At 42.7% G+C, this 118,417-nt stretch overlaps 2 protein-coding genes and 1 pseudogene across 11 annotated transcripts; 1 reads left to right on the forward strand and 2 right to left on the reverse strand.

Moving 5' to 3' along the window:
• Positions 1 to 1,408: 1,408 nt before the first annotated feature.
• LOC309625020 (protein SET pseudogene) lies at positions 1,409 to 20,444 on the reverse strand (annotated as a pseudogene). The gene is made up of 2 exons (XR_014249964.1): positions 20,002 to 20,444; positions 1,409 to 10,447 (listed from the first exon to the last, which is right to left on the reverse strand). The product of XR_014249964.1 is annotated as a protein SET pseudogene (transcript).
• Positions 18,027 to 36,945, reverse strand: FCF1 (FCF1 rRNA-processing protein). The gene is made up of 8 exons (XM_082383982.1): positions 36,811 to 36,945; positions 36,442 to 36,509; positions 35,169 to 35,240; positions 34,414 to 34,562; positions 22,391 to 22,463; positions 20,451 to 20,538; positions 19,127 to 19,221; positions 18,027 to 18,258 (listed from the first exon to the last, which is right to left on the reverse strand). Exons 1-8 carry the CDS (start codon positions 36,811 to 36,813, stop codon positions 18,210 to 18,212), a joined length of 597 nt encoding a protein of 198 aa, XP_082240108.1. The 5' UTR covers positions 36,814 to 36,945; the 3' UTR covers positions 18,027 to 18,209.
• AREL1 (apoptosis resistant E3 ubiquitin protein ligase 1) lies at positions 36,941 to 84,442 on the forward strand. 9 transcript variants are annotated; one of them, XR_014242288.1, is made up of 21 exons: positions 37,014 to 37,151; positions 54,085 to 54,405; positions 58,306 to 58,366; positions 59,229 to 59,455; positions 60,395 to 60,632; positions 64,136 to 64,305; positions 64,552 to 64,732; positions 64,932 to 65,179; positions 67,024 to 67,101; positions 67,869 to 68,010; positions 68,142 to 68,263; positions 69,345 to 69,420; positions 69,950 to 70,059; positions 71,367 to 71,546; positions 71,720 to 71,845; positions 73,557 to 73,686; positions 73,774 to 73,832; positions 75,741 to 75,830; positions 76,249 to 76,424; positions 76,534 to 78,131; positions 83,886 to 84,442. XR_014242288.1 is itself a non-coding variant. In XM_082383880.1 (20 exons), exons 3-20 carry the CDS (start codon positions 58,351 to 58,353, stop codon positions 76,634 to 76,636), a joined length of 2,472 nt encoding a protein of 823 aa, XP_082240006.1. In that variant the 5' UTR covers positions 36,941 to 37,074; positions 54,085 to 54,405; positions 58,306 to 58,350; the 3' UTR covers positions 76,637 to 84,442. The 9 variants fall into 9 exon arrangements, 8 of the variants coding, with proteins under 8 accessions (XP_082240006.1, XP_082240005.1, XP_082240004.1 ...); XM_082383880.1 differs by having other exon boundaries at positions 36,941 to 37,074; positions 76,534 to 84,442; XM_082383879.1 differs by having other exon boundaries at positions 36,950 to 37,151; positions 54,090 to 54,405; positions 76,534 to 84,442.
• The last annotated feature ends 33,975 nt before the right edge of the window (positions 84,443 to 118,417 follow it).

Consider the following 118,417-nt stretch of genomic DNA (forward strand, 5'->3'; position numbering starts at 1 on the left):
GCAACATTATTTGTAATGGCTGAAAACTGGAAAACAACACAAATGTCTACCTACACTAGAATAGATAATCAAATTGTGGTATATTTGTACAATGGAATACAAAACACCAAAGAGAATGAATGATCTATAACTACATGAAACCACTCAGATGAATCTCACAATGTTGAGCAAAAGAGGCTAGACAGAAAAGAATATATGCTATATGTTTTCACATATGTAAGTTCAAAAATAGACAAAATTTATATATAGTGTTAGAATTCAGGACAGTGGAGGGATAGTGACTGAAAGGGAGGTGCTAATGCTGTTTCTCGATCTGGGTGCTTGTTACGTAGGTATGGTCAGTTTATGAAAAGTTCATCAAGCTGAACCACTTTTGATTTGTGCACTTTTCTGTTTGTATAATTCAATAATAATGTACCTCCAAGAAAATTGTGAAAGATGGAAGTTCAAAAGAATATTTACTGTAAAATTGACTTTACATATGGTTCAAAAATAGACAAAATTAAATCATGGGCTTCCCCGGTGGCGCAGTGGTTGAGAATCTGCCTGCCAATGCAGGGGACACGGGTTCGAGCCCTGGTCTGGGAAGATCCCACATGCCACGGAGCAACTAGGCCCGTGAGCCACAATTACTGAGCCTGCGCATCTGGAGCCTGTGCTCCACAACAAGAGAGGCCGCGATAGTGAGAGGCCCGCGCACCGCAATGAAGAGTGGCCCCCACTTGCCGCCGCAACTAGAGAAAGCCCTCGCACAGAAACGAAGACCCAACACAGCCATAAATAAACAAACAAACAAATTAAATCATAATCGTAAAAGTGAAGGTAGGGACTTCCCTGGCGGTCCAGTGGTTAGGGTTCTGCACTCCCATTGCAGGGGGCACAGATTCAATCCCTGGTTGGGGAACTAAGATCCTGCATGCCACACGGTGAGGCCTAAAAAAAAAAAAAAGAAAAGAAAAAAGGAAGGTAGTGGTTGCCTTTGGGGAGAAGGAAAAGGGTAGTGACCAAGAGGGGTCACAAGTAGGGTTTTAAGTGCTAACAATGTTCTGTTTCTTGAACCAAGTGGTAATTACATAAATATTTGCTTTGTTAAAACTTACTGAGCTGTAAATTTATCCTTTGCGCTTTCCTGTTTCTGTTTTGTACCTCACAATTTTTTTTAAAGTTTTTAAGAGTGGGAAGGAGAAGAAAAGTGATGGTAGCGGAAGACAAAGAAAGATGAGATTAGGTTGAGGAAGGCAGGAAGCTTTCTCTTTGCCTTTTCCTTTCCTACCTGGCATGGTAGGTTCTAGCTGTCAGGCCCCAGGCCCTCTATCCAGAAACCCTCCCTCAGCAAGGCACCTAATAGGGAAACAGCAATGCTGTTTAAAACAGGCCCTTCCATGTTCCCCTCATTGTTTCAAGATAGATTTCATCATTGTTCTAGATCCTATAGGAAATCCTGTCTGCTACATTCTTTTTTAAAATATAAATTTATTTATTTATTTATTTTATTTTGGGCTACGTTGGGTCTTTGTTGCCGTGCGCGGGCCTTCTTTAGTTGCGGCAAGCAGGGCCTTCTCATTGCAGCGGCTTCTCTTGTTGTGGAGCACCGGCTCTAGGCGCGCGGGCTTCAGTAGTTGTGGCATGCGGGCTCAGTAGCTGTGGCTCACGGGCTTAGTTGCTCCGCAGTACGTGGGGTCTTCCCAGACCAGGGCTCGAACCTGTGTCCCCTGCATTGGCAGGCGGATTCTTAACCACTGCATCATCGGGGAAGCCTCTATCTGCTACATTCTTACACTTAAGGAACTAACATATAGTTGGCCGTTCAAATTTTGTAGCCTGCACAATTAATTTTCAAAAGTCACAGCCATCTTCATTATACAGAACCCGTCTCCAGAAAATTATTTAAAAGAAGACTCATTGTTTGTGTAATACTCTCCTCATGACATTTTAGTAACATTGATTTCACGTTATATGACCAACCCCAAGCCCATTTTTTAGAGACTAATTTTACTAATCTAGAATGCAAAAAGTAAAGAACAATGAACACATAAAGTGCTCTTATTCAAAATGAAATAAGGGATGAATTATAGCACAAATCACACAGATTCGGTTTTGTGTGGGAAACTCGGGGGGGGGGTGGTTGTCAGCTGTTAATTGTCAATGCTGTCAAAATCAACTCAGCATGAGCCTTCTCTGGGTTAGGTTTATAATCCAGCTGCCCGGGACTTTCCTGGTGGCCCAGTGGATAAGACTCTGCGCTCCCAATGCAGGGGGGGTGGGGGGGCAGGGTTCGACCCATGGTCAGGGAACTAGATCCCACATGCCACAACTTAAAGGTCTTGCATACTGCAACTAAGACCCGGTGCAGCCAAATAAATATATAAATATTAAAAAAAAAATCCAGCTGCCCTTCTTTCCTTATGTTTCATTCTTACTGTTACTAGGGAGATTTGGGTGAGGGCTGGGACAAGGGGGTGACATTTGATTGGCTAGTGGTTTGAAACCATATTCTGATTGAATGGTGGCTTGCGTATTATTTTGTGGAATAAAATCCCTGCTACCTCTTGCAGCTTGTACCATTCTAAACAACAGGATCTAGAGGCAGATTATCTGCTATTGGACCTCTTAAGATTTGGGATGGATAGTGTCTAGGCTCAGGGTAACCTGGTCATATATAACCTTGGCAGTGTGCGTGAGTACTTCTTTCCCTTCTTATCACCATGGAGTCACGCCTTCATTTTATCCTAAAAAAAAAACTCCATAGGTGTTAATAAGTAATCTCAATTGCATGTGGTCAGTCCTTCATTCTCAATGGATCTGCACAGTTTAGGAGAGCCTGTAACTTGAGAGTAGTTAACCTCTTACAGTTCTTTGGATGTTATCCATAGCAGCAGCTAAAACTTTAAAAGAAATATATTTGGAAAGATATTATAGAAGTCACAAAACAGACAAGAAGGCCATATAACTAGGTCTAGGAGCAGGAAAAAGCCAATCCAGGAGCCATTCTACTATCAAAGCTCTGGATGCTGTATGAAATAAGGTTAAACTCTTTTTTTTTTTTTCCTTTAGCCACTCAATGCCTTCTCAGATAGAAGGGATGGTGCGAGTGTTGCAGGAAGGGGGACCTGTTCCAGGGCTAAGAGTGGACTCTTGTCTAACACTCAGAAATGAATTGTCTGAGGAGGCACACGTGCTGACAAAACAAGACTTTATCGGGAAGGGGCACTAAGGTGGAGAGCAGGAGGGTAAGGGAACCCAGGAGGACTCTCTGCCACGTGGTTTGCAGTCTCGGGTTTTATGGGAATGGGGTTAGTTTCCGGGTTGTCTCTGGCCAATCATTCTGACTCAGGGTCCTTCCTGGTGGCTCGCGCATCGCCAGGCCAAAATGAATTCCAGCGAGGATTCTGGGAGGTTGGAAGGACATATGGATTGGCATCTCCTCTCTCCTTTTGACCTTTCCCGAATTCTTCCAGTTGGTGGTTGCTTGTTAGTTCTGCGTTCCTTACCAGGACCTCCTGTTTAAGATAACTCATGCAAGTGGTTACTATGTTGCCTGGCCAGGGCTGGCGGTTTCAGTCAGTGTTTCCCCTAACAAGGGGAAGGATTCTCCAATTCTCCCTTCAGCATCTACAGTGAAAAGGCTGGGCACTCTGATCTAAATCCTAATACAACTGCATATAATTTGAGTGTAATATGCCAAGAAAAAAGTCTGGGTACTGTTAGAAAGGAGGAGTGGATGTGAGCAAACAAAAGCAACAAATATCCACTCCCCGGGGGAAGGGCCTCCATTTTCAGGCAAATGTATTCAAAGACCTGGGCATAAAAAGGAGATTAGCATTATCAGTCAAATGCAAAAAGAATACCACCACAAAGATTTTGAGAGAGAATAAACAGAGGCTTTCTGAGCAAGGAAAAATTGGGAATGATTTTAAAATCAAAGAATAAATGTGTTAATTAGGAAGTAGTCCAAGCTGCTATAGCAATGAGACACTGAAGTACAGTGGATTAAGCAAAACAAAAGTTCATTTTCACTCATAGAACAATTCAGAGGTAAGCAGTCCAAAGCTGTCATCTTTAACCTAAAGCTTCCATCTCTGGGTTCAAGGTGGCTGCTCTGGCTCCTGCCATCAAATCTGCATCTAGTCAGTGGGGAGGTAGAATGGGTTAGGGGAGCATACCTTTAAAAAAATTTTTTTTTAAATTAATTAATTAATTAATTTTTGGCCATGTCAGGTCTTAGCTGCGACGTGCAGGCTCTTCGTTATGGTGCGCAGTCTCTCTAGTTGTTGTGTGTGTGCTCAGCAGTTGCGGCATGCGGACTTAGTTGCCCTGCAGCATGTGCGATCTTAGTTCCCTGACCAGGGGTCGAACGCCCCCTGCAGTGGAAGCGCGGAGTCTTAACCACTGGACGGCCAGGGAAGTCCCAAGGAGCATGCCTTTTAAGGTCATAACCCAGAAGAGATACTTATCATTTTCAGTTACACCCTACAAGTTGTTGGCTACAACTTAATGGTAGGCCATGCCTAACTGCAAGGAAGGCTGGGAAATAAAATTTCTACTTGGGCAACCCAAATAAAACTCATAAGACCTATTATTAAAGGAAGAAGGGAAGAGTGAATGCTGGGACAACTGGCAATATCTGTTACACTGACAATGACAAGTTCTAATAAGGTTGTGGAGCAACAGAAACTCCCACACTGTTTATGGGAGTACGAATGTATACAGTACTTAAAGAATAATTTGGGAATATATTATCTTCAATAAGTTGAAGACATACAATGCCTTATGACACAATTTCACTTCTAAGTATATTATCTTGGACTACAGATACTTTTTTACATATGTACAAGGAGGCATGTAAAAGAATAAAGCTCTGTTTGTAATATTAAAAACTGCAAAAATATGAATAAACAAATTGTTTAATATTCACACAGTGAAATATCATACAGCAATTAAGGTGAGTGAACTAAAGCTAAAACTAACATGGATGAATCTCACAAACATAACTCAGAAAAAAAGAGAAAGTTGCAAAAAACTATATACTGGATATATACCCCAAAGAATTGAAAGCAGAAACTTGAACAGGTATTTGTACACCCATATTCATAGCAGTATTATTCACAATGACCAAAAGGTGGAAGGAACCCAAGTGCCCCATCCACAGATGAATGGATAAACAAAATGTGGCTTATACATACAATGGAATATTATTCAACCTTAAAAGGAAGGAAATTCTGATACATGTTACAACATGAATGAATCTTGAACATTATGCCAAGTGAAATAAGCCAGTCACAAAAGGACAAATACTATATGATTCCACTTATATGAGGTAACTAGAGTAGTCAAATTCATGAAGACAAAAAATAGAATCAGGATTGATAGGGGTTGGGGGAAGGGAGGAATTGGAAGTTTTTGTTTAATGGGTACAGAGTTTCAGTTTTAGAAAACAAAAAAATTTGGAGTTGGACGGTGGTGATGGTTGCACAACAGTGTGAATGTACTTAATGCCACTGAACTGTACACTTGAAAATGGTTAACATGGTGAATTTTATGTTATGTATATTCTACCACAAAAATTACTATATACAGCATGTTTTCATTTATAGGCAACTCAAAAGCATACACATTACAAACATATTGTTAAGGTATACAAGTAATCGGTAAAACTATAAAGTAAACCAAAAGGATGACAAATACAAAATCCAGGAGAGTGGTTACCTAAGAGGTGGGGTGGAGGTGAGAGAAGGAGGGAACGTAATCAGAGAGGATTATATAGAAAGTGTCAAAGTTATGGGTAATATTCTTTTTCTTAAATTAGGTTATATGTACAAGGGTGTTCATTTTAGTAATATTCTTTATCCCTTAAATATACTCTATGTATGTAATATTTTATAGTATCTATATATGTTATACAGTATTTCATACATTCAAAGGTATACATTTAAATACACATATCATATATACTCAATATAAATGTATGCTTTTGAATGTATAAGTATTACATATTTTTATGTGGGAAAATTAAAGGAGAATTAAGAAATATTAAAGTGGGTTACTTGAGGAAAACTTAGAAAAACTAATGTTCAGAAACTCTCTCTAGGCTGAAACATAGTTCCAACTTGTATAGTTCCACCTCAAACAACAGGTTTGTTTGAGAATGAGGTGTAGTGAATACTATTGTCTGCCTTCAGGACATCCATTTCCTTCCTTCTTCCTCCTTGATAAAATCCCAGTTTTGTTCAGGAGTCCACATCTTCCCTTACACATCCCATGTCACTAAGAAAAAGCTGACTATCTTCAGCTCCAACAGTAGGTCGCTGCAGTTAAAGTCAATCATGCCAATATCATCTCCTTGCCTTTTATTGGTTCAGAGATTCTGGCTTAACCTAATCAGCCTGTGGCATTTCTTTTTTATTTTGTTTTGTTTTGGCTTGGTTTTTTGGCCCTGCTGTGCAGCTTGTGGGATTTTAGTTCCCTGACCAGGGATTGAACCCCGGGCCCTCAGCAATGAGAGTGCAGAGTTCTAACCACTGGACCGCCAGGGAATTCCCTGCATGTGGCATTTCTTAGGCCATTCAAAGATTGGCATCTGTCCAAAGTTGGCACAATCATGCTGACGAGCAGGATTTTTATTACATGGTTTGGGGAAGAGACCCTATTTCTCTCTAAGAGATATGAACAAGGAACATGTTGCTCCAACTGCTATTTACAGCCAACTGTGGGCTTTGATGACAAAGCCAACAGAGGGGGAAGGTCAGAACTGAGAGATATGGAGCTTCAGCCCTGATAGTGCTGTTTATAGAGCTCACTACCTTTGAAACTCCTGTTATTTGAGATGTATTTCCTTACTGTTTAAGGTAGACTGAGTTAGGATTCCCGCTACTTGCACTGGAACCACCCTAACTGAAACCTGGAGGTACATTTTAAGGATACATAGAGAAACAGGAACCTCAGACACACAGTTGGGCCCCATGGAAGTTTAAGAACCCTACTTGTCACTACAAGAAGGGCTGAATATGTAGGTCTCACAGAGAGTGGAATGTGGCTCAGGAACTGGGTGGCCCTTAGGACCCAGTGTAGACCTAGCTGTCACTCTCTCAGCATTAGTAAGTTTTTGATCAGTTCTTATCCCAGGACTCTGCCATCTTGGTACTCTTGTTTCAGGTGCATCCCTGCTTTTCTTTATGTATGATTTCTAATCTTGCTATAGCTGTTCAACTCTTCATGTCTTGAGATCTATATTCCCCAAAGAGAGGATCCATTTCCTTAAGACAGTCCATCTCATGAACCCCCTGCCAATCTATAGATTAGATGTTTGTGGGTAAGATGCCCTACCCTTGACTCAATTAACAGTAGTCAAGGGACTTCACTGGTGGCACAGTGGTTAAGAATCTGCCTGCCAATGCAGAGTGCACAGGTTCAATCCCTGGTCATGGAAACTGCAAGTTGCAGGATGCAGCCAAAAAAAAAAAGCAAATAAACACCCTATATACCCTTCATTTAGGCATATCATTTGTTGATGTTTTGCTACATTCTCTCTCTCCCTCCCTCTTCCATCTATCTGTCTATCTATCTGTTTTTCCCCAATCCATTAAACAGTTACTTGAAGCTATTGTGACCCTTCACACCTAAACATTCAGCAGGTATTTCCTAGGAACAAAGCTATCCTTACATGCAACTACTATATACTATTCACTCTAAGGAAACTTAACATAAATACAATTACAATCAGCCCATTATTTAAATTTCCTCAATTGTCCCAATAATATCCTTTACAGTTTCTTTTTTTTTGGTGTGTGTGTACACATTTAGTTTTATTGTAACAAAGCAACTTGTACAATTTTAACGTTTAAAACTGAACATCATCTTTCCTTTCCAGTGAAACAAAAAGAAAAATTTAAAAATAAACAGGGACAAAATTACAATAGAGAATGTTAATTGCAAATAAGATCCTACAGGTTCTGCTGATTCTCCCATCGAGTGGTAGGGCTCAAGTCATCATTAGGAGAGAATTTTATTTTAAAAGTGTCATCTTAAATTGCAAGGATGTCCGTTAAACATCACAATTAAACATGCCAAAGGAGAAGCCATGTTGTCAAAATGCCCACTTAACCCACCCAAACATCTCAAACCCACCCTTTGCTGACCTTCTATAACCCCATTTTTTAAAGTTTTTTTTTTCTTTTTTTAAATAAGAGAAAGTAGACAGATACATGTTGGTAAACGCTAACTGTCCATATTCACATAGAGACACAGTGTAATCTCTGAGCCCAATATACAGAGAAAGGAGGAAAAAAGCTAGAATTCTATGCACTAGTACACAGGGGCCTAGCACCCTCCAGCTTCCAGCAGAGCTAAGGGAGCAGGTTTTTCTTTTTTCCCACAGAGAATGGTGGTGTTGATTCCATAAAGTTTTTGTTGAGACAGGAAAGGATAAAAATGAATTTGGAACAGAAAGGGGTAGAGATTCTTTTCCCACTGAATTCTGCTCAAGGTATTTTCCCCCCAAATAAGTTGTGATCCATAGTATAAAGGAGAAAAGAGACCTCAAAAACAGGGCACCTGAACACAAGAGGAGAAGAGAAAAAGACTGCAACTTGCTCCCAGAGACTGGAGAAAATTAAAAAAGGAAGGTTGGAATCCATCAGTGTTCCATTAGTCATCTTCTCCTTCATCTTCCTCTCCTCCCTCCCCCTCATCATCATTTTCATCTTCTTCACCTTCATCCGCATCCCCTTCTTCATCAATATCTTCCAATCCTTCTTCCTCTTCATCATCATCATCTTCTTCTCCTTCCCCTTCCTCATCATCCACGTCCGGAACCAAGTAGTACTGTAATGGATTTGGCCAAATATCATCTTTGATGACCTCTCCTAACTCATCTGCACCTGCATCAGAATGATCAGTAAACCAGGTGAAGAAGCCTGCTGGTTCCTCATGCTGTCTCTTCCTGCTGGCTTTATGCTGCGTTTGACTTGAACGTTTTGTCAAATCCTTTCTGGATTTCCATTTGATTTGAGTGGACTTTGAAGATGGATCACCACTCTCATTCAGATGAAATTCTTTGGAGAGAACTTTATTTTCGAAGTAAGGGTTTTCATCATAATAAAAATCTATTCTGTAACCTGAGTTAATATCTTCAAATTCTGTCACTTCCACTCTTGTCAAATAATGCAGCGCCTCTTCATCCTCCTCCCCAAGCGGTGCAGACACTTGTGGATGGTTAACAAATGTTACCCCAAAATTTGGGATTTTGGCCATCGATTCCGACCTCTTCTGAAAAAATGGTTGGTGGAGTTTGTTATATTTCTGTTCTACTTTCAAAATCTCCTCACTGGCTTGTTCGTTAAGTCTGTCTGTTTCATTTTGTACTTCATCAATATGTTCAATTGCTTCTTGCTGTTCTTTTTCTTTGTTCGTCAAGTTCGGAGAAGCAGACGTTTCCTCTGGCTTGGAGGCAGGAGTCAGTCTCGGTTTCTTCGGTTTCTTTGCTTGGGGTGGAGGGGAAGACTGGTGTTTGGGGGCCATGCTGGGAGAAAAGCCAAGAATCCACCCAAGGGAAGATGCTCGTACCAGGAGCTCTGAGAACTCTACAGTTTCTTATTTTTTTAATTCAGGGTACAATCAAGGATCACACATTGCATTTAGTTTTCATGCCTAGTCTCCTTTAATATAAAAACAGTTCTCTAGCCTTTTTTTTTCTTTTATGACATTGACATTTTTTAAGACTCCAAACCAACTGTTTTGCAGAATGTCCCTAAACTTTGGATTTCAGTTTCCTCATAATTAGATTTAGTTTTTTTTTTAAATTTGGGGGGACAAAAATACTACATAATTAATGTATCCTTATATACCCCACAACATGATGTACATTATGTCAGTTTGTCTCATCAGTAGTGACATCAAGTGTGATCATTTGGGTAAGGCAGTGTTTGCCAAATTTCTCTATTGTAAAGGTATGTACAGTAATCTATGGGATAATACTTTGAGGTTCTGAAAATATCTTGTTCCCTACAGCTTTTTACCAATGGTTCTGACATCCACTGATGATTCTTGCCCAAATCAGTTATTACAATGGTGATTGTAAATGATTTTATATTTCTATTCTTCCTTCTACATTTATTAGTTGTAATATTCCTATACAAAAAAGCTCCCTCGGGGCTTCCCTGGTGGCGCAGTGGTTGAGAGTCTGCCTGCCAATGCAGGGGACACGGGTTCGAGCCCTGGTCTGGGAAGATCCCACATGCCGCGGAGTGGCTGGGCCCGTGAGCCACAATTACTGAGCCTGCGCGTCTGGAGCCTGTTCTCCGCAACAAAGAGAGACCGCGAGAGTGAGAGGCCCGCGCACCGCGATGAAGAGCGGCCCCCACTTGCCGCAGCTAGAGAAAGCCCTCACACAGAAACGAAGACCCAACACAGCCATAAATAAATAAATAAATAAAATTAAAAAAAAAAAAAGCTCCCTCATCTCTCCCATTTTCTTTGTTTATTCTTAATATCTTATGGACACATGGATTCTTTATTAAAAATGAACATGTTGTACACCTTACATTTCTACAATGTTATACATCAAATATATATCGATAAAAATTAAAAATAATCATGTGATAATCCACTACTGTCATTACTAATTTTGATCCTTAAATTGTCTCAAATTTGACCAACATGAGACTTTTCAAGCTGGTTCCTGTTTCTTTTGGCAAGTCCCCGTCAATTTTTGAGGACTTCCTTGCATTTTTCTATAATTAAAAAATTTCCTTATTATGAAGAGGGCCCAAGATGGTGACATAGAAAGCTCATGAACTTCCTTCCTCCCATGGACACACAGAATGTACAGCCACGTACAGAGCAATTCCTCTGGGAGAAATCCAGAAACTAGCTTAGCGACATCTACACATCAAGTAGATGAGAAAATACTCACCTCAAAATGGGTAGGAAAGGCTGAGACACACTCTCACCATGAACCTCACCCTCAGTACAGGGCCATACAATTTGGGGGGAACCCCCAATTCCCACCTTCTCCCTGAGGAGTGAAAGGTTTGGACCCACATCTTGTGCCCCAACTTTTAAGGTTCTCACATCAGGGATGGGTCCCTAAAACACCTAGCTCTGAAAGCCAACAGGGCTTGTGTCCATGAGTCCCACAGGACTACAGCAAATAGAGAAGCAATTCTTAATGGGTCTGTGACTTCCTTTGATCATCAAACTTTCATTTCTCACTGTGCATCGCTTGGATCTTGTAATATGTTTTTTTAATTGTAGTAAAAGACACATCACATTACATTTGCCATCTTTATCATTTTTAAGTGGATATTTGGGTTTCTTCCACCTCTTGGTTATTGTGAATAATGCTGCAATGAACATGAGTGTGCACATATCTCTTTCAGATTCTGCTTTGAATTCTGTTGTATATATAACCAGAAGTTACGATTGCCAGATCATATTGTAATTCTATAATTTTTTTGAGGAACCACCTCAAAAACTACTATTTTCCATAGCAGCTGTACCATTTTACATTCCTACCTATAGTGCACAAGTGTTCCAATTAATAGGATGTTGGTCCCATCCTCACCAACCCTTGTTCATTTTCTGTTCTTTTGATAGTGGCTACCTTAACAGCAGAGATGTAATACCTCATTGTGGTTTTGATTTGCCTTTCTCATGATTAGTGATGTTGAGCATCTTTTTCATGTGCTTGTTGGCTACTTGTATATCTTCTTCAGAGAATTGTCTGTTCAAGTCTTTTGCCCGTTTTTAAAATCAGGCTGTTTTTTGTTGTTGAGTTGAAGTTCCTTATAAATTCTGGATATTAATCCCTAATCAGATATATGATTTCCAAATATTTTCTCCAATTCCTTAGATTGCCTTCCACTCTCTTTTTTTTTTTAAACATCTTTATTGAAGTATAATTGCCTTACAATGGTGTGTTAGCTTCTGCTTTATAACAAAGTGAATCAGTTATACACATACAATATGTTCCCATATCTTCCACTCTCTTGATTGTTTCTTTTGATACACAAAGGGTTTTAAGTTTGATGTAGTCCCATTTGTCTAGTTTTGCTTTTGTTGTCAATGCTTTTGGTGTCACACCCAATAAATCATTGTGAAATCCAATGTCCTAAAGTTTTCTCCCTTGTTTTCTTCTAGTTTTATAGTTTAGGTCATGTGTGTAGGTCTTTAATCCACTTTGAGTTAATTTTTGTATATGGCGTAAGAGTCTAACTTCATTCTTTTGCATGTGGATATCCAGTTTTCTGAGAACCATTTGTTGAAAAGACTGTCCTTTTCCCATGTGTGGTCTTGTACCCTTGTAGAGAATCATTTGGCAATACGGTCAGCCCAACATACCCGAAGGTATTGCACTGGTAGATTCAAGCAGCTGGGGATAGAAAATATTTAGGGGAAAAAGTTCCAGAAAATTCCAAAAAGCAAAATTTTAATTTGCTGTGCACTGGTAACTATTTACATTGCATTAGGTATTATAAGTAATCTAGAGATGGTTTAGAGTATATGGGAGGATGTGTATAGGTTATACGCAAATACATCACCATTTTATATAAGGGACTTGAGCATCCACAGATTTGGGCGTCTGTGAGGGTCCTGGAACCAATCCCCTGCTAATATGGAGGAACGGCTGTATGTGTATGGGTTTATTTCTGGGCTCTCTATCGTTGCATTTGGTCTATATATCTGTCTTTATATCAGTACAACACTGTCTTGATTACTACTTTGCTTTGTAGTATGTTTTGAAATCAGGAAGCATGAGGCCTCCAACTTTGTTCTTCCTTTCCAAGATTGTTTTGGCTATTCGGGATCCCTTGAGATTCCACACCAGTTTGGCATTTTTTCCTTTCCATTTCTACAAATGTTATTGGTATTTTGATAAGAGACTGTATTGAATCCATAGATCGCTTTGGGTAGTATGGACATTTTATTGCTATTGAGTCTTCCAATCCACAGCACACAATGTCTTCCCATTCTCTTGTATCTTCTCTGATTACTTTTAGCAACATTTTGTAATTTTCAGTGTACAAGTCTTTCACCTCCTTAGTTAGGTTTATTCCTAGGTATTTTATTCTTTTTAATGCTATAGCAAATTGGATTGTTTCCTTAGTTTCTTTTTTGATTGGTCATTGTTAGCATACTGAAATGCAACTGACTTTTCCATGTTGATTTTGTATCCTGAAACTCTGTTGAAATCATTAATTAGTTGTAACAGATTTTACAAATGGATTCTTTAGGATTTTCTACATAAGATCATGTCATGTGTGAACAGAGATAATTTTACTTCTTCTTTTCCAATTTGGATACCTTTTATTTCTTTTTCTTGTCCAACTGTTCTAACACAGACTTTTCAACATGTGCTTTATCAGTTGGTATAGGCTAAGTTATGCTATTGTAAAAAACAAACAAAAAACCAACCCAAATCTCAGTGGCTAAAACAACAAATGCCTATTTTTCATTTACCCTAGTGTTGGGATGTTCTGTGGGATCCAGGCAAAGCAAGGTTCCATCTCTATGTTTTCATGATTTGAAAGGCAGGCCAAAGGGAGCATAGTTCATCACATAATGACTTTTAAAACCTCTGCCTAGAAATGATATACGTCATCTTCACTCACATTGCCACACCTAACTTCAAAGGTGGTGGAGAAGAGCCATCCTACCCTCAGTCCATAAACAAGAGAGCCAGAAATATTTGGTAAACAGCACAAAAAACTGCTACACTCTACCCTTCTAGTTACCAAATGTTGATCTCAATTTCTCTACCACAGGCCAAGTATACACTACACAACTCCCCCACACAGACACTCTCAAAGTCCTGTACAATCATGACATCATGCTCAAAGTCCACGATATCTAGGTGGAGCACAGCCATCAGCAAGGGGTATATGTAGTAGTATCAGTGTCAGGAGGTGTGGCTTTTTTTTGATCTAGAGACCTATGCACCAAGAGGGCAAATTATCTGCCCTTATAACACTAAATATACAATTGGTGGAATAGGAACAGGACAACTAGAGCGAACACTCCTGTTGAGAAAAGGAAACAAAACAAAACACATAGAAGTGACTAGTCTCTAGCAATTCTGTCTACAAGATGAACTGTGCAAGGGCACCTTACTTTGGGGGTAAGGAATTCAGAAAAGCTAAAAATAAAAGGACAGGCAAAAGTAGATAAGGCAAATGCATTACAAAAAAGAAAAAGAAAAAGAAAGCAAGGATCCTGTTCTTAATATAAGAAAAAGTAGAATTCAGGCTAAAGAGCATTAAATGAGACAAAAAGAATACACTATAATGCTAAAGGCTACAGTTCACAAAAAAAATATCAGTTATGAGTATCCATGCACAAAACAACACAGTAGCAACTTCCGTCCAAGTGGAAACTCTAAGAAATGCAAGGAGAAATAGACAAAGTATACTAAGATTAGAAAACTCTATTTCTCTCAGTGTGAGACAGATCAGAGTCAAAAATAAATGTAAGGATACAGGTGACCTAAACAATCAGGTAGATCTTATGCATAAATATCAAACCTTTTACCCTGATAATACCAGATAATACAGAATGTACCTCCTTTTCAAGTGTACATGGAACTTTCATGAAATTGACCATGTTAGGCTACAAAGAAAACCTCAATATTTTCCATATTGCATATTCAAACAGCATATTATTTTTGCATGCCTTTTCCCATCTTTTAATTTACTGAGGTATAATTTACAAATAATAAAATGCACCCATTTTGTGCACATTTCAATGCTTTTTGACAAATCAATATATCCAAGTAGCCATCACAGCAATCAAAATAGAGAAAATTTCCATCATCCCCCCAAACTCCCTTGTACCTCTACAAGAGCCAATCTTCTCCCTCCACATCAGGCAGTCAATTTACTTTCCATCACTGTAGATTGGGTTTGTGCTTCCTAGAGTTTCATATGTACGGAATCATACAGTATACAGTCTTTTGCTCAGCTTAACAGTTTTAAGATTCATCTATGTTATTGTAGATTCATCTATGTTATTGTATTCATCATGTTATTGTATCAGTAGTTCATTCTTTTTATTGCCAAATAGTATTCCATTGTATGAACGCACAGTTTGTTTATCCATTTATTTGTTGATGGATACTTGGGTTGTTTCCAGTTCTTATCTATTATGAATAAAGATAATATCAACATTGGTGTACAAGTCTCTGTGTAGATGTAAGTTTTCATTTCTCTTGGTTAGATTTCCTAGGAGTGGAGTTATTGGGTTGTGTGGAAAGTGTATTTTCCCATTATTTCCAACAGATTTGTGTCATCCTGATTTAGGCACATCTTGTAAATACCATATAGCCACAAGATTTTAAAAATAGCCAATCTGAGCATTTGTCTTTTAATAAGGGAACTTAACCTAGTCACATTCATTCATCATGACTACTGTGTTTGGACTTTTCCCTACCAACTTAGTTTTTTATTTTCCATTATTTCTTCTTCCCTCCCCTCTTCTGCATTTCTTTTTCCTCTTTCTTTTAAAATTTACATGTAGTGAAGTATACAGATCTCCAGTAGTGTATTCTGCTTTTTTATTTTTTAATTTTAATTTTTTAGTGAATTGAGCTTCCTTTTTCCATTTTATTTATGTTGGTTTAGGAGACGTACATCTTACATTAGTTAGGATTAGGTTTGGCCATACAATTAAAGTAAAACCCAGGTAGCCTTTTCTAATGTATTGGCACATCTGGTCACTCAATTGCAAAGCCAACATTATCTAACAGTTCTCCCAGAGAAGAAGAACAACTCTCCAGTAAGAGCTCTGATTAAGACTATTTGGCTTGACCCTGATCACCCATGTTTGAAATAATCACAATGGCAAAGGGAATACGGATGTTCTAATTGGTCCAGTTTGACTACTCTAGGTACCTCATATAAGTGGAATTACAGTATTTGTCTTTTCGTGACTGGCTTATTTCACTTAGCGCAATGACGTCAAGGTTCATCCATATTGTAGTATGTGTCAGAATAATATAAATGCATACTATTCCATTGCATGTATATACCACATTTTGGTTATGCATTCATCTGTTTGGACACTTGCGTTGCTTCCACCTCTTGGCTATTGTGAATAGTGATGCTAATGAACATGGGTGTACAAATATCTCTTCCAGATCCTGCTTTCAATTCTTTTGTATATATTCCCAGAAGTGGAATTGCTGGATCACATAGTAGTTCTATTTAAAAATTTTTGAGGAACCATCATACTATTTTCCATAGCAGCTGTACCATTTTACATTTTCACCAACAGTACACAGCAGTTCCAACTTCTCCACATCCTCATCAACACTTGTTGTTTATTTACCCTTAACAGCAGCCATCCTAATAGGTATAAGGTGGTATCTTATTGTGATTTCAATTTGCATTTCCCTAATGATTAGTGATGTTGAACATCTTTTCATGGGCTTTTTGGCCATCTATATGTCTTCTTCAGAGAACTGTCTGTTCAAGTCCTTTGCCTATTTTTAAATCTACCTCATTGTTTTTAAATGCTCATGACATTCCATAGTATAGACATAACATAGTTAAAAGCTTTCTGATGGATATTTACATTCTTTTCAATTTTTCTCTATTATAAATAGTGGTGCAGTAAACATCCTTCTATACACTTCCTTGTACACATGTGTGAATTTTTTTTACACATTTATCATGCATTTACATCACACTGATCATGTGATGCAAATGCACTGATCATTTTAAAGGAAATCACCTATATGATACCTGTAAATAACCGAAAAATAGAATTGGGCTCACATGATATCTGCAATTTTTATTTTAATGGATCCTGCCCAACTGCTGTCTGAAATGGTTATACCTATCTGCATTCTTGTCAGCACTACATGACTATCCATTTCCTCATACCCTTGCTATATATATTGGAAAATCTTCTGGTCAGTCACTTGTCTTAATTTTGGGGGAAGTTGTTTTACAGAGAAATCTAATTTTAATGTATCCACACTTAGCAATCTTTTCTTTTATGGCTTTTACATTCTTCATCTTCCTTTAAGAATTCTACTCAGAGCCTATACACATTTTTCTTGTTTTTTCCCTAATACTTTCATAGCTTAAAAAATATTTAGACTTTGATCCAGTTGAAACATTTTCTCATGAAGGATATGAGGTAGAAATCTAATTATTTTTTTTCAAATGGATAGCCAACTTGTCATTATAATACAATAATCACTAACATTTATTGAACAACACTTACTTGTAACAGGTACTGTTCAATTCAACCCCATCTTATTGGGGTTGTTTTGAGGATTAAACAAAACATTTTAAAAGGGAAGCAAAGAAGGCATCAAATGGCTACGTGGTTTGCCCAATTCATACAGATATTAACTGGTGAAATCAGGATTCTAACCCTAATGGAATGACTCCACAATATTTGGCTTTTAATGTAATTTCCTTTTCATATAGATTTGAAATACCAGCTTTATATAACATACCAAATTGCCATAAATATATAGGTCTATTTATGGACTTTCTAGTCTGTTTCAATGATCTATTTGTCCATTCTTAGCTATGTTGTGATCATGTAAAACGTCTAATCTGATCATGTTATCCACCCTAATTAAAGTTTTAATAACTCCCCACTGACCTTAGGATTAAGTCCAAACCCTTTAGCATGTCATATAAAGCCCCCTCCCTCCCACCTCCTACCTCTGGAGTCTCAGATGTGGGTACAGACACCTTCCCTTTCTAGTTCTTTTTAAAGAATAACTCAAACATAACTGCTTCTGGTCTTTCTCCCCTCCCCATCCCAACCAAGTAGAAAGAAATCATTCTTTCCATCTGTATGTCTACTCTCTCATACTTTTATCTTAGCATCATTATTTTACCATATTTATTCATCTACATGTTTCTCTTTTCCATCATAAATGAGTATCTTGAGGATAAGACCATATCTTATTAAATACCTAGTATCACCTTAATAAATATTTGTTGAGTAAATCAATATAAAATGACCATCAAATTATGTGAGCAATTATCTGATTTATAAAAAGATGCAACAAATTTTAAAATGACACAAAATATAATTTTCAAAACAACATTAAAAAGTGAGTGTATTTCACCATACTCAGCTCATTACAGAGCAAATGGGTGAGTGGAATAATAATTCATGCTATAGCATGTTTAATGAACTGGCAAAAGAGAAAGTTGGTTGAAGGAAGGCAGAGGAAATTTGTCTTTTAAGAATTAGAACCGAGGGGCTCCATAATCATCTGGCATCCGCTCAATGTTGTACCTGATCAGAACAAAAAATTAACACTGGTAAGAAATGTGGCTCCAGAATCCACCTTAAAAACCCATCCTTTACTGATTACATCACTCTCACCTCCTGTTGTGAATCCTTTTTGTCAGTGGGAACTAAATTTTAAAGGCCTATCATAATGAATGATTTACAGCAAAATGCTGACTATATTATATTTATTCTTCAAAGTGAGAAAGTTAAGTTGGGGAGCCAGGCACTGAGTCCAGGTAAGTCCAAGGCCCTCACCCATATTCTTCCCATTCTGTTGTGTTTGTCCCAGGATAAAAGCTGGCCAATAATATCTGAGGACTGACATAGGAATATCCAAGAAGGATAAAAAAGCAGCTTTTGTTTGTTTGTTTGTTTTAGCTTAAAACAGTGGTCATTTATTATTTAGTACAATTGTGAGGGCTGATTAGGCGGTTTTGTTGTTGGCCTCCCTGGACTCACTCACAGACCTGCCAACAGATGGGGGCCCAGCTGGCACTGGGTGTCCACCGCTTTTGTTTTTTTAATAAATTTTTAGTTTCCCAGATGAGGTGCTAATCACATGCACTAGGTTTCAAAAAAATATTTCTAGCCAAAAAGATTAGCTTGATTTAAATTACTGCTTTGTATTTAAGGCCACACATCTCCCTATTTCTTCTAGTGATCTTATTGTAACAGTGTGAATGTCTGCCTCATTCCTAAATCCTAGCTCTATCTTTTGCCTTTGCTCTTGTTACTTTGCCTCATTTCTTCAAGTAGAACTATGTAAACATTTGATACATCAATCTCTTTCAAATCCTTCTATAACTTGACCTCATTTTTAATTGATAGCAATTACATACTTTTAATCACTTCCCTAAGAGAAAGTTCTCACCTATGGTTAGAAATGTACATGATGGGAACTCCAGGGATCTTCCGGATTCTTCGCTTAAGGTCCCGGTCAACTGTGGCCACAATGTAACACTTGTGCTGGAAGAGACCCACTGGGTGTTCACATAGAGCTCATTCAGTGATACTGGATACAACCACTGGCTAGTCTGAAGAACTATTCATTTTCACAGTAAATAGGAAAGGAAAGGCTAAACCAATTTGTTGAGTAGCTACTATGATCTAGGAGCTCAAATTTATAAGCTGCCTGGGCTGAATGTAGCTCTAAGAATCTTGAGGGGGAGAAGATAGAAAAACTATTTAAAAGCTGCAAATTGTTTTTTGTCTTATAAGTGGAAAGGATTTTCATATCTGGGACAGACAATTCCTTGGTTTTGGGAAAACGCCCTTAGAGACTCTACACAAAGGCAGAGTAAGTGCCTTAGATCCGAGGGCACAACTTTTGCCGTCTGTGGCATCTCTGGGGCTGACCTACTCTGAGGCCTCCTAGCAGTGGAGGTAGGCTGCCTCCTTGGCCCTAAAGCCAGAATAGGAGGATCTCCAGGACAAGTCTGAGTCAAACAGCTCTGAAAGCACTAACATTTAGCTACCAGTTTGGAACTAATTTGTATTGTACTTTACTTCCATCCTACCCAAATCTCTCACTGAGTTTTATAAAGAGTTGCAGATTGGTGTCAGCCATGCTGTGGGAAGTTAAGGGAAATGCCAGCCCCACCCATGGGATGAAGTGGCTAAAGGGATGGCAGTGTGGTCAGTAGATGAAGATGATTTTCCTCAGCAGAGAGAGGCTCTTTAAGGGCAATCAGTAGCAGAAGTTCTTGTAGTGTTTGACAAGGAAGCCAGAACACAAGAATCAAAAACCTACTTATTCTAGGGTATGTGTGAAACAGCATCCTGGGAGACTTAGATGTAACAAAATTCCTACACAGGGAGTAAATGGAACCTTACTTTAGATTCACAGGGAGGTGGAATCTCATATATTATTATGTCTATACTCACTCACTTAAACCATCTTATAGAGAAGATCTGTGGAATAAAGAATCAGTAAATGCTCCAAATTACACACCCAATAAATGCAAGTGCTAAGATTTGAAATCCTCCCTAAGCCAGTGATCTTTCCATTATGGTTATAGTATATACTTCCAATCCATTTTCTCAAGTAAATTAGGACACCTACACTTCCCATGAAGGAATTCTATATAATATTTTTTATCATTTATATTCCTAGATACTTTACATGAACATTCAGGAAATAACAGTTTATCTTTTTTTTTTAATAGCACAAAGTACATATTAAAAAATGATGATACCTGAGTTACTCTTTGCACTAAGCAGTCATCTGCATAGGTTCCTTTGTGTGTGCATGGTAATCGTTCAAATCTTGGATCCTTGGCAATCCTATATGGTTATAAAAGTGGATTAATGAAAACAGTCAAGCAATTGAATAACTTTATGACTCTCAATCAGTGAAATAAGAGTAATGTGATCTGTCTGGAGATTTTAAGACACCCCTCTCCTCCTGGAGCTTATCTTCTAATTGAAAGACAATTTAGAGAGAAGGGAATTAAAGCTTACTGACCGACAGCTGCTGTGCCTTACATCATGTACATGTCACAAAACTGAATTATTATATTTCCATTTTACAGATAAAGAAGCAGATTCAGAGAGCTTGATTAATTTGTTCAAAGCTACACAGCTGGGAAAAGTCAGGATTCAAAACCAAATCAATTTTAACCTAACCATTTTACTTTTAGAAAGTTGTCTTACACACATGTACAAGAATATAGGCACAAGGATGTCACTACTACACAGTTTATAAGAGTGGAAAACTGGAGATAATCTGATTATCCATCAGCAAGGTAAAAAATACATTTTGGTACCCCTATCCTATTTTAAAAAATGAGGTAGAGTTGTATGTACCAATGTGGAAGGACATATAATAAACTGTTAAATAAACAAAGCAGACCATATATATATGTGTGTGTATATACACACACACACACACATACACACACACATATGTAACATAAAAAGAAATCATATTCATTAATGTCTTCACTGGTCTCAACAGAAAGGTCTTTAGTACTGGGAATGTGATAAGCTTATGATTTTCCAAAACTCTGGTTTTTCACTTGAAAGCTCAATTTTTATCATTGGTAACTAACAGAATAAGTTGTTTTCCTTGAAGTGACAGGTTCATTGCATTAATCTTTGAGAAAATACCTGCTAAATACCAAAGTCTGAAAAATCAGTGTTTGCCAGTTGTTCTTCACATAAAAATGATATTTCATGAAAAAGAAGCTGGTTCAGCTCACAACTCAAGCACACAAATGCTTTTCATAGAGACAACGTTCATCCTTTGGTATGTTTTTCTTCTTCTTCCAGTTTTATTGAGATACAATTGACATACAGTACTGTGTAAGTTTAAGGTATACAGCATAATGATTTAACTTACATACATCATGAAATGATTACCACAGAAAGGTTACTGAGCATCCATCAGTAGAAATGCTTTATGTGTACTTCACATGTCACCACACAGAATACTGATGTGTACTGAAGGGTTGAGATTTAACAAAGTTAATGAATTTTATTGCTCTATTAAGCATATTCTTAAGTGACTGGAATTTTTTTTCAACTGCCAGTGGGTGGTAGTGAAGAATACAAAACCTACTAGCATTAGTTGGGCCCACTGCCTTGATTTGTACTAAGGCACTGACTGGCATTTTTTGCATTCAGTGCAAATGTCAGCACAGTGACAAAGGCAACATCTTGGTATTATTATGAAAACAGTTTTGCAAACTCCCTGCAATGGTCTCTAGGACTCCTGGGGTGGGGTAGGGTTCCATGAACCACACTTTGGGAACCACTGCTGTAAACTCAAGGGCACTTTCTAGAATAAACTCAAAACTTCTTTAGGTAAACTCAAAGTGCTTTACGTGTGAGATTCTGAAGAAGATAACTAGATAACAAACTAACAGAAAAACACTTTCTAATTGAAAATCTAGAGGAACTTAAATGGAGGCCCATGAGACCAATATGACTAAGTAACTTAGTTCAAGAAGCTTCAGCTTGAAAACCTCTAACCTTCCAATGTTTGCTTTCTTAATTATAAATAGTTAACTAGTTTTGTATGATTTTTATTTAAACTAACCAGACAAGAAATCTTTGGATAGCAAACAGTTGAAGGAGGGTCAAAACAATCTTCATTACACCAATCTAGAACAAATCTGGACCAGGTCCTTCCTACCTTAGAGCCACTCGATACTTCTGCCCCAATTTCTCAATTTCAGCCATTACGCAGTCAGTTATACAAGGGATACCTGTTAGGAAAAAAAAATTAGTAACAGAACTTGTGAAGGAACTGATTTAACTCTCTCTGAATTATATCCTGTTGAGAGTACGTACATATGTATGTATGTATGTATGTATGTATGTATGTATGTATGTATATGTATTTACTGTCTGCCGTGCCACACGGTTTGAGGGATCTTAGTTCCCTGACCAGGGATCAAACCGAGGCCCCCAACAGTGGAAGCGCAGAGTCCTAACCATTGGACCACCAGGGAATTCCCCTGTTAAGAATCTTTGAAATGACAGCAAAATAAGCACAGTACAGTGAACAATAAGAACTAGAGAAGAATAAAATCCCTATCTATAAAGAAACTAGGGAACTGGTCCAACCTCACATCACAGATTCCATAAAGTATCTGTCATAAACATAACTGGGGAAAAAAATTGAGCTGGATCCCTGTCATTGTTTATATATTAAAATAAATTCTAGATGGAAAAAAATTGAAATGTGAATCAAAATATTTAAATGTGAACCAAAAGAAACCATGAAATTAACCAGAGAATATAAATTTGATCACATAAAAATATAAAACTTCTGTTTGACAACTATCAAACAAAAAGTCATACTAAAGTAAAATAAAAATAAACTGGGAAAAATATTTCTACACATTTGTCAAAGGGTAAATTTTCTTAATATACAAAGAGCTTTATAATAATAGCTTGGAAGCACTGAAATTGAAGCTGTGATTAAAAATCTTCCAACAAATAAAGGCCCAGGACCAGATGGCTTCACAGGCGAATTCTATCAAACATTTACAAAAGAGCTAACACATATCCTTCTCAAACTCTTCCAAAATATAGCAGACGGAGGAACACTCCCAAACTCATTCTACGAGGCCACCATCACCCTGACACCAAAACCAGACAAAGATGTCACAAAAAAAGAAAACTACAGGCAAGTATCACTGATGAACATAGATGCAAAAATCCTCAACAAGATACTAGCAAACAGATTCCAACAGCACATTAAAAGGATCATACACTATGATCAAGTGGGGTTTATCCCAGGAATGCAAGGACTCTTCAATATATGTAAATCAATCAATGTGATATATCATATTAACAAACTGAAGAATAAAAACCATATGATAAGCTTATTAGAGGCAGAAAAAGCTTTCAAAAAATTCAACACCCATTTATGATAAAAACTCTCCAGGAAGTAGGCATAGAGGGAACCTACCTCAACATAATAAAGGCCATATATGACAAACCCACAGCCAACATCGTTCTCAATGGTGAAAAACTGAAACCATTTCCTCTAAGATCAGGAACAAGACAAGGTTGCCCACTCTCACCACTATTATTCGACATAGTTTTGGAAGTTTTAGCCACAGCAATCAGAGAAGAAAAAGAAATAAAAGGAATCCAAATTGTAAAAGAAGAAGTAAAACTGTCATTGTTTGCAGATGACATGACACTATACATAGAGAATCCTAAAGATGCTACCAGAAAACTACTAGAGCTAATCAATGAATTTGGTGAAGTAGCAGGATACAAAATTAATGCACAGAAATCTCTTGCATTCCTATACACTAATGATGAAAAATCTGAAACAGAAATTAAGGGAAACACTCCTATTTACCATTGCAACAAAAAGAATAAAATACCTAGGAATAAACCTAAGGAGACAAAAGACCTGTATGCAGAAAACTATAAGACACTGATGAAAGAAATTAAAGACAACACAAACAGATGGAGAGATACACCATGTTCTTGGATTGGAAGAATCAACATTGTGAAAATGACGCTACTACCCAAAGTAATCTACAGATTCAATGCAATCCCTATCAAACTACCAATGGCATTTTTCACAGAAATAGAACAAAAAATTTCACAGTTTGTATGGAAACACAAAAGACCCTGAATAGCCAAAGCAATCTTGAGAAAGAAAAATGGAGTTGGAGGAATCAGGCTCCCTGACTTCAGGCTATACTACAAAGCTACAGTAATCAAGACAGTACGGTACCGGCACAAAAACAGAAATATAGATCAATGGAACAGGATAGAAAGCCCAGAGATAAACCCACGCACATATGGTCATCTTATCTTTGATAAAAGAGGCAAGAATATACAATGGAGAAAAGACAGCCTCTTCAATAAGTGGTGCTGGGAAAACTGGACAGCTACATGTAAAAGAATGAAATTAGAACACTCCCTAACACCATACACAAAAATAAACTCCAGATGGATTAAAGACCTAAATGTAAGATCAGACACTATAAAACTCTTAGAGGAAAACATAGGAAGCACACTTTGACATAAATCACAGCAAGATCCTTTTTGACCCACCTCCTAGAGAAATGGAAATAAAAGCAAAAATAAACAAATGGGACCTAAAGAAACTTAAAAGCTTTTGCACAGCAAAAGGAAAGCATAAACAAGACGAAAAGACAACCCTCAGAATGGGAGAAAATATTTGCAAATGAAACAACTGACAAAGGATTAATCTCCAAAATATACAAGCAGCTCATGCAGCTCAATATCAAAAAAACAAACAACCCAATCCAAAAATGGGCAGAAGACCTAAACAGACATTTCTCCAAAGAAGATATAGATTGCCAACAAACACGTGAAAGGATGCTCAACATCACTAATCACTAGAGAAATGCAAATCAAAACTACAATGCGGTATCACCTCACACCAGTCAGAATGGCCATCATCAAAAAATCTAGAAACAATAAATGCTGGAGAGGGTGTGGAGAAAAGGGAACCCTCTTGCACTGTTGGTGGGAACGTAAATTGATACAGCCACTATGGAGAAAAGTATGGAGTTTCCTTAAAAAACTAAAAATAGAACTACCATATGACCCAGCAATCCCACTACTGGGCATATACCCTGAAAAAACTATAATTCAAAAAGAGTCATGTACCACAATGTTCACTGCAGCACTATTTACAATAGCCAGGACATGGAAGCAACCTAAGTATCCATCAACAGATGAATGGATAAAGAAGATGTGGCACATATATACAATGGAATATTACTCAGCCATAAGAAGAAATGAAATTGAGTTATTCGTAGTGAGGTGGATGGACCTAGAGTCTGTCATACAGAGTGAAGTAAGTCAGAAAGAGGAAAACAAATACCGTATGCTAACACATATATATGGAATCTAAAAAAAATAAAATAAAATGGTTCTGATGAACCTGGGGCAGGACAGGAATAAAGACGCAGATGTAGAGAACAGACTTGAGGACACGGGGAGGGGGAATGGTAAGCTGGGACGAAGTGGGAGAGTAGCATGGACATCCATACACTACCAAATGTAAAATAGATAGCTAGTGGGAAGCAGCCGCATAGCACAGGGAGATCAGCTCGGTGCTTTGTGACCACCTAGAGGGGTGGGATAGGGAGGGCGGGAGGGTGACGCAAGAGGGAAGAGATACGGGGATATATGTATATGTATAGCTGATTCACCTTGTTATACAGCAGAAACTATCACAACATTTTAAAGCAATTACATTCCAATAAAGATGTTAAAAAAAGTAATAGCTTGGAATTATGTGTTATTTGCCAGACACTGTGCTAAGCACAAGGATTATCTCATTTAATCTTAAGAACAATTCCTATCAAGTAGCATTGTTATTATTATTCCCATTTTATAGATGAGGAACCTGAAGTACAATGAAGTAACTAGACAGCAAAAGGTGAAGCCAAGGTTTGAACTGAGACTGTTAGGATTCAGAGTGGGTTCTTAACCACCAGGCTACATTTCAGTTCATAGAAGAAGACATACAAATGGTCAATCAACAGAAAAATGCTCAATTTCACTCCTAGTTAAAGAGATATAAATTGAGACAAGATTACACTTTCTACCTATTAGGATGGCAAAAATTAAACAGATGAAAACACCCAATATTTGAAGAAATAGGTATCCTCACATTGTAAGTAGGTGTATAAATTTGTGTAACTATTTGAGGGCAATTTTGCAATACCTATTAAAATTAAAAAATATGTACTCCCTTGATATTGCAATACGGCTTCTAGAAAATGTATTCAAAAGAAATATTTGAGAGACACATTCACAAAGATATTCACTACAGCTTTGTTTATAATAGGGTAAAAACTGGAAATAATCCAAATGTATAGTCTTTAAAAACGACATATTTAGGGCTTCCCTGGTGGCGCAGTGGTTGAGAATCTGCCTGCTAATGCAGGGGACACGGGTTCGAGCCCTGGTCTGGGAAGATCCCACATGCCGCGGAGCGGCTGGGCCCGTGAGCCACAATTACTGAGCCTGCGCGTCTGGAGCCTGTGCTCCACAACAAGAGAGGCCGCGATAGTGAGAGGCCCGCCCACCGCGATAAAGAGTGGCCCCCGCTTGCCACAACGGGAGAAAGCCCTCGCACAGAAACAAAGACCCAACACAGCCATAAATAAATAAATAAATAAAAATTTAAAACAAACAAACAAACAAAAAACCCGACATATTTAAACAATAGAATACTTGTAGTGGGGTGGGGGAGGAATGGACTGGGAGTTTGGGGTTAGTAGATGCAAACTATTACATAGGGAATGGATAAACAAGGTCCTTCCCTGTAGAGCACAGGGAACTATATTCAATATCCTGGGATAAACCATAATGGAAAAGAATATAAAAAATAATGTATATATGTGTATAACTGAGTCACTTTGCTGTACAGCAGAAATCAACATGACATTGTAAATCAACTATACTTCAACAAAAAAAATAAAGAATACTATAACTTAAAAAAAGAATAAGGCCCATCTATATATATTGGCACAGAAAAATGTTCAAGATGTATTTGTTCAACCTAAAAAGCAAGGAGAAATAGATAACTAAGATGTGATCTATCCATACAATGCCATACAATGGAATATTATTTGGTAGCAAAAAGAAACGATATACTGATACATGTTTTAACATGAATGACCCTTGAGAACATTACACTAAAATGAAAGAGGACCAAAAATATGTGACCCCATTTTAACGAAATGTCCAAAATAGGCAAATCTAGATATAGAGAAAGCAAATTAATGGTTGCCTATGTAGGGCACGGTGGGGCGGGGGGTTGGGGGGAATAGGAAGGGTTGGGGGATGATGGCTAAGGAGCTCAGTTTCTTTTCACGTAATGAAAATGTTCTAAAATTGACTATGAATACACTAAAAGCCACTGAATCATATATTTTATTTATTTATTTTTTTGTGGGATTTTAGTTCCCCGACCAGGGATTGAACCTGGGCCCTCGGCAGTGATAGCGCAGAGTCCTAACCATTGGACCACCAGGGAATTCCCTGACTCATATATCTTTACCCCACAGAAACTGTATATGAATTTTTAAAAGCTGCCCCTTTCTGAGGAAAGGCATTATAGGGAGCTTTCATTTTCTTTATGCTAGATTTTCTTTTTACAAATACATTAACACTCTTGAAAGCAAACAAAGTTAAGAAATCTTAAACTAAAATACAATGCCCAGAAGAAAAAGCAGTTGTAAAATGGAGGAAAGAAGAAGTCAGGAAGAGCAGACAGTCATGGAATCAGAGGGCAATACACGCCTTAAAAGGATCAATTTCAGAGCCATGTAGCACTGAAGCAAGGGCTGCATCGGGAGCAGGGAAGCGGGCTCAGGAAGATCACTACAAAGAACACAGGAAGATCACTACAAAGAGGACTCATGGGCAGAAAAGAAAGCTCATGGGTAGCTAACCATCCTCCTTTGTTGGAATATCAAATGCAAGGGATCAGGAGCTATGAAAAGGTCAAAGGGGCATCTCCAAGGCAAGAGGAAGATAAAGGCCTTCTTTTATGAATAAAGGCAAGTGAAGAACGATTAAATAAGCAGAGCTTAAAACAGTTAAGGAATCTCCTAGGTAACTGAATTTGTACTGTAGTAGAATGTTTCTTCAGACTTTGCTTTGAGGTATTAGGTTACACAGAAAGTGGTATTTTCCTTAATAAGCTTGTTTTTGGAAAAGGCACCATGAGAACATTGAGCTGTATGCATTATAGCTATACTCTATGGTATCCATATCTGCAGAAAAACCTAACTACAGGACTAAAGTTATCCTAAACAATCATCTTTTTTTCTTTTTTTTTCTGGCCACACTACGCGCTTGTGGGATCTTGGTTCCCTGACCAGGGACTGAACCCGCGCCCTCAGCAGTAGAGTGAAAGTGCCGAGTCCTAACCATTGGACTGCCACGGAATTCCCCTAAACAATAACCATTTAGATAATAGTGGCAGAGCTATAGCGTCAGGGAAGCAATTCACCTCCAAGGGGCCATGCTTGAATCCTCCATCTATTATGTACATAGCTTAAAAAAATACGAAAAGGACTATATGAAAAAATAACCATCCCCTGATCTTTTCCCACCCCACCAACTCTGATCCTTAGAGATGACTATTTTAATTCATTGGCTGTTTTTCTCACTTGGTGGTTACCTTTATAACTTGATTAATAATAAACTTATGCAGTTACTTTTTTTTTTTAGGAAGATAATCAAAGATATTTATTGCAACATTGGTTATGTTAATGTATATTTTTTAGATTTTTTTCATCCTAGTGCATCCAAGTTTTGAAAGGCTTGAAGCTGTACAAAGGTCTTCGTAGCATGTATTAACATGCAAAGGTGTTCATGATACATTACTCAGTGAAAAAAAAACAGGTGGCCAAAAAGCATGCATAGTATAATTCCAATTATGTTTAAAAGTAAATCTACATTTTTATTAATTGTAAAAGGTTGGAAGGTAATACCCAAACTATTAACAGTGATTATTTCTGGGAAGTAAAATTACGGCCTGATGGGGGGAGAACTTTTGCCTATTCTTTTTACGTTCTGTATTGCTTAATTTTTTGTTTTTCTGTTTTTTAAATATGTATTTATTTATTTATTTATTTATCTAGTTGCACTGTCTTAGCTGCAACAGGCGGGCTCCTTAGTTGTAGCTTGCTGGCTCCTTAGTTGTGTCATGTGGGCTTCTTAGTTGCTGCAGGCAGGCTCCTTAGTTGCAGCACGTGGGATCCTTAGTTGTAGCATGCAAACTCTTAGTTGCAGCACGCATGTGGGATCTAGTTCCCTGACCAGGGATCAAACCCAGGCCCCTGCATTGTGAGCACGGGGTCTTAACCACTGTGCCACCAGGGAAGTCCCTGTATTGTTTAGTTTTAATGTACATGTTACTATTATAATTTACATAAACACATGTTAAATCATTTTTGACTCACCACTTTCTGTAAAACAAAGTCTAAACTCCTTAGCTTTTTACTTAAAACACTCAACAATTTGTCTCCAAACCACTTTTGCCAATCTTTAAGAAATGTTTGAGGACAGAATTGAGTTTCACCTTCACTCTCCTACTTATACTCACTTAAGCCCAACTATTCTCACCAAATTTGCTCTCCTGTTTTCAACCTTTGGGACTGTCCTTTCCTTTGCTTGGAATGCTCTCCCTCCTTCTCTCTATTCACTAAAATCCAACCAAGCTATGAAGCTCAGATCAAGTAGCACTCACCCTCTCTTGAATTCCTATATTATATAATATAATATCTGATACTCAAGAAGTGATCATTATCGAATGAAGAGATGAATCTTCAAGTTTCTGTTTAGTTTTCTCATTTGTAAAATGGGGACATACTACTCATCATATTAGGTTATTGTGAGGATTATGATAATTATGAAAAGCACTTAACACAACACCAGAACATAGTAATTCATAGTTCAAAACAGCTGGCATTATGATTATCTTTTTTTCATCTATTGACATCTCCTCTCTCCATCTAGATGGTCAAATCCTGGATGACAGAAACAGCACACCATATATTCTAGCATCCTTCTTTAAACTCTGTGTAGTAGAGCCACTTCATATTTATTGTTAATGGTGACAATGAAGATTATGAAAGAAATATACCACTAACTTTCAAAGAAATAACAAATCACTTAGTCTGGAAAATACTATGACTTCATGGTACCAAGAATAACATATTAACATGGAATTATAATAGTAAAACATTACTGAGATGAAATATACAAATAAAACAATATGTTCTTTCTTCAGTGAAATCACAGAAAATAGGATAGGTCATTCCTAGAATTCTATTTTCAAAAACGTAGTCAATACTTACAAGATGCCAGACAATAGTAGGGAATTATTTACGGAAAACACCAGACGAATTTGGTTTAATATCTTGTTGGCAGATAACACATCATGCTTCTACAGAAGCTCCATGTGTTCTAGAATTTTGATGTAATAGGATTTTACATACTGTCATAAAACTAGAATGTTCTACTGCAAAGACATAGCAGGAATGACCAAGTCTTGTTATGTTTAGTTCCTCACATTGTTCCCGTTCCAAAATCACTGCTACATTACAGCCTTCAAATTTCAGTCAATTTACTGGCAGCTTGATTGGATCAGTTTCTGTTCCCACTTAATCCCACCTGACTGATATGATCTGGGTGGCATGGCACAGTGCCACTGAAACAACTGGAGTCACCTGACACAGTACATTACCCTAGAACAATAAAGTCAGATTGTTATTTTATCTTTGGAGGCCTAAAAATTATTTTTCTGAGCATGGCTTCTTGTTTAGTTTGTGTGTCTGCTCAGTACTTTATAGTTAAACCGACTTTGTCCCTCATCAGTGTGTAACTCTGTGTCCAGTAATTCAAGAAGTCAAAGTGTGAATCATTTAAATAAGATACATAGATGCCTTAAATATTTTATTTAAACTTAAAACTTGGGGGGAGGGATAAATTGGGAGATTGAGATTGACATAAACACTCTACTGTACATAAAATAGATAACTAATAAGGACCTACTGTGTAGCACAGGGAACTCAATACTCCATAATGGCCTATATGGGAAAAGAATCTAAATAAGAGTGGATATATGTACATGTATAACTGATTCACTCTGCTGTATACCTGAAACCAACACAACACTATAAGTCAACCACACCCCAACAAAAATTCTAAAAAAACCTTAAAACTTATATGTGTAACTAGTTCAGCATCTTTTTTTGAAGTATAATTGCTCTACAATGGTGTGCTAGTTTCTGATTTATAACAAAGTGAATCAGCTATACATATACACATATCCCCATATATCCTCCCTCTTGCGTCTCCCTCCCACCCTCCTTATCCCACCCCTCTAGGTGGACACAAAGCACCGAGCTGATCTCCCTGTGCTATACGGCTGCTTCCCACTAGCTATCTATTTTACATTTGGCAGTGTACATATGTCCATGCCACTCTCTCACTTCATCCCAGCTTACCCTTCCCCCTCCCCGTGTCCTCAAGTCCATTCTCTACATCTGCGTCTTTATTCCTGTCCTGCCCCTAGGTTCTTCAGACCATTTTATTTTTTTTAGATTCCATATATATGAGTTAGCCTATGGTATTTGTTTTTCTCTTTCTTACTTCACTCTGTATGACAGACTCTAGGTCCATCCACCTCACTACGAATAACTCAATTTCGTTTTGTTTTATGGCTGAGTAATATTCCATTGTATATATGTGCCACATCTTCTTTATCCATTCATCTATTGATGGACACTTAGGTTGCTTCCATGTCCTGGCTATTTTAAATAGAGCTGCAACGAACACTGTGGTACATGACTCTTTTTGAATTATGGTTTTCTCAGGGTACATGCCCAGTAGTGAGATTGCTAGGTCGTATGGTAGTTCTATTTGTAGTTTTTTAAGGAAACTCCATACTGTTCTCCATAGTGGCTGTATCAATTTACATTCCCACCAACAGTGCAAGAGTGTTCCCTTTTCTCCACACCCTCTCCAGCATTTATTGTTTCTAGATTTTTTGATGATGGCCATTCTGACCGGTGTGAGATGATACCTCATTGTAGTTTTGATTTGCGTTTCTCTAGTGATTAGTGATGTTGAGCATCCTTTCACGTGTTTGTTGGCAATCTGTATATCTTCTTTGGAGAAATGTCTATTTAGGTCTTCTGCCCATTTTTGGATTGGGTTGTTTGTTTTTTTGATATTGAGCTGCATGAGCTGCTTGTATATTTTGGAGATTAATCCTTTGTCGTTGCTTATTTGCAAATATTTTCTCCCATTCTGAGGGTTGTCTTTTCGTCTTGTTTATGCTTTCCTTTGCTGTGCAAAAGCTTTTAAGTTTCATTAGGTCCCATTTGTTTATTTTTGTTTTTATTTCCATTTCTCTAGGAGGTGGGTCAAAAAGGATCTTGCTGTGATTTATGTCGTAGTGTGTTCTGCCTATGTTTTCCTCTAAGAGTTTTACAGTGTGCAGTTACTTTTTATATTTATTAATTCTAGGCATTTAAAGAATTTACGTCTCTTACTCATCACACATCCCTTATCCCATCTTCCCAATTTTATTTTTAAAATTTTTTAAATATTTAAATATTCATTTATTTATGGCTGCATTGGGTCTTTGTTGCTGCGCACGGGCTTTCTCTAGTTGTGGCAAGTGGGGGCTTCTCTCCGTTGCGGTGCACGGGTTTCTCATTGTGGTGGCTTCTCTTGCTGTGGAGCACTGGCTATACGCGCATAGGCTTCAGTATCTGTGGCACACCAGCTCAGTAGCTGTGGCTTGCGGGCTGTAGAGCGCAGGCTCAGTACTTGTGGCGCACGGGCTTAGTTGCTCTGCGGCATGTGGGATCCTTCCGGACAAGGGTTCAAACCCATGTCCCCTGCATTGGCAGGCGGATTCTCAGCCACTGCGCCACCAGGGAAGTCCCTCCCATCTTGCTAATTTTAATAAACCAATAAACAACATTCACATTACTGTCATTCTGTAAATGTTCATTATATAGTATCTTTTAAACATTAAAGATGGAGGTGCACAGTTTTTCCTTTGATTCCAATCATTTATTCTTTACAGCCAAGTTAAAGTCTAATTTTCATTTGTACCTTTAACTAGATGACTGGAAAATATATGAATATAAAGCCACCACAAACGCAACAGGTCTCACTATTAGGAAGTTATTTCCTTGTACTTGGCCTAAATTTTTTTTTCCTCCTCATGGTAGGAAGAGAAGATCATCTGAAGGAGAAGACACCCAGACACACAAGGGAAACCTATTAATGGTAAATTGCATACCTACGTGCAAATAAACTACCTCAGATCCTTTGTGGTACAAATAAACATCACACTGAATAAACTTAAGAATAGTTGACCATCATCATGGTCTGTGATTGTAAATGGCAAAATGTCTTATTTAGCTTTTCCACATTGGAGTGGAATGGAGGATGTTTCCTACTTAATGTAAATAAATAAATAAATAGTGAGAAGTGAAATAAATTTTCATTTATCCAGAATTTTAAAATCCAAAATCCTAAAACAGAAAATTCCCCACCGATTTTTTTTCTAAATTGATATCTATAATGATGGTCAAAGCATGCTAAGTGTTTTATGAATTGTGAAAGTTTAATTATTCCCAGTCAAGTTTGCATTATATTTCTGTTTTTTATAAACGTCTTTTTTATTTTAACATTTTTTGGCATATTTCTTTTCAGTCCTTTTTTTTAAAAAAGATATTTATTTATTTATTTATTTGGCTGCATTGGGTCTTAGTTACAGCATGTGGGGTCTTCGTTGTGGCCTGTGGGATCTTTAGTTGAGGCATGTGGTATCTTTTAGTTGCGGCATGTGAACTCTTTAGTTGCGGCACGTGAACTCTTTAGTTGCGGCACGCAGGCTCTTAGTTGCAGCGTGCAGGAACTAGTTTCCTGACCAGGGATTGAACCTAGGCCCCCTGCATTGTGAGGGCGCAGAGTCTTAACCACTGGACCACCAGGGAAGTCCCTGCATTATATTTCAATTCACTGAAAATGGTCATTGCTATGGTGAGCAAATTAAATAGCCAGCAATTCAGTTAAACTAGAACCCCATTCCCCTCTTTTCATGTATTTGGATAAGTATGATTATTCTGTACAAATGTCACAGAAATGGAAAGGTCTGATACTCACACTTGGCATACAGACAGTCCATCATTGACTGCACTAAATCCAGTTTGGCTTTAATGGAAAAGTTGATAAAGTTGGTATCGACCAGGATGTGGTAAGGTGGGCCCAGCTGTGTGTTATATTGGAAGAATAAGCAGGAAGGGTGTTGGGGGCTGAAAGAAAAAGAAACAAAACACAAAGTAATGTCTACACTGATATTTGGTATTAACAAAAAAAAGAAGTCTCTGCTTGGAACAGTTTGTTCCTTTTTCCTTTCATTGGAAATAAATCCTAATAAATCCTGTGATGATATATCCATCACCAATCTAGAGCAAATAAGAAAAATAAGAAAAATGTGATGAGGTTTCATAAAGTTAAGTGTATTTATTTAAAAGGAATGAACTTTATCCTGAAAATATGCCCTTACTACTTTTTGGTGACACATTCTCTCTTTTATGAAATGCTGGTATGTTAAAACAATGGCAATTATTTCTTTTGAAAGATTCTTGGCAAAGAAAAAAAAATGATCCTAGATTTAATCCCCAGTATTTTAGGGAAAATTTTACTGCTCCATGAAGTCCAAAAACCTTCAAACCATTAGAAGTGGTATATACTCATCAATAACACTTTCATTTGCATAGCTTCATTTGTACAGTTGTGCCAGACCGACAAATGACTGAGCAAATCAGTTCAGGGAAAGCCTGAATTTCTATGAGGTCTACAGTTTTAGAATCTTTCTTCTAGTTTTAAAGGAAAACTTGAAATTTTTGATTACTCACACTTCTCTTTCCTTGAGTGCACTGGGATCTTTCTTTTCTTTCTTCTTCGGTTTTAATCTATCTTTTTCCTTACTAGGAAAAAAAGTAAATTCAATGTAGGGGAGAAGAAAAAACCATAGCAGTTATAACCTCATGAAAATTAAAAGTTTCTTCTTCTTTTTTTTTTTGTCTACAAAGGAAATTCTACTTTGTGACTTCATTATATTAATATCAGCATACACTTTTTGAGCACGAATAACTGTGTGGGAAGTAGCCTGGAATTAACACAATTAATCAGTAAAACATAATTAAAATTTAAAACCATTAGCTAATGATCCATAAAAATTGTTAATGGATAAATAAATGTTGGTTAGATTATTATTTCTTTCTTAGTCAGAAGCTCTCCTATCAAGGATCAAAATCCACTTCCAAGCAGTGGGTAAATAGGCTGACATTTATCTTCTAAAGACTGAGATGCTTCAACAGCAGGAGGAAAAGGGTTCCCCTACATGTCTCTTAAAAAGCGCTAAAATGTGACAATATATATACAAAATTTAACTTTAACTAGAAACAGAATATTATTAGTGGGGCAAATTTCCTTAAAATTACATAATAAATACATACTAAAGGCCAAGAATACAATTTAATAACAAATGAAGGCTCTAATGACCACTCACTCCTTGGTTCTGAGGCTCTGAAACACAATGAAGTCTAGTCCTTATTTAATAACTCAGTCCATTGTTCACTGAAGCAGGCAAGCTGTTTAGTTCCTCCTTATAATAGGGAATATCATTCTACTCGCTTCTTCCACAGTCATAAATCTTCTTATAAGATTTATAAAGTGGAGACATCTATGTATTTTCCCATTTTTTCTTTCAAAAATACTTGAGTTGTCAGGTGCTGGTACAGCCATGGTCTCTGACCTCACCGCCTTTCAAAAATTATAACAAACCTTTTTTCCTGGGGAATGTAGCAGTGTAATGGCAAGAACATAGAGATAATCCTACCTACCTCACAGAACTGTTAGGAGGCTTAAATGCGATATGGCAGATACAGTATATAAAAACGGTGGTACAAATTGAACACTTAGATGTTGAATTCCCATCCCATTCACCAGTGTACTTGCTCATCAGCTAAGTGACTGCTATACTTTATTACCCTATACTATATAAATCCAAGACACAATAATATCAAAACTAAACACAAAACAACAACAAAAACTTTTACTACTTATCCCCTCGTGACTTCTACATCTCCGGGCAGTCTATGAACCCAGTTGATTCCAGACACTCACAGCCTCTGATCTCTGAGACTAAGCATTCGCTTCATGGTCGCATACTTCCGTGTTTTCTTTTGTTTCCCCTTAAAACAAAAATTTTACAGTTAAAAGAGCTGGAAATACATTGCATCTTCTTGAGTTCCTTTTCTTTTGTCCACACCCCTCTTCCCTCAAATACGCAACTCTTCTTATTCTAGCTGCCTCAACCCAGCGCTCTCCCCACTCGCTAGAGCATAACAGGCACCACTCCAAGCAGTTTAAAAGCTAAGATCAGAATGAAAATAAGCAAGGGGAATGTTGTGGAAATTTGGCCAATGGCTACTCCCTCAATCTCTGTCCCAAACGTGGTCTAACAATGCCCCTTCTCGGACCCTCGTCTCTCACCATGTTCACGCCGCACTGCTGTTTCTTCCGGGATCACCAGCAGCGCGACACTTTTGCGTCAGCCGTATAGCGCTTCCGGCAAAGGATAGCCCGGAAGCGGAAGCCGTTTTGGGAAACGGAAAAGCCGCAAGCCGGTTCCCGTCCAAGGCCGGGTTTTGTACTGGGTTCTCTTGGGGAGGGTCGAAGGACGGTTTTCTGCTGGTGCTGCAGTCGCCTCCCAAGGTAGCAGAGCTGGGACTTCGCCGTGCTGCATCCCCTGCTCGGGTAATGTTTCTCTCTCGCATCTGTGCAGCACGGGGCAGAGCCCAGAGGACCTGCCCGCACTAGAGTTCCAGGGAGAGGTAGGACAAGGGTAGGGGGGACGAAATTCTGGGTTGCCCAGTAGCTCGGGGAAACACATTCTCCTCATCTTTCAGCGCTGGGGCATCAGGTCTTTATCATGCTACTCGGAGGCTCTGGTTCCTACTTGGTTCTCCCAGCCGGCATTGTGCCTGGTGTAGCCAGGTGGACGATCCTCATGATTCTCCCCCGAGTGATTACCGTGTATTCATCTCGGTGAAGCGAGGGATGGAGCAGCGTTTGAGGGCCTTCTTTAGATTGTCTCTAGAAAATTGAGGCATAAGTTTGTATATGTTACTAGTTACCAAGCCAGGAAAATGTTGGGAAATAATTAACATGTATTGTGAAGGCTTGGTGTGTCATCTCTAATGGAAAAGGTAGAGTTTTTGAGAACAAAAAGGGAAAGATAGCTTCCATTTTTTGAGTACCTCCTAGGTACTCTGGTGGTTCTTAACCTTTCGGAGATCCATGGAATATTCTTTAACAAATGGGTACACATACAACATTTGTCATACAATTATGAGACTCGTGGACTCTGAAGCCCATCCGTGAACCCTCTAGGTATCTGCGCTTAAAGTTAAGAACCCCGATCTTACATATTGTATTTGGCACTTTAATTATATTACCTTCTTTGACCTTCACAATAACTTCAGTACCCTCTTTTTACATTGGGGAAGCTGAGGCTCAGACTTTGTTCAGGGGTTTGTTTGGGTCTGTTTGATTCCAAAGTCTGTACTTATTGCACAAAGCTGTCCTAGTGTTTGAAATCCAAAAAGGTTATGAGGTTAAAAAAAAAAACAACTGACCATTGCAGCATAAGCCTTACTATGAAATATAGGGTATTAACATGAAATTTGGAGTCTGACTGATGGAATTAAAAATCCCTGTTCTGCCTCTTACTAGTTGTATGTAATTGGGTGATTTTATCTGTGCTTCAGATTCTTTACCTGTAAAATGAATAGTATCTGTCTTACAGGGATGTAATCAAGACTAAATTAGTTGAAGTATGAAGTTCCTAGCATGACTAAACCCTATTAAAGTGTTTTCTGTTATTGTTGTGTGTCTTCTGTCAGAGTATGCCAATTGTGTATTTTAATATAGTTGCTCAATTTGGAACTTGAATGTGTTAATAACCTCAAAAACTTTATTACATTTTCAGTTCTTGAAAAGCTCAATTGCAGGGTGATTTCTTGTGTTGATTTGAGTAGACAGTTTTCTTCCTACTTCTGCTTTCCCTTTTAGGCATGCATGCATTTAGATAGCTTTGTAGGGCACATATCTGACTTTGTAGGCTCTGAATTTTTGATATGGAAATAATTTTATTATGGAAGCATCTACAGATACTGTATGTGCCTCTTGCTTTACCCCATTTGTCGTTACTAGAAGTTCCTAATCTTTCGGGAACAGCCTTTCTGCCAAGCTGTCATGGTGATATGATAGCCACCACTTTTTCGACGCATTAGAACCTCTTGGTGATTAGGCAATAAGCTTCTTTTTTTTTTTTTTAGTTTATTTATTTTATTTATTTATTTTTGGCTGTGTTGGGTCTTCGTTGCTGGGCGCGGGCTTTCTCTAGTTGCGACGAGTGGGGGCTACTCTCCTTTGCGGTGAGCGGGGATCTCATTGCGGTGGCTTCTCTTGTTGCGGAACATGGACTCTAGGTGCACGGGCTTCAGTAGTTGTGGCACGTGGGCTCAGTAGTTGTGGCTCGCGGGCTCTAGAGCTCAGGCTCAGTAGTTGTGGCGCACGGGCTTCGTTGCTCCGCGGCATGTAGGATCTTCCCGGACCAGGGCTTGAACCCGTGTCCCCTGCATTGGCAGGCGGATTCTTAACCACTGCGCCACCAAGGAAGCCCAATAAGCTTCTTAAGTAAACATGATTGGTGTGTTTATTTTGAACATTTGGAGACTGATTAGTGTTATATATAGGTTCAGAGGGAAAATTGCATATAATTAAATAGTCATTTGCATTTAAATTCAGGCATTGACAGAAAAACACTCTCTTGGTAATGTGTACCCTGAATTTTGGAATTCACGAACAATAATACATTTAAAAAAAAAAACAAGCAGTTTGTAATATCTATTCTGAGACTTTTCTGATTTCCTTGATTGTTAAAACTTGATAGGGAGCTAAATTAGTGTAGGAACACCATGGGGGATGAGACCATACTTAGAAAAATGTTTTGTTGCATTGTAATTTTGTTGCAATCTGAGATTCTTATGGTCTAAGGTTAAAGTACTCAGATATTCTATAGCATATTTTGATGGTGATGGGAGAGGGAGATGGTGTTGCTTTGTGTTGGGTGGGAGCAGAAAGTAACTGCTTTTGATTACATACTTGTGAGAAAAAGAAATAATTTTAGTCCTTCTCAGTAGTCAAGAGGTTGTTTTGTACTTTTCTGCAGTCTTGAAGAGAAAGAATTGTTCAAGGCAGTCGACCCACAGTTTGAACACATAATTGGGCTTGGACTTCATTCCATTCACTAATTGGTCTAACTTACTAATGTTAAGTTGTTAACAAATTTCTATATAAAATTTTGGATGATGAAAGATTCCAACATCTTGTATTTCAGTGTTAGAAAGTTAGAGGTAGATTCACTTTTGTGGCCATTAAGAGAAAAATAAATTCACAGATATTTTCTTCCTTTTCAAGTTACAGTTTTTACACTTATTTTTATGTCTCATGTGATACGAGTTTTTCTCCCAGCAAATGTTAGTTGCTGTTAGTTATTTTTCAGTTAGCTTGACTGCCTCTAAATATGGTAGCATGATATGTGTACAGCATTCCCTACTCCTAAGGTATCGATATTGAATTGGTTCGTAAGGATACCTCAGAAGTACATTACCGCTGCATGTTCATTCATTCAGAAGGCATTTATTGGGGGCCCATTCTGCTACAGGTAATGTGCTGGTTACTCTTAAAAAGTTCAGGCCTGTATTGGAGAAAGACTTGTGAACAGATAAATTATGGTAGGTGGTTGAACAGGTATGCAAATTGAAATATTTTAGAAGAATTATTCTACTTGTTCATCTTTCTGGTAGTGGTTCAGGGCAGAGTAGTGTTGTGTAATATTTATTTAACAGTGTAACATACCATATAACAGATCAAATTTTATGACCTTAATGGATTCTAGTAAATCAATTTACCTTTTAAATGACTTTAGTCATTAAATAGCTTAGGTGTACATTTTAGTTATCTTTCTTTGGTTTCTTTGCTTTTTGAAGGGTTTATGAATGTTTAGCCTTCACTAATATTCTTTTGTATAGTAGTTTCCAAAGTTTTGAGGTTGTTTAACCTTATTGCAGTGTGTGGGTATGTGTGAGCATGCCTGAGAATTGATATGGTGTTATGTCACCATGCCATTTTCCTGAAGGGACTCTTGAAGCCTGTACTACAAATTGTGGTTTAATAGAAAGAGGTGAGTATCGTTTAGATATTAGAAACCAAACAGTTATGGTAGCTATATGTCTTGTCATTTAGCCTGAATTGGAAACAGTACCATATGATTTTAATATGAATTTTTGTTACCTTGAATAGTTGAGGAATTGGTATCATGTTTTTCAGAGCTTTTAGCTGAAGCATTCATTTCAGTGCAGTTTGCCTGTTGGTGTTGAGATGCTAATTATCAACATCTGTTCATTGTATTTTTTAAAATTAATTAATTAATTACTTTATTTTTGGCTGCGTTGGGTCTTCGTTGCTGCGCGTGGACTTTCTCTAGTTGCCGTGAGTGGGGGCTGCTCTTCGTTGCGGTGCACGGGCTTCTCATTGCGGTGGCTTCTCTTGTTGCGAAGCATGGGCTCTAGGCACGCGGGCTTCAGTAGTTGTGGCACGTGGACTCAGTAGTTGTGGCTCACAGGCTCTAAAGCACAGGCTCAGTAGTTGTGGCACATGGGCTTAGTTGCTCCGTGGCATGTGGGATCTTCCCGCACCAGGGCTTGAACCTGTGTCCTCTGCATTGGCAGGCGGATTCTTAACCACTGTGCCACCAAGGAAGTCCTGTTCATTGTATTTTTTAAAATACTAACAATAAATTTTAAAAAATTATTTATTTGTCTGTTTGTTTACTTATTTATTTGGCTGTGCTGGGTCTTTAGTTGCGGCACACGGGATCTTTTGATTGCTGCAAACTCAGTTGCGGCATCTGGTTCCCACTAGTTGTGGGATCTAGTTCCCTGACCAGGGATCTAACCCGGGTCCCCACATTGGGAGCATGGAGTCTTAGCCACTAGACCACCAGGGAAGTCCCACAATAAATTTTATTAAAAGATTGAATGGTTTACTAATGATTTTGAGATCCCTTCCTGCTTAGGTACTCTAAGATCTTATACAATATCCCTGTGTAGTTTCTACTTTCTCTTCCCAAGGCATATCCATCTATTTTTATCCTTTAACTAATGCTAGTTCCTTTTGGACTAGCCTTAAAGACAAAGTGAAATAAAACACTTTAAAAAGCATTTAAATTACATTTCTGTTTTGAAAAATTGGGATTGGTTTAAGTAGATGACCTGTCTTTATGCTTCTGTATGTCTGCAAGGCCATCTGATTCCACTAGAACGATACAAGGAACATGAATTTGGTACCCCACATAACCCACCCAACAGACACTAAGCCCACTACTCATAGAAACCTACTAGCCATACTTAATTCTCTGTCTTTTTTTGGTGCTTGTATAAGCTCCCATGTCCACCCCAAGAACTTTGACAAAGCAAGAGAAAACACAAGTGCTAGTAAAAGTAATTACATAGTAAAAGTTGCTTTTACATTTTAAAGTTCCTTAAATGCTAGCATACTGTGGATATACAAGTGCAGAGGATTCTTTTGGTTGATCTCCCCACCTCCCTACCCCTGGCATCCATTTCCTCCTTCCTCCTAACAGATTTTTTTCCATGTATTCACTTTCCTCCCTTGCAGCCACGTGCTTCAGGGAAAGCCAACCACATCTTCACGCCAAAGGATGGGGCTGGTTGGCTAAGAATAATTCCATCCGTCTTTACCAGTCTCTAATTTAGGAAAGAAAATGTAATTCAATCTTGGTCAATGACGTGTGAGAGATTAAGTTTGCTGTAGGCTTCTGGAAAAGTCCTTCCTATGCTTTCATTGTATTTTCTATTCATTATTCTTTTTGATCAGAGATCAGGTAAAGATAATCTAAGAATATACAAAATACATTTTCTGTTGTGTCCCCTTGTTTTTATCCAGAGATCCAGCCCAGGTTATTTTAAACCCCTGTCTTGTCCACTTAGGGAAGTTTAACTCCAAGGATACCCCTTGGTGTATGTAGTGAAACTGTTAGGAAAACAGTTAAAACCTCCCAAGTGTGATCTAGTTTTTCATATCTTGGTGAAGAAGGAAACCCAGCTGGGCTGCATAAATGGTTTATATCCGTAGAAAAGAAACAAAAAGATTTTGAAAAAACGTTTTAACCAAGCATTACCTAAACTGGGGCAGTGACTTGGGAGGCATGATCAGAATCCTAAGGGGGAGTGAGAATGTAAAGTGGGGAACCATATGTACTTTTTTTTAAAAACCAGATTTTATGTTGGAATAATTTTAAGTTCATAGAAAAAGATGCAAAATAGTACAGCAAGTTTCTGTATACCTTTCACTCAGATCTCTCCCTAATGTTAACGTCTTACATAATCGTGGTACATTTTGTCACATCTAAGAAATTAACATTGGTATGACATTGGACTACAGACTTTATTTAGATTTCATAAAGTTTTCCACTAATATCCTTTTTCTGTTCCAGGATACCACACTGCATTTAGATCACGTGTAATTTTGATAAATTAGGGTTTCCAGTGAGCTTTTTCTGTGCCATGTACATGGTCCAATAATCCCCTCTGACCAGTGCTGAGGACAGAAAGTCACTGACCATGAGAATAAACAATACCACATAGGTAGTGTTTTGTAGCCTTTGATTCCCAGAGCACTGTCAACTCAGTGGGAGAGTTGGCTTTGCTCCCAGGAGGGTGGTGTGAAGTTTCCTGAGAAGCTTAAGAGCTGTTCCTGATTGAGGGTCCCTTCCCAGCCTCCACTAACACTGTGTGTTCACCTCATAGATTTTACTATATGGAACTATCACCAATTATTTACTTGTCTGTCTTCTTTACTAGTTTGTTTCTAAGGGGTCAGGGACTATCTTATTTTGGAATCCTAAGCATCCAACATATTGCTTGGCATGTAATGGGTTCTTTTTTTTTATTATTATTTGTTTATTTTTGGCTGTGTTGGGTCTTCGTTGCTGTGTGCAGGCTTTCTCTAGTTGCGGTGAGCGGGGGCTACTCTTCGTTGCAGTGCGTGGGCTTCTCATTGCTGCGGCTTCTCTTGTTGCAGAGCACGGGCTCTAGGCGCATGGGCTTCAGTGGTTGTGGCTCATGGGCTCTAGAGTGCAGGCTCAGTCAGTAGTTGTAGTGCACGGGCATAGTTGCTCCGTGGCATGTGGGATCTTCCCACACCAGGGCTCGGACCCATATCCCCTGCATTGGCAGGGGGATTCTTAACCACTGTGCCACCAGGGAAGCCCCACATAATAGGTTCTTAATACACATTTGAAGAAATTAATAAACACTTGTTTGGTAACATTGATTATTAGGTCAACAGAGGTTTTGTTTTGAATACCATAAGTGTTGAGTTTCTCCTTCAAATTGAGCCATCTTAAGTTGCCATTTCTGTGGCTAGTTGAGTTTTTCTTCCCAGAATCTTAAACAAAGAACTATAAAGTATTCATTTAAGGTTCCTCTTTCTTCTGATTATATAAGTAATTTATTTTCCTTAAAAAATAAGAGTAGAACTGAAAGTAATAGATGGTAGTAGAGTTAGAAATTGTGTTAGCTTTTGAGTATATGTGTGACAATTCCAGTTTCACCACACTGGGCTGTAGATCTGGCTCTTTGCCTGCCACTTCATGCACAGTTAATGATATAAAAACTTCCTAGACTTATTGAGGGAGACGGCTTGTCAGATTCAGAGAATTAGTTTAAAATTTTTCCTGTTACAGCCAAGATTCAGTGGCCCAGGGTCACCTAAGCATAAAAGCTGCCATGGTATGGGAACACAGGGGCCTGTTCTAAATCTGTGGATCGGGCACAGTAGAGTCAGTTTGGTAAATAGAAAAAACATCAGGGTAGGAAGGAGTTGTAAATTAAAGCTGCTGTTTTCTTGATTTAGAGTAAAGACTGTGACAGGGGCATAGATGAGCCAGTCTTCTATTTTGTTTTTCTCCAGACATCCCATGAAATTACAAAATGAGCAATGATAATTTCTTGTTTCATTTCTCCCTGTTTTACTAACATTAGCTTTATATACCTTTCTCCTACTTTCTTTGAACTATTCTGTATTCCAGGGGGCATAGAATAGTTTTAGATATACTATTCATTTAATTTTGAGTCTGAAGAACTCTGGATTATTTTAAAGAGACTGATGTAATGGAATCCAAGTTGAATTAAGAAATGTAGAATTACTTTTAAAAACAAGCATCAGGGATCCAGAAATTTTATGTCATTTGAGGAGAACTGAGGGACTAAGATCTTGCCTACATTTAGAAATGCCGTTTATTAGATTGAAGAAGTGGAACATCTGTTAAAAGATTAAAATCTTTCCAATTCTGAAATAGACTATAACTTAAATAGTGGTTGTTAATGTGGGAAGTTGATTTTGAAAGAAACAAAGGGATAATAAAACTGTGTGACTAATTATGAGATAAATGGAATGCAGATGTTTCTTTAAAAATCTTGTTTAAAACTTTGACAGTGGATTTCCCTGGTGGCACAGTGGTTAAGAATCCACCTGCCAATCCAGGGACATGGACTCGAGCCCTGGTCCGGGAAGATCCCACATGTCGCGGAGCAGCTAAGCCCGTGCTCCACAACTACTGAGCCTGCGCTCTGGAGCCCGTGTGCTGCAACTACCGAAGCCCGCACGCCTAGAGCCCGTGCTCCGCAACAAAGAGTAGCCCCTGCTTGCCCCAGCTAGAGAAAGCCCGAGTGCAGCAACGAAGACCCAACGCAGCCATAAATAAACAAACAAACAAACAAATAAATAAATAAATAAAAATTTTAAGAAAACTTTGGCAAGAGATTTTCTTATGCAAAACTTTTAGGTAAAACTTATAGAAGAAAATCTTTGTGACGTTGAGTTAAGCAAAGAATTTTTTAAAGAAATAAGACATGAAAAAGCACAAACTATAAAAGGAAGAAAAAGGTTAATAAGTTGGATTTCATCAAGTTAGGAAAATTAGAAACTTTTACTCTTTAAACAACACTGTTAAGAAAATGAAAAAGCAAGCCACAGAAAATATTTGCCGAATGTATAGCTAATAAAGGACTTGTATTCAGAATTTATAAAGAACTCTTACAACTCAGTAGTAAGAAGACAGCTCAGTTTTTTAAAATGGCAGAAGATTTGGATACCAAAGAAGCTTTATAAATAGCCAACAGGCCCATGAAAAGATATTCAATATTGTTAGTCCTCAGGGAAATTAAAAGCACAGTGAGATACCACTTCACACCTATTAGAATGGGTAAAATTTAAAAGATTGATAATACCAAGCATAAGTGTGTATAGTAACTGGACCTCTCATACATTGCTGGTGGAAGTGCAAGGTGGTACAGCCACTTTGGAAAACAGTTTGGCAGTTTCGTGTAGATTAAATATATACTAACCACGTGACCTAGCAATCCCACTCTTAGCTGCTTACCCAAGAGAAATGAAAACGTGTGTCCACATTACACTTGTACTTGAATGTGTACCCATAATAGCCCCAGCCTGGATAGAATGTCCTGTACTGGTGAGTGGATAAACAAATTGTTGTACGTCCACATAATGGATGACTACTGGCAGCAGTAAAGGGGAATGAACAACTGATACAAGTAATGGCATGTATGGAGCTCAAAAGTGTTGTGTCACACACAAAAGACTACATTTTCTATGTGATGTCATTTCTGTGGCATTCTGTAAAAGGCAAAATTATAGCAAAAGAAGGTACATCAGTGGGGGTGGAGGAGGGGGCTGACTGCAAAGGATCATGAGGGAACTTTTGGGGATGATGAAATGTTCTGTATCATGATTGTACTTTATATCATAACCTTATACAGTTGTCAAAACTCTTAATTGTATGCTCTAAATTGGTGACTTACTAGATATAAATTATACTTCAGTGAAACTGATTTTGAAAAGAGATTTGACAAGAGATTTTTTTTTTTAACCAGTGATTTATATAGGATTAGAGAATGGATTTAAATTAGTTTGGATCTGAATTTGTTCTAGGCATTAAAATAATTTTGAAATAATAATATCACTGAACTGAGTTGCAAAGAGCTTACTAGTTACCAGTGTTGGGTCAAGTTTAGGTTAATATTATTAATGAAAATAGATGGAAATAAAATACAAATTTTATTTGAAGAAGTTGCTAGATCAGAGAATGAGAGTTCTAAATAACTAAGGAAAAAAAACTTGAGGGCTGATTTTGAATTCCCCCTCTGGCCTAAATCTTTACTCGGTCTAATACAGTTGACCATCAATTTCTAGAAATAGTCACTTCCTTTTGCCTCCAATAAATTACTTTTATTGGGTGGGCAAAAAAGTACCTTCGGGTTTTTAAGTAAAAATAAAAGGCACAGTTTTCATTTTCACCACGAACTTTATTGAACAACATTTTCACCCTTTTCTTCCACTACCTTCTGCCATTTTTCAGGCCACTTCATAATTCCATCTTCCCAAAACTTTTTATCTTTTTTGAGCAAAGAACTGTTCCAGGTGCCTTTTACAGTCTTTCAGGGAATTGAAATTTTTTCCATTAAGAGAATTTTGTTAAGACCGAAATAAATGGAAATCTGAAGGTGCAATGTCTGGTGAATACAGCGGATGAATCAGAACTTCCCAGCCAAGCTCTAACAGCTTTTGCCTGGTCATCAAAGAGACATGCAGTCTTGCGTTATCCTGATGGAAGATTATGCATTTTCTGTTGACTAATTCTGTATGCTTTTCGTCGAGTGCTACTTTCAGTTGGTCTAGTTGGGAGCAGTACTTGTTGGAATTAATCATTTGGTTTTCCGGAAGGAGCTTATAATAGAGGACTCCCTTCTAGTCCCACCATGTACACAACATCACCTTCTTTGGATGAACTGGCCTTTGGTGTGGTTGGTGGTGGTTCATTTCACTTGCCCACGATCTCTTCCATTCCACTTTGTTGTACAGTATCCACTTTTCATCGCCTATCACAATTCGTTTTAAAAACGGAACGTTTTCATTACGTTTCAGTAGAGAATTGCATGCAGAAATAAGATCAAGAAGCTTTTTTTCTCTTAACTTATGTGGAACCCAAACATCAAAGTGATTCACATAACCAAACTGGTGCAAATGATTTTCACTTCTTGATTTGGATATTTTGAGTATGTCGGTTATCTCCCGCATGATATAACGATGATTGTTCTCAATTATTGTTTCAATTTGATCGCTATCAACTTCAATTGGTCTACCCGACCGTGGAGCATTGTCCAGCAATAAATCTCCAGCACGAAACTTTGCAAACTACTTTTGACACATTTGATTAGTCACAGCACTTTCTCCATACACTGCACAAATCTTTTTGTGCGTTTCAGTTGCATTTTTATCTTTCTTGAAATAATAAAGCATAATATGCCGAAAATGTTGCTACACAAAAATTCACCAATTTTGATAAGTCTTTTTTTAAACGCACACTGATATGACAGCTGTCACATACAATCTAACAATTGTTTCGAATGAAGTTAAAGACAGCTAAGTGCTACTAGAGCCATCTTAAAACCAAATGAACCTTTTGGACAACCCAATACAATTTTTCTCCTCTGAGTTTCTTCTCATTTTGATTTGCTAGCTCTTTTTTGGGGGCAAGGGCAGGATATATTTAAAGTTGATCCCCTCAGGGTTCTATGATTAGTCTTTTTCTTGGTCTGCCTGCTTTTTCTGGCAGTCTTTTCCCATTCCCCATGTCTTTTAACTGCCGTCAGGATCCTGGTATCTATAGCTTCAGATGCTGATTTCCACTCGTCTTGTGGATATACTCACCTGGATATCCTATAGACACTTTAAACTTAACATGTTCAGTTTTGCACTCATTACTTTCCTTACATATTTGTTCTGCCTCCTTAATTCTCTACCATTATTCATCCAGGCTCCCAAGCATAGAAAATCCTGATTTGTCCTTGGCTTCTTGCTCTCCTTGATCTTTTCAGCCTCGCAGATCACTGATCTGTTGCTTCTAACAGAAATAAAGCATATGCTAGTCTCTCCCTCTCTACATCACAGCCAGTGCCTAGTAGCTCCCTTGGGCCAGTATCCTCTTGTCTCTCAGCCATTGATCTGTCTTTCTCTTCAGAGTCTCTTTCAAATTGCCCCCAGAGTTACTTCTTTTTAAATGTGTGATCCTCTTACTCCCTTAGTTAAAAAACATCTCTTGTGGTTTTGTTGTCGTTGTTGCTTAGAGTCTAATAAAATGAAGTCATATTCCTTTAAAATTCCAAATTAAATTATTTCTGAGCTCTCATTCTTCTTATCCCAGGAATGTCTCCCCCCCCCCCCTTTTTGGAGGTTCTTCCTGATGCATCAGTATTCCTGGGTAAGAGGGTAGGCTCTGGAATCACACTGCCTGGTTCCGTCAGTTGTCAGCTTAGTGACTACAGACAAGTTATTTTAGCGCTCTGTACCTCTGTTTCCTCATCTCTAAAATACGCATAATAATATGGTTACCTTATATGGTTGCTGTGAGAGTTAAATGAGATAATATATGAAACGCTTCAAACAGTGCTGGCATATAGTAAGTTCTCAGTGCAGGTGGATTCTTGTCTTTATCATTATACTTGAAAAAGAAATCCAGAAAACTTAGTATTTTGGATTGTTGCTGTGGTTGTTTCCAAAAGAGATTTCTCTGGATCTCTCATCTTTCCTGATGAGGAACGAATATAAATGAAAACTGTATAACTTGGCTGAACCAAGTTCCCTGAGGTACACTCTGTGCCATCTTCCTCATTTATTTGGGTTGGGCTGCTTGGGCACAAACTGCCATCATAACCTGGCAACCCCACAGCTTGGTTTGCACATAAAGGCGTATCCCCCAGGGCTCTCGTGTGGTCCCAAGTCACCTGGGTCTAGTTGCCAGTCTCAGCTCGTCCTCCCTTCCCTTATATTCCAAGTCTTGCTCCCCAAGCGCAGCTGAATTCCTTTTCTCAGTGCATCTCCATTTTGTATCTGAGGCAACTGAAGATAAGCTAAGTAGCTTGTCCAGGATTGCTTAGTTGTGAGATTCATGCTCTTGACCACTGCACTGTACTGTACTTAGAATCAGTCACCCTGGTTTGGCCCAGGTGGTTTTCTAAACACTTTGCTTTTGTAATGCTTAACTTTTTATCACTCTCTCTCGACTCAGTACTTTTCTTATGCTGCTGCTTCTACCTAGGATAGCAGTACTTTTTTTTTTTCTTTCTGCCATGCTTACTCATTCTTAAGTAATAGCCCCTTTGCCACTCCTGTGGACTTCCCCACTCAGGCAAAGTTACGTCTCTCCTTCCTTTGCCCTCCACATATTGTTTTTTCCTCTTTTGTGGTACTTGCTACGTTGTATTGTCCAGCTCCCACATTGGACAGGGTTCGTGGAGGTTAAGAAAAGACCCCGTCTTATTTATTCTTGTGACCTTAGCTTTTAGCACACAGTCTGGAATGCCACAGATGCTCAACAAATATGAAATGAATGAAGAATGAATGATACAGAAGAACCTAAAGATGTTGGTGGTGAATTATAGTGAATTTGCTAAAACACAAAGTTTTAGCAAATAATTTTAAGCTAAGAGAAAATACAGATATCTAGAGATGGAGGAACATAGCAGAAAAAAAAAATGTGAGTATATGAAATGAGTGGTAACGGTGTAGTATATCAGCAGTTGCAGTGCTTTTCCAAATTTTCGGCTCAGGTACCTCTAATGGTAGAGGATAGGAGGCATGTAACCCTTTGGGGGCTGGGAACAGAGCCCCAAGGAGCCTTTCTGCCTCAACTACAAAATATATATGAACGTTTTGAACATACCCATGTTTTATCTTTAGAAATTTTTGCATATTTTGCATTCTATGTTATTATCTATGAGTTTGTTTTACCATGAAAATATTTTTTCTCCCCACCACCTCATCCTCTAATAACTAGACGCAGTGGGAATGTGTCCATTTATCCTCTGTCTTCTAGCACATTCTGGCATGCCCCAATGCCCACATCTGGGGAGCATGGAATGGGGTTATAGTCTAATACAGCAGCATTCTAGCTTTCTGTTTTGGGGGATAGTCTAGTCAGGAGTATTATGTCACGGAACCGAGGAGGGTGAGCTCATCTTGTTCTGACTAACGAGGCTGTTCCTGGAAGGCTGCAGTCAGTTGGAGGCACCTCATTACCAGATCGCTGGCGACCAGCTGGAGAGAGTTCACAGAAGACCCACAGGAATGATTAAGAGACTGGAGGGGCTGATGGATGAGGAACGGATAGAAATGAAAATTGCATAACTTGGCTGAACCAAGGTAGCAGGAATACACAACTGTATAAGTATCTCAAGAGTATAAACTTGATGGGGGAAGGCAATCTTTTATGGTGGGATTTTGGGGTGGGGAGAGTAAACCAAGGGTGAAATTAAGCAAAGGAAAATATAAACTAATAATCTAAAGTGTCTGTTGGTACACTTTGTTTCTTGGAACCTCCTTAGTTGGACCACTCTAACTTGTGGGCCTTTTGCTAATTGAATGATTTGGTTTTTTTAGTTTGACTTTCGTGGACTTGAGGCTGGTGCTTCTCTGTGTAGAGAATGCTGGAGACTACATCTTAACAAAGGAAACGTCTTTCTTTTGTCCTGTCTTGTTTTGTGGGACTCAGTGGTTGATATTTGGAACTCCTATGTGCTGCCGCTATCTCTTTATGCACTAGAATTCTGAAGTGGACTTTCACATAGTTTTCTTTTTTTAATTAATTTTTTATTGGAGTATAGTTGATTTACAATGTTGTGTTGGTTTCTACTGTACAGCAAAGTGAATCAGTTATACATATACATATATCCACTCTTTTTTAGATTCTTTTCCCATATAGGTCATTACAGAGTACTGAGTAGAGTTCCCTGTGCTATACAGTAGGTCCCAGCTTTTTAGAATAGCACTGTAAAAGTAGAGACTCAGTATGTATTGTAGTAACTTTAGAAACCCAGATACAGTATTTGGTCCCTGAGGTACTATCGCCTTGACGAAATCCAAGCATGATTGTATGAAACGCGTACTTTGGGAAATGATTGTATAAAATTCCTATTTGGGGTATGGAAGGCATAAAACTTTTAAATAACGGTTGAAATTAGCCAGGAGAAACATTTGCATAATGTTGCCAGTTTTATAGCCCTTTTCCTAAGAAGGGGTAGTAGAACTAGAAAAAAGTGATCTTTATGCTTTTTTGATATATAAAAATGAGTTCATTTATACAACACATTTATGTACCTTTAAGACTAAGTCATCTATACCAGAGATTGGTAAACTTTTTTTTGTAGATGGTCAGATAGGAAAGCTTTGTAGGCCATACATCTCTGCTGCAACTACTCAACTCTGTGTTGTAGTTCAAAGGCAGTCAAAGACAAAATGTAAACGAACAAACTTGGCTGTGTTTATTCTTCTTTTAAAAAACTTTTTTTTTAAACAAAAACCGGTAGCTGTCTGGATTTGGCCTGCAGGCTGTAGTTTGCCAACTCCTTCTGCAATAGACCCTTGCTCCTGAAAGCATGGTCTGCAGACCAGCAGCATCAACATTACCTGTGAACCTGTTAGAGATGCAGAATATTGTCCCTTCTCAGCTGACTGCTCTAGAGTCTAGACCATGTTTCCTGAACTCTAACATGCATAAGAATCACCTGGGGAGCTTGTAAAAGTATGGACTCTGAGGACTTCCCTGGTGGCGCAGTGGTTAAGAATCCGCCTGCCAATGCAGGGACACGGGTTCAATCCCTGGTTCGGAAGATCTCACATGCCGCAGAGCAACTAAGCCCGTGCGCCACAACTACTGAGCCTGTGCTGTAGAGCTGAGAGCCACAACTACGGAGCCCATGTGACACAACTACCGAAGCCCTCGCGCCTGGGCCTGTGCTCCGCAGCAAGAGAAGCCACCGCAATGAGAAGCCTGTGCACCACAACAAAGAGTAGCCCCCGCTCACCTCAACTAGAGAAAGCCCGCGCACAGCAACAAACACCCAGCGCAGCCTAAGTAAATAAACAAACAAACAAAAATATTGTTAGCTTATTTGAAAAAAAAAGGGTAACTTGCCTTTTTAGGGAGAAAAAAAAGAGTATTTAGAAACTTTTTCTGTGTTCCTGCATCATTAAGAATTTGGGGGACTTCCCTGGTGGTCCAGTGGTTAAGACTCTGCGCTTCCACTGCAGGGGGCACAGGTTCGATCCATCCTATATGCCGTGTGGCACAGCAAAAAAAAAGAATTTGGAAAATACTAAAAGATACAGGTAGAAAATAAAAATGTCTATAATTCAAAACACCTAGAGATGAGCACATTTTTATGTTGCTCCTTCTAGTCTTCTTTATGTAATAATATTTTAAAAATTGGACTCATGATATGTAAATAATTTTGTGCTTGCTTTTTCATTTAACATTTTATTTGTGAGTGATTCACTGTGATATTCCTTTAAAGTGTAATTTTTTTAATGCTTATATAGCATTCTAATGGATCTCTTATAGTTTATGCAGTTCTTCTCTTGTTTGTGGCTCCTTTAAACTGGTTCCGATTGCTAGTTGACCCAGGTTTTGGCTGATGTACTTGGCAAGTCTATCACCATATTTTAAAATAATTACACATACTTATTTATTTTTAATTGTAAAAGTTTGACAGCTTGTTTGATCTGGTGGCTTTCACCCATTCTGTTCTTCTGGTCTTGTTAGCATTTTGTGTTTTCTTTTTTGGTCTCCCACGATAGAGAGGCAGTAGAGTGGTCAGCAGAAGCATGGAGTCTGAGTCCAGGTTGTCTGGGTTTGACTCAACTCTACTATGTACTGTGTGTAATCTTGAGAAAGTACCTTGAGAAAATGCCTCAGTTTCCTCATCTGTAGAATAGGGATAATTGTATCTGTGTCTTAGGGTTGTGAGTTAATACATATGAAGCACTGAGAACAGTTCCTGCCATGTGGAAAGGGACTGTCTCTTTTCATTTAGTGATCAGTAGTTTCTTCTCATGTGTTCTATGGCGGCTGTTCTTGCCAGAATCCCCTTTCTGCTACACTGAGTTCATGAATATCTTTGAGTTACAGACTGACTTTACCGAACTTTGTTACTCAGTGACTTTATCTTGAATGTTCACAAAAATTTTCCGCTTACTCACAGTAGCAAATTTTACTGTTTTAAAGATAAAGTCAGCATTGTTTAACCCTGTCTTGGAAATGCATACATGGGCACAAAGGGAGCAGACTGCATAGGCTGATTGATTGGGTTTTAAAGCCCTTTGGTGGTTTCCCCTTTCCAGCTGAGTATTACCTTGATTCCTTATCAGGGCATACAAGGCCCTCTGCAGCCCAGCCCCGCCTGTGCTCTCCTTTCGTTTCTCTTCACCTTGTTCCCAGCCCCGTTAAAGTGAAACTGGGTGTGTGGTTGTGACGAGGCTCACTCTAAATCTGTGCTCTACTCTGCATCGACTGAAGGGTTGCAATCCACTGAAGTGCTGGAGCTCCCTTCTGGGGAGTGACACAGCTAAGCCCGTGAGATCGCCACTTGGCTTTTCTTGCGGACTTTTAATTGGGAAAACTTGGTCAGAGATTACCTGCCCTTGGTTATTTTTAGTGCCACAGGGTTTCCATTGTCTATTCTATACCTCTTCTTTGTTGTTTTCTGGGGGTTCTCTTTGAGAGATAAAAACCTATTCCACTGACTCTTTTTTTCTTTGTAGCGTAGGATCCCGAGACAGCAGAACAGATGCACCCTTTGGCAGCCAATTGCACCCTGCACTAGACAGAAGTCCAGGGATGTTATATTTTGGGATTATATTTCTCCACCGTGGAATTCATGCAGTTCATTCCAGAAACATTGACCCTCTGCTTCTGTGACACACCCTCGCTGAAGGTCTGATGGACAGACACTTTCTCTTGACCCTGCAGCTGTTTTCTTTCATGTGGAAGTTGGAAGACAAGGTGAAAGTGGCCAAAAGTTACCTGCTTTGGTGAATAAGTGTGCTCCCCTTGGTTCTCAGAACATGGGCCCTCGTTTAAAGGTAAGGTGACAGACTAGTTAAGATTTACTTATTATAGGGATGTAGAACATGGACTCAGTGACCAGTTTCTAAGCCCTCTCAGCAGGGGATAGCATTGACGTGCACAGTTGCAGTTAGAATTGACTTTGCTCCCAGCAGGGCAAATTTGAATATGAAGAAACCAATTCTTCATTTCTGGGAATAGACTTTTTTACAACCAATCTTCAATGTTAGGGCTAAAATTTGTTTGATATTGTAATTATAAATCTTTTACTAAAAAATAAAAAAGGCAAAGAGTTTTAGAATATGTATGTCAATCAACTTTCTAACATTCCCTTGAGACATTTCCCCTTTCCCTTTTTTGTAGGTAATGTGAGCCAAAGTTCTGTAGTATTAAGCAACTTGCCCAGGATCTTTTAGTAAGCAAGTGATATTTCTGCATTAGATAATTGGTACTGCATTCCAGTTTCCTTTGTAACGCTTTACTTTTATTTCAAAAGATTTAAAAAGGGGCCGTAAGCGTTTGTCTTTCTAATTTTATCCTCAGTAAGATTGGGTAATGCTTTTCATACTTTCTCTTACCGGTTTCTTAAATCTTTTCTCTTCCCAAATACTTCACTATCCCTATGATTCCGCTCTTTTTCATGATTCACTGTTATATGAGGTTAAGAACACTGGGCTTCAGAGTCACTTAACCTGCTGGGAGATGTTCAGCAAGTCAACTTTTCTAAGCCTAGGGTTTTTATTTTCAAGTCTCTAAAATAAGAATAATAATGCTTATTTACCGAGTTGTATTGGTGACAATTACTTGGGCTAACATGTAAAACACCTAGTACATTGTTTGACCTGTGGTAAGTGGCTCAATAAGGGGGTTGTAAGTTATGGGTTTACTACTATGAGGTGGGGTGGGAGCAGAGACAGGGCAGAGAGGGCATGACAGGTACAGTAAGAGGGCAGAAAATGCCTACAGAAGAGGTGAATCTGGAATAAAAGTGATTTGAGGGGTCACCCTAAAAGGAAACCCTGTACTCAAAGACAAAGGCATGGAAGCTTTGTGACAGCATCCAGAAAGGAGGAAAATGCAGAAGGAAGGCAAGTTTAGAATGTGACCATGGGTAAAATTGAGAGATGGGTAAGTATTGTTGGGGAGTTTTTTTGAGAGGTATTGTAGAGAAGTGGGACAGTTTATAAAGATCACATCAATGAGTGATGAATTGACAGAGCTAACTCCCTGATCACAAGGAGGCTTCACAGAGAAGAGAGGAGAGTTTGGAAAAAAGTAATAATTGGTATGCTGAGTTTTAAATAATAAAGGGAATTGGAGTAGAAATGTAGACTTGACCTTTTGGAAAAGGTCTAGGTGATCTAGATCAGTGGTGATGATTTGGTTGAGTGACAAGCGAATGGGGGAAAAAATGGACAAGGACTTAACAAGGTCAAGTTCATTATTATCAGCCATGAGGACCAAGACTATGGCTGTTCCACACCGTTCCCCCAGTATCTGGCATATTAAGTAGGTACTCAGTATTTGTTGGATGAGTTATTTTAGTATTAATTTTTTAACTCTTCATTATAAAAATTTTCAGACATAAAATTAGAAAAGTTTAAAGAACTCCCACATAGGCAGAGATTTTAAGTATGGTAAGAGAAGCCTTGCCTTTTGTAGTTCTGATGCATTTCTCATTGAATGAAGTGTGGACCAATAGAGAGGTTCCCTCAGTTTCTTACTGGCTCTGAAACAAAGGAGTAGTGATGCTGCTACTACTATTGATAATAATTATAATAATAATTAAAACTGAGAACTCACTGTGTGCCAGGCACCATTCTAGGCTGTTTACATGTGTTAACTCTTTTCATCCTCACAACACCCCAGTGAGGTACACACAGATATTAGCCCTATTTGATGGATAGGGAAACTGGCAGATTATAGAGAGATTAAATAAGTTGTCCGTGATTACCCTGTGAGTGGTAGAGAACAGATTTGAACCCAGGTAGTCTAGCTCTAGTCTAGTCATGCCCTCATCCTCTATATTATTCTCTTTGCTCTACTGTTTGACTTGAGAGTCTTGATGGCCGTGGAGAGCTATATTGAAGTCCTATCACACTAAAGGAGATGGTGTCATAGAAATTATTAAACTACATCTCTTTTTACGGCAATGAGAATTCTGAAGCTTAGACAGGTCACACAGTTGCAGCCCTGGAACTGGTCTCCAGGCTCTGACTTACTGCTTGTCAGCTGCCTCTCACAGAAAAGGCTGTTGTGGTTGTCAGAGACAGTACATAGGAATTTTCCCAGCCCTCATGATGTGTGCCATAAATTTAGCATTGCTCTATTCCTCTAAGGAGTAAGAGACTTAAGACCACAAGTCTGTAACATCACCTACATATACTTCATTTTCTACTGAGTGCTATGACTTTGCTGAGGGCTAAATGTTCACGTCCAGGGTCAGATTGAATGATGTCCAACTGAGGGAGTATTTAAGACAACTAAACTGCTGGTTTTGGTTCCACCAAGTCACCTAGTATATCCTATAAGGCACAGACAGTTGCTTTTTGACAGATGATAGCAGCTTTTCAGCATAGGGTCCCAGGAGATGAGATTCTTGTTTGGGAAAGGAGGCTCACTAGTTGTGATCTCAGATATTGAGTTAGTATATTGTCCTCTGTAATAGACCCTTTGGAGAGCAGCTTAATTCATGTGTATTGACAGTGCTAATGTTCCCTGTGTGGATTTCTTTTCTGGTAGGACTTCGGACACCAGTCTAAATAGGGATTTCTATGAAACTTGACATGGTCATTCCTCAAATTACCTACTCCCTATGGATTCCATTGGATATATTGTTATCAAAGGATCTAATGGCCATTTTTGGTCACTCTTTCTCTTAAATTTTCCCAGCATAATTAGACATAAAAGCACACTTGGTTAGAAAAAAAAAGTTGTTTTGGTCCCTTCCAAATCTGAGCATAGAAATTTTCAGCTGTCTTGTCTCTACGTTATATATTAGTGCTGATAAAAGGTGCTGGGTTTAGATAACATTGATAACCTTAATATATATTGACTTGAAAAGAAAGAATGAATTTAGTGCATTGTGGATTGGAGAGCATGTACAGTCTATGTTAAGGTCAAAACTCAGTGATAAGATAGGAATGTCAGTGTGCATTGCATTTTTCCTTGGCAGTACTGTGGGTGGTTCAAATGAGTAATAAGATTGAAGTCTTATTCTAGAGATACGTCTAATAACAGTGAAAGTTTCCCCTCAGACTCTGGCCCCTGTTTGAATTGTTCTGACCTTGGCAGGCATCACTTAGGATGAGAAGGACAGTCTCCTCCTTTGCTTCCTTCCTCTCCTTGGCCTCTCTGCTGAGCTCATCTTCCACAGGGCCCATTAGTTTGTCTGATTGGTAACAGCAAAAGAAAATGGTTTCTCTTACATGGCCATTGCTTATTATTGGGATGACCCAGAGTTCATTTTAATTACATAATGCCAACATGATGATAATAATCCTTTTAAACATTTTATATAACTATTTCTACTTAGATGAATTACTTCCAGAAGGCAAACATAAGGGGAAAGTGACTCCATTATCTTCCTTGCCTGTGTTAATTAGTACCACTTTGCATGGGGGAGGTAAACTGTCTTGGGGCCCTGGATCCAAGAAGATGAAAGCCATGCTATTACATTTTGTAATTAGAAGTGGCTGTTTGTGGTATTCCTAACGTGGTCGGTAGATTGGAAGTCTTTAGGGGGAATGATGGTCTCTCTTTCTCTGAAATGTTGTAGGGCACCTGTCAAGCTAGAGAGAGAGCAGGGATAGTAAGGCTGGAGATGGTAGGCTCAAGCCACATGCTCTGCTTTGTCTCTCTCTGAGACAGCTGTAAGGAAGAGTTAGAGGAAAAACTAAACAAGTTTTCTTTTGCAGCTGCAGCTGTGATCCTCGGCTGTCTGTTGGCATTGAAGGGACCTGATGTTTTACGTTATTGGTACGTTATAGAAAGAGCTCTCTATTATTTCTTTGTTAGGGTTGCTTATATCATTTTTTGCCTCCTAACCTCCCCCTTTCTCCTTGAAAATAGACTTAGAAATATTTCCAGGCATGCTAGAATGTACCTTCACAGAGTTGGCAGTGGAATTCATTCATTTGGGAAATATTTATTGAGTAATTATGGCCAGTGCCAGACGCTATTTCCTGTCGAGTCAAAGTCGAATAAGGCAAAAATCTGCCTCCATGGAGTTCATAACATGAAGGGGGAGAAAAGTTATAATAGATGAATGAATGCACGGGAGTTTGAGGGAGCCCAGAAGAAGGAACCCCTAACTGTGGCAGGGATTAGGGAGGGCTTTTGCCAAGTGGACAAGGAAGGGGAAGGCTTCCAAATGGAGAGAGTAGAGTGTGCATTCTTTTTACTATGTCAGGACCCAGTACATGAAGGGAGGTTGGGGGTAGGCATCGTATGTGGACCATGGTGTAGAACAAGGGTTGGTAACCTTTTTCTGTAAAGGACCAAAGAGTAAATATTTTCAGCTTCCCAGGCCATACAGTCTCTGTCACAACTACTGAACTCTGCGGCTTTAGGGCAAAAGCAGCCCTAGACAACAGTAAATAAGTGGGTGGGGCTGTGTTTCAGTAGAATTTTATTTACAAAAACAGGCAGTGGCTGGGATTTGGTCCGAGGACCGTAGTTTCTGACCCTGGTATGGAAGTTCCTCTCTTCACCCACAGAGGTAGTGACCCAGTAGAGGGTGTCTTTGGAATTCTTGCTTGACAGATGACTGGCCTGTTCCACAGTGAGACGCTGTAGTGTGTAACTGGCGGGTGGTGTGTGTGTTCTCTGTTTTACATAGGTGGCATCACAGTGTCTGTGGTTGCATTCTTCTTCACAATTAAGTTCCTCTTTGAGCTTGCCGCACGTGTAGTCAGCTTCCTCCAGAATGAGGACCGAGAACGCCGAGGGGACCGGACTATATATGACTACGTGCGGGGAAATTACCTGGATCCCCGGTCTTGCAAAGTCTCCTGGGATTGGAAGGACCCCTATGAGGTGGGCCACAGCATGGCCTTCCGAGTGCATGTAAGGGAATGTTTCTGTCTCTGTACCCACTGGGGTTTCTGAGTCAGTTGCCTTCCAGAATCCAGTTCAGTCTGTTGGTGGTGCTGGCCTGAAACGTTCATGTTCTCCAACACCTCCCCACCCCCACCCCCCAGGAACTTGGGAATTGTTGACAGCTGAAGAGTCACACATTTCTTTATCATTTTGGTTTAATAGGTGCTTAGCTTGGAAGAAGTATAAAGCTTAATGTTACATTTTCAAAATGAGAAAAATATTACTGAAAAGAGTAGGTGTTACAGATTAGGGGTTGGCAAACCATGGCCCAAGGGCCAAATCAGGCCCACTTCCTGCTTCTATAAATACAGACTTATTGGAACACAGCCACACCCATTCATCTTCCTGTACTGCCTATGGATGCTTTCACGTTTGAGGAGTTAACCACAGTTGAGTAACTTACTGTGTATGACCCGCAAACCAACAGCATTACTCTCTGGCCCTCTGCAGAAAGTTTGCTGCCCGCTGCAATGACCTCTCCACTGCAGCCTTGTGCTTAGCTCCATGGTCTGAACCCCACTAGCCCTGCCTAGTGCTTTTGTTCACTCAGTGCCAGTGGTACCCACTGACTTACCTTTACGTTTGGGTTAGCAGTGATAATATAATAAAAAATTGCAAGTAAGACAGGGTAGGCAGCATCTGTGGTTCCGAAGTGTCAAGTTGAAATGGACTCAGTGGCGTATTTTACCCCTTTCCTCAGAATACATTAAGAATTTGTTCGTGACTTAATGGTTTTCTTTGAAGCATTGAGAGAATTCGTTCCTTCTTGTGTGAGCAGGACTGTAGGAGTGGGTGGATACAGGGATTTACCAGTCACCTCCTCCCTCCCCACACTCTCTCAAGTAACACAGGAAATGATTTTCTCCCCCTGCTCAATAATGGGTGTCCCTCTTCTCCCCACCGCAGTTATTCTATAAGAACGGGCAGCCCTTTCCTGCACATCGGCCTGTAGGACTAAGAGTTCACATCTCTCATGTTGAGCTAGCAGTGGAAATTCCAGTGACCCAGGAAGTCCTCCAGGAACCCAGTTCCAACGTGGTCAAGGTGGCCTTCACTGTGCGCAGGGCTGGGCGGTATGAAATCTCCGTGAAGCTTGGTGGATTAAACGTGGCCTATAGTCCCTACTACAAGATTTTTCAGCCTGGTAGGTTGTTTTTTCTTTCTTTCTCTCCCTCCATTCCTTCCTTCCTTTTTCTTTTCTTAAACAGTGCCTTTGTTGAGATTTAATTCACATGCTATATAATTCATTCATTTAAAATACACAATTCAGTGGTTTTAAAAATTTGTAGACTTGTATAACCATCACCACAGTCAATTTTAGAGCATTTTCATTACCCCATCACCCTGTACCCAGGTTACTCGTATTTTCCCCAAATCCCTTAGCCCTAGGTAACGCTGATCTGCCTCTGTGGATTTGCATTCTCTGGGTACTACTCTACCATTTACATCGCATAAAAGTGTGATCATTACATATGTGGCCGTTTGTGACTGGCTTGTTTCACTTAGCATAATGCTTTTGAGGTTTGTCCATGCTATAGCATGAATCAGTACCTCATTTCTTTTATTGCTAAATAATATTACATTATATGGATATACCACATTTTATTTATCCATTCATCAGTTGATGTACATTTGGGTCGTTTTCGCTTTTGACTACCATAAATAATGCTGATGTGAACATTTGTGTACAGTTTTTGTGTGCACATATGTTTTCATTTCTCTAGGAGCGGAATTGCCGTGTTATCAGCCGGGTAAGTTCTTAAGGGGTAAGGGTGCCAGAATAGACCAAAGGTAAAGTCTTCTGATTTTTGAAACCTTTTCAAGTAAAAGCACCTTGACCCTAATCCTACCCTTGCTGCCAGTATGTGTTTTACTTCTTACTGAAGAGTGTCTGCCCAAGCTTCTAGCATCTTAAGAATTGAGGCCTCTATCTCAACTTTTTTTACCCCCTTGTGTCCTTTGTGCCAGATAATAGATGTTCATGTGCTTTAAAGCCTAAAAGTATAATCTCTGACTCCTGGTTCTGCAACATACCGTTTAGTGTGCTGAGACCCTGGCTGTCCTGTTTGCCCTGCCTTGGCTTCCTTTTGACAGTGTCATTAGATACTGGCCAGGTTGGTGTCCACTTTGGGAGTCAAACCATAACAAGAGGGGTCTTGAGAAGATTTGCATATATTTGCTTGAAAGGTCCTCAGTTTTCTTTCTCTTATAACAGAGGAAGCCTCCAGACAAGGTGGCTCCCAAGCCTTCTCCCTCTCCAGGTATTTCCTCCTTTGCTTCAGTGACTCACTCACAGACTCCTTTCTCACGAATTAGCATCACCTTGCTTCCTTGCCGTCAGTGGAGAACAGTTCATATCCTTATAATGTGTACCAGCCCTTTTCTTTTTAAACTAAAATTGAACTATTTACTTTGACATGATTGTAGATTCTCCTACAGTTGTAAGAGATAATACAGAGGGATGCTCTGTACCTTGACCCACTTTTCCCAGTGGTGACATCTTACAGAACTAAAGCCCAGTATCACAGCCAGGGTACTGACATGGATACAGTCAAGACACAGAACATTTCCATCACCACAAAGATCCTTCATGTTGCCTTTGGACAGCCACACCCATTTTCCCTCCCTCACCCACCTGTTTTTTAACTCCTGGCAGCCCACTAATCTGTTCTCCATTTCTTTAATTTTGCCATTTCAAGAATATTATATAAATGGGATCATAACAATACGTAACCTTTTGGTTAACATACCTTTTTTTCACTCAGCATATTTCTCTGGAGATTCATCCAGAGAAATTGAGTATATCAATTGAGTATATCAGTAGTTGGTTCCTTTTTATAGCTGGGTAGTATTACTTGGTGTGAATATACCATACTTTGTTTAACCATTCACTGGTTGAAGAACATCTGGGTTGTTTCCAGTTTTGGGCCGTTATAAATGGTGGTTTTAATTTGCATATCCCTAGTGGTTAACAATGTTGAACATCTTTTTATATGCTTATTTGCCCTCTGTGTGCCCTTTTTGATGAAATGTCTTTCACCCATTTTCTAAATGTATTTTTTGTTTTTTACTGTTGAGTTTTGAGAGTTCTTTAAGTCCTTTGTTAGAAATGTGGTTTGCAAATATTTTCTCTCAGTCTTTAGCTTTCCTTTTCATCGCCTTAACAGGGTCTTTCACAGAGCAAGACTTTTTAATTTTGATGAAGTCAATTTATTGTTTTCCTTTTATGGATCATGCTTTTGGTATCTGAGAACTCTTTGACTAGTCCTAGATTCCAGGGATATTCTCCTATGGTTTTTTTCTAAAAGTTGCATAGTTTTACATTTAGTATTTAAGGTCATGATCCATTTTTAGTTAATTAGGTCAAGATTTTGACCTTTGACCTTTTGTATACTAGGTCAAGATTTTTTTTTCTTATAGATGTCCAGTTGCTCCAGCATCTTTTGTTGAAAAGGCTAGCTTTCCCCTATTGCATTGCTTTTGCACCTTTGTCAGGGATCAGTTGGGCATATCTGTGGGGATCTATTTGTGGGTTCTCTGTTCTGTACCATTGATCTTTGTGTCTGTCCCTCCACCAATACCAGAATCTTAATTACACAGCTATGTAATAAGTCTTGAAATTGAATAAACTGACTCTTTCCATTTTACTCTTCTTTTTTATAATTGTTTTAGCTATTCTAGATCCTTTGCCTTTCCATATAAATTTTAGAATAATACTGTCTAAATCTACAAAAAAATCTTAGTGAGATTTTGTTAAGAATTGTGTTAAAATTATATAGCATTTGGGAAGAATTGACATCTTTGCTATGTTGAGTCTTTGAATTCATGAACATGGTATGCATCTGAATTTCTTTTTTTTTTTTTAATTAATTAATTTTATTTATTTATTTTTGGCTGCATAGGGTCTTCATTGCTGCGTGCGGGCTTTCTCTAGCTGTGGCGAGCGGGGGCTATTCTTCATTGCAGTGCGCGGGCTTCTCATTGCGGTGGCTTCTCTTGTTGTGGAGCACGGGCTCTAGGCATGAGAGCTTCAGTAGTTGTGGCACATGGGCTCAGTAGTTGTGGCTCGCAGGCTCTAGAGCACAGGCTCAGTAGCTGTGGCGCACGGGCTTAGTTGCTCCGCGGCATGTGGGATCTTCCCAGACCAGGGCTTGAACCCATGTCCCCTGCATTGGCAGGCGAATTCTTAACCACTGCGCCACCAGGGAAGTCCTGAATTTATTTCTTTAATCAGCGTTTTGTAGTTTTCAACATACAAGTCTTATACGTGTTTTGTTAGATTTGCACCTAAGTATTTCGAGTTTGTTTGTTTATTTTGCAATTATTCACTTATTTTTAAGGCCTGCTTCACTTGTAGGTTCCCAGGGGGGTTCTAGGTACTATATCTATAACTCTCAGTTCTGTTTTCTCCAAGTTTTTCTGTCATTCTGTTTAGTGCTTGCAGTGGTTAGGAGTTTGTAAAAATGAGTTCCCAAAAGTTCATTTGAATTAATCTCTTTGTTTTCTTCTTTCTCTCTGCCTCATAATGGTATTGTTTATCCCTAGGAACTGGGCAGGCACCCAGCTTTCTAGGACTCACTGACTGGGTAGATCTTTGTGCCCTAAAAATCACCTCTCTGACGTTATGTTCCATTGTCTTTGTTCCAGGAATGGTGGTTCCTTCCAAGACCAAAATCGTGTGCCATTTTTCTACTCTCGTGTTGACCTGTGGGCAGCCACACACTCTTCAAATAGTGCCCCGAGATGAGTATGACAACCCTACCAACACTTCCACGTCCTTGAGAGATGAGCACAATTACAGTCTGTCCATTCATGAGGTAAGCAGGCTCCCATCTTGCCCTGCGTGCTCCCACCTGTCACTCTCACCCTTTCTAGTTCACTTCCATCCATCTCCTTCTCCCTGACTGTTGTGCCTGCCTTCCTTCATCTGACAATACCTATCTCATTAGTAACTGTGAGACTTCGATTAGCTCGTAGATAGGAAAGTTCTTTGTAAAGAGTAAATTACTGTGCAAACAGGGAAAATTATGTGTGGTTGGCGATGCTTTGTTTTCCTCCTGTAGCTCGGTCCTCCGGAAGAAGAGAGCGCTGGTGTCTCATTCGAGAAGTCAGTGACATCCAACCGGCAGACCTGCCAGGTGTTCTTGCGGCTCACCCTGCATTCTCGAGGCTGCTTCCATGCCTGCATTTCATACCAAAACCAGCCAATCAATAATGGCGAATTTGACATTATTGTCCTAAGTGGTGAGTTGAGAGAAGAGCTGTGATTTAGTCCTCTTCTCAGGCCACTTGTTCTTTGCACGTCTGCACTCTTCTGACCAACCCCACAAATATTAGATATTTGAGCCAAACTTGGTTTAGAGCCCTGTGGACTAAAGGTCTAGTGATAGGTAACTTTCTCCCCTGTCTTGCACTTTAAACCTTATTCCTTGTTATACTTCAGAGAATGAGAGGAATATTGTCGAACGCAATGTGTCCACCTCAGGAGTGAGCATTTACTTTGAAGCTTATCTGTATAATGCTGCCAACTGCACCAGCACGCCGTGGCACCTCCCGCCCATGCACACAAGCTCTGCCCAGCGCCGGCCCTCCACGGCTCTGGAGGAGGAAGATGAAGACTCACCCTCTGAGTGCCACACCCCTGAGAAGGTGAAGAAACCGAAGAAGGTGTACTGCTACGTGTCACCAAAGGTTGGAACTCCCATTCTTGCCCCCTGCCCGAGCCTGCTTGTAATTGGTATTTGGTTACAAAATCCACAAAGCAACAGTCTGAGAATCAGAGCGAGATCATTGCCTTGTCAGGGTTCAGGGATACTGAGGAGGCTGCTGCTTCAAGTTGAGCAGAAGGCCGTGCCTCCTCTCCTGTTGCCCGTGTCTGGTTTGGCTGGATAACATCTCTGTCTAGAGAGTCTGTGCCTTGGTACTTTAGAGCTCCTGTGGCGTTCTGCTGTTTGATTGCTTCTGGGAAGATTTTTCAAGGCATGGCTCTCAGAGTTTTAAAGAAAGCTACTTTTAACCATTAACAATTTCTCACTAGTGTAAAAATTACTGTTGGGCCCTTGTACTGTTTCAGAACAATTTGATCTTTCATTCTGTGATTTGTGAAACCACAACAGATGTCATGATCCGGGTACAGGATTGGAATAGAGAAATTTTGGCAGAGACAAGGAGGTGAACTTCCCAAGGCCCCTGAGCTAAGAGGCGCTTTGTCTTAGGGGTTTTCTTTTTTAGTATTTGTATTTTGCTTATTCATACAAACCTCAGAAAAATGAGACTCTTGAAACATCCCATTACATTCCTTTAATTGCATAACCAAAACTGAGTTCTAATTCTGTTCTACTTTAGAACACTTCACTATGTACTATTCATCATTTAAAAATCTAGCCTTAATTTGGCCTGGGGGAATGGCAGAGAGGGAAATGGTGAGGTAGAGATAAAACAAGATTGGCTGTGACCTGATAATTGTTGAAGCTGGTGACGACTTCATTGTACTGTTTTCTCTTCTTTAGTATGTGTTTGAAATTTTCTTTAATGAAGAGTTCTTTAAAAATCAAGAAAAAAATCTGACCTACTACATGTTCAGATAGCAGGGTTTTTAAATTATTTATTTATTTATTTATTTTTCAATATTTTTAAAAATTTATTTATTTTATTTATTTATTTTTGGCTGTTTTGGGTCTTCGTTGCCGCACAGGGGTTTCCTCTAGTTGTGGCGAGCGGGGGCTACTCTGTTTGTTGCGGAGCACGGGCTCTAGGTGTACAGGCTTCAGTAGTGTGGCACGCGGGCTTAGTAGTTGTGGCTCGCAGGCTCTAGAGCATAGGCTCAGTAGTTGTGGTGCACGGGCTTAGTTGCTCCGCGGCATGTGGGATCTTCCCGGACCAGGGCTTGAACCCGCGTCCCCTGCATTGGCAGGCATATTCTTAACCACTGCCCCACCAGGGAAGCCCTACAGGGGTTTTTTTAGATTGAAAAGTTATTGCTTTGTCTTTTCTTTTATTGTAAATGGCAACAGACCTCTTTATATTCTTACATAAAGGATTTTTATGAACTTTTTTGTATGAGACTCCTCCCATCCCCCACCCCCTCTTCCCCAGCAAATCCTTGGTGCCATTCAAATAGAGATAAAGCAGTGGGCATGGGCCACTGGTGTTCCCTGTCCACTGACTTGGAAGAAGTCTCTCTGAGCAGCATCTGGCTAAGCAGAAGGAGATTTTGATTGTCTCTAGGTGAAATGTTCTCTACTTGTAAAGTGAAAACCTGATCTCAGATATTTGGAAATGGTAGTCAGACTTGAGTATTAAGATTATGAAATATCTGTGTGAAATTGCATGGTGAGAGTAATACTTTAAATTTGCCTATTTTAAGATAGAGTTGATGTTTTCTATTTGATTTCAGTCCTAAATTATCTTCTTTGTTCAGAGAGGAAAAGGGTTATCATGAGAAATGTAGATGGGGACTGATATTTGAATTACTATACCCAAATAGAACCTCTTTATTTATCATTCACTTCATTTTCTATATGTTGGTCCTCCAGCAATTCTCAGTGAAGGAGTTCTACCTGAAAATCATTCCCTGGCGCCTTTATACCTTCCGAGTGTGCCCAGGAACAAAAGTAAGTTGAACCTTACATCCGGTTCATGTAGAGCAGGCTTCAGCCTTCAACATCTCAACCTTTTCTTTTTCCCTAGAAGGACTTTTGGTGTTTCTGGAAGTTCTCATTGTGCACACAGGATTTATTGCCAAATAAAGAAGGAGTTGTTACCTCCTCGTGAAGGATGTAGTTCTAGGAGGACACGTGCCTACAGAAACAGCAGTTGGTAGCAAGTCAGAATACTTCAACAGTTATCTTTTGCCCCTAAGGCTAAGTTAATGGAGAGGGTGCTGGTAACTCTGACCTGAGCTTGGCTTCCCAACGTGCCAAAGATAGCTCTTTTAGCACCAGTAGTCTCATCTATTAAAAAAATTAAAAAAATTTTTAAAAAGTGGGTTTTTTTTAAACTCTTCTGAGGTTTTGGAATCTAAAGGCAAATCATTTTCCTCCAGCCAGTTTGCCCAACCTATTCAGGTGCTCATTTGCTATTTTACATATCCTTCCTGCTTTCACCCTTCTTATATTTTATGTTGGAAAGTCTGTAGTGTTGCCTGTGATCCTTACTAAAGGTGGTCTCTGTGACTCGAGTAATTTAAAATAAAATCTGAATCGTAGAGCATTGAGGTGAAAAACAAGGAGATGTACTCCTGGTAGGTACTTACTTGGGGAAAACAGACTTAACTTGTTTTTGTTGGTTGGTGCAGAGGGTAGGGATGTGAAGGTTTTTTGCTGGATTTGAGCGCTTTATAGATTAACTCCTTTTCTTTTTTTTGTTTTCCTTTTGTTAGTTTTCATACCTTGGCCCTGACCCTGTCCATAAGCTGCTCACACTGGTGGTGGATGATGGCATTCAGCCTCCTGTGGAGCTCAGCTGTAAGGAGAGGAACATCCTAGCGGCCACGTTCATCCGCTCACTCCATAAAAACATAGGTGAGTTTGGACAGGGATTCTGACGGGGTAGGCAGTGACCCCAGATATCTGGGTGCCTGAGGGTGTAGAGGTGGCCTGCACAGGTGTCTTATAATGAGGCTGTAATCATGATGGATCTTGCTGCTCCTTAGGAGGCTCTGAGACCTTTCAGGACAAGGTGAACTTTTTCCAGCGAGAGCTTCGGCAGGTACATATGAAAAGACCACATTCCAAAGTCACCCTGAAGGTCAGCAGACATGCCTTGTTGGAATCGGTGCGTAAAGTTTCATCCTTGTCAAAAGTTGTCAAAATTTTCCAACTAGAAACCTCTGTGATATTTGGTTATATTCTGCAGGTTATCTTTTTTATGAAACCCACATCTCTCTCTTCTTTAAACGTATTAAAGACAGTGTTCTATGCATTTGATTATACTGAATTTGGGGCAGATTTGTTGGAGGTATGTTATTGAAAGGAGAGACTAGTTGACACATTGGCTTTAAAATCAGACTGAACTAGCTCCTGAACAATTTCATGGAACTCCTATTAGTTTGAACTAATCAGATTGCTTCCCTCCTCTTTGCCTTCATTATTTCATCTGTAAAATAAGAAGAGAAAATGCAGACAGATGACTATTTAACTTAAAAGCATTAAGGGCAGGTGGTAAGTTGTTGTTATAGAAGAAAGTTCCTGTTATTGAATCCCGGGAATAGAAGAGCTCTTGTGGGATTAAAAGGAAACGATTTTTGTCGTCACTCTGGCCTGATGGAAAAGGAACACCTGATGTGTGTCTGTCTCCACTACATAGACACTGGCATAGTTCTTACGTTCCTTGAGAATGAGAAGGCCTTGGTCCCTGTCCAGAAAGTGTTTGTGATGTTTAGCTCTGGTAGGTGCTGCTGGAAACCCACCTTCTCCTTGTGGCATGGCTTCCTGTCTGAACCTAGCCTTGTGGCTAAAAATGTCTAGCGGATAGACTGTACTTTACTGAAAACCAAGACTCCTTGGTTCTCTTGCTGACAGCTTACTGATCTGAGCCATTGTTACTTCTTTATTTAAGAGTTTTCTCATTAATAAAATGAGGATTATTAAAAAAAATAAGTTTCAACTTTCCAGTTAGGCAATGGTGTAAATATGAATTAGATTATTTTTGTAATTTTAGATTTCTTCTGGAGATATTTACATTTTAAATATAAGGTGGTAGTATTAAAGCTTATTTATGAGTAATATATTGCCTCCAGGTACTTGTGGTTATTACAAGGACAATGGCAATGTTCTTGTGTTTTTGTCTTTAACACCCAAGAGATACCGGCCAGTGTTCTGACAGTTTCCTTTCTTTTTCTTTCACTGCTTTTCAGTCTCTGAAAGCCACTCGGAATTTCTCCATCTCAGATTGGAGCAAGAACTTTGAAGTGGTTTTTCAGGACGAAGAAGGTCAGTTTTGAGATTTCATATTCATCTTTTTTAACTCTCCTTCCCACTCCTCCTTGTCTCCTTACCCCGCATCCACAAAAAACAAAAACAACCCCCCTACACATACTCGCCACCCCTGCCCCAGCTTCTTTTTCCCTGGGAAAAAGAAGTCATGAGTCAAGATAAAAAGGGTGGCATTTACTGGCTAATAGCTTGGTAGACCTTGTAAAGCACATACATACAGGGACTTGGAGGGAGAGTTTGAAGCAGAAGGGCAAAGTAACCTTTGTAGAGAAATGTTGGTTTCCTAGGATCTCTGATCTGTATCCCCACACTAGGAGGCATTAGCTTAGTGATCAGAATACCTTTAATCCTACAGAAAGAGGGGATTTCAATAAAAGTCCATAGCTGAGGTGGGATGGAATGGGGGACACCAAGGTGGTGGAATGCAGGAAGTAAGGATCGGAGAGTATAAAATGATGAATAAATGAACAAAAGTGATAAGAGGTGGTAGGCCAGACTCACTTTTTATTTTTATTATACTTTCCAGCTCTGGACTGGGGAGGACCTCGCCGGGAATGGTTTGAGCTAATCTGCAAAGCACTATTTGACACCACCAATCAGCTCTTCACCCGATTCAGTGACACCAACCAAGCGTTAGTGAGTCTGTGACTTCCGCGTGGGTGGGAGGAAAATGTGGATTGTGTTATAGTGAAGAGACTAATAAGAGTTTGAACTAATCAGATTGCCTCCCTCCTCTTTGCCTTCATTATTTCATCTGTAAAATAAGAGAAAATGCAGACCGATGAATATTTAACTTAAAAGCATTATAGTACAGTGGCTATTCTACTCCTTAGTGTTTTAATAATTAAGCCACTTTTCTCAAAACATACCTGAAGCAATTGAACTCTGTACAAGATCTCTCTCTTTTTTTAATATTTATTTATTTTTGGCTGTGTTGGGTCTTCGTTGCTGTGCACGGGCTGTTCTGTAGTTGTGGAGAGCGGGGGCTACTCTTCGTTGCGGTGCACGGGCTTCTCATTGCAGTGGCTTCTCTTGTTGCAGAGCATGGGCTCTAGGTGTGCGGGCTTCAGTAGTTGTGGCTCACGGGCTCTACAATCGTTGTGCTGCACGGGCTTAGTTGCTTCGCGGCATGTGGGATCTTCCTGGACCAGGTCTTGAACCATGTCTCCTGCATTGGCAGGTGGATTCTTAACCACTGTGCCACCAGGGAAGCCCCTGTACAAGATCTTTGACTAGGTGGAGTAGAGAAGTTGACTTTGGCTGAAAGAAGTTCTGGTTTAGGGAAAAGGCATTATATCATCCAGTGATTAACTTCCGTTTGCAGCCAGGGACGATGAAATAAATATAAGATTCTTCAACTTAATGTAAGTCCATCTTTGCCCTTTATCCTCCAATCACTTTTTTTTTTTTTTTTAATAAATTTATTTATTTATTTATTTTTGGCTGTGTTGGGTCTTCGTTGCTGCGCACGGGCTTTCTCTAGTTGCGGCAACTGGGGGCTACTCTTCATTGCGGTGTGCGAGCTTCTCATTGCAGTGGCTTCTCATGTTGTGGAGCATGGGCTCTAGGCATGTGGGCTTCAGTAGTTGTGGCACACATGCTCAGTAGTTGTGGCTCGCAGGCTCTAGAGTGCAGGCTCAGTAGTTGTGACGCACAGGCTTAGGTGCTCCGCGGCATGTGGGATCTTCCCGGACTAGGGCTCGAACCCATGTCCCCTGCATTGGCAGGCGGATTCCCAACCACTGCGCCACCAGGGAAGCCCCCTCCAATCACTTTGAATTACTCAGTGGTGGCTACCAAACAACTAATGCCATTTGGATGGGCTCTTTGATCTTAACACTGAAATTCTTGCTCCCTTGGGATAGAGTTGGGGAGGGAGGATCTTCACAGAACTAGGCTTGAAGAAAAATGGCCCAGGGCCTTTTAATCTTTCTCTTTGACAGGTGCATCCCAACCCTAATCGCCCCGCTCATCTGCGCCTAAAGATGTATGAGTTTGCAGGGCGCCTGGTGGGCAAGTGTCTCTATGAGTCCTCTCTAGGAGGAGCCTACAAGCAGTTGGTCCGAGCTCGCTTCACCCGTTCTTTCTTGGCCCAAATCATAGGACTGCGTATGCATTACAAGGTAACTCTTAGGTGTGCATTTTCTACTAAGGCCCCTGGCCATTAACTCTGGAATCTCTCCACCCTCAGCTTATTATTCTTAAGGTTGAAGGGGTAAGTGGTTCCAAGCAGTTACAAATTTCGTTTCTGGGTAAGAGTAGTCATGTTCTGTTCTGTGTCTTTCTGTTTCCTCAGTACTTTGAAACAGATGACCCAGAATTCTACAAATCTAAAGTTTGTTTCATCCTCAACAATGACATGAGTGAGATGGAGCTGGTCTTTGCAGAAGAGAAATATAGCAAATCAGGTCAATTGGATAAGGTGAGAAAGAGAACTGAAGCCTGTGGGTCCCATTTCCCAGCCTCCTCTAGAGCAGGGCTCTCTAGTATAACTTTCTGCAATGATGGAAGTGTTCTCTGTTTGTGCTTTTGAGCACCCAGAATGTGGCTGGTATGACCAAATAACTAAGTTTCTAAATAACCACATGTGACTAATGACAACCATATTGGAGAGCATAGCTTTGGGGCATTGCATCCTACACTGTATGGTCTTGGCCTATTTAAGTGGAGCCAAAGACACGTATACCCATCCATCCCACCCATTCCTACTTTCCAGTAGAGAAAGAACTGTAAGTGATAGTGAAGTGTCACTGCACAAGCAGCTTTGGAAGGGATGACAGTGTCTTTCTTAACATTAGGGGCAGGGATGTAGATGACTCCTATTTTAACACTGTGTGTATATATTTTTAAACTTTTTACTAGAAAATTAATGGCCAAAAGTATTTCTGATGAAAATGTCATTTTGTTTACATACTGAGGTTAAATAATATCAAATGGTAACGATGAAGCTAAAGTTGCAGTCATAAATAATTGAAAGCAAAATAGCGATGACTGAAAATTTGTGATCACTGATAGCACTGAGCTGATAATCAGATACCTTTGTGAACATTGTGGGGATCCCAGCTGATGGCCTTTGCACGTGTGTGGGCGGAGCCTGTCTTCCTGACCCAGCACTGCAAGGTGTCTAGAGTCAGTGGAATACTGAATTAGGGTCCACAGGCCTAGGGGAGTACTGATTTTAAATGGATTTAATATGAATACTAAATCTTAGTAATTTACTACTTAGGCTACTAGTTAGAAATGCTTATACACATAAAATAAAAATATCCAGAATTGTGCACAGTAACAGAAAAAAAGTCTTAACACATTTGGATCCGTTGAGAATCCTTGCTCTGGAGCAAAGTTCCGTCCCTACCATGCTGTCGTCAGAACCTTAAAATCTGATCTTGTAACTAAATGGAGGCCTTCACTACTCACCTATGAAGACAACCATGGTCATTGTACACAGGTTTTCTGGGGTTGTGGCATTAAACTGTGCTTCAGGGCTTCCTCAAAGCTCCCTTAGGAGTTATTTATTGGAAAGAGTGTGCCAATTCTATTTGAGAATCATGCAGTTCAGCTTTTTCTTTGCAGATAGAAAAATCGGGAGCCCAAATATCTAAGTGACTGAAATCCTGTAGCAAGTTAGTCTCCAAGTATCAAGCCGTGGCTTTTTCCATTGACTCACATTGGAAATAGAAGAATGTAGGGAACATCTATGCCCATCTTAGAATTTTTGAGACCTGAAAAGACTTCTTCACTACTTATATGGTTTTATTTATTCTCAATTGGCTCAGGGGTTTAAGAGAAGAGGTCAGTAATGGTTCAATTTTGGATCATAGAAATGTTAAAATATTGCTAACAAGGAACCATAATATCTTCCTGTTGCATCACCACTGTTTGACCAGGTCAGAGGAGACTTACTGAGAGACCCACTTCAGAAACAGTAGCGAGGAGAATATATAGCAATAGCAGTAGGAAACCTTAAGCTTAGTAACTAAATAAAACCAAGTGTGTTGAAAACCTGAACGCACAGCAGGAACTTGTGACCATGGTGGAGTTCAATAATGCTGTGTTTGTGGGACATACTGGGCAGATGTCATCTTATACCCTCCAATCCACATCCTCTCCCTGTCTTCTGCCTCTTCTTTCAGGTCGTAGAACTTATGACAGGTGGAGCTCAAACCCCAGTCACCAACGCGAATAAAATCTTCTACTTAAATTTGCTGGCCCAGTATCGGCTGGCCAGTCAAGTGAAAGAGGAAGTGGAACACTTCCTAAAAGGTGGGATCCTGTCTACTCTTGGCTTTGAGGTGAAAATACTTGTATCCATGGTGTGGATATGGCTTTAACTTGGCTACTTTGTTTCAGGCCTGAATGAGTTGGTCCCTGAGAACCTTTTGGCTATTTTTGATGAGAATGAGCTTGAGGTAAGTGCTTACAATTGACACCCCCTATTCTTGGCTTGCTTTTTATTATGCCTACAGGAACTGGATTACTGCACCTTCTGTTATGAGATGCAGTAGGAAAGCCCTTTAAGAGTTGGTTTTACTCTTCCATGCATGGACCCCTTCTCCAGCTTTTAAAAAATTTGAATGTGAAAATTAGGAATCAGCAAATTACTAATTATGAATAGTAATAATTAATATTATTCATCAAATATTATTGATACTGGTCAAGTAGTAAAGAATGTTGGTATCCTGCACGGTCTTTGTAAATCCTATGACCTTTAAAGTTGATTTAAGGGAATAATAGAATTTATTTGTTCAAGAGACTGTTTATTGAGTGTCTTCTATATGCCATGTGCTTTTGAGGAACTGGGGAGCTAGGAATGAATAAGACCAAGTCCCTGTCCTCATAGAGCTACATTCTAGTGAAGGAAACAAACCAAAAGATGTGATGTATTTCACAGCTTTGTGTTACAACACTATATAGTTAATATATTCTTATCTTAGATCCTGTAACACCCAAAATGTGACTATAAGATGGTAAATACCTTGCTGTAATTAGCAAAATTGAAGTTCCGTGAATTTCAGGTATAGACAAAAAATAAAACCAGCTTGCTTTTACCTGCTGCTCACAGATAATACACACAATGCAAGTTACTAGCTTTAGCTTTAACTTCCCGTAGCCTTTATGAGGGGCATGTTTCTATAAACTATTTCCTATAGGGAGGAAGTTCTTCTTTAAAAATGGGGAAACAAAAAGTAGTTTCAGGTAGTCTTGCACAGTTTTTATTCTTATTAAATTGAATTGGCTTTGAGAACAAGAATCAAAGTCTCATGCAATTTTCAACACGTTTTGTACCTTTAGATATGAAATCTGCATAATGAACTCTCCATCTCTCAGCCTGAAGTTTCTGACAGACCTGTCACCTCTTGCTGTCATTTTCTGGGCTGAGGAACAACTTCTGGTGTAATTTGTTTTATCCTGAAGCAAAGCATTTGTAACAATTCATAAAGTGCGTAGGAGGAAGGACGCAGTCTCTTAACGGTTGTTCCCCATCCTGCTCTTAGTTACTCATTAGCTTAGCAAGTTCTTTTTGAAGGAGCCAAGCTTCTCAGGCTTAATTTGGGCTTTTCTTTTTTTTGATTAGGTTGTTTCATTCTTTATAGCTATTGGATGAGTACTTAGAGTCTGCTAAGTAACTTGCTGGATCTTGAACCAAATTAGGACATCAACAAGATGTTTAGGGTTCTGATATCATTAATGTTCTCATTTTTTGGCATTCTTTTTCATTTATCTGATCAAGTAGAGGCAGGGCTGAAGGGACGGTAGTAGAAGTTCAATCCAGAAAAGAAGGATGGATCCTGGGAAAAAGGAAAGGCCATCTAACAAATTCATAAATGGGGCCGGGGGTCTTCATGAAAGGGGAAGGGCCTGCTTTTTGCCCTGGTATTCCCAGGCCACATCCAGAGCAGACTGTCAGTAAATACTTGGTTCCCTTTCTGTCCTCTGTTTCAATTCAAAATAATATATAGCAGCAGTTCTTAATTAGGGGTGTGCATCAGAAGCCCTTGGGAAACTTTTTCAAAATACACAAGCTTGTAACCTGTCCCTAGAGATTCTGATTCAATAGGTCTGGGGTAAGGCCATAGGCATCTATCTATCTATCTTTTTTTTTTTTTTTTTAAGCTGTGTGATTTTTACCACACTGGTTAGGAACCATTGGCCTATTATAATTGATTTTCCTAAAGCAGTGTTCTGGCATTATGACCTCACCTTATGTCTCTTTCTTGGTGTTTTCTGTATTCCACATTTTGCATGTTAACATATTTTGGCCTTATGGTGGGACTTTGCCCCTCTGACTATCCTAGTAACACCTGACTATTCTCCAGCTGCTGATGTGTGGGACTGGGGACATCAGTGTGTCTGACTTCAAAGCCCATGCGGTGGTCGTTGGTGGCTCATGGCATTTCAGAGAAAAGGTAAGTGGGCCAAATTTCTTTTAGTCGAATTTGTGCTGTCTTGTAAGGAAAAAGTTTCAGAAGGAAAAAGTCGAATAGTCGGAGAAGCAGACATATCAACTGGGAAAAAGTGATATATGTGGGAAAGGCAGGTGGTCATCCAGGCAGACGGGAACCCTGGACCCTAAGAGCTGTCATGCTGCTGCCACAGAGGCAGTACATTGGAAAGGCAGAGAAACAGAACCAAGTAATCAGCGACTACCCTCCTGACCGTGTAACAGTGTCAATTCCTTTTAAAGAGGTTGTCGACTCTAGCCGTTCCTACCTGCGTGCAGTAACTGGGGCCCACCCCCACTTCAGGATATCCTGTTCCTTCCCCCAGGGGTCAACTCCTAAGCTGCACGTAGGTGTGACCCCAGCCTTGTGCTCTCCCTGCCAGGTCATGAGGTGGTTTTGGACCGTGGTTTCCAGTTTGACGCAGGAGGAGTTGGCTCGGCTGCTTCAGTTCACAACAGGCTCGTCTCAGCTACCGCCTGGAGGCTTTGCCGCCCTCTGTCCCTCATTCCAGATTATTGCCACCCCGACCCATAGCACGCTACCAACTGCACACACGTGGTGGGTATCTGACTGCCTGGTGCGTGCTGTCACGGGGGATTATCTTTCCAGCCCTTGCCAGTGTTTCTGGTGGTGTGAGTTAATCACTTCTCTCCCCTTGGCCTTCCAGTTTCAACCAGCTGTGCCTCCCTACGTATGACTCATATGAAGAGGTGCACAGGATGCTGCAGCTGGCCATCAGTGAGGGCTGCGAGGGCTTTGGCATGCTCTGACCACTCTCTTGCCATCCACTTGGCTCCCGTGCTTTCTGGAGCATCCGAGTGCACATAACAGACATAACCACTGACCCTAGCATACACAAAACCATCAGCCAGAAGCTGCTGCATGCTCTCCAGTGTCTGGAGTATTCAGTCACCTACAAGCCTTGTCCTTCCCTCGCCCCCTCCTTTCCCATCTCCCCCCCCCAGGCCACTTTGGCAGGTACATAATCTGAGCAACTCGCTCAGTCACAAGAGGAGGGCCATGCCGCTGTGCTTGCACTTGGTTCTTAGAAGCTCTCAGTAGCCGGGGTGGCACTGGACTACCTCTCATGGTGACTGATAGCACAAAAGGATCTTTTCTGTGGTGTCAGAACTGGAAAAGGAGCTTTCCTTGCAAGCGTTTCTGGAAATGATCATTAATCCACAAAGAAGAACTCCCTAATAAGCTTTTTCTTGACTATGAGCCTGTGAGATAGACAGACCTAAGAATGTGAAAGATAGCTGGGCTGTTGCCTCCAGTGCTGAATGTGATTCTCCTTTAGGCTTATGGGGCACGTCTAGGCACGTGGCTGGCTTGAAGACTACTGATGCTTGTCCCTGAGTTTGTTCTTTACACTGAGGTGTGGCTGGGCTCGGCCACTTACCTCCAGCTTATGCAGTCTGCTAAGAGCTGGGGATTCTTTAGATTTCCACTGAAGAAAATTTTGGAGCAAGAGATTGGGACAGTACGATAGCATGACACCGATCCCTGGTTCTCTCTTTGCTTGGTGTTCCCTGGCAGCACTAAGGCAAGGAAAAAGGAATCAGTAATTTAATTGCTTCTCACAGGTCCTTAGGGCCAGGACACAGGGAACACACATAGAGGAGATACATCAGATGATAAATAAACACCTAGCTGTCCCAGTTACTTCCTGTCACTCCATCAGTTACCAGCAAGGGCAGCTAAGGAGGGAGGAAGATAAATTAGGTTCACTGTTACGTGATGATTGAAGAGAACCTGCAGCTGTTTCTTGGAAGATGACAACAACCTTTTTCATTACGATTTGAATGAAGACGTTTTCAAGACTCAAAATCTCATTGAATTCCCAAATTTCTGTTTCTAAGAAGGCTTTGCTGCAAGCTACCATTCCCAGTGGGGCAGTCGACTCAGAATATTTACAAGCCATCTTTATTGCCAAAACCAGCAAGTACAAAGAGTCCAGAGATGAGGCGGGACTTGCAGCAGTGCCTTGGCCTCCTGGAAGCACGTCTGAGCCCTCCTGTTCCCAGAGATCATGAGGAACAAGCCTTCCTGAACTGCTACAATTCCTGCCTGACCTCACTCCTTCGCAGTTGTCATTTGTCCTTCTTGGCATGGGTGCTGACCTCACTCATCCTTGGGGTCTAGGATCCAGCATCAGGGCCTCTGTACCCCAGGGTCCTCCATGCCACACGGTCACTGCTCTCCTCAGGGACCAGGACAAGGTGCTGCTGCCTGCCCCGGTGTTTTCCTATGGGATATGTACAGGCAAGTTGCATCATCCCCCGGGAAACATGATGCTGCCCCTCGGGCCCAGAGAGGGTTTCCAGCTGGGGGGCACGTGGGTTGGTTCTGCTGTCTTTGGCTGTTGTTCCTCTTCTGGATTCTGCGTTCTCCTCTCCAGAGACTCATGCTGGAGCTCAAGTTGATTCTCTTGATTAGATCTGTCCTTTTAAGCTCTAGTCATAGCACTTTTCAGAGCATCCTGAGTACCATTGCAGCCCAGCTGCGTCCTGCAGTGGTCCTTAGCCCCAAGGTCTTTGTTTAACAAAACCCTTTGGTACTGTTGTGGTTTTTTGTTCTTCCGGTTTACCCTGTCTCTCCTAACTATTCAAAAGTATCTTTGCTCTTTAGGCCTTTCCTTTGACCTTTTTTTCTAATCCTGCTTTGGAACTAGCCAGTGTGGGGAGAGGTACACCATGTCGGAGAGAAGGAAGAGTGTCTGTTACTTCTTGAGCAGTTTTCTATTCACATTTCTTATTTTGGCCAGTTGTTTTATTTATGCCCTTGTGACCCAGATGCTTGGGGAGCCAACTAACCTCCTGGCCTTGAGTCTCTTCAAAGGAGACCAGGCACCAAGTGAACACCAAGGAAGATATTGGCATGTTTCTAGAACTTCAGCAGAGACCAAGCCCTGCTGCTGCAAATTTGTCAGGCCAGACAAAAGGGCCAGACAGTTGCAACAATAGTGTAAATATTTTGTACAGTAAATAAATGAATGTTTAAAAGGACTAAGGAGCAAGTGACTGCTTTACGTGATGATTCAGGGCTTAAATTGGAGGTGGGGAAGGAAAAGAAAAATTCAGAAATGTTTTTGCATTTCCCCAGTAATGCCTTCAGAAGCAGTCAGCTTGGGCTTCCCTGGTGGCGCAGTGGTTGAGAGTCTGCCTGCCAATGCAGGGGACGTGGGTTCGAGCCCTGGTCTGGGAGGATCCCACATGCCGCGGAGCAACTGGGCCCGTGAGCCACAACTACTGAGCCTGCGCGTCTGGAGCCTGTGCCCCACAACAAGAGAGGCCGCGACAGTGAGAAGCCCGCACACCGTGATGAGGAGTGGCCCCCGCTTGCCACAACTAGAGAAAGCCCTCGCATAGAAACGAAGACCCAACACAGCCAAAAAAATAAAATAATTAAAAAAAAAAAAAAAACTTCCCCAAATTCTGGCAATCTTTAAGCTAAAAGAACTTCCCAAATTAAAAAAAAAAAAAAAGAAAGAAACAGCTTGGGGTTGAATGTACTCCCAGAGCCCTGGCCTGGCCCGGACTTTCTTGCCCTTTCACCCTTCCCTGATTGCTGTCCATGGTGCCAGGCAGGGCCACAGTGCTTGCTTGCACAGAGAGCCAATGGCTGGGACAAGCAAGTGCTTGTGCTCAGCTCCAGAAGAAGAAACCCGTCTGGCAAAAGTAGAGGATGTCTGTTCTCATCAGTCTTTTAAACATTAATTAGTTGTTGTTTTACTACATAAGAGACTCAGTGTAGAAGATTAGGAAATTTAAAAAAAGTACAAGAAAAAAAGTTACTTGCCATCCAGAGGGAATAACACTTTGGTGGATGGCCTTCTTATTTGCATATAATCATACATGTATTTCTCAATGTGCCCTTGACCCTCCCACAAAAGTTTGCATATGGCAAACAAAAACCCTGTTCCACAAAAGTTTTTGGGTGGTAGGCGGGACCAATTCTTTTCTAACCACAGATAAGCTTGGCAGAAAGAGAAGACCAGACCTCTGATTTGGGCCTTGTAGGAAAAGTGTTAGAGACCCTGACTTTCTTGGGGAAGTAATCATGGTGTCTTTGTGCATTGGTTCCCATTCTGGAAAATCAAGACAAAATCCCCTTTATAATTGTTTTTCTTTTTGTTTTGTTTTTTGTCGTTTTTTGTTAGTTTTTGTTTGTTCTGTTTTGTTTGGCCATGGCGTGTGCCTTGCTGGATCTTAGTTCCCCGAGCAGGGATTGAACCCTGACCCAGCAGTGAAAGTGCTGAGTCCTAACCACTGGACCGTCAGGGAATTTCTCTGTAATAGTTTTTAAAATACAGATTATTTTTTCTCCCCACCCCTACCTCCCAGACCCAGTGCATTGGAATCTTAACTTTAAAATTACTCCTTTAGAGTGCATTCAAGGTACTCCCACCTCATCAAACTCCCTTGAGTGGTATGAGATGTCTTAAACACACAAAACAAAATTCTGTCCCTCCAACTTTACACTTATAGGTTATTTAACAGTCCTACATCATTTACACATGCTGCTCTTGTAGCTTTGAATGGGTCACTATGAACATTCGTCACCGAGTGATTTCATCCCATCATGCAGTTGCTCATAAGACTCAAGAGGCTGGTAGAATTGTTCTTGAATTAACACAGTAAAATACTGCCTTCAGCTTCTCATGCACTGTTACCTTCAAGCCACTGCAGCTCAAGCTCTGAGACCTCTGCCCAGCTACACTTCTCTTAGGACACAGTAGAGGTTCTCCAGCAGGTGGCTTGACCAGAGGGCTCCTTACCTCTGCTTTGGCTTCACTTAGGCCCTCAAGCGTAATAGACCAGCTCCAGGTATCCTGTAATTCTTTCTTTTAAAAATGATTAATTCCTTTTTTCTTTTATTTTGAGATGAACATATTAAAAAAAAAAAAAGGCATACAAGCATGTACAATTTAACAAATAATTATAAGGGAAGCGCACATGTAACCACTATCCAGGAAAGAAAGAAAACATTACAGCACTGCAGAGCAAGTCTCCTCCCACCCTTCTAGAGGTAACTTTTCCTGACTTTTAGAATAATTGTTTCACCAGTTCCCTTTTCAAACAGCCTGCCCTAAAAAATCACAGTGGGGAGGGGGAAAAAAGAGCCCATGTGATCTCATTTATTTATTTATTTATTTATGGCCGCATTGGGTCTTCGTTGCCGTGCACAGGCTTTCACTGCTTTGCGGTGAGCAGGGGCTACTGTTGCAGTGTGCGGGCTTCTCATTGCAGTGACTTCTCTTGTTGCAGAGCACAGGCTCTAGGTGCGCGGGCTTCAGTATTTGTGGTATGCAGGCTCAGTAGTTGTGGCGCACAGGCTTAATTGCTCCGTGGCATGTGGGATCTTCCCGGACCAGGGCTTGAACCCGTGTCACCTGCATTGGCAGGCGGATTCTTAACCACTGCACCACCAGGGAAGTTTTAAAAGTCTTCTGAAACCATTGTTGCCCCATGAGAATCTAGTTCCCGTTCCTGATGCTGAATCTGAGGAATCATATTCAAAGACCACCACGTCTCTCTGCAGAGGTTTTTCCCCAGATATCCTAAATTGGATACTCCTTTGCTTTTATACTCTGAAGAGGTTTTATGGATTGATCTAATGTGATCATGATTCTCTTTGGTGGTCAGCAGCAGGTTCTTGAGTGTAGTAGTATTGAAAATGACTTGGTACTAAATTGTCCCCCAAATTGTGGGATGGGCTAGTATTTCTGATTCAGAGTACTGAATCTGTGCACCTTCTAACAGAAAGCCATCCCAAAGTTCTTGGAGAGCTTAGGTTTTTGCTTGGAGTACAAAGGGAGGGGATTTAGAAATATGCAGAGGCTATGGTGATGATCTTGGTCTGTATGTGATAGAGAGGTGCTGCTAGTTGGGATATGCCTTGCTACAGATACCTTCCTCACCCCCCAGATCAATTCACTTAACGTTGCTTGTATATGAATACTTTGTGGTGGCCACAGCAGGGACCTGGTTCGCTGTGGTGAACTCAGGTGTGGTCTCTACAAGATGCTCAGTGAATTCCTGGTGAGGAGATGTAGAGGACACAGTCTCTTTCGAGAAGTCAGAGGAGTGATAGCTGTAGTTCTTTTGATATGGCATCAGAGGTGGCCTTAGCAAAGTTGTCCAGGTTGTCAGTAGGGTCCTGGCTTGTTAATACCAGCCAGCAGCCACAGCTTCTTAAACACAAGGTGGAGATAATGTTGATACGTCTAGGGACAGGGATCAAACACACTAGCACAGAACCAGAGCATCTAGTCACCTTGCAAGAACAGTAGGAGGCTCCCCTTGTAGTCTTCCTTCAGGGAGATGTTGGGTAATTTATCCAGGATGAAGCCTGTGGATATGGTTGCTACTTCCTTGCAGTCCCCAGTTAGCAGGCCAGCATGGCCTTTGTAGTCTTTGATGGCCATGAATGCCTTAAACCATGTTTGGCTGGCCAACCAGGCAACTTTCCGAGTGAGCAAGGTCTTAGGACTTCATCTCTTAGGGGTGACTAGGAAGAAGTCACTCGAGCTAAGTGAGGATATAAATTTCTTTTACAAACTTCATTGTGTCCTAGACCAGGTGGCTCCTCCTGATGACAGGAACCTACTTGTATCCTATGTTTCTGACTCCAGAGCCCCTGGGCCTCCAGCCTCCCCTGCAGGACAGGCATCTCCTGTCATTTGGCCTTTTCTAAAAGAAGATGCCCTTGAATGCTTTTGCATCAAGTGTGCAGAATGGAACCCTCAAAGGGTAGAGAGCCATGAATTGATGAGCTTGAACTTTCATATTTTATTTTTAACTCCCATGGTTCAACCTTGGGCAAGACAATCTTTTAGTATTAGTTTTCTGACCTGCAAAATGATGTTGTTAACTAAAGAAAATTGACTAATAACTTGGAGCCCTTGGAAAAGTTTTCCTATATATAGTATGTGTGATACCATATTGATTATGGCTTAGGGCCCTGGTAATTTCCACAGCAGGAGACTCTGTGGATCTGGGGGCAGTAGGGGATGCTAGAGTGGATGACTGGTATGGGGTGGGGCTCTTGCTCCACCTTGCCATGTCCAGGCAGGCCAGAGAGAATGGGTATTCAGGACACCTAGTCCAAACACCTGTGAAGAAGACCCCAGGTCAGAAGAGACCACCTCTCTCTTCTTCATGTGACCCTCCAAAGGCCAGAGGAAGTATTTGAAGGGACTGCATCTCAAGCCATGTCATGTGGTAGGCAACCTAATACCCTTGACTTTCCTTAACTCACCTGATCACTGAATCATAATAATAGCTACCGATTTTTGAGCTCTTCCCTTATGCTAGGAGCTTTAATATATATTGTCTCATGTTGACAATGACCCTGCAAGGTAAGTCTTGTTTTCTCCATTCTACACGAGACACAATTGAGACTCAGAAAGGATAAGTAGCTGCCAAGGTTCCTTAGCTAGTAAGTGGCAGAGCAGTATTTGAACATGGGTCTGTTTTATGTCAAAGCCCGAACTCTTTCCACATTGCTGGTTTGTCTCTAGCCGGTTAGCTTAGACTAAGAAACAACCCAGGCACTGGGTCACCTGTGTTCACTGACTCTGTCTCACATTCACTTGGTGACACTGTGTGACAGATGAATACTTTACCTTTGTTTACCTGTCAGTCATTTGAGGCTTTGGGGTTTATGAGGAGAAGGCCCTATTGATTGAGCATAGAGAGCGTCTAAGAGAGCTATTGGCAGTAGCTTTAAAATTTTTTTGCGTAGAAAGTTCCAAAGAAAAGCAGCTAATGACTTGAGTGAAGTGACTTCCAAGTTTAAATGAATCCTGCATAAAGTGTACAAGACACCCTTGAGGATATAACTGAGGAAGAATATCCTGAAATTTTAATATCCCCACTTTGGTTGAAAATCCATAGGTTGCATGCAAATGAAATACTAGAATGAGGTCCGACATGCTACCCGATACCCTGATGTTTATCTCTGGTAACTAAGTCTGCAGAAAAAGACTCATTTAAATAAATCTTTTGTCTCTAGACTCTCCTCACATGAAACACAGCACCGTTTGGCGTAGGGCAAATCTCTGGTGGTTATCTTGCTGAGGAAGTAAACATTTTCAAGAATGCCAGAGTTAAAGGGAGACACACACCTCAAACAAGACTGACTCTATTGGAACTATAAACATAGTATCTTCTGCAGGGTGAGGGGTCCTTTGCCTCTCTAGGGTGAGGTCACTGTTTCTGTGGATTTGCACATGGAGGAGTCTTTCTGAATCTTCCCATCTTTTGAAGGACCAACAGTGTTCCCTCTCTACTCAGAACTCCCACTCGAAGGAGTTGCCAAGACAGTCTTCTGTTTGCCCATTAGCAGAGTCAGGGATATCAGTATTTGCAAGCCAGCTGGAGAGCCTTTGATGGTGTTGAAAACAAAATGTTGTGTTATTATGTAAGAGGAAGATTATGTGTGTGTCATCATTTTGTGCTAGTTCTCATAAATCCTGGTCTAATCCTACTCTCAAGTTGTCATTTCATTTCCTATAAGTGTACCCCTTGCCCCCACTACCAAAAAAAAAACCTGATGTTTCTGTTCCATCACTGGGTTTATGGCCTCCCTTTTCCCTTTAGTTCTTTGCATCTCTGCATTTCAGCAAACATCTGTGGATCAGGCACTATGCAGGGAGCTAGGGACACAAGATAGAATGTGATCCCTGCTTCTGAACAGCTCACAGTCTCATGGGGGGAGACAGACACATAAACAATGCATTTTCCTTAGAGTTTCCTTCCCCCAAGGCTTGAGCACCCAAAGCCATCACCACCTACCCCCATAGTTTCTCCCATTCCTGTTTAATCTGGGGGGAGGGGTGCATTTCTCTTTATGCATTTAGAGATTTTCCAAAGGATAGAGTAACAGCTGCAAGTGAAATTTGTTGAGCTCCTTACACATATACAAAGGGAGAGAAGTTAGTCTCCCTGTTGATCTTCAGAGAGGCAAGAACCCTTGCAAAGATGGATTCCAAACCAAGACCCAAGGAGCAAGCCCCTAACTGTGCCATAAGTAGGCCATCACGCCTGAGCCGTTCCCAGGAAAGGGATGTCCATCATCTTAGGACCCCACTCCCCCTTTAACCTTCTCTCCCAGACAAAGCAGACCTGAGGTGTTGACTTCGGCAGCAGGGGACTGGCTAGTAGCCTGCAGATCAGTGAATGAAAGTAAAATCTTGAGTGAATGGGGAGAGGGACGTATCTCCAACACTAACAGCAATCAAAGGGTTCCTACTATGGTCAGAATAACTACGGGGTGGCAGAGGAAAGACAAAATAATGTTATTTCCCAGGAACCAACAGGCATGAAGAGGCAAACCAATTTCATGAGTAGCCATGCAGTTGGTTGTGGCCACTACAGGTGGAAACACAGCTTCACTCCAGTTTCCCCTGAAGTTTCTCAAACCCAGGAAATTGGAGTCCTTGGTCATGTCTTTGTAGTGTACTGCAGCTGATGCTTAGTCATCTCTGTGGTTTGGGCAGATCTTAAAGGTGATCCGCCTAGCTTCTGGGCTGGATCGCAGCTGGATGGGCCATTGCCTTGAGGATAACTTTCAGGCTGCTTTTCCCAGAGTGATTTCTCTGATACCTTGTCATGGTAATGCCAGGCTGCATCTCCTCAACAAGTCAGAGCAGCGGAATTACACTTGGGTGTTCTCCTATAATCTGACATTTGCTATCCCAGTAGGGGTAGACAGACGTGTTGTCGGATCCTGGCAGGCTCACGTGTGCCGCTCTGGAGAGGTCTGGAGGTGGGTGTGGGTACCGCAGCGATGCATCTGCCTGCTCCATAAGGGTCTGGTTTCAACAATTCTGACGGAGATCCCGCTACACCTTGAAAGTTCTGTTGTTTTGGCATCCAAGCTGTGTATTCCAGACAGCCTCTCATACTCGGAAGCAGCACGAAACTCTTTTGTCAGATCATATCTTGAGTTTTGGCTCGAAAAATATCATTGGGGATTAACTATGGGAGGATGAATAAAAAAAAAAGCAAAACTCCAGTCCTGACTTTTGGGGGTCAGGCTGGGCTTAGGAGCTTGGCATGGTGGGAAAAGGGGGCCAAGACAGTGGTTGGCACAAGGATATGGAGAACTTCGGAAGCAGAGCCAGAGACTCTGAGGACTGAGGCCCAGGAAAGCCTGGCACGAGTAAACGCTGGGTATTTAACCAGGAACAGTCGCTCTGTTTTTCTCAGCCTTGGCAGTAAGTCAGGGCAACAAGCAGTTCTAGCAGGGTCCACATCCTTCCTATTGTCTCCACCCCAGCCTCACTCCTCATCCCAAACATCTGCTTCAGATTTGGGCCCTTTCCTTCTCCCTGATTGCTGTACCAAACCACGGGTGGCAAGGGTGAGGGGTCTGCAGGTGTGGGACAAGGAAGAAGAGGAGGAAGACTCTGGGAAAAGCTTCTGAAACAGAAAGGTTCTGTTTCAGGTGCTGCAGAAGGGTCTGACCTTTTTTTTTTTTAATGTGCCTATATATCACCAAAATCTTACCAGTAAGTTGTTTCCCTCTCGGGGTAGAGGGAGCAACCAAGGGAGGGAATTGGGACCAGCTGGGGAAATCTCCGGGCATCACATGGCCTGCTTTTCAAAGGCAGCTCAGAGTCACTGCAGAGGGAGCAATAGATTAGTTCCCACAACGAGCAGTCGAGTGGTCGGAGGTGCTAACGAGGTATTAAACACCTCTTCTCCGGCGAGCAGCTGCGATGACAGCCTGTGAGCCAGAGCAGCAGAACTAGCCTAGGACTGGAGGCGGCAGGAGAGAAGAAACAAGCCAGTGCTAGCGGTCAGTCACAGAAGCCTCAGAAGTCTCACTAGAAGGGACCTAAGTTTCTCTGGTACTTGCCCTGAAATCCCAATCCATTTTAAGTGACAGGAACACCCCAAGAGAGAACGCTGGGACATCTAAGGGAGTAATCTCAAAACTCTTGTAAAAATAACAATAGCCAGCATCTAACACTGTGCCTTGCCCTGTTCTAAGCACCGCCTATATTAACTCATTTAATCTTCACATTGGTCTACAAGGTAAAGACAATTACTATTCCCATTTTACAGAAGAGGAAAATGAGGCACAGAGAAGCAGCTCGCCAAGGTTACATGTCCAGTGATGTGTCTAGGTGTCAAGCGGGCCCTAACACCTTGTATCACACAAGGTCAAAGGAAGTGGAGTTTGGGGGCAGGACAGTCAAATCCAGTGTTCTGTTCATCCTCCAAACCAGAGACAGATCGTGTGGGCTCTGATTTCTGGGACCACAGGGAGCCCGTCTGGCAGGTACTTCTCCATCCAGTCCCACTGCTCTGTGCCTCCTCAGGCTTCTGCTGCCCTTTGAGCCTTTGCTTTCTACTTCCGCCTGCAGGGCAAGTGGCACCCCTCCATCTCCAGACCCAAATCAGCTGGAGGAGGTTCCTCAGGAAGTTGCCTGGGCTCCTGGCCCCTAGCGGGGAGTGGAAGAGGAGCTAAAGTGCAGGAGCTGGCCAAGGTCCGCAGACCAGGAGTCCCATTAAACTTCAAAGCTGTGGGGTAGGAGCCAAGCCCATCATTTGGCCTCACTGACATCCAGCTCACCCTGGTAGGCCTCTGTCTTGCATAGTGACAGGCTGCAGGCCTCTTCCAGCTGCTGCTGCCAGGACTATGCCAGAGCCCACTTTCCACTGTATGTGGTTGCAGCCCCTTTCCACCAAGAGGGAAGAGTGCGCTGGTCCTAGGAGGCCCACCTGACTGGCCGGGGGCCCGAGGACAGCGGCTCTGCAGCCATAGTGAATGTGATCTGACCAGGCCCAGCTCATCCTGCCTTCCAGCCTTTGCTTATATTGTGGCTCCATGAGGACTGCTGCCCTTCTCATTCCATCCAGCGTCCCCATCCTTCAGACCTAGCTCGTGTCAGAGAATGTGAGGATTCATGAAAATGCGTGAAAAGCGCTAGCAGAGTCTGACACATATTAAGCCTTAAAAAAAAAAGAGAGAGAGGTATCATCATCATCATTAACAATGGTAAACCGATATCCACAGCTATCTTTGGCTTTATTGTGGATTTGAAGTTGGAAGATCTGGGTTCAAATCCTGACCTTGCCACTTCTTGGTTGAATACTCTTTGGGTAAATTGCTCAATCTCTCTTAACTAGAAAAGACGGATTCTAACACCCACACAGTGAACCCCACAGAGGGAGTATGAAGCTCGGATAAGATAAAGGATGTGAACAATATTTTGTAAATCACAGAACCTGCTACAAATGCTGGCATTTCCTTCCTTACCTCCACTGGCTCACAGGGAGCTCTGGCGCTGGTGAACCTCCTGCCCACACCATGTCTGTCCCTTGGGATGATCTCATCCCTGCTACTGGCCTAGCCTGCGGGTGGCTAAATCCATTTGTCCTTCTAGCCAACAAAAACAAGCGTGGAATTCTTTCAGAAGAAACTTTGGTTTCAAAATTAAGGAGGTAGGGACTTCCCTGGTGGTGCAGTGGTTAAGAATCCACCTGCCAACGCAGGGGACACAGGTTTGAGCCCTAGTCCGGGAAGATCCCACATGCCGCAGAGCAACTAAGCCCGTGCGCCACAGCTACTGAGCCCACGTGCCTAGAGCCCGTGCTCTGCAACAAGAGAAGCCACCTCAATGAGAAGCCCGCGCACCGCAACGAAGAGTAGCCCCCGCTCCTCACTGCAACTAGAGAAAGCCCGCACACAGCAATGAAGACCCAACTCAGCCAAAAATAAATAAATAAATAAAATTTTTTTTAAATTAGGAAGGTAAATGAAACCAAGAAAATGCAAAAGAAGAGGAGCAAGTGGACTTGCAAATACTAATGTCTCCTGCTATGAAGTCCAACCTCAGGGGCCAAATTCATTGTGAGCCCTGACCACAGGCCTCAGCCTTGCCTGGTGGATTTGGGGTTGAAAAGCACCAAAGAAAAAGAGAGCCCAGAACAACAGCGAACCACACTACACACAGACACAGACACACACACACACACACACACACACACACACACACACACGGTGGGGCTAAAACACACAGACCTTACAATGTTATGTGTCTGAGCCTCAAGGGAGTCCGGCCACCAAAGGTAGATGTCCTGAGAAGCTAACGAGGTACACTTAAGGCCCCTCACTTGCACGAGCCCTTTCCAAGTGTATGTATTTTTTCAAGGTCATAGATTTTATAATACTTGCTAAAGTAAGATTTTTTAACTGTAGTAGGTTTAGAACACTGTCTCCACCCCAGTTTCTCCTCTGTCACGCCTCCCTTTGTGTCAGTGGGGGGAAGTGGCTGTAGCATTTGGAGGTGTGACTAAGGGAATTTGAGTTGGGGATATATTCAGTTGGGTTTACTGTCATATATTCATTGGTTATGTTGGGAAAACATCCATTTGGGTCATATGTAACATTTATGTCATGTAATATATTTACTGCTAGCCAACCTGGTTAGAAATGGCTTTCTGGAATATTCCCACCGCACATTCTGGGGGTATTCTCACCTGATGCCGTGACAGGTGCAGGGCCAGAGCCTTATCACATCTGGCACCAGAAGTCTGCAGGCAGGAGGAGAGAAACAAGGGTTGAGATGGATGGAGCAGAAGCCAGTCTGTGAGAAATTCTTCCACTCCTCAGATGGTCAAAGCATATTGAGGTTTTCTGTTGCCTGAAGCTTATAAAATTTGGGGAAACTGCTTTAAGAAAAAGAATACAAAATTAGGTATGAATGAGAATATTTACTTAGAATAAGAAAAAGAATCACAAGTTACAAAATTTAAAAAAGCTAGTAAATACCACAAACATCACGAAGTCCAGAAAAATAATCCAGACCAGCATCTGGATGTGCCCCTGCCAGTGCTGTGTGTAGATCTGCCACTTCTCCTCTGATGGGATGTGGGCAGAGGGACAGTAAAGACAACTTCAGCTTACCCATTTAGGGTTCCCAGGAACGGAGAAAGGTGGCAATAATTAAATAGAATTTTATGCCATCTTTTGGCACCCTGTGCAGGCCCCTGGAGGGAGGACACAAACACTCCTGAAGCCAGTGGCTCAGACAGTTTCCTGAATTGAGGGCTGAGAGCTACAGGCCAGAGTCCCACGGCACTGGCCTTTGCCATGTTCAAATGCAGGGAGCAGAGATTTCCTCCAAGTTAGAAGCTACTGTGACTGATTCCTTAGGAACTTGGGAGGACCTGCCTAGGCCAGAGGGTGGCTCTGCAGGAAGACTGGGTCACACAGCTTAGGGGACAACTCCTAATGTTTACTTGGCACTTCCCTGTGTCTTAAATCGTGTCCCTCAAAAGCAGACCCTGCAACGAGGATTTGTGTGAAAGTGAAATTCTTAGGAGTCTTCGCAGGAGTGGGGGAGGGAGACTGAGAAGAGAGAGAGGCCAAGCGAGGGTGTGATATCAAGCAAGAGGTCACGGGGTAGGGGAGGGCGGGGAGTGGTTCAGTGTGCAGGGAGCTTGGAAGATGGAGGCGTTTATACGCCTCACTCAGAGCCGTTGTCAGTTAGGGGCTGCCTGGGGCCCGAGGGAAGCAACTTCCCAGGCACTTCCCTGACCTCCATGCAGGCAGCCAAAGCAGGTTCCAGCAGCCTGGGACAGGTGCTGGCAGTGGGGGATGGGGGTGGGGTGGGTCCTGAAGTGATACAGGGACCTGAGGACATGTGGGCAGAGCACCGACAGCATACGCTATGCCCATGCCCTGTCTGCTGCTACTAACCACTTCAGCTTCCTGGTCCTTATCTGTGGTTTGTTATCACTACCAGTTACCATGTATTGATCTCAGTGACTCCTCAAAACAGCCCCATTATCGCCCCCACTTCATGGGTGAAGCAACTGAAGTCAGAGACAGCAGCTATGACCTGCTCCAGGCCCTTCCTGGCTGCCACCCCAGGTCTTACCACCCCGTTTGCTTCCTTCAGGAGCTAAGGCACCCTGTCTGGTTTGTGCACCACTCCTACACACCGCCTAGTGCAGCATCGGCACGAAATAGGTGCTCAGTGCATAAAGGATTCCAGAACAAAGGGCTCAGCCGGGGACCATGTCTCATGAAACAGCACTGTGGTGATGCCCCCTCGGAGCCAGCCCTGTGCCAGGGACTACAGAGTGCCCCTGGGGCCTGGAGCAAATGCCTCAGGGCAAAGGCAGCCCTGAGCAGAGGCTTGGAGAGTGCCAGGCTGATGGGCCCCAGCTGTATTCTGATAGCACCCTCATTCGCATCTGCAGCAGCATTTGTGAAATTGCCCTCTAAACAATTCCAGTCTCCTGGGAACGACAGCAGCCTATTTTGGGATGGTTTTCAGTGTGTCCCTCGAGTTCCCCCGAAAAGTTGTGTCACATTCTCAGCCTGTACATGAGTTTAACGTTAGTGTGTGGGACCATTAGTGGTCTCTGGAACGTGCCACAAGTGGTCCCAAGATCCTGCCTGAGAGCTCAGAGGGCTGTGGACAGCCTCATAAAAGAAAGTAAGGCAACTGGAGGTGGAGCCCATATCAACTGGATAAAGTATTTAGACTGTACACAAGCCAACGAAAAAGCACATTTGCCTTTGGAGGCTGTCTGAGGCCCTGCAGGGGTTGAAAGGGAAGAGCAGTGAGGACTACAAAACACCCCATTCCGTCCTGCTTGCAGTGACCGTGGTGCCCGGCTGTGCTGCCTCTCCCTGCTGCTGGAGTGGGTAGGGTCTGGGCCAGGAGGGAGAGAGAGATGTTACACTGAAGGGAACCTCAAGCTGGGGAGGGGCTGCAGCCGAGCTGCTCTTGCAGGCTCGGGAGCTCCAGGCTGGTTGCCACCTGCCCTCCCCAACTCAGACTAAATATCCAGCCCTGCGGGTAAGTGAGAAATTCTTGGCCTCAGTCTGCCCGGGCCTCCCTGGCTTAAAATCGCTTTCCTTCATGGAACAGGGGCTGCCGTCTGCCCTTGGCCTGTTCTTCCTATTCCTCACTCAGCGGGCTCAAGCTGATTGGCAGACTTATCCAAGCATGGAGGGTAGGGGCACTGCCCTTGGGAAGCAGCCAGGAAGAGTGAGGGAGTGAGATCCAGAGATTGAGCACAGACATGGAGTCAGAGACTGTCTGAGAGCAAGAGACAGGGTAAGACAGGCAGTGACATGAAGACAAAGAGATGGAGTGAGAGAAACAGAGAGAGACTGCGAGACAGAAAGAGAGACAGAAGCAGAGAGAGGCAGAGGAGAGGTGGGCAAACAGACATATCGCATAGGACTGCCAGAGAAAGAGAAATGCAAATGAAGAAGAGAGAGAAGAGGGGGCAACAGCTGAGCAGACTAACTGGGCCCTGAGCTGGGGCTCCCACATCTGAGCGCAGCCTTGCCCATCAGCCTTCCGCAGGGACAGGAATGAGTTCTCCAAGGTGGGCCTTAGTGGATGGAGCGGGGACTTCCCACATCCCCACATCTGCTTCCCATCTGCATCCCACTCATGGTGGATTTGCATCCCCAGGCTTTTTCTCCAGAGCCACAATCCATTCAAAACAAACCTCGACTTTTCATTTGTAGCTGCAAATCCATGCAGAAATCTGCGGCTCTCTTGAGTTGTAGGGGGGCCCGCAGGGCTCTGGCAGTGCCAGTGCAGAACCAGGGAAGGGGAGGAGAGGCTGGAGGAGTGGAAGAGAGGTACTGGCCCCCTGGCTCTGACCTGGAGAGGACTTGGAGTCCACGCTGAAAGGCTTTTGGGAGGCGCCCAAGACCACCAGACCTCCTGGGCCCCTCCCCAGCGGCTGTACCTGCTGTGCTGGTGACATGGCCAGCTGTCCTTTCCATATCTAGGGGAGAGATACACCAGAGCAGAGCCCTCAGCCATCAAGAAGACTGACCACGTCAAAGCAAGATGCACAAAGTTCTTGATGAATGACACCTATATTAAAAAAAAAAGTTTTAAAAGCTAATAAATGGGCTCTGTAAAAGAGTCCGGGCCCAAGCCCCAGCATCTGTCTCCTTCATGTCATTCTGTCATGGTAGCTACCTATCCTCTCCTGTCTCCTTTCTCTGCTCCTCCCTTCTCTGGGCGCACCCCCTCTAGGGCTTTTTGATCCTTCTATCATGTCACTCCAGTCCTACTACTGCCTCTCCTCATTAGTCCATTCATTTAGTCATTCACTCACTCATGCCACCATTCATTCAATAATTCACATATTCAACCACTGATTTCTTCATTCAGCGTTCCCTGAGCACTGCCCTAGGCTTACAGTCCAGTTGCTGTGGATTGAATGTTTGTGTCCCCCAAGAATTCATATGTTGGAGCCCTAATCCCCAGTGTGATGGTACTTGGAGGTGGGTTTGAGAGGTAGTTAGGTTTAGAAAAGGTCGCAAAAGTAGAGGTCCCATGATGGAATTAGTGTCCTTATGAGAAAAAGAAGAGACCAGAGCTCACTCACCCTCTCTCTCTGCCGTGTGAGGACACAGCAAGAAGATGGCCATCTGCAAACCAGGAAGAGGGCTCTCACCAGACACTGAATCTGCTGGCTCTTTGATCTTGGACTTCCCAACCTCCAGACTGTGAGAAATCAATTTCCATTGTTTGAGCCAGCCAGTCTGTGGTATTTTGTTATGGCAGCCCGAGCTGACCAAGACACCAGTCAGTCAAAGAGGCAAATCATATACTGAGTGAAAGTTAACAGGAGAGGGGTTAGAGGACAGCACAAGAAAAGTTGTAAGTCAAGGTATGATGATGAAGTAGTTTAGACAGCAAGTTCTCTAGAATTTTGGAGAAGGGAGATGCAAATTTTGTCAAAGGAAGTGGAAGTTTGGGTTCCCCTGGTCTCCCTTAGGATATGGCTTCTACCAGGACATGGAGGGGGAGAGCTCCAACATCCTCAAGTCAGCCCTGAAGCTGCCCAGGCCTAGAGTTACAGGACGACCCCAGGGACAAATTAGGTAATGAAGGGGGACCTCCTAAGGTGTGAGTCTCAGTGCGACTCCTGAGGTTGCCCGCGGCGCTCTCCCGCTGACCATCGGGGACTGCGCAGGGCTCCCTCAGTCCTGCTGGAGAGGAGGGGCAGGGCCACAAGAGGCAAGACTGAAGGCTGGGAATTCAGCCAGACTTGCCTCCAAGGAGAGGCTTGGGCAGAAGAGTTTGGGGGGTGGGAGGGTCTAGGTGAGCAGCGGGGAGAGACTCCAGCTCTGGAGGATGGGGGAGGGAAGGCTGATTACTGCCCTGGGGCAGGGCTTTCCTGGGGAGGAAGCAGGGGTGGGTGGGCCAGGGGTGGGAAGCGGGATGGAGTGGAGATGTGTGTGTGTGTGTGGGGCAGGGGGTGGTGGTTTACACCTGGGGACAAGGCAGGAGATGAAGTGCTCGGATTAGGAGCAGGGACTCAGAACAGCGTCCAGCTTCCTGCTTAGGCATCAGCTTTCTCGGGGATTGAAGTAAGCTCAGGACTTCCTCAGTAATGAGTAGTAAAAGGGAATGTATTTGCTGTGTACCTGAAGAGTGCAGATTAGGACAGACTTCAGGCCCATTCTCGACATCATCAGGACTTGGTTTCCCTCCACTCTTGGCTCCACCCTATGGCAGTGGCTTATTCTCAGGCCAAGTCCCCTGCCCGCCGGCTCTTTGCTCACAGGTTCTAACCGTTAGGAGCCCCAGTGCAAAAGTCTCTCTGGTGCTGACTGGGTGTGTCCTTGCCTCAACCAATCCCCGTGGCTAAGACAATACAATGCTTTGATTGGTTAAGACCTCCATCCCATGATACCTTGGGGAAAATTACTTTCACCAGAAAAATGTGAATGGTTTTGAAACACAGTTGTCCCCAACCCCTCACTACTGTCTTAAGAAAGTATTGCAATCTCTTGTAGGGTTGGATTATTTTTATTCCAGGAGAATGTAAGCTCCATAAGAACAGACTTTGTCACTTTTGTTCAGTGTCGGAAACCCAGCACAACAGTGCATGCTACAATGCTCAATAAATAACTGCTGAATGAATTCACCGGGCTGAGTTAATTGCTGTAAACGCCAGACTCCTGGCTAGTGATTATTCAATGTTTAGTGTACCATAGACTGTTCTAAGCAGTTTAAACATTTAAACTCATTTAGCTATTACACAATTCCATGGCAAGTACTGTTATTATCACCTGCCTTTTACTGATGGGGAAATAGAGGCACAGGGAAGTTACGCAGCAAGTGGCAGACCTAGACTTCAGACCCAGGCATATGGTTCCAGCACATGTGTTCGTAAGCACTACCTCATCTGCTCGGTAGATGTGGAAAGTCCATGAGTTGGATTTTCAGGGCAGACAAATTTCCCAGACTGTAATTTCTACAGATACTGTTTCTTTTCTCTTCAGGTTAAAAGTTCCTTCAGCTTTCCTTGACCCTCATAGGGCAGTGGAAGTGAATGATTCTGTGGGACTTGGGAACAGTTCCTGTTCCTCCTTCTAGCTGAAAATTGAGTTGGATACAGCTTCCTAGTTGGGGAATCACAGAGGGGCTGAGTTTCTATACATGCACCTTCTTTTTCATTCTGTCATTCAGTCATTCAAAAAGATTTACTGAATCAGATGAGACTGGAACATCTTGTGGTGCTAGAAAATAAGGAAGTGTTTGGAAAAGGATGGGGCATGGCAGAAGGACAAGAAACCAACTTGTGGGAGTTTCCAGTGGGCGGAGCAATTTGAACAACAAAATAAAATAATAGTAAGACTGGATTATAACCCATAGAATAAAATAAGTAGCCATAGCCATGAGTCCCTACTGAAGTTAAAAAAAATATTGAAAAAAAAATGAGGAAGAAGGAACAGCTCTTCTTTATAGAAGAATTCCAATTAATAAATATAGAAGTAATGAGGGAAATACAAAGTCACCATTAGGCAAACACAATAGTAATAATCGTAGGCAAGATTCACCAGTGATGGATGCTAAAATCAGTGGGAAAAAGTTTGAGGAGAATCAGGACATTTGCATAGTTTCAAAAAATCTCCCCCTACCGAGATACAAAGGGAAGGAGAGTAGTGATTTTTACAGTAGAGAAACAGTTGAGAAACCCGGCAGACACAAGCTTAACCAAGTGATCAAGTTTAACATCATCAGTAATAGACATGTCCTCATGTGATGAGGAGGGTCCAGCATCACTTCCGTGGTATTCTTACCCAAAATGAATAACCTCAATATAATCACAAGAAAACATCAGACATACTCAAGCTGAGAGACAGACTTAAAAAATAACTGAGGAGCACTCATTAGAAGAGTTAAGGTTGGGACTTCCCTGGTGGCACAGTGGTTAAGAATCCACCTGACAATGCAGGGAACACGGGTTCAAGCCCTGGTCCGGGAAGATCCCACACACCACGGAGCAGCTAAGCCCATGCGCCACAACTACTGAGCCTGCGCTCTAGAGCCTGCAAGGCACAACTACTGAGCCCGTGTGCCACAACTACTGAAGCCCGCACACCTAGAGCCCATGGTCCGCAATAAGAGAAGCCTATGTGCCACAACTACTGAGCCTGCGCTCTAGAGCCCGCAAGCCACAACTACTGAGCCCACATGCCACAACTACTAAAACCCATGCACCTATAGCCCATGATCCACAACAAGAGAAGCCACTGCAATGAGAAGCCCGCACACTGCAACAAAGAGTAGCCCCCGCTCGCCGCAACTAGAGAAAGCCCGTGTGCAGCAACGAAGACCCAATGCAGCCAAAAATAAATTAATTAAATAAATAAAATAAAAGAGTTAAGGTCATGAAAAACAAGAACAGACTGAAAAACTGTCACAGATTAGAGGAGACCAAAGAGACTCAACAACTAAATGCCACAAAAGGTCCTGGAACAGAAGAAGAACATTAGGGGATAAACCGATGAATTCGAAAAGGGTCTGTGGTTCTGTTAATAGTCTCATAACTCTGTTAGTTTACCCCTGTTAACTTGCTCATTGTGCGATGACTACATAAACTGTGACCATTAGGGGAAGCTGGTGAGGGTATGTGTGAACACTGTACTATTTTTGCAATTTTTCTCTAAGTCTAAAATCGTTTCAAAGTAAAAAGTTAAAACATATATTTATCAAGCACCTACTTACTGCCAAGCACCTGGGATACAAAAGCTTACTTGTACAAAGATAACTCTGAGGGGGACAACTCCTGCTTCCAAGTAGCAGTGTTTCTCAAACTTCAATGTGCATTCAAATCCCTGAGGATCTTGTTAATAAACAGATTCTGATCCGATGTGTCTGTGATGAGATTCTACATTTCTAACGAGCTCCCAGGTGATGCTGTTGCCGCTGGTCCATGGGCCACACTTTGAGTGACAATGACTTGAAGTATAATAGGAGAGCAAAACGTGCACACACACGGCCACGATGAAAGCCGGACAGTACCTGTGTGGTGATGGCTGGAGGGCACGTGGGACAGGAGCCACAGGCTTCTCACATGGGTTCCTGTGCAGAGAAGGATCCTCCAGGCTATTCGCTCCTTCTGGCCTCAGCCTGCTTCTCAGAAGTATTGGCCACTTCTTTCCAGGCTGCCTCTGGCTGCAGCCTTTCTGGGCCAGGCCAGGCTGGAGTTAAGTGAGAAGGGACAGGTGCAGAACTACTGACACACTCAGAAATTCCGTCAACACCATGAGAGCCGGGCCTGGGCCTGCGGTTGCACACACGTTCCCAGTTCGTCTGCTGGCCAGCACCAGCGTCCCTTTCCCTGGAGCCATCCTTCGGATCAGCCCCTAGGCAAGGAAGTGCTGTGGGACATATTGGATTCAATTCCATCCCCGCCCCAGCCCCACCATTTTTATAGCTTAAGTGAAGTTCGAGCTTCTCCCTAAAATTTCTGTGAACTCCTACAGACTTGCAGACGCACAGGTCCTTCTGCATTCATACTTGCTGGGGCAACCCTACCACAGTCATAGCAAAACAAAACAGCTTCCTCAGAGCAAACCGGTGGTCAGTGTGGAGATGACGGAGCAGGGGTGGGTCAATCTGACTCTGGCCAACCCTCTGCCAGGGCCTCCCAAGGGATCTGTTGCCGTCATTTCTCTCCATTCTGATGCTGGACTCTCCAGGCAGACCTCACAGGTTCCGGTTCATGCTCTGAATTCTTTCTTGGACAGCTAAGTTGGCCAAATGACACTACTTCAGAAGGGAAGCAATCCCTTGTGTTCTAAGGATGGGGGACCTCCTGAGGTTGCATTTTTGAGTCCTATGAGACTTCAGGGATCATCTTCCAGCTTAAAACATCTCTCTCTTTTTTTTAAATTGAAGTATAGTTAATTAACAATGTTGTGTTAGTTTCTGGTGTACAGCAAAGTGATTCAGTTATATATATATATTATATATATATATATTCTTTTTCATATTATTTTCTATTATAGTTTATCACAGGATATTGAATATAGTTCCCTGTGCTATACAGTAGGACCTTGTTGTTTATTTATTTTATATGTAGTAGTGTGTATCTGCTAATCCCAAACTCCTAATTTATCCCCCACCCCTTTCCCCTTTGGTAACCATAAGTTTGTTTTCTAAAACAAGTCTCTCTTTTGCTTTACCCATTTGGTCCTTCCTTCAGGATCCTGTAGGGCCCACGGCCTCCAGAAAGCTTCTTTTGACTACCCCAGCACACAACATCTTCCTTCTATCCCCTGTAATGTAATTTTATTGTCAGACGCATCATCAGAGGTGTAGAGTGTAGAGGTTTCTAGGGCAGGTTCTGGACTGAGTTGTCTGAGTTCAGATCTCAGTCCTGACATTTGGGAGTTGTGTGACCTTGTTACTTAACATTTCCAGGCCTCTGTTTCATCATCTGTAAAAGGGAAACAAAAACAATTCCTATCTCATTGAATTGTTATGAAGATTAAAAGACCTATCTCATTGAATTGTTATGAAGATTAAAAGAGGTAATGTATGTAAGCTACTCAGACTAAAACCTGGCATGCAGTAACTGCTCAGTAAGTATTACTCATTAATAGCTATTGGTATCAACTATTCAATCAGTACCTAATTTTATATTGTTTTGTATCAAGGGAATCAGGGGTAACTTGGTGATGTGATCACAAGAAGAGTTCTCTTAATAATAATAATCACTGGACTTCCCTGGAGGCACAGTGGTTAAGAATCCGCCTGCCAGTGCAGGGGACACAGGTTCGAGCCCTGGTCCAGGAAGATCCCACATGCCACGGAGCAACTAAGCCCGTGCGCCACAACTACTGAGCCTGCGCTCTAGTGCCCACAAGCCACAACTACTGAGCCCACGTACCACAACTACTGAAGCCTGCGCGCCTAGAGCCCGTGCTCTGCAACAAGAGGAGCCACCGCAATGAGAAGCCCGAGCACCGCAACGAAGAGTAGCCCCACTCGCTGCAAATAGAGAAAGCCCGCGCGCAGCAACAAAGACCCAACACAGCCATAAATAAATAAATAAATTTATTTAAAAAAATAAAAATAAAAATAAAGCTCCACTCACATTATCTCCCAACTTCAGGAACCATTGGTCCAATGATTAACCAATGAAATACTGTGGAAAACATAATGTGTCATGAGGGTAATTTGAAATAAAGGACAAGTGCAAATACAAAGGTTTTAATGTATTGGCTTGTTTTTGGTTCTGCTTTGTTTTGTTTTGGTCAGCGTAAGTTGGAACAGAGAACTGAAAGGTACAGATTTGCCAAGGTTTTTCCATCCTTCTCCAGGAGGAAAAGTGGTATGATTCTTTCCTGAGGCAGAGCTGCAAATCTATCAGATGGAGCAGAGGGGCCAACCTGAAACCCTTCAGTGTAGAATCTGGGTAGCTTCATCAAATCCCTCCATCAGACCTTAATGAGGCCCAGAAGCCAGAGGCCCGTCAGCTGGGAGAGTTGTGCCTACCATGCACATTCTCTACGATTAGGTGGTTAAAAGCAAAGGCTAGTTTGGCTCCCAGCTCCACTGCTTATAAGCTGTGTGACATGGACAAGTTGCTTAACCTCTCTGAGCATCTGTTTCCTTATTTGTGAAATGAAGCTAATAATATGTGTCTCATCGCGTACCCTTGAGGATAAAACGAAATACCATATATCAAGAGCATAGTGTCTGATACTTGGCATAACCAATAGCTATCCTTACTTTCCTTATCTTAGAACATGAAAACTGCTTTATAAACTCCTCTCTTCCCAGATTCTTGGCTTTTTATATTTTAATTTTGTTCTGTTTTCTTCTAAGTTTTCTAGATAAGCTCCTTTTTGAAAAATTCTGACCATGCCTTGGCTGACCTTTGGGAAAATGAACACTTCTACCCCTAGAACCGTGAGGGCTGCCCTTTGAGCGGTCACCATGGTGACAGCTGGAAACCTGTGGAAACTGAGGCAGGTGGTGATGGGAAACTAAGAAGTGGGCTACTTGGGATGGCGAGGAACATTTCAGATTCTGTTCTCTTCTCTCATGGGGATATGAACCTGTAGTCTTGCCTCCCCAACAGATGATAAACCCCTTGGTTAAAATTCTTAATTACCCTGTGCCTTGGTTTCTCCATCTGTAAAACAGGAATAATAATGATGTCAACTACATAGGGTTGTTATGGGGATTAAATGAGATAATACACATAAGTGCTTAGAGCCTGGCAAATAGAGTGTGCTCAAAAATATTCACTTTTCCTCTTTTACGGCGTGGTGATGCAGAGCATTGCTGAGCATACAGTGAGGTCCCTGAGTCCTGGCTTCCACTCCCAAGAGTCGGTGCTGTCTGCCCTGACTCCCTGCAGTCTGCCCGAGGTTCAGTCCCACCTTGTTGATCCAATTGGGAAATGATGTTGAAAGCAGGTGATGCTGTCTGAGGACTCTGAATTGTTTCTGGACCTTGTGTCAGCAGTGTTAAAGGGAGCCAGGTTACAGCCACACTTAACGAGGAAAACAGAAGCTAAGTGCCTGCCAGAGGGCAACGGAGCGTAGAACACCAGCCCTTCCTCCAGAGGAGACGCCGTCTGCCTGGGCTCTTGGCTGAGGTGTGTTGTGAGGTCTGACTTCCCTCCTTCTGTTTTCTTTTGAAAAGAGAATAACTTTCCCTACCTCAGGCCCTCACCACCCACTCTCCAGCCCAGCCTCTAGCTTGGAAATGGGGTTTAAAACCATGGCTAACTAAATGATAGCTAACTAACATCGTTCTTTCGTTTCATCATTCAATCCTTTCTACAGTTCTATGAGGTAGGTCTTATTCTTTTGTTGTTGTTGTTTAAACTCTGCCTACTGGGGCTTCCCTGGTGGCGCAGTGGTTGAGAGTCTGCCTGCCAGTGCAGGGGACACGGGTTCGAGCCCTGGTCTGGGAAGATCCCACATGCCGTGGAGCAGCTGGGCCCGTGAGCCACAATTACTGAGCCTGCGCGTCTGGAGCCTGTGCTCCGCAACAAGAGAGGCCGTGATAATGAGAGGTCCGCGCACCGCGATGAAGAGTGGCCCCCGCTTGCCGCAACTAGAGAAAGCCCTCGCACAGAAACGAGGATACAATACAGCCATAAATAAATAAATAAATAAACCCAAAAGTTAAAAAAAAAAAAAAATCAAACAAACAAACTTGGTTTAAACTCTGCCTACTGGACACCACCTCTTGGATGTCCCATTAGCATGTCATGGTCTAGAAGTATTCATCCCATTTTTACAGAAGGGGAAGTGGAGTCTCAGAGAAGTAAGTTGTGGTCTTCACTGAAGAGCACACAGCTAAAATGGGGAGCAGCTAGGGCTTGAAGTCAGGCCTCTGATCCCTGCTTCCTCGCTCCCCTGTACCTGCCTTCCTCTGGAGGAGGATGGCAGGTGCCCGATGCTCACAGAGCAGGAGGGAAAAGTGGGAAGGAAGGAGGCTGATGTGGCATAGTTCTGCCTCAGGCCAGCCTTGGCTGATGTAACCGCCTTCAGGCCCCAAGGGACTTCCTGCCCTACGGTGCCTCCTGGTCTGGCCTGGGTGTGACTGCTTCTGCCTCCTCCTCCATCTTCACAGCCTTCTCACAGGCCTGACTTGCTTGGGCTTTGGGCCCTTGAAGGGCTGCAGAGGGCTCGGCTGTGCCTTTGCTGCCTGGTCCTGCTGGGGGGCTCTTGGTCCAGCTGCTGTCTCCAGAGTGGCGGCTGCTTTTGGCTTCTGCCCCAGGAGCTGCGAAGGCCAGCAAGGGTCACCAGAGAGGCCAGACTCCGGGGTTAATTAGATGAGGACTGGCTGGATTGGGGCAGGAAAATCCCCACCTCAGCTCGGATCCCTGCCATGCACCCCTTTTCCCATCACCAGATTCTACTTCTACTTCCTTTCAGGCCCCTCCTCCCCGAAGCCCTCCCCGAACCCCTCTTGGTGCAGCTCTGCAGCAAGAGCCAGCTGAATGCTTTCCTATCCAGCCTGTCTTCCCTGGTAGATGCCCTTCTAGGCCAGGGCAGTAGCTGTACAGGTCAGGAGGCGCCTCTGTTCCCCAGGGCTTGGGAAAATACCCCACATCTGACCCTGACCCCCGGGTGGAGAGGAATGTTGAGGCCGGAGCTTGAGTGGGATCTGCTGCCCTGGCAGGCGGCCTTTCCCTGCCTCGGGTTGAGTGATGGGGAAGGGCCCAGGGGGTCAGAGACTCTGGCAGCACGAGGGGATAGTTTGAGAGCCCCAGGGGCAGGCAAGGGACAAAATCCCATCCTTGGGGACCATCCCCCATGCCAGACGCTGGACTGGCTCTTGAGGCTCCTTCTTGAAACATTAAGATATGCAGTGTTCTTGGAGCCTGTCCCTAGATCACACCCGGCCAGTCTTCTCTCCAGGGAGGCTGGGATAGGTGCCCAGAGTTAACAGAGAGGACCCTGGGGGTGGATGACCATCAAGTCTCACTCTTCGCATCTGAAAATGGCAAGTAGGGCTGGGTTAGTGGTTTCCAAGCCATGTTCTGATAAGCTGTGTGGTTCCTCTGAGATGCCTCAGAGGCCACAAGTCAAGGGGCTGAGTGTGTGTTGGGGGGTGAGGAGGCAGGGGTGGGCCCCTTTTCAGCCAGAGCAGCTCCCCAGTTTCATTTTCATCCTTGAGCTGGCCCATGAGGCCCTGTGGTCCGGTCCCTGCATCCCTCTGTCTTCATCTGAGCTACTTTGCTCGCCTGCCTTCACCACAGCCATCTGCAGTTTCCTCTGACACAAGGGCTTTCTTGCCTCTGGGATTTCTCTTGTAATATGTCTTGTCTGGACCACCTTTTCTCTACCTCTTTGCTTATTTCCTATGCACCCTTCAGATCTCAACTCAAAAGTCACTTCTTTGGGGATGCCTTCCCCAACGTCTCTCAAGGCTATGTTAGGCCCCTTAGCTGCATACATCTTTTTCATAGCTCTACACCAATTGTAGCTCATTATTGAGTTACAATTATTTGTTCAACGTCTGCCTCTCCCAGCAGACTGTAAACTCACGAGGGCAGGAATCAGGTCTGTGCTGCTGCTGCTGTGCCCCCTAGCGCAGCGCCTGGCACACAGTAGCCACTCAGTAAATATTTGTTGAATGCTAAAATACTGCACAAAGGTTCTTGCTAATCTTCGAAAAAGTTTGGGAAGTGCTGACCTACAGGCTCCTTAGGCCTTGTCCAGTTTTGCATTTACATCTTGAAAACTTGGATGCAGTTACTTTCACCACCAAAATATTTAATGGGCCCCGCCACAATTAAAACCTTACCTGGCCTTTTCTTAACTTCCAGGGTGCCCAGAAGGGAGTGATGTGGACTGTAACGGGAAGAAAAATAAAGGAATCCCAAGAAACGCAGGGCAAGAGCCCCTCCCCTCACCAGCACTGGAGAAGCAGGTTGGGGTGGGGAGGACAGCCATGCGCAGGACCCAGGATTGAGTCCCAGGGCACACGTGTCCCATATCCAACAAGCTGCCTTGCGGAGGAGGGGTGGGCAGCCCCTCAGGCCACAGTGACCACAGCTCTCAGGCCAGCTGTTTGCTTGCCTTTGAATCAGTGGCTGACCCCATGCTGTCCCCAGCCTGTTCCAAGCAGCTGGGGAGGCTTCCAAGCATGTCTTTTGCAGGCCAGATATGTGTCCACTGGCTGTGAATTCTTGCATGGAGAACAGGTGGGTGGTAATTATTCTAGCAGGAGCCTAGCGTGACTGGAAGCTAAGTAGACAATTCTGTCGAGCTCTGAAGAACAGAAAAACAGCATTCTTTCTCTGAGCTTGCTTTTACAGGGAGAGAGGAAGATGGAATCTAGGGCTGGAGCAAGAGCCTTGGTCCCCATGGCAGATTCTGGAGTGTCCTGCAGTTTCCTATACTCCACCCCATTCATCTCCCTCCTCTGTAATTAGACATGCCATGTGTAGTGAACATCTGTTGTATGCATATGCCCAGCACTCCTCCTTCCTTAGATAACGGAAACTCAACTTTCCTTTGGGGAACTCTGCCTTGCCAATTCCAGGCATTCCTGGTGGGGCTGTCAGCCATGGGGACCCTCCCACCCATCCACCCCAAAGGGGGGGCACAGGACCCCACGTACGTCCATCAAACTCTCTCCTAGGGAATTTGAATCTGGGATGGAGTCGCTACTGACTACAGAAGGCAGTTAGCTTAGAATCATCCAAAGCCATCCAGCCCATGGGTTCCTGCCACACGGGCTCCCATAGCTGCCCTGGTCTCTGGCTTCCCAGGCCTGGCTGTTGATCACCTCCTTCAGGACCCTGTATCTTTCCAATAAATTCTTTTTCCCCAGTTAGGTTTACTAGAGTCGGCTTCTAGAACTTGCAGTCAAAGCTGATGTGTAGCCCATATTCTTGTACCTCCCTGCTTTTCTAGCCCCTCCCCTTCCTCTCAACCCACCTGCAGACCCGTTTTCACTTTCCACACCCTGAAAAACTTTATGCTGCCAACCATTTTCTCCTATCCAGGTCTGCTCTCAGGAAATGGTCTACACCCATCATTACATTTCAGAGTGAATGAAAACGTTGTCTTGCTCTTCTAAGAGAAGATGGATTTCCAGCCCTGTGTCTAAGTGTTCACTGAGTGCCTTTGTCTCTTGTTTCAAGAATGAGAGGTATTCATGAAGAGGTGGAAGAGATATTTTGGGAACAGAGTGGGCCTTCCCCCAAACACCCTGAAATGGGTCCTGACCACTTCTCGCTGGCACTCATCACTTGCATGCAGTGGGAACTGCCTTCTCCAGTAAATGCTTATATCTGCCCTCCACAAGTATCATGTTAAGTTTTGTCCCCACTGGAGTTACCTGCTTCAAGCGGTAAGATCTTGATTCAATGCAAATGAGCACCTACGGTGTGCAAGACCCTCAACCATTTGTATCCAGGATACAAATGTGCTTAGTTGTTGATGGTAGTCTTGTTGAGCAAACAGACTGCACCCCACCATGTCTCCTACAGGAGCCAAATGTTGTTGGAGAGCTGAGCTAATGGCCCTGGGACCACAAAGGAGGGAGGACGGCAGAGAGGAGGGGCCCACCATCTAATCCACGCGGCTTCTCTCTCTTGGTTTGTGTATAAATTAGGATTCTTCGCTTGCAAGCAACAAAAAGGACTCTGACTAATTTGTACATTAAAAAAAAAAAAAGGAGAAGAATGGGGTTACCAGAAAGATTTTAGGAGCAAACAGAATAGATATAAGAACTGAACAGATAAGTATCAAGAAGGTCAGGAATCTAGGCAGGGACGGGGCTCTGAGGCCCAGAAACTCCTTGGAGTATGTCTGTTTTGGGAGCTGCCATTGGGTATTCCAGTTATAAACCGTGTGTCTCTGGGTCAAATCATGAGAGAGAATCTGATTGGCCAGTTTGGGTGATGTGCCCCCTGGCAGGTATTGTAATTGGCTGCCCCATCAGAATGATCTAGAAAATGGAAGCACAGTTACCATTTAAAGGAAACGGAATGCTGATAGCAGAATAAGAGAGAGGAGGGATGCTGGGCAGATGAAATGACAAAGCTCTCCTTAGTCATAGGCTGGAGGGTGATACCCCTGTCTGCTGGATCCACCTTTAACTTGGGCTGTACCCACGGCAACCACAGGCTGAGCAAAAGGCTATAACCAATGAAAATCATGTTGTATAGAGCAGACTCAGTTGCAGGTGGATAAACTAGAGACAGGAGGTGACTTGTCCCTGGTCACAGCCTCGGTTCTAACGGGCAGCCAGTGCTGATCGAGGAGCACACAGAAAGTCAGGCTGGACCCACAGGCTTCTGCCTCTGGTAGAAATTTTCCACGCCAGCGATGGAGTAGGGGTGAGGGTCCCTATAGACACCATTGGGAGGGGTCCTAGGACCCTGCACGGGAAAGGTTAATGTGGATGCTCCATAAATATTTGTCCAGCTGCCCTGGTCCCACCCTGGTGCTGGGGGGCAAAGTGGGCTCCCCCCAAACCTGTAGTGCCACGCCCAGGATCCAAACAGACACGCCAGCATCGAGTCCTCAGATCCTGGGCCCCTGCAGGAGTGACTGTGTCTGGGGCTGTGTCCAGACCCTGGCTCTGGTGGGGCTTTCTGAGCTGGCCTTGGGGCTCCCAAAGCGACCCTTCGTCCAGGGTCGCGGGACGGTCCACTGCAGAGAATGCCAGGCTCAGGCCTCTGTCTTGGTCCTGCCCCTCCCTGCTCAGCCTCGCCAGGTCCCTGCAGACCCAGACAAGGCCCGTCCCTCTTGGTGTTTACAGTCTGTGAATGCTTGTGGCCATTTCTGCCGCCCCGGCAGGGCTGGGAGGACTCATCCATCCTGCCTGCCCTTATTAAGTCAGTAGACTGTCAGATTTGCCTCTTTTTGGCTACAGCTGACGACCGCCCTGGGGCCTTTTCCCTCCCCAGCGTTGGCAGGGTGCCTCAGCAGCCCCTTGGCTCTCTCTCCCCCTATGCCACCGACGCTTGGCATCTTTCTAATCCCCTTTCCCCTAGGAGGTCTCATTTCAGCCTTAGCCGATCTGCCCTTACCTCCCAAGTCCCCTCTCTTGGAAGTTCCAGCCTCCAGCTTGAGAATTCAGGGTGTGGAGAGGGAATGGGCCCTGTTCCCACCCATTTGGTCCTCTCCTGTCCAGCTGGCATGGGGAGGCCCTTCCCTTTGCTGGCCTTCACATGCTGGGCCGTTTCCGCCTGCTTCTAGCTCATTAGCGCAGGTACGCTGGGAGCCAGACCTGTCTCCTGCCCAACACTGAGCTCACAGCCTTGTTCCTTCCTGGGCAGCCCCTCCCTGCTTCCCTGCCCCTGCACCCTGGGCTTCCCACCCATTCTGGAGCACTTGGCACGTGGTGTGCCACCCTCCTCCCCTCCCCCACCCCCGCAGGTCCTCTCTCTCTCTCTCTGGTTTTCCCTGGCCTGGCTCTCTTTCCAGCATCTGGAATGGCGAAGCCTTTCTGCTTGGAGATCCTACGGATCTAGCCCAACCTTCCTCAGCCAATATGGAACCAGTGCAAAAGTCCACGGGCAGGTTTTGTTGGGGTGAACTTAAGAGGTCATGACTCCTAGCGCTGGATGGGACCGCCTCAAGCCATCTAGCCCTTTCCCTGTCTTCTGGAAAAAACATTAAAACCATCCTGATTCCTTGGCACTTTGGGGCAGTTCTCCTTGTACCTCAAAATGAACAGACTGCAGGCTCTATGAGAGGGCCTGGCACAAGGAAGATGCCCCACAAATATTTTCTGGACGAATGAATTGTGTCTGTTTTGGTGAACAGGCAACACCATAGCTTGTCAGATCCACTCTAGGGGCTGTTAAGAAGGATCCCTTCCCCTTCGCAATGGAATCAGAGTTCATGCTGGAGCAATGCCAGCAGCTACAGTCATGACCATAAGCAACCGGTGCCATGCAGAAGCTCCACACAGCTTTCCAAGTCCTTGAAAATAAGGCTCTTCCAACTTCTAGATGCTGGTTTTTATTTCTACACCATGGTGGCCATTCCTGGTGGGTAACGAAGACAGGGCATCAAAAAAACAAAGACCCTATTAAGAAATCTGCATTCAATTCTTCTTGAACTCACTCACATGTTGGGTCCCCAGCTCCCTTTTGCCCCTCAGGAGATGTGCAGATACATTTGTGTTTCATCACCTCCTCTTCTTCCTCCCTCAGGAACCCTCCACGTGTTTACCATGAACTTCATCTTGCATCCTCTCCCTCGCATATCTTACCTCTGGGGGTTGTTGGATGAGTGTGAGGGAGAGACACAAAGGCAGCACTGGTCCTCTCATAACATCTCTCTGGCAGTTCAGCCTATTTCCTCCGGTCCCCCAGGATTACTCAGTTCTCTGCACTGACTTTGGTGAAACCTGCTGTTGTGTGACCACTGACCCCGAGCTAGCTCATGGCTCAAGGGAACTCTCAGTGGCTAAAGGACTCCTAGATCACAGCAGTGGGGTCCCTGGGGGTTCAGGAGGCAGAGCCACTCTGCCTTCCCAAAGATCAACTCTCAATGTCTGAGATGAGGAGCCCAAGGCCAAGAGTGGAGAGGAGGCCTTGGGCAAAGAGAGGTAATGAAATCTTAGGGAAACCCTGGGCCTTTCATATACTGAGATGCTCCTTAGAAGTCTTCTTCCCGTGTAGAAGTCCTTTCTAAACGCCCATCCAGCCTCTCTCTGAACACTTCAGAGAGCACATCACTCAGCAATGGAATCTGTTCTGTTGTTGGCCAACTCTAAAAGTTGCATTTACTGTAAGTGGAAATCTGTGTTCACATGTTTTTTCTTGTTCCTGACTCTGGATATGGAACAACACTGTGAACCCTACTGTGACAGAGACAAGAAAATTAACCTTCCATTTTATGTGACATCTCAGTAGCTTTGACTACAGTTGGCCATGCTTTCCTTCTTTAAATTTCTCTTTCCTTGGATTCTGTGCCACTTCCTCCTTCCACTTTGAATAATCCTTTACTATGTCCCTTGCAGGATTATTCTCTTTCCCCCAACCTCAAAATACTAAACCCTTAACTCTTGAAAAATAACATTATTGATGTATATTTTGTAATCATGTAATGCACCATGTTCAAATTTACAATTCAATTATCTTTTTTAGCAAATTTACCAAGTTGTGCAACCATTACTAGAAATCCAGTTTAGAACATTTTTATCACCCCAATTAGGCTTGTGCTCATTTACTGTTAATACCACTCCCCCCACTCCCACCCCTGTCCCTTGAATGTATTTTCTGTCTCTATAGCCTTGCCCTTTTTGGATATTTCATATAAATGCCATCATACAATATATGGTGTTATGACTGGCTTCTTTCACTGAGCATAATGTGGTTGAAGTTCATCAATGTGGTAGTTGAAGTTCATCCATGTATTGGTAATTCACTCCTTTTTATTGCTGAATAGTATTTCTTTGTATGGATATACCAGATTTTGTCTGTCCATTCACCAGTCTATGGGCATTTAGACAATAGCTAACCTTTGGCTTTTATGAATAATGCTGTTAAGTCTGTATTATTCGTGTGTAAGTCTTTACATAGATATACTCTAACCCTTAACTCTTCTTACTCCTAAGGCAGTCTCTTCCAAATCCACAGTTCTAAAGCCCACACCCACAGCCTTTTTCCTCCTGGGCCCACAGTTAGAATACATTTTCCTTCCTTGTTGTAAGGTATGGCCATGTGACTGAGTTCTAGTCAATGAAATGTGGGCAGAGTAATGTTTGCCTCTTCCAGACATTGCCCTTAGAAAACCTGTGCTATTCTCTGCGTTTTTTTTCTCTCCCTTCATTTATTGGCTGAATGACAAGGAGGAAGAATCCCTACATTGGCACTCCATGATGGAAGGATCCTAGGGCCCTGCATGACCATGTGGATCAGAGCTCAACTTGACGTGAACAAAAATAAACTTACTTTTTTGGGGATTATTTGTTACTGTAGTTAATCTGTTATGACTAATGCAAACACAGAGCAACTCAATCCCTCTCTTACCTGATAATCCTGCAACGGTTGAAGATTGCCAGACTCTCCTCTAACAGGATTTCTCTTCTCCAGTATCTCAACTATTCCTCCTGGGTTATTTTTTATCTTCATTCAGGTCACCTTCTCCTAGACATACTTCAGGGTTGTGATAAGCCGTTTAAGACATGGCAGCAGAATTAAGCACAAAACGGTTATTGTGTTATAACAGCTTGGAGTACACTGTTACCCTCCCTGTACTGAGCCCTGGATTCTACCCAAGATGGCACTAGACCTTTTAGAAGTTTACATTGTTGGTTTATTTCACACCAATGGTTAACTAGGATCTTCCTTTTCAACAGTCTCTGCCCACCCCCACCCCCACCCCCAAAATAAGGTCATTTCACTGAACTGCTATCGAAGCAAGTGTCTCTCATTCTTTAATTATTGCCTTTTTTGGACTAAGACGCAAGACTTTTTCACTTATCTCTATTAAATCTCAATTTATCTGTATCAGTATAAATCTTGCTTCTATCCTCCAGTTTATCATTTATTCCTCCAGTTCTATGTCATGTGATAATTTAATAAAAAATGCTTTTTCTGACTTCATCCAAATTGTGAGAAGTCTTGCACAGGTCCCAGCCCTGCCTCATGTGCTACTATAGATCTCAATGACCTCCATCCATCCTTCAATGTGGGGAATAATTGTTTCCCCACATAATTGCCTTACGGTAGGCTCTGTATTTTTCCCAGCCTATCCACATTAAATATCACTTGAATTTCATTCAACTATCATTCAAAAACCTGACAAAATTTCTCTGATCAGGAACCCCATCCAAAAAAGGAAATGGGGTAGACCCTGGTGTGATTTAATTTTTGCAAACTTGGCTCTGGTAGTCATCACTGTGCCTCTTCCTCACTATCTTTTCCACCTTCTCTGGGCTGAGACTTGCCCTGCCTTCCAGACCCCACTCAGATAGAATCCTCTCTAGGATCTTCCCTGACCAATTGTCCCATATTCCCAGGCTGGAATGCTCTTCCCTTGTATGCACATTGCTCCCTGAGATTATCTCAGTCACAGCACTTACCATGATTGATAGGTGTTGCTGCCTTTCCTACTACACTGGACACTCCTTGAGGACAGGGACTAAGCCTTATTCTTCTTGGCAATGCTGATGCCTGACAAAAAGATGTTCAATAAATGATGGCTGAAATGCACAGGGCACTCCCCAGATTATCTGTTTGACATCAAGCCCATATGGCTTACCTCTCTATGGGGCAAAGCTATGAGGGAGGCTGCAGAGTGGGTGGGCTTAGATATGTATATTATGATACTCAGGCATGATGTAACTTCAGCAACATGAGCTTGTGGGATTATAGAGGGACCTGAGGCCCAGGAAGAGTGAGACTGGGGGACAGGAGCCTGACTTGGGGGCTGAGTCTCCAGGGGTCCAGAGAGAGGGGGGAATTCAGACAATAGAGGTACCTGGGGAAAGGGTTGGCAAAGAAGGGACATAGTTGGATTGGTGGGTCATGGCATCAGGAGGACAGGGGCCAGGCAAGACTAGCTCTGTTGGCTGTTCCACAATTTCTATAAAAGAGGAGCCATGTTGGGGGACAGACTGGTTGGAGGGGATTGTTTTTAAGCATGGCAGATTCACTGGCTTCATGTTGATTGGTGGATCAACATGGAGATGAGGAGCATGCCACTTCCTCCTCACACAAATGACTCCTTGCAATTGACCAGAGGACATCAGTCTCAGAATTCTAGATAAATAGTCTGTCCCCTCCAGGGCCAGCTGGTGGCTTAGATGTGGGGAACGGGTCCTTCTTTCTGAGAAAAGGAGCTGACTAGAGCTAAGCACGCCATTAATTGACCCCAGCCTACCCCTCCAGCCTCATCTCCTTCCATAACCCCATTCCTATCCAAACTCCAACCACATAAGTTACTTGTCATTCCCCCTAGCAGCCCAGGCTTCATCTTACGTCCCTGCCTTTCCCTATGCAGTGCTTCTCCTTGGCATGTCTCCCCTCCTACATAGTGAACTCTCCCTTAGCCTTCAAGATTCAAGTCAAAGTCAGGGCTCTCTGAGAAATGCTCCCTAGCCAACCCCACTTGCATGGTTAGTGGTTTTTCTTCAGTGAGCCCGCCAGACTGTTAATTCCCATCCCACAGGCAGTGAGGATGTCCTACCCACCCCCAGTGCCTAACACAGTGTTTGGCACATACCAGGTGCTCAAAAAATGTTTGTGGAATGGGAAGGCCTCATGATGCCAGCCAAGCAGGCTAAGCATTAGAAGGTAAGCAGGAGCTCAGAGGCAGCTCAGGCAGCGAAAGGAACTCCAAGCCTCACCAACTAGTACACCTGAGAATGTCAGTACACATCTTGAGACTGAAATTGCAGGTGGCAGAATGCAGCAGCTAAATAGGGTGTGTGGGGCTTCCCTGGTGGCGCAGTGGTTGAGAATCTGCCTGCCAATGCAGGGGACACGGGTTCGAGCCCTGGTCTGCGAAGATCCCACATGCCGCAGAGCAACTAGGCCCGTGAGCCACAATTACTGAGCCTGTGCGTCTGGAGCCTGTGCTCCGCAACAAGAGAGGCCGCGATAGTGAGAGGCCCGCGCACCGCGATGAAGAGTGGCCCCACTTGCCGCAACTAGAGAAAGCCCTCGCACAGAAACGAAGACCCAACACAGCCATAAATAAATAAATAAATAAACCCAAAGTTTAAAAAATAAATAAATAAATAGGGTGTGTGTGTCTGTGGTGTGTGTGTGTGTGCGTGTGTGTGTGTGTGAAAGAGAGAAAGAGAGAGAGAAAGAGGAGAGGGGGCAGAGAGGGAGGCCAGTCCTCTGTGGAGCAATGGCTCAATCAGAAAAGGGGACTGTTTCCCCTCAATCATCATGGACCCTTCTATGTTTCTTCTTCTTGCCATCTGGAAGAAGGGAGATGATGACAGCTTAACTCCAGTACACCCTCCCTGGCTCCCAGCCCCCTCCCTCCCCACCAGCGGCTTTGGCACTTGCACCTACCCTGTCAGAGACGCTCCCAGGCTCTGAGGCCCCACTGCTGACATGCACAGCCACTCTTGGCTTCCCCGGCTCAGACAGCCAAATAGCTCCCAGCTTCTTGAGGGAGTTGAAAGAGAAAGAGTTGAGAGGCCTGGGAGTCAGGAGACCCTGGTTCAAGTGCTGGGGCTGCCAGTAGCCAGTCATGTGACCTTGGACAAACATCTCTCCAGCTTTGGGCCTCAGTTTCCTCAACCGTAAATTGAAGGAATGGGCTGGCTGATCTCTCAGGGAGGTCCTCTTCAGGGTTCACATTCTGTGGATCCTGCAGTCCTTGGATCCACGCCCATCCCTTGTCTGTCTGCTCCTCAAATCAAAATCTCAGTGTTGACAGGGAATTTGAGTTCATCCGGTAAAACCCCCTCTTTTATACATGAGGAAACTGAAGTCTGGGGAGGGCCAGGGGCACGACAGGGAGACACTGGGGGCATATGCAGGACCAGAACCAGGGTCTGTGCTCCCTGCTGTGATCTGACCTTGTCCTTGAAGGACTGACTTGTTCCCAAGCTGCCCGGAACAGGTTGATGCAGGGCACAGTGAAGCCTTGGTCTTCTTCAGGCAATCAGCTCAGGGCCACTGCCTTTTGAGCCTGTCAAAGAAGCCCACTACCCTGGACCAAACTCAGGTCCAGAGACCTGAGCTTCAGCCCTCTCTGTGTTACTGACCAGCTGCGTGACCCCAGGCAAGTCATTATACCTCTTCGGCTTTATTGTTCTATGGTTATATGGACCCCCTTTGACTGTGAGCTCTCAGGAATGAGGACTTACCTGTTGTTTTAATCCCAGGGCATGGCTTTCAAAGTCAAGTGGCTTAGTTCCAATTTTCAAGAGAGGATCTTATTTGTCCAGTAACCAATGACGTATGCATTCAAATCAGACCACAGAAGTCTTAGGTACAGAAGTCTTAGGTCACTGACCAGCCAATGTAAAGGCTGCCCCGGGTCATGTGTTCATCCCTGGTCCGGTTGGCTGTGGTCCGGGGTGTTGTGTTGGTAAATACAGTTGTATCTAGGCGCTGTGCTTTAAAGGACTACTACAACAATCTCTTGTTGGTGAGGAAACTGGCTCAAAGAGGTTAAGTCACTTTAGCCAAAGACACACAGCTGGTGAATGATCGTGCTGAGTGGCGCTCCAAAGCCCCGTGTATTTCCCACTTCCCCGGCACCTACAGCGGTGGACTAGTCATGCAGGGCAGAGTGAGGTACAGGAGTTCAGCGGAGGGAGCGAGCTTTCTGGACTTGGCGGTGGGGTTCTAGGAAGTCTTCTCGGAAGAAGTGGGAGTTTTGAGATGGGAGTTAAAGGACAGGCAGGCAGGGGTGGGAAGAACATCCCAGGTGAAGGAAATGGTGTGAGCCGAGGAATTTGGGTAAGGGGACACGGGTGGGGAAACTGGGGGGAATTCTGGGTGAGTGGGACTGTGTTATCTGCAAACAGGAGGGGAAGGGTATGAAACCAGCTTGGGTGCGGGGCCAGTAAGAAGTTTGGGCTCGATTTGTGACGTAGTGGGGAGCCATTGAAGATTGTTGAGCAGGTTTTGGCCTCATCAAACCTGTGCAACCAGAAAAAGGTATGATTCGTTGTTTACAAGTCTGTTTCTCCCTCACTGCTGTCTTCGGGCAGAGGTGGGGAGGAGTGGAGTGTTGCTGAGGAGGTGCTGCTGGCACCAGCATCTTCACGCCAGGACCTGAGGAGGAGTGAGAAGGGAGCGTGCGGTGGCCAGGGCTTCAGGGCTGGAGGTGGAGGGCGAAGAGGAAGGGAAGAGCCGGAGATGCCTTTCCTTCCTCCCTTGGCCATCAGCCTCCTCTGGCCTGAGGTCTGGTCTGGTGAGGCAGAGCACAGAGCATGCCTCTGCTGTCTGTGTGAGTTCCTGAGGAGTGAGATCTTTAATTTTTGTCTGCTGAGTCCCGATGGGCGAGGGGCCAGCCTGTGTTACAACCTCCCCGAGGCCCCTGGGCCAAGGCACTCAGACCAGAGTGGACGGAAACAAGGAATGAGTCATGTAGACTGGCTGGGGCCCACTGGCATCTGGCTGCACCTCCTCCTACCCGCCCCCCACCCCACCGAAGCCTGGTGTCTGTGCCCTGTCCTGGGGAGTTTGGGGGTTTGGGCCTGTCCCTAAGGTCTTGGGGTCCTAGAGAGAGGGGATGCAGGGCACCAGGGAAAACCTCACTGAGTATCCCAATTCTCAGTGTATAATTAGGGGAAAATGGACATCAGAAGGTGGTGGCAGAAGGTGTCAACCCTCTTTCTTTGTCTTGATGAAGAGTGAGCTGCTTATGGGCTTATTCTGGGAAAGACCCTACGGCAGCCCCTGTTCTCCGTCCCCCAAACCCCTATCCCTTGGGCTGTGAGGGATGCCGCTGTGTCCCAGCAGGAAGCCAGGTGGGGACAGGCTGGGAGACCCCAGCAACAGCCGAGGAAAATTGCTTCCTTCTCAACTTGTCCTCAAATTCCTGCCCAGCCGTGCCAGAATCCAGGATAGGGCTGCATCGTCCTTCAGCCCACAGGGCTTTCTCCCTGGGCATTTGGAAAGGATAATACAGTGTGTAATCTGTCCCTACCTGAATAACCCCCTCATGGCCAGGAGAGCGCCTGAAATCCCTGTGGTCTTACTGGGGGGAAATTAAAAGAAGGAGGCCTTCCGGGCTGCTCACATCATTTTCCTGCTCAGGTCTTCAGAGACTCTGCTCGGGGAGAAGTTATGCTTCAGCCCCCAGGAGTTCTAGAGGATGCCACTCCAGCCAGAGGCTGAAGGGATTTACGCAGGTAAATAGGAAATGTGGTCTGAACTTTAGCTAAATGCACAGAGCTTTCAGGTCAGCCCACTCTTGTATCAAGGATTGGAAATGAAGGGAAACGGAGTGAAATCAGTTATTTTGAAGAGCTGCCCATTCCACATCATTGCAGGACATCCTGGAGTGAGTGCAGTGTGCACAGCACGGACTTTGGAGCCGGTCAGAACTTTTAGTTGAATCCTGGCTCTACTCCTGGCTGTATGACCTTGAGCAAGAGACTTCACCCCTCTGAGTCTGTGAAGTGGAAATTATGATGCCTACCTCACAGGGCCACGTAGATGCTCTATCTGTGCTCTAAAGAGAAAAGGTGAGGGTTGAGATGAGCCTTACTCAGAAATGGAGAACGACTTGATGTAGGGTAAGCTTATTTCCTTCCTTCCCCTTGGTGAGAGGGAATCAGATTCACTGAAACTCCCCATGATGACTTTTGTCTGCCCTTGACCTAAAATAGACCCCTAGCTGTAAATAGGCCTGAGAAGAGTGGGATGTGCTTGATGGGGGCCAGCTCGTGACAGCGATTTCGTGTGTCCATCAGCACAACCCTACACCATACCACAAAAGGCTGTGAATGCTTCTGGTTCCCAGAGATCAGCAGCCAGAGGTGCGATTCCAGAGAAATGCTCCTCTGGAAGCTGGCATTTGTATAGTGTCTGGAACCAGAAAAACCAGGAGTGAATCCTAGTATAACCAAGTACTAGCTTTGTGATTGTGGGTAAGTCATTTTACCTCTCTGAGCTTTCATTTCCTCTTCTGCTACATGATGAAATAATAGTACTTTCTTCAGAAGGTTATTATGAGGATTAAAGGAGAATGACTGTAAAACACTTAGCACAGTGCCTGGTACCTTTTAAAAGCTCCAGAAATATCAGCTGGCAAATGAAGTAGCAGTCACTGAACCCCTCCCATCACAGGGTAGATAGGGCTGGTTATCTATTTGCCCTGAAGGTGGGGTGGCAAGAAAAGCATCATTATCTCTATTTTCAGATGGGAAAATAGAAGCCAAGCATAGCTGAGAGCTGAGCTCACCGAAGACAGAAACATTCACTGCACCCGGAGGGGACAGTACTGGCAGACCAGAGCAGGGTGGCTGTGAGTACTGGGGGGTTGCCAGGCCACAGCGTCTGAGGTGGCGTGGTCTTGGCAGCCCCTGTGGGCCTTGGAGGCCTCGAGCAGGAGGGAGCTGGGGCCTTTTCATACAGCCTCCACCTTCCAGACTGGAGGCTGAGGCTGCACGATGCAGGGTCCCAGCCGCCCAGTCTCTGGGCAAGGACGTTTGAGCCCGTGAGCTGCTCCCATCTGGAAGGCTGGGGGCCCAATCAACCTTCCTTCAGCTGTTCCGCCCACTGATTAACCAGGAAATGTGTTATTTGTTCTGAGCAGGGGAACAAGCTCTCCTGGGGAGAGGAATTCAGGACTGGAGATCCAATCACTTCCAAGCAAGAAAAATCCCTGGAATTCTGTCCAGAGTCTGGGTCTCAGCAAAGGGAGCAGAAATGCAGTCCTTGTTTTTGGCCCTTATTTACCAAGTTAGTTCAGGTTCTGGTAGCTCTCTGGCTGCTGGCGTTATTCCAAGACATGGGAAAGCAATGAGGTTGCCTTGAGTGTCTAGCAGACTGCCATCCCCTCTCATGGTGCACGTGTCCCGGCAAACCTTTCCCCACTGGAATCTTTTTAGCAGCCCCTTGGGACTCTCTCTGCAGGGTTTCCGGAGACGATTTCCCTCCCCAGACGCAAGGGGTGGGTTAGTTGGCTTAGCAACATTTTGTGCCTCTTTAGGGGAGAAGCGGGAATCAGAGGTAGGGAAGTGACACGTGGTGAGTCAGGGGCCTTGCTGGAAACGGTTAGCTCCCCTTCTTTTCCTAAGCAGGGAAGGGAGAGGGGGACAGAAGTTCTGATACCTATCCCCTGGGAATTGAGTGGTGCGCTAGCCATCAGGGAAGAGGCTGGGGAATGTGTGGTGGAGAGTCTTAGGTGGGGACAGCTGCAGAGATGGCTGGAAAAGGTACCATTCAATTGTCATGAGGGCTGCCGAGGCTCAAGCCCAGAGTGAAGGCAAGGTGGTGCAGTCTTAAAAGCTTGGGCTCAGGTGGCAGATGACCAAGGTTGGAACACTTCCTCAGCTGCTTATCAGCTGTGTGATTGTGGGCAAGCCAGTAACTATTCCCAGACTCAGTTTCCTCCTCTGTGTACGTGGAAATCACACCTCCTTTCTTTGGTTAAAGGAGCCAATTCACGTAGCATGCTTAGCACAGTGCTTGGATCATAGTAGACTCCATAAATTTTAGCAGCTTCAAAAAGGAAAAACAAACAGAAAACTCCACTGTTTATGGGATTGGAGATTCTGAAGAGCTGCATCAGCAGATCCCAGCGATTACAGGGAAAGGGAGTGACAGGCAGTAAGTGGGAGGCAGGATAGGAGGATGGTGCTGGGATGGGGGAGTAGGAGATGCCAGTCTTCAAAGTAGATTAGCCTGGCTGTGGGCCCCCAGGAGAACAGGGTGGGAATTTCCAAGGACCGCTTGTACTCACCAGGGAGTGGGAGGGGCGCCTAGAGGTGAGGGAAGTGTGTCTGCATGAGGGTTTTGGCTGAGTTGGAGCAGTGAGAGGCTGAATGGGCAGCAGACTTCCAGAAGTGCAGACGGAGGAGACAGAGCAGTAATAATGACTTGGACACGTGGGAGGAAAAAATAGGTCAGGGACGAAGTTGATGCCAAGGTTTCTGGCCTTGGAAGGCTCATGGGGATCTGAGGTGAGCGTTGAGGGATGAAGAGGAGAGATGCTAAAGGAACTGGGGAGGTAGTGGGGTGAGGAAGGGAGCCCGGAACTAAAGAACTGGGTAGATAATGAGGCAGGGAGAGGGAAGTGTGGAGCTGAGGTTTTCCCATAGCTGTGAAGGAGCAGTGTCTCAGGGAGAGAGCTGAGCATTCTGGGAATTGAGATGG

This window comes from Balaenoptera borealis, assembly GCF_965194805.1.
Source record: "Balaenoptera borealis genome assembly, chromosome: 3".
In the NCBI taxonomy this organism is placed as follows: domain Eukaryota; kingdom Metazoa; phylum Chordata; class Mammalia; order Artiodactyla; family Balaenopteridae; genus Balaenoptera; species Balaenoptera borealis.

Coding starts and splice junctions, on each gene's coding strand:
- FCF1 (XM_082383982.1), bottom strand. Junction 34,563..35,168: donor GCACTCAAGGAAAGAGAAGT/GTGAGTAATCAA, acceptor TTTTTCTTTCAG/CCCCCAACACCCTTCCTGCT. Junction 20,539..22,390: donor AAGTATCGAGTGGCTCTAAG/GTAGGAAGGACC, acceptor ATAACCATATAG/GATTGCCAAGGATCCAAGAT.
- AREL1 (XM_082383880.1), top strand. Junction 67,102..67,868: donor GAGTGTGCCCAGGAACAAAA/GTAAGTTGAACC, acceptor TCCTTTTGTTAG/TTTTCATACCTTGGCCCTGA. Junction 73,833..75,740: donor TTGATGAGAATGAGCTTGAG/GTAAGTGCTTAC, acceptor ACTATTCTCCAG/CTGCTGATGTGTGGGACTGG.